Genomic DNA, 112,592 nt, shown 5'->3' on the forward strand with positions numbered 1-112,592 from the left:
TCCAACGGAATGTCTTTCTTGTCAGTCGGGGCACCCCTGTCACATTGAATTCCTACCCATTCCATGATTTTTCTCCCTGTTTTAGACTGGCCTAATCTTTCCAACTGAGACACTCGTACTGCCTCAGTGAGTTCAACTAGCGTGTTGTGTACCCCCATTTTGAGGATGAGGTCTGTCGAGGTCGAGTCTGGGAGCCATAGGGCTCTCTTAACGCTCTTCCTAATGATCGCATCTATTTTATCCTTTTCTTCTCGTCTAAACACAAGATACGGTGTGGCATATGCTATACGGCTGGTAATGAAGGCTTGCATGAGTCTGAGGAGGCTGTTCTCTTTGAGGCCCCTGCTTTTCAGTGAAATTCTCCTAAAGATCCCCGTTACCTGCGCCGCGTATCCTTCTAGCTTTTTGATTGTCGTGAGGTTGCATCCATTTCTCTGGATATACATGCCCAGAATTATTATTTCCTCCACCTTGGGAACCTCATTTCCGTTTACGAAAATAGTGATGGGTCTGCTGCTTCCAGCGTGTCTCCTTTGATGTTTTGGCTCAATGATTAACAGCTCCGATTTCTGTGGCGAGCACGCCAAGCCTCTGCTGACCGCGTACTCTTCCACCATATTCGCCGCTATCTGTAGTTTAAGCTCGATGGCTGCGTCACTCCCACTGTTAACCCAGATGTTGATATCATCCGCGTACATGCTAAATTTAATCGATTTAATCTTATTGAGTTCCGCTGGGAGACCCCTCATCGCTTTGTTGAATAGGAAGGGCGAGAGCACAGACCCTTGCGGGGTTCCCTTGCTCCCAAGTGTGATGGGAGGGGATTTTACATCCAGAAATTTTATATTCGCCTCCCTCTGTGACAGAAAGTCTTTGACGTATGCATATACCCTGTGTCCCACACCTACCTCTTCGAGGCCTACGAAGATAGCCTTATGGCTAACGTTGTCAAATGCCTTGGTGAGGTCGAGACCTAGGATCGCCCTGGTGTCAGTTGAGTCGTATCGGTTTAGGGTATCATGCTTAAGTCTGAGCATGACATCTTGTGTACTGAGCCCTGGCCTGAATCCAACCATTTCATGCGGCCGGAGATCATTCTCCTCCATGTACCTGGTCAGCCTCGTTTGAACAACATGCTCCATCAATTTCCCTACACACGAGGTGAGGGAGATTGGTCGCATGTTGTTCAAGCCGGGTACTTTGCCTGGCTTGGGAATAAAGACTACGTCCGCCTGTTTCCATGTTTTTCGGAGTTCTCCTTTCTCCCACACCTGGTTCATAAATTTGGTTAATGCAATGATAGACTCATCGTCTAGATTCCTAAGAGCTGTGTTTGTTATCCCGTCCGGGCCGGGGGCTGATCTCTTTCTGAGGTTATTAATCTCTGCTCTAACCTCTGTCGTGGTGATGGGAGCATCGAGATCTGGATTGGGAGGTCCCTCGTAGTCCCTAAACACCTCGCTCTCTGCTTTTCCAAGATATGTTTCTTGGAGCTCGCTAATGAGCTCGTCATCTGTGCCAACAAAGCCGTGCCTCGCTCTCACCTGGTTTGTACTAGCTTGCATTTTTGATTTACTAGGGTCGATTAGATGTCTGAGAAGGCTCCATGTTTTGGAGAGACTCATATTGGTTTCCATCTCATCGCACTTGCTGTACCAATTTTGCTCGTTGAGCTTAATCGCATATGTTTCTATGTTTTTGTTGAGTCTGGCTAGTTCGCGCCGGATATTCCTCTTCCATCTTTGTGCCTTGAGTCTTTTCTCCAGATTACTCTTTCTGCTCCACATGTTCAGCAGTTTGCTGTCTAGTGCTGAGGGTGCGTCGTCATCCTCTATGGTTGTAGTCGCTTCCTCTATATGCGTTTTAAGGAGGTGTGTCCACTCGTCGATATTGTAGATATCGTCCGGCAGTGAGGCCTCCTTTCTTATCTCTCTGAATTTATCCCACTCCGTTAATTTCGGTTGTTTGATGAGGCGTCTTTTGACGCCTTTTCCTAGCGTGAGCGAAATAATAAAGTGGTCGCTGCCTAGATTTTGTCCTGTGCTTTTCCATGTTACTGTTCCCGCCATGTGGCTTATCGTGAGGTCATGTCCGTTAAAAGCAGAAGGGACGTCATTTTGTTTTCGGAGGCGCGAAATTTGTTTTGTTGTTGTTCCTTTGGGGCTGTATATTCATATGCCCCGCCATTCGACTTGATGGGCGTTTCGAGCTTTCAGCGTGGAAAGCGATGCAGGAAAAGGCCAGCCGTACGGTTGTCCAAATCGCATCCCTGCACAGAACATACTTTCTTTGGAGGCCAACGAAAGCTTTAGGTGTAGAGTGCTGATCCTATTGTCGGATGCCAAGCCCGTCGGCCAGCGCAGTCGCACGACAACAACTACACAATTATCTGGCGGTCGTAACTCACTACTTTTGACTGAACAGATTAAGAAGCAATGAAGCTACCCGCGTAACCAAATTCAGACAAACGTCGACAAGCAAGAAAGCACAAATTGTGAGGGGGGCGTATTTCAACAGGTGATACGATTGCGCCTTTCTGCGCATTTCAAGACGTGCATTGCACTGCGAGTGATAGTGGTGTCAACGCCCCCTGTAGCGATGGGCGCTGAGAAGAAATGCATTTATTAATAATAATAAAATTAAACGTATTTTCTTAACTCATCACGAATATACAAAATTGACTAGAAATTTTATTTTCGTTGAATGAATCTAACTGCGTCTCGTTTGAATTAAAAAACGCGTTTTTCTTTTCCCATGCTTGTTCCCTCCAAACATAGTCGCACTTCAATCGCTGCTCCCATAACCCGCCATGCTGATGTCGGTGACAATCTGTACTGAACCGCTTTTCGCCCGAAGCTTCGCGACCTATTTGAATCGACCTTGCAAGCGCGTCGGCTTTTATACATCAGTCGTCGAATGTTCCAGACTAATAGCTGGGACCCACGTGTCTTGCATAAAATTCTATACTATAGGCGTCGCGCGTACATGCAATCAGATTACGCAAGGTTCGGTGATAGACAGCAGATGGAACCATCGATAACATTCCAGAAACTTCCGATACATGAAGGCGCGTCCTGCGCTGTGCGATAAAAGTTGTTAGGCGCTGAAACGTGGTAACTCGATGAACATAAACAAGTACCAGTGTCAATAGGATCAAGCATCACGAGCTTATGGCGAAGTGGAACTGCTTGTTCCGTACAAAATGTCAGAGCTGAAACGGGACAAATATTCTTGGCCCGGTTCAAAATCTTTGCAGCAGCCTCCGTTCCTGGCCAGGCCAAACTTCACGTGGAGGAGCGCTGCCAATGCCTCGTTCGACAATACATTTAGAAGGTCGGTTTTAATGAGCGAGACCTGGCTGAACACTCGTTCGGCGGCGGCATTTGGTACGGGTAGTAGTGATAGAAAAGACAGGAGGAGGGTTTGGAGTTGTGTAGGGAACGCATGGCTGTGGTGGCTGTGGGGCAACGGAAGAGGATATGTTCCACGTTGGCGTTGGAGCAGGGGCAATTTGGGCAGGAAGAGTCCGAGCGAATTGCCACGTATGCGCGCCACGCGGCAAGCAGAAAATTCGGCAAATTTTGGTTAGGTTCAGCTCGGTGTTCGCTCTCCGTTCTGGCGCCGGGAGCTAGAAGCATCTCATGCTTAAAACGTAGCACGCAGAAAGCTCACATGTGGAGACAGCAGCAGTTTATGTTCGCTGGTGCGGGCGCGGGTAGCGTTAGTTCACGGATGGAGACATGCTTCCTTAGGCCCGCTTTCATAATTATAATTATCAAAAGGCCGCTATCCTTGACCTTTTGACAAGCATATGTGTTCTTTACATAGAACATGCAAATTACTTTTTTTTTTACACAGGAAATAGATGTAGCCCAAAAAATAGCCACATAGCCAAAAGGAAAATTCTGACGCGAACTCGGACAAAAAGTAGCCCAATTTGGCTATTAATAGCCCAATCTGGCGACCCTGTTTGTCCGCTTTCTGAATGTCGAGCAGCTGTAGCCTATGCATCTGTGTCAATTCAACACCGAACAGTAACTTTAGTCGCCGATGCCCGATGAAGCAGCGCCGAGTAGGCCTAATAGTCTAGGCAGTGTGGCCGTGACATACATTCACTGTTAATTGGCCGCTTTGGGAACAGCCTCCAAACCGCTGCGGAATGCGTGCCGCTAATATGTTAGTTCAGTTGGCACCGATGAGCCGATTTTGCGTGTGCAGGTTAGATTAACGACCTTTAAAGCTGCATAACGTCTGTCGTCGTGGCCCTAACACAGCCTGCGTTCCTATCATCATCTATAGTTTGGTCCTATTTACGCACACGCTTTCGGAATTGACGAAATGTGCACTTTTCTCACTGTTGCCTTTACTGGCATCTCGTTACCATTGCGATCGGTCATGTAGACCGTTAAGAGAATTCTATTAATTTGATTTTTCAGTTAGTTTAATCCCGACCGAAGGTTCCAGCCAGCATCAGTGCTTTTTCGTTGGCCTAGACAAGTTATTTCGATCTCAAAATTGGCCTTCGCTGAATAATTCCAACTTGAGTGGTAAACTGGTAAACATGCACGCGCCTGACCTCGAAGGTAGTGCCAATAGCAACCACCTTTAGCGGCAGCTTACGAAACGGTGAATGGCTTGAACACACATCATCATTCACCAGAAATGCCTATTGTCAGCCTTCCCTAGTAGGACTTTAAAGCAAAAACGATAGAGCGCATCAAATGGTTACGGTGTTTCCTCGATTCGGATCTCTCTCTCTCCCTCTCTGTGCGTTTGAAGATTGGTCTGAATATTGCCTGCACGTGATGCAATCGGATACAATGCAAAACGGCAGGCGATGGCAGCGGTTATCATTCTCACGTATGACGACGACAATGATGACGTGCTACTTTGTCTTTGATTGCAAAATCTCATTCTAAAGATGTTTGTGTTTGTTGCAAAGTCGTTTCACAAGCGTAGAATATCAACACAATGGTCTGTATGAAACACGTGTTGTGGTTTGTAGCAATTAAGATTGAGTAACACCTAATGATGGACGTTAAGTATAAATTTCTATTCTCTGAAGGTAGAGTTTGCAGATTTCGTCTTTTCATATTGCCAAAACAGGAGGCATGCTACGCTTTTCTCGCTAAAAAAAAATGGGTGCACATTAGATTTCTACTTTGAACATGGAAAGTGGGTGCAAGTTAGAATTGTCCAATCACTGATGAATAAATCAACAGTTCTTGGGCTTTAGTTTTTTCTGCATCCTGTTAAATTAAGCTTGCTGCATCACTTCATTTGTTCAGTTCCGTAAAGGTTGAATGAACAGAAGTTATCTGCGTGTGTAAAGATGTTGCACGATTTTACTGGTAAACTTCTTTCGGTGAGCAGGAGGAGGAGAAACATTTATTTTCTTTAAAAAAAGGAAAGGACAAGCAGTTGTATTTCTGCTTGTGCGGGAGGCGCCCTTATTGCACGGCTCCGGCGGCTCCTGCTGCCTCCCGGGCCCGCCACACCAGTTGCTGCTGGTTACGAGGGTCCGAACTAAGCACGGCCTCCCACTGCTCGTGTGTGGAGTTGGGTATTTGTGGGGCTGCCTTCACGTTGGGGCACGCCCATGTGGTGTGATATAGGGAGGCGTAACTGTCACAAAGGGGACATTTGTATGACTGTAGAGTTGGGAGTGTTGCATGTACTCTGCTTAAATAGAGGTGTGTATTGGTTTGTAATTGTCGACACGTTACGGCATCTCCACGTGAGAGGTCTTGCGTGGAGGTGGGTATATCGTTGTCTGTTCAATCTGTGGTGTTGCAGTATGGCGTTGTATTGCAATATGTACGGGCTCCATAGATGCGGTCGGATCCCTCTCTTGTAAACTTTTCTAGCCGAAAGTACACGGCACATAGAACCTACTCAGCATCATGTGTAGGTGCACCGCTTTTATTTCCTCTTAACTGAATGAAAATTATTGCATGTTGTGATTTCGCGAGCGCATTTCTCATGTGCACCTGTCGCGTGTTTTGCAATAGCGCAGGAGTAAGGACCGTCCGCGCTTGAGAGAGAGAGTCCGGTCACAAGAGCGATCGTCACGCCAAGGGAAGTCTATAGGCGTGACCGGTTCTGAGTGTGACTACAGAGACAGGAGCCGCCAAAGGGACCGCTACCGAGACAAGGAGAGGGAGCACGGCAGTCGCCACTAAATGGCCCTCTTCACCACCACGTGGTAAGCGTTTGCCGTGTTTTTTATTCCTACTTGAAATTCAATTCAGTAGGCGACTATTTACTTGGGTCTAACTCGCTGAAGCTTGTCATGGGCATTAGAATGAAAACCAGAACGGCCCATAGGTTGTGACCTAATCCCTCCCACTTATCTTGAAACCTTGTTTCCAAATTCGGAGGCTGTGTGTCGCGATACTACGGGTGCTTCTGCACGCGCCAGATGCTTGACATGAGAAAATGAGGCTTGGAGCAATGGGAATTGCATGAAAGAAATTTTATTTTTTCATGTGAAAACAAATCACTATTTCTTTCTTAAGTGTACCATGATAACTTGGTCAGGTAAGTGTACAAGACATTGCAATTTCCGGTTATGGTCATAACAAATTCGTGCAAGTGAATTTGCATAAGTACATCTATTGTAAAAACCACTTTTTTAAAGCAAACCATAGTTTTCAGCAGAAAGAAGCATCGTCTGTTTGGTAAAATACCACGCACTGAGCTCACAGCATCAGAGGGAGGCTTTGCTTAATGTGACTCAGTCTTGAACGTTTTCTTGACTCGAGGCTTGAGACTAGAAGCAAAAAAAAAGGAAAATGAAAATAAAATACGGAACGTGGTTTCATCAGCTGCAGGAGGAAAAAGAGAGAAGAGGACAGTGAAATGCACAGATTTGGAAAGGAAACAGCTATCATGGAAAACACGACACCCACCTAGAATTTCAGGTTGCGACGGCAATGAAGCGGTCACCAACAGATTGCCGCACGACCGATGCGCTGACGATGTGTCCGTAATCGTCCACAATCCCAACATTCACTTGGATACGGTAAGTGCGGGAACTCCTCAGACTGATCTGCAAGACAAAGGAGGGCAGTTTCTGGTGTTGAGCTTTTAGTTTGGAGTGGGGAAGGGAAGGCGTTGGTCTAGGGAACAGACTGCATGCTCATATTTCGTTATTCTTATGACATACATATTTACAAACAAATTTACTCTCCATCCCAGCCTTGCGAAAGTAGAGGTCCAGCAAAGGTGTTGAAAACCAACACTGCTACTGCTAAGGGGGTTATGCGATGCTTTATTGCTTGAGAGTAATGGTAATTGTGACAGCACGCTGCCCCTATAATATAATAATATTTGGGGTTTTACGTGCCAAAACCACTTTCTGATTATGAGGCACGCCGTAGTGGAGGACTCCGGAAATTTTGACCACCTGGGGTTCTTTAACGTGCACCTAAATCAAAGCACACGGGTGTTTTCGCATTTCGCCCCCATCGAAATGCGGCCGCCGTGGCCGGGATTCGATCCCGCGACCTCGTGCTCAGCAGCCCAACACCATAGCCACTGAGCAACCACGGCGGGTACGCTGCCCCCTATAGCGGTGCTGCAACAACATTGAAGTCATTTGTTAGGCTGGTTCTTTTACATACGAAATGCTAGGAACGTCGCTCCTCACGTTGCATGTTGCCATCACTGTGGCAGCTTGCGCAGCAATAATCGTTACCGGGAAATGTATGCAGGGAGCACCACGTGCATCGCATTGTTGTCAGGACCGCCTCATCAATTATGTGGTTTCGATGATTGCTTTGCGCTTGTTCTTTATTGAAATATATACTGTTCTCTATACGTTGCATGAGCGATTACAGAGAATGTACGCACTGTTCACTTCGTTTTGCTAACTGATTGAAGCCTGTACCACACTGGGGTAGGGGCCACTGCTCTTGTCTTAGTACTGTCGCCAGGATGGGTCCAAAATTTTGACGATAGATGCGAACATGAAAAATGGTGACCAACTAGAGGCTAACAGCTTCGCTGTAAAATCAAAATCCAGCCTGCTTGAAGCACCAATATTTTAGTGTGCGACTGGGCAGCCTACTCAACCCGAGTGGAGTGCCCACTTACCTGTAAGTAAAGCAGTTTAAACTGCATTCAGTGAACCGATAGCGTTCGCCATGCACAATAGTGTGAACGGCACCAAACACTTCATGAATTAGTTCGGCACAAAACTGGCCTGGCACCTCCTGCACTCTCAACAGGCTCCGAAAGCATGGGGATTCAATTTTTTTTTTGTATACCACTCGCTAGTTGTTACCAGAGTTTAGTCAAACCCACAACTTCGTGCTATCAAGCCACACTGCACAAACCCTGTACAGAATGAATCAAACGCAAACATAGAGGCATTTCAGTGTTCCACTGGTGAAGCAAATGACAATGCAGGCCATCCTGAAACCAGCTAAGAGTGCATACACATTGAACCTGCCGGTGCCATGCTGTCGGTATAGTACTCATCGCTTTCTCTCTACTTAAGGACAAGGGTTCATTGAGCAGAATGCAATTGTGTATTTTTTCATTGAGTCATAATTGAGTAAAGCATGTTGTTTCGGATTTCATTGTTTCGGATTACATGGGAATCCGTTTCCACAGATTCCCATGTAAATTTAAGTACGGAAGTGCCACCGTTTATGAAATTTTCTACCTGCACTCGCGCTGTTTCGGTAAATACTCTGCGACGGTGCCTGACGCTGCGTCGCGATCATTGCAAACTAGGTAACGTATTCCGCAACTGTTCTTAGTCGTTCTGTGTGGGAATGAAGCAGGCCGTCAATGCACAAAGCATTCGCTTCATTTTTTTTTTTTTTTTTGAGGGAAGGGGGGGGGGGGGCGTGGCGAAAGGCGTGCACCGATCTAAGGTCGTGCGCAGGCGTTTCTGATTTTTTATTTGTTCTGTTTGGTCTTAAAGCATCTCTCCTATGACAATATTGCGCGAAACAAGGGCCCGGACTGCGTATACTTAAAGCGGTTGTTGATGACTGCGCGTGCGAGTTTCCCGACAGCACGCGAAAGCGCTCATAGCTCTGGAAACCGGGCGCGCTGGCACACTCACCGTCCCGCTCACATATTGTAAATCGACACTACTGAAATGTTTCCGTGTCATGTGGCCTTTTTGACAAGCATTCCGCAACTAAGCTGGTGCATGGAGCCATGTATCTCGTCTTGAATGCACACATAGCGGCTAGGGGGGTACTGCGCTTTCTTTACATCCGAACGTTGCCGATTAAGTGATTGGTGTCAATTCTCGTACATCGCGTATAAATTACAAAACGTAAGGAGAAATAGTAATCTTTGCGGCGCCGGTTACATCGCAGACTAACTTTGATAGTATGCGGCGGGCCTCTTACGGCGCGCTTGTCTGTACGCAGTCACTTGGCCTGGACAGCCGCGCTTGTCGTCTCTCGTATTCCCCGCCATATTAGGGAGTTTTAGTATTGGGGACGCAAGGCGTTGGGGCCCCAAGCGCTTGGGTGCGTTTGCGTTTGCGTACGCAAGCAGAAACGTGTTATAGGTTAGCGGCCCCAAACGCAAACCGCAATGAGGTCGCATGCGCTCGCAGCACCACCAACGTCTGATCGTTGCTGCGTTATCATGTTATAAAATATGAAATGAAGCATACGAAGTAAAGTACATTAAACTCTTTTTATTAGAAGCAGTTAATAGAGAGGTTTACAGCGTCCGGTAACGGGGTAAACGCAGGCTGGGACGTTGGGGCGGAGCCATGAACTAGAGCGTCTTGCATGGTGCTGCCACCTGGTGGCGCAAAGCTCAAACAGACAAAACAGCTAATATTGCAGTAACGAAGTATATTTTACTTTGCTGCTGGTATAAATTTTTGGCAGCAACACAATTAAGCCATTGCCGATAATTTACGCCAGCAGCGAAGTAGAATAGACTTGGTTACAGCAATATTAGCTGCTTTTGTCGATTTGAGCTTTGCGCCGCCAGGTGGATGCACCAAGCAGGAGGCTCCCGTTTATGGCTCCGCCCCAACACCCCAACTGCGTTTATCCGAATACCGACACGCTAAACCTCTCTAATACACATAAAAACGACGTCTGTCGACACTTGTCGAAAGATTTATTAGATTATCTACCCGCTAGCAACTCGTAAGTTCTCCTACACCGCAAGAGTCACGTGGGTAATGTGACCTCTTAGGGGCAGCGATGTTTTCGGCCGCTCCAACAACCCAAGGACGCAAGTAGACGTAGCGGTCTGCGCATGCGCAGTAACGTCGCCCCTAGTTCTTGCGTACGCAAGCCGCTTGCGTCCCCAACACTAAAACTCCCTATTAGAGAGTTTTAGTATTGGGGACGCAAGGCGTTGGGGCCCCAAGCGCCTGGGTGCGTTTGCGTTTGCGTACGCAAGCAGAAACGTGTTATAGGTTAGCGGCCCCAAACGCAAACCGCAATGAGGTCGCATGCGCTCGAAGCACCACCAACGTCTGATCGTTGCTGCGTTATCATGTTATAAAATATGATATGAAGCATATGAAGTAAAGTACATTAAACTCTTTTTATTAGAAGCAGTTAATAGAGAGGTTTACAGCGTCCGGGAATCGGGTAAACGTAGGCTGGGGAGTTGGGGCGGAGCCATGAACTAGAGCGGCCTGCATAGTGCTGCCACCTGGTGGCGCAAAGCTCAAACAGACAAAAACAGCTCATATTGCAGTAACCAAGTGTATTTTACTTTGCTGCGGGTATAAATTTTTGGCAGCAACACAGTTAAGCCAGTGCCGATAACTTACACCAGCAGCGAAGTAGAATGGACTTGGTTACAGCAATATTAGCTGATTTTGTCAGTTTTAGCTCTACGCCGCCAGGTGGATGCACCCTGCAAGACGCTCCCCTTTATAGCTCCGCCCTAACGCCCCAACTGCGTTTATCCGCATACCGGACATGCTAAACCTCTCTAATATATATAAAAACGACGTCTGTCGACACTTGGCGAAAGATTTATTACATTATCTACCCGCTAGCTGCTCGTAAGTTCTCCTACACCGCAAGAGTCACGTGGGTAACGTGACCTCTTAGGGGCAGCGATGTTTTCGGCCGCTCCAACAACCCAAGGACGCAAGTAGACGTAGCGGTCTGCGCATGCGCGGTAACGTCGCCCCTAGTTCTTGCGTACGCAAGCCGCTTGCGTCCCCAACACTAAAACTCCCAGCGTAAAACGGAGCCTCTCCTTCGACATCGCATCGCTGCGTGTCCTTGGAAAGGTCAAGGACCGCGCTTGGAGATACCAGAGGCTCGTAGGCCACCTGCATCTGCAGGTGCGCACGCTTTCGTCTCGCCTCATCACCTCTATCCCCGCCATATTGAAACGTTCTCTGCGCCACCTATAGGCGCTGGAAAGTGCGAATCACTCGGATGCATTGAATTTCATTAAAATCGGTCCATGAGTGATCTCAGAAAAACGTTTTTTTTTTTTTGCGTTGAACAGGCCGCGTCGGAGTTGGGCCCGAGCTAAATATAAGGCTGGGTGCCTCAATGCGCGCCTCCTGCCCCGCTCCGTGCAGGGTGGCCGCATTCTTTGAACGGATCGTTTCTGCGCCGCCCGGCTTTTTCCATCTCACTTTCAACGGCCACCACATGATGCTGACGTACGCTGCCTGAAGCCTACTCTCCCTTTCCCCCTCTATCCCCTCATCTTTCATCCCCCGCCCCCACCCCCAGTACGCTGCACCGTGCTCCCATATGGGCTGCAGAATTGAGCGTACTTTCCCTCTCCCAAATCACGAAGAAGATTACTAGGTGCTGCGCGCTGCGGTTCTCTAATACTTCGACAAATGGCTGGCGATTATTTTCACGTTCGAGACATCGAAAAAGAAGGCTTCTATGGACGGTGAAGATTAAACAGTACAATTACGCGTCCGTGGGCAGTGCGAGTAAGCCTTACAAAAATGCCTGTTAACATTATTTAGAACATCTACCAACTTTCTATTTACTTTATTGAGTCTATTTACATTTACATTCTGGTAACATTTGTTCATACACTGTCAAAATGCTTCTTTCTTACTTTTGTATAAAGAATACTTTTAATACACAGTCAAAAGACTTCCTTATTACTTTTGTATAAAGAATATTTTAAATAAGCCGTTAAAAGATTTTCTTCATACTTTTTCACACAGAATATTTTAAGTTCCCCGTCAACATGTCTTCTAGCTTTTGTCTATATAAAAACTTTAGCACTGCGTCAAAAGGCTCGTTACTTTTGTGTAAAGAATGCTTTACAATACATCATGAAAATATTTTTTTTTCTGAAGGACATGTATCCTCAGTATGTCCACAGCTCGTACTTTTTGCAGAGAAATATTAAGAATTGGAAGTAACTTGAGAGTTTCAGAATGTTTTGTAACACGCATTAATGCCGATATGTAACATACTCAGGAATCAAGCTCTTTGTTTTAAATCGTAGCCCCAATCCAAGTCGGTAGCGAATTGACAGAGTGCTACTAAAATGTTTAAAGAAATATGTTCGTAAACTGTTAGAACTAACCATTATAAAGGTTCTGCGGGACTACGTGAGCGTGCGGTGACGTCAGCACACTCCGAGAAATTTGTTTGCGCTACACCACCTGACCGGTGTGATAGCGGAGTACTGTGCAGGCCGCGCACCAGTCGCACAGCTTTATCCCGACCTTGGGGCTGGTTAACTAAAAGCCGATTTACGCTTGAGCCGTGACGCGTGCGGTCGTGCAGAAAACTGCGCACTTCGCCCACCGGTTTACAAATTTCGGTATACGCTGGGCTCGCACATGCAGTGTAAACCGAAATGTGCGTACCAGTCTGCGAAATGCGCAAATTCTCACCCCGCCACATGCGTGGTACGGGCAGGCGGGTGGTGCGGCGTGGAGCTCGAGCGTAAATCGGCCCTTGACCCGCACTGCTATTGCAAGGCCGCCAATTAGCTTTGCAACGAGGTAATCAGTTCAGTGCACTCCGCGATATAAATAGCACGCTCTAAGTTGGGACGTGTATGCACAGTATCGTCACGCTATTTGTTAAAAAGAAGAAAAAGAGCCGGAACTCATGGTAACACGGTGCTGGAACGTTGCCGCTCAAATATCCAGAAGGCTGCAATATACAGCTGCTGCTGAGCGAGCGCGAGTGTCGACCTGAGTAAGCGCACAGGTAGAACAGAAAGAAAAACCTGGACTCTGGGCAGGTAAGACGTTTCTGTGAAAAAAAAAAATGAAATTACCCTTACCGTATAAAAAAGAAATGTAGCTTTGTGCGCGTCCCTATTCGCACGCTTTCGTCCCTGCCTCCTACCGACGGCTTCTGCACGTTAAAGGTAACTAATACGACGTTGCACCTAAGTGAAGGCAAAGTAACTATGCTAACTGATCTGCTTTACGGCGATGATAGCTTGCTGTGTGTGAAAACAGATTGAAAATAAATAATTACGCACTCCTAATATTCAGTGATTTCGCTTCACAACACGGCGACAAAATTTTGAGCTCCAACAAGCGGTCACCATGACATCCGTAATTATGGCATTCCAGATACAAAGAGCCAGGATATCAAAGGCCATGATTCTGCCGTGCTTCGGGCGCCTGAAAACTGCTAACGTCATAGCCGCCACGCTTCGGACATGTATTTGACTATAAAAATATTGCTACAATAGGCTTCAGCATTATTTTGCGCTGGGCGCCTTGGAGCAAAATTTTGTCTTTGAAAGCGACAAGCGCTAAAGGATGTTCTTGCGCAAAATAGGATAACCACATAATTTATTTAATACGACATTATTTTTCTATGTTTATTACATTTGGAGAAAAAAAAAGCCGGTTTTCAGAACAATATTTGCCTCGAAATATAAAAATATACAGTCCCTAAATGCACAACAAAATTGAGCCGGCTGTCTTGTCAGGTGTTATTTTTTCAACCTCTGCCACGAGGTACATTCCTCGAAGTGCAGTTCCCAGAAAGGAGTGCGCACAAAAGAGCCGGCCGCATTTTTCACCGAGAGGCGACGAATGTCTAAGTGTGAGTCAATACCATCCCAAGGCGGGAGGGAGGGGGGAATATTTCGGCGTAAAAAGGGGCTTCAGTTCTGCGGCGGTCAAGGCGAAGAGGATGGATGGAAAGAATGACACCTGCCTATCTCGCGCATGCGCACAAATTTGACATGGTCCGAGCCGAGGCAAAGCAAGAGCCCGTCGCAATCGACTGTACCACGCCAGCTTCGCATAGGAACTGATGGCAATTCTTCGTGATTTGGGAGAAGGAACGTACTACGCTTAATTCTGTGCTGCAGAATTAAGCGTACTTTCCCAAATCACGAAGAATCGCCATCGGTTCCTTTGCGACGCTGGCATGGTACGGTCGGAAAGATGTAGGCGTTTCGTCGCGCATTGTAGCAGCAATCTAGCTATTTTTGCTGCTGTTTATGCTTATGCTGTGTTGTGGATAATTCATCGTTGCAAGCCGACCAGCAACGTGTTTGCGAAGCCCACAGTGCTTTCTTCGTTCCGTGATGTGAACGTTTCTGCAGCTTCTCTGCCAGCTGCGATGCAGTGTCGTGTGAGGTGATTTAATATTGGCACCCTCCGTGTTTTAAACTGCACGCGGCACAAATAGCGAACAGCGGTTCCTCAAGACAGCACTGCGTTGAAGTTTCATCTGTCTCCAAATTATATTAGAATATACGTTCTTTTCTATCATTCTTCATAAACATATTATTTTGATGTTCTTTTACTTCAGTTTCTTATGCCGCATTTTGGCAGGTTATTATTGCGCGAGCAGTAACGACGTGAAATGTTTTAAGAACGATTTTCTTGCATACTTTAGCTATGCCGCGTCATGCTGTTCGCTTGAAGTTCCTATAAACACGAAGCATAAAAATACTTCGTTTTCACAGCGTTCGCAATGACTTAATGTCTGGTAAATATTGTCTGATCATGAACTCATTGTTTGCTCTTTCCTACTCTGGCTGTACAGGATGAGGACGATGTACAGGACGGTTCACAATGACATACGGTTCAGCGAACCGGTTCACAATGACATAGGTTGCACTGGTTAGACAAGTGCGAATGTGAAAGAAAATCGTTCGCACTTGTCTAACCACTGCAACTTATGTCATTGTGAACCGGTAGTTTTTGACACTGATATTTTGTTTTCGAGTAAAAATAAACGAACTCGTCAAAATACAGAAGCGTTCCATGCAATAAGGCGTGCTTAAAGATGCATAAGTCAGCGATCGGTTGCTATCACCGACAAAGAATTCGTATTCTTGAATACTGCTTCTATAACAGCGAAAATGACCGTAATCAGAGTTTCTTCTCCTTGGGGCATTTGGTCATGTGTGCCGCATTTTTTTTTAAACAAGACGTAGTGACCAGCCAGAAATCAGGAAGCGAGAACGGGAGTATTCTGTAAGGGTCCAACAAATGGACATGTCGATTTCGTCCACTGCTAAAGTTCTGCTTAGCTGGGCTGGAGTGCGCGTCAGAAGGAAACAGGCGGCTGCAGCCAATTCAGCAGCAGACGAAATGGAAATGTCGACTAGGTGGCCACTTGTAGAATAGCCTCCTCCCCCAGGTAGCGACGAGTATAATTGTAAGACCCCGTTCCTCCCTGGGCTAACAAAAAATCGTACAGGACAGTACGACTTGTAGCACCCACGCCGTCATGTCTTGCTCACGGATTCCCCAAATGTCACCGGGCCAGCTTTGAGCGATAGCACACTCCACTAGACTGAATATTTACGGCACTAGAGCTTGGTAAAACCCAGAGCCTTCTGACCAGGGTGTTAGTGCAAAGCGTACGCTTCTTCAAACTCGCCAAGTATTGTGCACCTTACGAACGGCGACCCAACTAGCAATCGCGACTAAAATGTGGAAGCGGTGAACGAACTCTTACCGGAGGCGGGTTCGGGATGTTTTTCTCGTTGGAGAAGAGCTTGAGCTTGGAAAACGACAGCACCCGGCCGTACAACCAGAAACCGGGCCGCGGTGAATCCGGGTGGCAGTACTGACCAACTGCGCAAGTCCAAGGATACACTTTAGGGCTTAAATTCACTTCGCCACAAACAGACAAACACAAAAATGTAAAGAAAAACGCCTCTCTCGGGAGGCGGCGATAAGGCCGACGACGATAGCGTCTCGCTCACACTTACCGCATTGGCGCCCAGTGTAATCCGTGAAGGTGAGCCAGACCGTGTACTGCCACTTATCCACCAAGTTTGTAATCCGAAACTCAGGCGCTGGCTTCATGAACCTGCATGCGAGGGAGATAGTCGAGGCACGGTTATTTTTGACGAACACCATTATCACGCGATGAATACGCAAGCACGTCTCGAAACGAGCAGCTATAACACGATGATTGCACGATGCCATGCTGAGAAAGACATGAACAGACAGCAATATGCCTGGGTCGTGCATAGGCGATTGTTCCTAGAATCTGAATTACGCGTTGCCTGTTGCCATGAACATGGGTGACCCAATAAGCTTGTCCTCAACACTGCTGAATCGGTGTAAACTGCAGGGATACCTTCTCAAATTGAGACGGTGATTATCGTTCGTGTCATTACTGTCCACTGTCTTTTTTTCAGACCAACATGTACACCACGATGTGGAAGGTGAGGCTTCTCGGCAGGAACGCTAATGTATGTTCGGAAAGCTCATGCCAACAACAGAAGCCAGCATGCTAACCTGTGGAGTAGGATATTTCAACGCTTCTGAAAGCGAACCGTTTTGGGATCGGCCCCTTGCACAATGGCGCATAACCGCGTCGGCTGTAAAAAACACTCGCCTGCCCTGTGTGTGTATCAGCAGTTCTATCCTATGCAGCAGGAACTCGTGCTGGTTGACGAGGATGACATGGGGAAGCATGGCCGGCAGTCTCTCCACGATCGCCCGCTGTGGATCCACCTTCTTCTTGGGAGGGAACTGGGGCCAATCGCTCCAATCCTGAACTTGGTCCGGGTGGTCACTAGGAAAGTCCGCCGGACGGACGAGGTTTGGCTGAATCCAGATCTGTGGCTCGCTCCTAACGAAGACGGCTGTGGTGCCTGAGGTGGACGGGTGCACGCTTTCGATGTCCTTCGACTGGGACGGGCCGGCCAGTGGCTCGCTCCCAACGACGACGGCTGCGGCGCTGGAAGTGGACGGCACGCTTTTGACGTCCTTTGACTGGGACGGGCCGGCCGACGCGACATCGCTGTTTCCGCTGTCACTGCCGGAAGAGCTGCTACTGCTGCTTTCGTCGCTGCTGCTATCGTCGCTGCTGCTCGTCGACAGCTTGTCACCGATTCCCATAAGCATGGCGTAGCCGTACAGACTAGGGTCGAGCCCAGCAGCAGCGGAGGTAGAAGCACGGCCCGAAGACGCCATCCTCGAGGCACAAGTGGAGTTGGCGGAGTGTATCGTAGGGAGCGCGACTTCAGTAGGTCTCCGATGGTCGAGTAGCTGCCGTTTGCTGTGCAGCGACTTGTATTATGGCGTGCTCGGGAAGTGGGCTACTGCAGAAGGCATGGGCATTGCTTTTTTTGCTATGTTGACGACTTTGAAAGTATTTGGCACGTGCCCACTCACGGGTTCGATTTCAATTGGTGCCCATTGGTGTATAGCTTAGTTGGCTTTTCAACATAGGCGTGTCCTCGTTCTACGATTTTCTCCTCTCCCTCGAACCGCAGGTGGCCGAAAAACTTGTCTGGAATTTCTCCTTTGTTGTGACATACTGGACGAACATGTACCCCCCCTCCCCCCTTTCTTTTTTGGAGGACGTATGACCGGCGGGAAAGGACACTTCAAGGTGGATGGCCTGCTGTATTGCAAACTGAGTCATGGTGATTCAGCGGGTGTATATTCTCGGAAAGAGCATGGATAGCAGAGAATAAAGGAGGCGAGATGGTATGGCACCTTAGCGTTTGACAGCTGCAAATCACCGCGATCTCTCGCAAAAGCAGCGCCTGCCTTTTTACGAATGTGTAAGGCCAGGGGGAAGCTAGATACTCGACTAGGTTAGCTAGACTGGAAGAGAGGAGGGTGAGGGGAGGGTGAGGGGAGGGAGAAAGTGGTTAGAACCGGCGCAGTGAATTAACGAGGCCTCACCACCCTTCGCTTGCTTCTCCCATACAATAGAGGGGGCGGGAAAAAATAAGTCGTAAAGAAAAGATAAAATAAAGAAAAAAAAGGGTGAACAATACAAGTGTAACCGAAGTCGTGGATAACAAGACGAGGTCAGAAGAACGAGTCTTCTGCGCTGGTGCTTGACATTTTCTTGGTCTTCGAACAAAATCATGTTTGCTTGAAGTACTCCCCATGCAGGATCTTCGAAGCCGTTGCTAAACTTTCAATCCAAGCATTCCAAAGTAGTAAAAAACGGAATTGCCATGTCGCGCCTTAAGTCTTTTCTCGACCAGATCCTGCATGCACAAAATGAGCGCCAGTTTTAATGAAATAGGTTATCCTAGTGTAGCAGTGGCCACTGCGGCTGAGTGCCTAAAGAAGTCGGTTTCGAGGGGGACGGACGTGATTACAGAAAGCAGTAATTAATAGAAAAAAAAAGAGTAGTGGTTATTCCGTATATTCATTCGGTGTCGCACAGGCTTAAAAATGTTGCAAGTAGATATGATGTTAATGTTACTTTCACTGCTCCCAATGAGCTAGGTAAGATATGCGCTGCCGTACTTAGGAAAAAGAAGCAGGTAAAAGGCAAAAAACGAACAGATATTTGTCCAGAAGCACAATAAGAACAACCGCTTTACTGACTGTCGTATGGGTGTGGTTTATAAAATTCCCCTTAGCTGTGGCCAGTTCTACGTAGGGCGAACAGCACGGTGTATCAATCAGAGGCTAATGGAACATAAAAGGTCGTTAACCGGTGGATCGCCTTCTAATCTTTCCTTACATTGCCAAGATTGTAACTGCACGCCAGAGTCAGATGAATGCGCGATATTGCACAGGCATAGGAATGAAAATACGCGTCTTATGGTAGAGGCCTGGCATATCTATAATGGCGGAAGTGCGTGCGTGATTAAGCCTTCGATTACTTTACACAAGGAAGAGATTAAGCGCCTTAACAGCTATCTCTCACGTAGACCGGCACGTGTACCCGACTGACACGTGGTGTTACCATTCCTGATCGAGCTTGCGCAGATGAGTTTTGTGTCTTCTTTCTCTTTCGCCTCTGTGCTCCATTCAGTTGATAGTCGGCGTTCGTGTTGTCCACTTCTGTTCTCTTGTGTCCTGTCTGCACGCCTCACCTCTTTTTTGCATAATGAATCCTTACCAACTAGCTCAGCTTTCTGTCGTTCTAAGCCTGGAAGGAGATGTAAACTATCCTCTTTCGCGCCTCTCTTAAGGAAGTTATAAATATTATCGCGCATAAGATAGCGAATAGTTAAGCTGTTATATAATTGTTGACGAAGTTACACGAGAGGATTGTTCGTTATTGAGGTATGGTATAACTCTTGCTGAAGTAGACGATTGTGTTAAACTAGAGGCATCTGCATAGGCATGGAATGTATCCTAGATGCCGCATATACGGGGTCATCATGTCTAAGCTTTCCGGAATGTTTTAAATTATGCCTGTTGCAAATAGCGTAATTCCTGTCCTTCAGCTGGATTAGTCGAAGAGGCGGACATTACTGGAAGGAGACATCAAAACACACATGTTAGAATAATTAACACAAATTCACTAATAAACTTCATAAATATTTACGGCATGTAGTGCGATTTAGGAATCGTAGCCGGTGAATTTACAAGGCATATCCACTTGTATCTCCAGGATGACACCAGTTTGGATATATAATTTCCCAAAGTGTGGGAGAAAATACATGCGTGTTCTAGTTACTCTATTTTTCAACGCGTAAAAGTGCGTTTCGTTAAAAAGTCAGACAACAGTGAATTCTCACTGCGAGCTTGATGGCGCATATCTCAAAACTGGTGTCATTATGGAAATTTATTCCAAATGGATACGCCTTGATGCAATCTGTGAAATGCAATTATATGCCGTTATGTTATTAATTAAGAAGCTAACTTATGATTTTTTAATTAGCAGTTTATGTGTTTAGCTTTCAGCAGCGACTATGCCCGCCTCTCTGATTAATCCAGCTCAAGGACTGCAACTATGTCAACTGCAACAGGCGATTAAAAGAAATCAAAAATCCGGAAAACCTAAATATCATCATCCCGCATATTTGGTATAGTGCTAGTTGTTGCGTAGCTTTAATGAAACCTGTCTCGTTTTGTAGTTATACCATCTATTGCCAACTCTATTTTTGGGAAGGTAAGCCCCGATTTGCGAAGCTCATTTTCCTGAAAGATGTAGCGATAGTCTTGGATTTCTTTATGGATACAACTCTCGCCCCTTTTCATTATGTTTAAATCCAATGGGTGATTTTCCATGTTCAGATTAAGGGAAAAAAAAGAGAGACATTTTTCTGAAGCTCTCCGAATTGGGCGGTGTTTCGCGAGCCTCTATAAAAAGGCAGCTACAAGTCGCGCGCGGAACTCCTAGGCGTATGCGAAGACATCTCACTCGAGTCTTTGGAGCCGCTCTTACCAAGTTCGGGAGAGGCCGCAATTTCATCATGGTGACCTCGAATCGAGACAGAAGAAATTTCAGACCAGCTCGACCATCGACTGTGCAAGTGATTAGTCAACATCATTTGTACTACATCGCGGCATCAACTCTGTCAATAATTGAACTCCTTTTTTTTTTCTTGAAGTGACATGAGCCGGTAATGTGCAGGGATTCCTTTTACTCAATTCTGCGACTTTCGTATCATCTACACAACCGAAGACTGGCCGATCGCGGTGATCATTAATGCGGGCGGATGGAAATAAGGAATATTATTGGAATAGAAACATCCCATTATCGCGGCCCTGGACGCACTTCCTAATAGAAACTGCGATAACGGTAGAGATATCGCGACTTAGCGCACGCAATGTCAAGATGTCGAGAACGCTGCCTGTCCTCGTGTCGGTGTACGACATCTTTTTTGTCCGACAATGGATGACGAGCACATGGATGCACAACCAACGTGTGCACGTGAGCCCTCGCCGGCCGTCTGTGGCGGATGCTGACCACCTGCTGTGGCTGCGTTCAAGGCCTTAAAGACTACGAGAGAAAAAGTGCTTAGAGGTGTGCGGATATACGGACAGACCAACCCACAGACTCTGCGAACGGTTGATTCGGGCAATGGTCTCGTCAAGCGGTTGATTCCGTATTTTACCCATTATTCATTCCGCGAAGTTTTCCATCAAATAAATTGAATTGAAATTATTTATCCGTCATGGGTCCCACAGGGAACTTACGCTGCTTCTTGTCGATAAACGACGGCATGCTTTTATTGACCGTTACATTTCGTATGGCAAACAGTGCGATTAAAAACGACAAGGTGAGGCGCCAGTAACGTTCCGTTTCCAATGCAACGCTTGCCATAGGCACAAATTTATTCCCGAGCAATGTGGTGGAGATTTACTGGTTCCGAGTGACCTTGTTTTCAGCAAATAAAGATCTCCTCATCTCGTTCTTCGCCATTAACTTCCACACAGACTGGCACGTTAACACTTTCTCGGCATCGCACGTTCATCCATACACACCATTCGATAGCATATCAGTATAACGCGGTATAATACGTACAACGGGAAGCCATTTTGAAAGGAAACACACAGCGAAAGAAACTATATCGCCCCCCAGCCATGGTGTCCATGAACATGCCGGCCGGCAAAGGATGATGTACGAATTTTTCGCCCACTCCTTCAAAAGTTACATCTAAATAAAATTCTGGGCTTTTCTCAGGCGCATCTTATTGGGGGGAGAATAAAGGGGGCGACTACGGATTAATTTTCACCATCTCTGGTTCCTCTACGTCAACCCAATGCACGGTACCTGGGAGTTCTTCCATATCGCCCTCATCAAAATGCAGCCGCAGCAGCCATGATTCGATCCCTCGACCTCGTGCTGCAAAGCCACGACGGGTAAAATGTAATCTATTGCGGTGAATGTGTAACTGCGCAGGTTTCTCTTTCTCTCTATCGTGTTAGTTCAGACGCTTTTCGCAGCACTGATCGACAGAGGCAGGCTCGATGAATGCACACGATTTGCTGTAATTCAATAAGTGTTTAGCAACCACGAAAAAAAAAAAAACGTTGGTGTGCGTAAAACGAACCTCTGTGTACACGGAATCCTTGCATTTACGAAAATGTTCAATGATTTCAACGTCTTTTGAAGTGCAGCAGGCATTGGTGTTGGACATTCGGGACGCCGCATCTACGATGTGATTGTGTGATCAGTCAGTCTTGGCTTCCACGGGCACTTGCGCGTCTAGGCCCACTTGTCACGCGGCCATTCGTCATAGACCGGCTCCCCATAGGAAAACTTGTCAGGAAGGTGAACTTGTCGTAGGGGATATCATACGATAACTTCTCGTGGCGCCGGACTTTTCGACACGCGGACAAGCCGAGTTCGGAGCTGGTTTGCGATGCGACCAGCAATCTGTTTTGCTTGCCCCACATCCCCTTAGCAAGAAAAGTGATATTGAAGGCCCCGTTGAAGCGCCCCTCACGAGGTCTGGCCATTTTGAGCTGACAAGCTCACTGCATACAATGCGCGCTAACGACCGTGTCTGATCCCTTCGCGCCGCGCACAGAGCTTAAATTTCAAGCGAAACGCTGTTTGCCCTTAGCCTCGCGGGGGCCGCGCGGCTACATGCATGTCATTGCTGTGACGTCACTCACGTTCACACGTGACTTCGACATTTAATTGAGGCAACATCAGTTATTTGTTTAAACTGTTGCTTCAATAGACAGATTCATTTTTGGAGAAATATCAAAACATCGAACCGAAGGTCTGCGTGTTTCGGTTTTACTTCGTGCTGTAGCGAGAGAGATGTATACTTCGATTTCGGGAGCTTGCTTTCTTGTCATTTTCTACCATGTTCCAGCGCCGCCCTCTTTCATCCTCTCGCGTCTGCCTCAGTGTTCGTGGCTGTGGCACTGACTTATACCGCATAAAATAAACCTGGAAGCTGCTGCTGTACTACTGTACCCGCCTATTTGTATGAGCGATTAAACTCGACTTACTTGTACCGCTAATAAGGTGTTGCCGAGCGCGCAAAAATCGTCCGCTGAGCGAAACGAAGTAAACGAAACAGCTCGCGTGCGAGACAGTCGCTGGAAGTGGGCCACTCAACAAAAAACGCGAGAGAAAGGGAAACAAAAAAGGAAGGTGGGGCCCGTGACTTATTCGTCACGCGATTCTCATGGTGCGGTGTGGTAGATTGGAGGGAAGAAATTTCGCTTGCGGAGGCTAGAGGGGGGTCAAGTGGACAGAGTGTCTATGTTGGCTGAAAACGCTCGCATGCTGAGATTATGGGTTGGCGGCACTTAATATAATTCTGTCTCTGCTATGAATGAACTAACGTGAAAAATTATTGTAGTAGAACACTCCTTAGAGGGCACGTGACAATTGCCAGTATATAACCGAAATTTATTTGTGGGCTACTGAAGGGCGCTTAAAAGAGCCGTCAAACTTGCGAAAAATGATTTTTTTTAAACAAGTGGCTCATTTTCTTCAGATGGGGTGAGACATTGCCAGGTGGCATGAAATAATTGCAAACAGGGCACCCATGAACTTGTATGCTTCTGGATGAAGTCGATGAAGTTGAGAGTATGATGGAAGCCCGTCTGGTCGGGATGATGCATACTTAAAAGGCGGTGTCCAGACCTTTTTCTTTTAAGTATGCATCATCCCGACCAGACGGGCTTCCGTCATACTCTCAACTTCATCCATTTGCGACAGGCGTACGGCCAGCAAGTGAACACTGAGTGAACAAGGCTCCCGTGGGGGAGCCGAAACGTAAATAACTCTTTCAAACCATTTTTGGTCGGTGTCCAGACCTCTTCCTTTTATGCTTCTTAAAGCAACGGTTTCTTTACCTCTTCCTTCCATGTTCCCACTGCTGCTGCTGCTGCCGTGGGCTGGTGGCACGCACCGCACCGGGGGATGATTCAGAGCGTGTATATAGGCGACAGCCGTGAGAAGAGGGGAAAGGCGACGGGAGAAACTCGTTTTCACCCCACCTCGTCGAATGTGCAAAATGCCCTCTGGAGCTCCCTGGCCGTGGCCATCTTAGCAACTTGACAGCTGTAATTATCCGTGACTTCCCTGAGAAGCATTCAAGAAACTGTAGCGCTTCCCTTTCTACTAACGTGCGAGGCCAGAGGGGACGCATAACTAAGACTACTAAAACTAAATCCATATTATTTGAAGCCAAGAACAAAAACGCTACGCTGCCTGCTGACATCACACTTAATTCGGAGAAAATTGAACTAGTGAGCTCAGTGAGCATAGAGGTCATTCTCGACTACGATATGTCATGGAATAGCCACATATTATCACTTGTCACTAAACTTTCATATATAGTTGGACTGGTTCTCCCTTAGGTACCTTCCACACCATGTGAAAATGCTTATATATATCTCGCTTTTCATCAGTCATCTGAATTATTGCTGCCTTGTCTGGGGTACCACATCTGTCACAAAAATAGGTAGATTATTCAGCATTCAGAAAAAAATTCTCCGTGTGATATATGATGTACCATGGGACTCCCCAAGTGAAGCTCTTTTCCAAGAACTGAAAATACACAAAGCGCATAATTTATACACTTACAGACTAGTCCGTGCATACGTTACGGAGTGTAAATCGAGTAGTTGTTATATCTGTGCGATAGCTAACCTTAAACAGAACATACGCCAGTATCGAACATGATCTCCAGAATATTGGTGAGTAATGCACCCGCGCACTAATTATGAAAAGCAAATGATTGCTTATACGCTGCCTGTCCTGCTTAACACACTGATCGCAGATGATATCGATGTTTCACAGTCTTCGTTAACTAGTCTGTATAATTACTATTGCTGCTAGAGCTGGTTTTATGCTTAATAATTTATACTTGTAGATCACAATATTACTTTTGCAACATCATATGTTGTTAGTATGCATGTCTGATCTGAGTGTCGTTATTTTTTTCTTTTCTCTCCATACTGCTGATTTCTTAACATGTAAGCTAAGTAACTTGCTTTGGGTTATCAATTCTTATTTGTTTCTTTGCGTTATTTTATTCGTCTTATTCTGGGTTATTGTTATCATTCCCACATGCACTCTTGTTCCACCTGCTGCTGCCATAAAATGGGTTTTAGGACTTAGTCAAGCTGCTGACGCAGCTTTTTTTCCTCAAGACCTGTCCATATTCAAATGTATGTTGCATATGGGAAATAAAGCACTTACTTACTAACTGTAAAGAGGAGAAGGAGAAGTTCACATATAAGAGAGGGGGGAGGAGACGTGAGAACGCAAGCAGCAACTATAGACCTTTTCAACGGGTGAGGAGGATAGGGCGCGCGGCGAGCCTTTCCTCCTCTCTGGCTTGTGCGATCAGGCGCGGAGCTTCCTGAAAGTATTGCTCTCGCGGGCTACGGAACGATTTCGGTATGTTTTACACCATACCTTGTGAAATTTACGCCATGTCCGCTCAAATAAGGTCGTCAGGGAAGCCTTTCAGTGCATCGGTAACAACAGTAGACAGAAATATGTCTCGGGAGTGAAAAAGTGTGACGCGCATAATCAGCTGCGGTGTATGCGCATTATCAGTCGCGGTGTGGGTATATGTTGTGAAATATTTTGCTTATATCGGTTCGATTCAACAACGAATACCGGTGTCTCTGTATTATCTGCATTAAATGGTAAATATGCTCACTGTCCGATCGCTTGGCGTAGGGAGTAAAACATAAAACATAAGAGCGCGTGCTCGCCTCACGGCCAACCTCAGGCAACCACGAAACATCTAAGCTGCTGGCGCTATCAAATATTTGTGATACACCGGCACCGTTCTCACGCATCTCAAGTCTAACAGGCTTGAAATTACTATATCTCTACGCTATCCTTCCTGCATGAGGCCGATGGCACTGCTCAACACAGCGATCACGGCGGTTGGTGAACCAGCGTGATACATATATAAGCGGTGCGCTTCCGCATTGCCTTTTTGGCCTATATAGAGTCATAATATATGAGAGGGATCGCATAAAAAGAATGCGGTGGCTATTTTTGAGGACAACATTTCCGTAATACGTGTGAGTGCGCCGTAGAGAACGGAACGAACACAAATGAAAAAAAAAGTTCGGTTATCATCCTCTTTCTCGAAAAAGCTAGAGAAAACGAGCTAACACCGCAATACGACTTCGCATAGTCACGCCACACAACGTTTCTTACTATAACCGCTGATATATATAACGATATATAACCGCTGACGCCGTATGTTTGGACCATGCGCTATATAGAACAAAGATATCTGCAATCCAGCACCTACCACGGATTAGGACCCTCGCGCAGTTCGTGAACGGTCGCTTTGCTGGACAAGCTTAATTCAGACTGCAAGGTACGTATCTATACACAGTGCACATACCTGCATTCGGTATACCTTATCACCAACTGTTAAGTCACCTTCTTACCTCATCAGCGAATCACTCCTGCAACCAAGTGTGCTGGTCTGGGTTTTACTTGCATTTTCACCTATGCAGTTGGTAAAAGCCTTCGGTTGTTTATTGTAACTTCATATTTCAAACATTCGGTTGCATAAGAGGCTTTGGCAACACTGGCAACCCAGTTTCATGAAGGCTGGGCAGGCTTCACGAAAGGCCACTAGTACCTCCTCGTTGCAGACTGTGCTCAACATTCTTCTTGGTTCGACTGACTAAGAACCCATATATCTTTCCTCCGAAGTGGCTGGTACTGGCGATGCTTTGATGCAGAAAGAGGTTATTGTCGCACATGTCAACCTTAGGCCTGAAATCAATCTGGCACAGGTGGAAATAGCCTTGTCTTTCCCAGATGGTGGTTCAGCCCCACGGGCCCCTTTTCCTTCTTTCCACAAATGTTGTGGGCTCCTCGATACGGGGGAAGCCTTTGTGCCGAAATAACAGCGACGGCGCTTCGGGCATGTGCTCTCGCGCGGCCTCCGCCGCACCTGAGACGTCGCTACGTGCACATGTCGCGCCCTCTTCCCTCGCTCGGCTGCATCGGGCATCAAAAATTGATTAGTTAAGGACGAATTGATCTTGTATGCGGAGTGTTCACGCGACCATTTTTGGCCTCTTTGAAACAGTAAAGGCAAGGCGCAGAAGACCGGGACTCAGGAAGCAGTACGCAAACGACAGGACCGTCGCCACTCACAACTAAGTTTATTTTCGCAACAAGCCTGCCTTATGTTGGTTATTCACGCCGAGTCGCGCACAAAACTTTATAAGTAAAAAACAGCAATTTATCGACCACTCAGGAATCATACCTGGCACGTAATATCGAATGAGCAAACAAGAACCACACGTGGATCAGCGCGGGAGGCAACTGATCTAGTGTAGTCTTTTTCCAAGCCAACGGGAACAAAACCAGACATAAAAAGTACCGTCTACGCTTCACTACCAAACTATCCACAACATAACACACTTCAAACGCATAAGGCCCAGTCAGTGATAAAACCCGCACGACTATGGGAATAATGACCAACGAATAACACGGAAAAAACATGAAAAAGGCGTCTAAGTACAGCGTCTGCGTCAAAACTAAAATCTCTAATAGTCACTGACCTAAAAAATTGATAAAACATGTGACCGCGCGAAAAATGAACCACGTGAGAAACAACGAAATGGACAAAAGTGTTGAACGATAAAGGTCTAAAGAACAGCATCTGCGTCAAAAAAAAGTGCAACAAAAGCTCAAGAGCCACTAGAAGATCGTCAACAAAATAAAAAAATAGTTAAATAAAAGGAAGACAGACGGTAAAACCAAATGAAATCACTCTAACATGAAGCCTAAATGAAACCTTCTAAAGAAGTCGTCTCCTTGTCACTAAGCATAATGGACGGCCTGCTGACGCATGCGTTTCCCTCTTTTTTATGAAATAGGCTTCCAGAATTTCCCGCTCGAACCTGTCTTTTCCAAACTTCCCAGCGCACATATTTGTGCCTACAATCAGCCTCGGAAATCAATTGTGTATTTCTGAATGTTCCATCCACTAATGTGACCTTATTTCAGCATTATCCTCGATTTCCAAGCTGCGGTTTAGGAGATATCAAACATACGCGACAATCGTAACAGCGTGGGTACCATTCTGCTACGATAGGAGCTGTGCTGTTATACTTGGACAAGCGTTCAAACTGTTCGCTGCAGTTTACATTGCGTGACTACTTGGTTCGATGGATGAAGTTTCCACCCATGAATAAAATAGTTTGGGCTATTAATAGCAGCATATAAATGCCATAAAATGAATTAATATATTTATTAGGAGGGCTGAAACTTGGGCCTGCAAGGGGAATGGGAAAATATAGAATGTACTTTACCTCTTCCAAAGAATAATATCAAATACAATGGTATGTGAGTGAGGGTTTGAAAGAAAAGCGCAAGCTTACACATATCGGAGGGGGGTGTGGTATCAAGTAAACACCTGCGAGAGATCGTTAAAGAAAAAAAAATACATAGGAAGAATTTTGGCAAGAACAAAACTTAGTTCGTGTTTTCCCGTGATCTTAAAATGCAAATAAATTAATAAAATACCATAATAAAAAAGATTGAAAGTGTCGTCATATTATTCGCCAAACAAAATGAAGCACATGGAGTTAAATCATGCGAAATTTCATGTCACTTTTGGTGAGTATAATCATTCGTTCGGTGCAAGGTGTTTACCTGCCAGCTTGCGCAATATCTTTGTTCTAATATAGTGTACTGCCCGTAGTGGCGTAGCCAGGAGGTGGCTACGGCACCGCAGCAATTACCGAAGTAATTAACAAAGAGAATTGCGCTAGTTGTTGTTTTTATACTTTTCTTTCGATTCTATTTGAATTGGGTACTATGGCGCGGGAAAGGCGAGAGCACAAAAAGACGGGAAACTGATACCAGGAGCCGCCACTTTGGCGTCTCTAGCCCACTTGTTCGAACCCCCTTGAACTTGTGGCTTGGCGCATCACGTGCATTTTCGCTCGCGTTTGTGGCGCGAAAATAGAAGTACGAGGCCACGCACCGCTGCAAGAGAGCCAGTTCGCGAACCACGACGAAGACGCAGCCAGAAAACCAGCCACGATAATCTCGCAAATTTTCTCTGGTGCATTATCACTTCCTACTAAAAAAAAAAATGACCAAGCCGAGCGCATTTGTAGCCTGGTTTCCCGCCGCTCATGCTTCCTTCGATTTGATAAGCGGTGGGGGGAGCATGTTCTTCCAGAATATCGGGCCAACAAAAAAATTCTTTGGCACAAGTTTTTCGGCCTCCTGCAGCTCGAGGGGGAGAAGAAAATAGTAGAAGACAAGAACGAGAACGCGTCCACGTTGGAGCGAAAACGCCACACGTCGGCGTTCTGGAGTAGCACGCCTTCCCAGCACGCCATAAAGCGAGTCACTGCACAGCAAACGGCAGCTATACTCAACGGTCGCAGATCAACTGCAGTCGCGCTCGCCACGACGCACTTCGCACACGCCGCTTGTGCCTCGAGGATGGCGGCGTCGGGCCGTGCTACTGGCTCCGCTGGCGCTGGCCTCAACGCCGGTCTCTCCAGGGACGACGACGACCGGATGAGCGCTTACAACGGCTACACCACGCTGCGGAGGGACGATTGCGAGCTGTCGACGAGCAGCAGCAGCGGCGGAGACGACGACTGCACCAGCAGCGGCGACAGCAGCAGCAGCAGCGGTTCCAGCAGCGACAGCGGAAACAGCCACGTGGCGCAGGCAGGCGCGTCCCAGTCGGAGGACGTCGACATCGAAGATGTGCCGACCGCCTCCAGCGTCGCAGCCGTCGCCGCCTTCATGGCGAGCGAGCCACAGTTGGGAATCTGGATCCAGGCGATGGTCGAACGACCGGCGGACTTTCCCAGTGACCACCCGGACGAAGTTCACGACTGGAGCGGTTGGCCCAAGTTTGCTCCCAAGAAGAACGCGGACCAACAGCGTGCGATCGTGCCCAGCCTGCCGGCCAAGGTTCCCCACGTCGCGCTCGTCAACCAGCACGAGTTCCTGCTGCCCAAGATGGAACTGCTGATCCACACACAGGGCAGGCGAGTGTTTTTTCATCTTTTTTATTTTTTCCCGGAGCCTGCTGCGCGATCTGGACAGTTGTTGGCGCGGATTTCCTGGATCGTATGCGCGCACCATTTACGTTCGATAGCACTGACATACAAGAGAGCAGCGCTTGAATGGAAAGCACGCTGTGCGCGATCTTAATTTTTGGTTCACGCGCGGACGCTACTTTCCTTTGCTGAGATTGCGTAGTTGAAGCATCGTCGCGCTTCCCGAGATCTTTATTTTTGCGATTCCGACTGCGCGGGCACTCGACGCGTGTTCGCGCCGTGGTGCGGCGCCGATCTCGTAACGGTTCTCTTTCAGAAACCGTTGCAATATCACACTTCAGGACAGCGCTTTGTCTTCCGTTGTTGACGTGAGCGTTCCGAGAACGCATTAGTGTACCTGCCGACAAGTTGCATGTATTCAAATGCTGCAGAGTGGTGCATATGCTGGGCTAAATGAAGGGAGCAGTATACTCGTCTAGCCAGCTATTTACCATGCGGACGATAATCATTTTCGTTTTGCGAATGTATCTCTGCTTTGAACCGTTTCAGCAGTCTTTATAGCTTTTTGAGTGCTCCGTGTTCTGTACATGGACCACATATATCCACCGTGACCACCACGTGTTTTAGCTGCTCGTTTTGAAACGTGCGTGCCTAATTATGTCCAACGCGTGACCACTGTGTTTATCAAAAATGATCGTGCCGCGTCGTTCTATTTCGCATGCAGGCTCATGCAGCCAGCGCCTTCGTTCCGCTGTACCAACTTGGTGGACGACCTGCAGTACACGGCTTGGCTCAGCTTCACGAATTCCGTTGGGGGCGAATGCGGTCAGTGTGAACGAGGCCCTACCGGTGTCGGCCTTATCACCGCCTCCGGAAAGAGGCGTCTTTCTTTACTTTTGTCTTTCTGTGTGCTGAAATGAATTTAATCCCTAAAGTGTATCCTTGGACTGGTGCAGTTGGTCAGTACTCCCACCCGGACTCACCGCATCCCGGTTCTTCGTGGAACGGCCGGGTGCTGTCCTTTTCTCGGCTAAAGCTCTTCTCCTACGACGGCTTCACCTCAAAACTTCCTCCGGTAAGAGTTCGTTCGCCGGTTTCCCAGTTTAGACACGCCAGGTTGCCGTTCGCAAGTTGCACTAAACTTCGCATGTTTCAACGGGCGCACACTTTGCACTAATACCCAGGACAGGACTGTCGTCAATTGCAGTGTGCGCGCATCCGAATTTTGATCTAGCGATATTTGGGGAAGCCATCAACAAAACATGACGGCGCGGGTGGTACAAATTATGTGCTGTCGTATCTCGTGTCTTGGTGCGTGCCTGCGATGGCTTCCCAGGCCGATTTCTTGTCAGCCCAGCGAGCAACGTGGTTTTAAAGATATACTCGTAGCCACCTGCTTTCTTCCTTGTCATTGTGGTTTCTTGTTAAAACAAAAGTAGCATAAATGACTGTATACCGCGAGGAGACCGAAACACAAATTAGGTCATTTTGGCTGTCGTGACGCATGAACCAACGGTCGCCGAGATGTGTCAATTGGGTTGAACTGTGTATGGAACTGTGTATGCCTGACCAAAATTGAACCACTCTAAGGTAACATTGTGACACCAGATGCCTTACCTTAAAGTCTGCCTTCATGGGATATCTAGTGCAGGAGGTGCCATGCCAGTTCTGTATTCAACTGATTCGCGCAGTGCCTTGCGCCATTCATGCTGCTGTGCACTACGATTGTTATCAATTCCCTTCAGTGCAGTTTAGCCTTGTGATAATGAAGTTGAATACCTTCCTTATGAACCGACAGTTCTTTCAAGGCAAGTGGGCTGCAGTCGCACTCTACAGCATGGTGCTTTACGCGGGCTTGATTTCGATTTTCGTAAACATGTACAGTATCGTATCAATAAAGAAATGATTAAGCATGCATTCTATTCACTAGCCGACGATTTAAGACATTCCCCTCTCCAAAGCTCAGCACCGGAAACTCTTCCTTTATATGTTTTGCAGATCACTCTGAAGTGTAACAACAGTTACCGCATCCAAGTGAACGTTGGAATCGTGGACAACAGCGGACACATCTTGAGCAGGTCGGTCGTCCGCCGCTTTGTCGGTGCCCACTTCATTGCCGTCACCCAGTTCAGCAAAAAAGTTAGGTGGGTGTTGTACGTATTTTGCGTGCCGGTTATTTACTTTCCTTTCCAAATCGGTACACTTAACATTTCACTGTCATCTTCTTTCTCTCTCTCTCTTTTCCTTCTACAGCTGAGGAAACCACGACCAGAGCTTCATCTTCATGTTTTTTTTTCTTTGTCCAGTCTCACCCAACCCAAGCAACAAGGGATTCAAGACTAAGGCATGCTAATTTAATATTATATACACTGCTTTCACGACTTTCATTGTTTCTGTTATAAAAGTAATAAAGACACATTTGCCGGTACGAAGAGGTCATTTTTTTCTTTGCTTAATGACATTTTACAGTGCAAACAATGCACTGATGGTGGTTCTACTGAGGAATACGAAAATAGACTTGCCGCACACATGATGATGCCAGGCCAGTTGCCGCACTGAAAAGAAAAGATACATTTGAAGCACTCTTCGCAGATAAATACGAGCATCCTATTTCCCTTTCACATTTCATGGAAAGCCCATTATGCATAGAATGTAACCTGAAGGTGCTGTTCCCACGAGAACTAAATTGGAATTCCCAGCATGCACATCATGATGGCCATCCAACAGTCGTACAGTGACCGCGTCCTCTGGAAATACAAAGTGAGCATGCGATGGAATGGACCACAGTTTCATATATTTACTTGAGGGAACTGTGGCGCTAGTGTTTAAGGGAGTTCAGCCAGCATGGGAATGATGGGGAAATGCATGCATTTGCCTAAACTTCGTCTTTGTGACTTTGCAAATTGATCATTTTGAGAAGGCACTGCATCGTATATATGACTACATAAACATTAACATTGCTGGACGGCAAGATGCAAACGCAGGACCTCTAACACATAAGCCCAATGATAGCATTACTCCATGGACGCATGGACGAGCGGAACCACTGCAGTTAATAGGATGATGTGTGCTTGCGGAGTTTTATTACCTCCTACATTAAAAAAAGTATAAAGTGCTTTGAAATTTAGGAGAATTTAGGCCCAGGTAAAACGAAAGAAACGAAGCCATAAGAATGTCTGAAGCCGCAAGCACAAAGACCGGGCAAATGGATGTACTTCCCATCATAACCATGGTGGAAATGAAGGATCGCAGTACCAGAGTTCCCTCTATAGTGATATGAAACTCTGTGGCTTGGACGAGAACTAACTCTAACTCGAGAAATGGCTGGGGATTGTCTGCATTTCCGAGAGATCGAAAAGGAAGGCTTCTATGCATGAACGGTGAAAATTATATGGTACAAGTGCTAGCCAATGAACGAATCGTGTTTGTGTAATGTGAGTACCGAATGTCCTGCTTTCTTTTAGAAAAAAAAAAGTTGTTAGTAATGGCGAATTCAAGGAAATACTGCATGTACAGAAAAAGTTTACAATTTGTGAGGTCGCGTGTTGACAGTTTGACATTGTGAAAAATGATCGGATTGCAACCTTGCAGAATGACATCCAAGTTTCAGCGATGCTGTTAGCGCGGGTACACACTCGCAAACGCGTTTTTCCATTCGTTTCACCAGCTGAGCCGCCGGAAGTCTCTGACTCAGCCATCGAGGAAGAGCTATTTTCGGCTTTGAAGTCAATGAAGCATAATCGCAGTCCAGGATGTGAAGTTTTGGACACTGTTAGGGAAGCCGTTCATATCAGTGGTGAACAGGCTACTCAGTGAAGGGACTCTGTCAGCGTCCAAAAGAGGAGAGCGAATCGCTCCTTTGTAAGGATGAGTCGAGAAGCACCTATTTAAGCGCATGTCGCCTAATCGCACTTCTCAATTGCGATTACAAACTCATAGTGAAGTGTCTGTGTATGCAACTCACTCCAGTAATCAACACTGTTTTGGGTCCATACCGGGCATGTTGGGTCCAGGGACGTTCCACTCAGCTTCATGGTTTAGCAGTCAGGGACCTTCTCCAGGGGGCAAACGCCAGGAAACTTGCAGGTATTCTTTGCTCCTTCGATCAGGAAAAGGCTTTCGATATAATTAGCCATAGGTACCTGTACCGGGTTTTGGAAGAGGCGGGCTTTAGCGTGGGTTTTCGGCAGATGGTCCAAGCTTTGTATTCTCGACTGACTTCTGCTGTTCTCATACAGGATCGCGCTTCGGAGGCATGCATTGTGGGACGTGGTGCATGGCAGGGGGATCCTCTCTCGCATGCCTTCTACGTGCTCGCTTTTGAACCGCTTCTGCAGAGTTTTGGCAAGTTCCTACTGCTACCAGGATCCCCTCCGGTTGCACTCTTTGCATATGCGGATTGTCGTCCCGGACGAGGCATCGGCGTGCACTGTCTTGGATGTCATGGACAGTTACTGCGCGGCGAGTGGTGCAAGGTTGAATAGGTCGAAAAGTTCAGCCGTGTATTTGATCTCGATTGCGTCCAGTCCGCAGCCCGTTCATGGCCTTCCCGTGAAAATGCGGTTGCACATTCTAGGTTTCCAGTCCGATCCAAACGGTCTGTCTCTTGAAAACTGGCAGCAAGCTAAGGAGAAGCTTGAAACCAGGATTCAAAAATTCAACGCGTTGTCATGTCCATTGACAGCTCGAGCGATGATTCTTCGTTCACTTCTGTTTTCCTTCCTTACGTACGTGGCGTGTGTATCTCCTGTTCCAACCCGAACCAAGCTGATCTTGGAGGGCCCTCTTTCGTTTCCTCTGGAAAGGGACAACTTCTTGTGTAGCTCGGCAGGTACTTAAGTTGTCCAAGGATAAGGGAGGACTCGGAATTCCCGACCAGGGCATCGAGGATGCTGCAGGTGGACCTGCAGGTCGCTCTTAACTCTGATATGCTCCTCACTCAAAGTTTTATTTCCCTTTTTCTTAGTACCCGACTCCGTTTGTTTTCGCAAAGCACATTTTTCCCACTGTGTGCCTCACTCAGATTCCCCGTCCACCATTTATGCGGCGGCTGCCAACTCTCTGTATGCCTCCGCAAGGTTCACCCCGGCAACAATGTAGTTTCAACTCCAATCCAAGAACTAGTTTATATCCTCGCCCAGGTCTCCCCTCGCATTGCCAAAGGTGCGATCTGTCCATCTACAGGCCAAGCTGGAAGCTCATTACCGCCAGTCTCCTCGAAGCCAGGCGAGCTACGTTCATGCACCGCCTGGAGCGAGGGTGCCTGCCTTTGAGTTACAGCCCCTTCACAGGCATCCCGGCTCGTGGAGTGTGCACTCTTTGTGGCGGTCGTGAGGATCCAGTTCATATCTTTACGCAGTGTTTGCTTCCCGCAGCTCTTCTCCAACGGATTGCTAGTCTTTTTTTTTTGTATGCGAAGCATATTACTAGAGCTCTACCCAGCTCCTCAGGTGCGGCGGTGTCGCCTTCAATACCACGTGACACAGTGACGTCACGACAGAGGAGAAACGGGGCTCCAACTCGCGGCGTCGCTCGCGGCGTCGCGGCGGTATATAAGCAGCTGCGCTTGTCTCTGCTAGACACTCACGAGGTGAGATGCCTCCTGGAGACAGAGCTGCTCGTTGGAATGAGAAGCGAAGGTTGCGGCGTGCTACAGAGACTGTTTCTAGGTGGCTTTGCTACGGCGCAGCGACTACGCGCCCCGCATCGGACGCGGTGAGCGTCGAGCAACGCAGCGTTCGGCGCGACAACGAAATGTGCGCCTGAGCAAGCGCCGCACGCCTGAGCCGACGCCAACGACACCGGCTTTTCTGCGACACGAGCTCCTTAACGCTGTCGCGTTAAAATAAAGGCTAGTATGCTTCGCATCCTCTTAACTTTAGCTAAGCCACAGCCATTTTTTGTCTTCCAGGTGTTCCATATCAGACTGATCAATTTTTGAACCATTTGCCTAAGCAGGCGATCAACCAGTTCGTGCTTCTTCTTGTCGAGTGCTCATACCAAGTTTGGTTGGCGTGCTGTGGTGCCGGTTGTCGGAGGGCGGGCGCCAGGCCTTCACGAAGTGCTTGCGAAAGCACAGAAGGAGGTCTGGTTACATCTCATCCGAGAGCGGCATTACTTGGGCGACAAGAAGTTTCTCTAAGTGTAGGCTCGTCCTGTCGTGATTTTTGGTGAGTCAGGTGGAAAGCTCTCCATTAAGTTATGATGCATGCTCATAAGGTCACTCGACTTGGCCGTGTGTGCCAATCGATCCACGGGGTTTTGTTTGGCTCAGTGGAACCCAGAGCCGGAACCGGTCGTGGCATGCCCCCGCGTGGTCACGCTGCTCCGCGGATCGCTTTGGTGGTCTCCGTCGTTGTATGCCTTGACCTCTTTTGTGTTAAGGCAATCCTAAGGTCTGTCAGGCTCGTGTCTTGTAAGGCCGACATGGCTGTTTGTGTGCTGAGTGCAATAGCTCAGTCGCGCTGCGCCACAGCAGCCCCCTTGTCCGAGAAGGAGCGTTGGCCCGAACCAAAGCCTCCCCGCCGAGTCAACCCGGGTGCGTTTTTACAATTGCTAGTAGGTAAAGCGGGTTGGCGTTTCTCGAGGCGCTCGACGTTCGCTGTGTCTTAAGGTACGTCGGACAGACTTTCTCGCGGGTGCGGCGCTGGTGCTCGTCCACGTTAGGTTAGATTAGCGTATGTTTAGGTTAGGTTTACGTTAGCTTACGTTACGTTAGGTTAGCGTAAAAGGCGTTAGGGTGGTGCGGCGTATGCTCAGAGCAGTTCCACCGTGTGGATAATTATTGTATTTGCGTCTAGGCCACGTTATGTTCTGTTAGCTTAGGTTAACGTTAGCTTAGCTTAACGATACGTTAGGCTAAATTAGTGCCACGCCCCGCTGTACCTACTAGCTATTGTAAATACGCTACCTGGGTACGCCGGGGTTAATGTACCAAATGATGCTGGGTTGATGAGTACATGTAAGCTATGGGACGCGGCACCTCTGGGTGCCAAGTCCTCTTCCTATCTGACAACGGCACGATCGGCTGGCGCGGCGCATGCTTTGTAACGAGGCGCGCGACGACGAAAAATACTGTGGCGGCACTGCGATCGAAGCGAATTGAGCGGTATCAAGGTGGCGCCGTTAGAAACTACTGGCGATACTTTTCGGAAGGGTCATTCGTACTACTTAGCGCGCTGGCGCATGCGTTCAGGCTGCTGAAACGGTGTCCATAATTGCATGTGGCATGTATTTATGCCTTAGACATAGATGCCTTTCTTTCTTTGCTTTATTTCATTTTATTTTTTAATGCCGCTCGTATGATAGCGCGTGCATTGCGGCCCTAGTGTCATCTTTCATTCTACTATGTTGTTGTACGGTTCTCTCTGGAGAACACATTCTTCTTGATATTCAAGCAGCATATATCTGTCATGTGTATTTTAGCGCATATAGTTTTCCATCAGTAGGTCTTGCGAAACGCAGACGGAAAACATATGTAAACTTCATGCTTGCCGCTTCAAACAAATAAACCATATCTGCCCCATCCGACGCCCTGTACTCAGATTTACGGGAAGTATTCTTATAGAAAAAGAACTGAAATGCAACATTCCATTCATTTTTTCGCCTTCTTCACGTAACATAAGGCGGAGTAATCGGTACGGGTTCTTTTATTACGGTCGGACCTCGGGTGCCGCAAACAGTCGTAGGTAACCATTATATATGCTAATCTTTGACGCGTAAGCCGTGTGAAATTCATTGTAAGGTTCGTTACAGCGCAACACAAGATACAGACAAAAGGAAGGTATAAAGCGATGGCACGGCGCTGAATCTCAACTGATATTTTTATTGAAGATGTCTAGCCTATATATAGGTGCCAATTCATAACCATGTCAGACGAAAAAAAACTCAACTTGCCATCTTGATGCCGTGCGAAATTTTTTTGTCCACTCCATGCTTAACAACAACAAAGAAAAAAAAAAGGCGGCGCAACAGGAGCCTCTGCGCAACTGCCACGACTCCCCAACCGCACAATCATTCGGAATAAGAGTCCTCACTTGCATCAAAAGTGCTGTTATGCGTTACATTCAAACGGAAACGGCTAGCCAATAATTTTTAATAGTGGAATATGAAGTCGAATACGATCTGAACGGCAAACACCATTCGATTAGACTACATGTTTCTACTTCATTTCGCCTGCTGGTACGTTGAAGGAGAACGCCAGACATTTCACGGAGGTTACAATGGTAAAGACTTCCCGGTCCCCCCGATTCAGTTTGAGTACACGCGCAACACATTTTCCTTAGCATTGTTGTTCATATTACCGTCCAGTAATTGCCTTGATTGCTTTTCTCGGAGAGTATCTGCAACATGGAGCTACGAAAAATTTTATTGATATCGTGTCATTTTACGCGCCTTCTTAGTGGTATACCATCCATCAGGGACAATGATGAAAGAAAAAATATTATAGTGGTTTATTGACGGCGTCGCGCGAACAGATGCAGATGACCAATGCACTTCTGGGTAAATCTAAGGGTACATAGACATATATGTCAAAGACGTACATGTAAGAGAAAAATTATAAAACATTCTAAATGCACTGATTGAAAAAGTGAAAACACCGACCGGAATATAGGCGTCTCTCTTTTAAAAGCTGCACCAGCCCCGAGTGAACCAGTCGATAAGGTCAGCTACGCAAAGTACAAAAGTTCATTAGCGCTGGTAGAACGGCGGCTTTTGAGGCAAAAATTACGTGTTACTCTAAGGAAACTGCTAAAAATAGCAGTTCACCTGGCTAAAACTACAATTGGTACCGGCCGACAAGAGTCGGGTGCGCACGAAAGCAAATAAAACAATAAACAAATTTACTGCACCGACCTTCTGCGACAAAAACTGAGTGTCCGCCAGCATACGCGCAAAGAACGCGCGCTCGCTGGCAGACAACGCACTAGACAACGACAGCAAAATTGAAGATGTCATGTTGTATAACCCACGCGTAAAATATGTATACGTAGCAAAAAGGTGTCAATATAAATTTGCAGTCGAAATGAAGCACCATTATGAGATCGCACGCGTACAATCGGTCACGGCGCCCGCAGCGAAATTACGGTGAATATGCTGCGGAGCGTTTCTCCACCCCTCCACTCCAATACAGTTCGCTCGCAGCGCCCTTGCAAAATTTTTCAACACGCAGCGCCTCAACGGGTGAACGTCGTTCCTCCCACTCGACCATTGTCTAGTACATTGCCACGCGCCATACGTACTCTTGAGGGGCAGGCAGCTTTCGATCAGCAACGCCGCGAGCAGAACCGAGAACGAGCTCGTCTATGCCGTGCCGATGCTGCAGCCCGGGCACAAGAACAGTCTCGTGCAGCCGAGCGCAAGCAACTGCGTACCGAGGATCCGGCAGCCTACCAAGCCGTCGTTTAACGAACCATCGGGATTAACCCAGTGATAAACACCGGGGCCGCACGTTTCAGCTTCGCTGGTTAACCATCTGTACGCTTGGGCGGTCTTGTTTTTTACCCCCGCACGGCCGAATGAATGAATGAATGAATGAATGAATGAATGAATGAATGAATGAATGAATGAATGAATGAATGAATGAATGAATGAATGAATGAATGAATGGACGGACGGACGGACGGACGGACGGACGGACGGACGGACGGACGGACGGACGGATGGATGGATGGATGGATGGATGGATGGATGGATGGATGGATGGACGGATGGACGGATGGACGGACGGATGGGTAGGTGGGTGGGTGGGTGGACGGACGGACGGACGGACGGGTGGATGGGTGGATGGGTGGATTTGATGGATGGATGGATAGATGGATGGATGGATGGACGGACGGACGGACGGACGGACGGACGGACGGACGGACGGACGGACGGACGGACGGACGGACGGACGGACGGACGGACGGACGGACGGACGGACGGACGGACGGACGGATGGACGGACGGATGGACGGGCGGACGGACGGATATTATGAGCGTCCCCTTTGTAACGGGGCAGTGGGTTGCGCCACCAAACTCTTGCTATAATACTGCCTAATGTCCTACCTAGGTTAAAGAAGAAGAAAAAAAAACACGATGAATTGCCAGAACCAAATTATCTGACCCCCTATTGTGAACTTTGCTTTTGTACATCTCCGTTTCTTGTATTTTCCCTACTTTTCTTTTACCAATCTTCCAATCACCTCTTACTAATCTCTATTGCGGACATGTCTACTTTTCTCCTGCTCTGAACCCAAGGGCTTCAAGGAGGCCAGTAGGGACTCAATTGACCGCTTGGCAGATATCTTCACGTTCTAATAAAGCATGCTCTATCGTTTCCCTAGCTTTACCGCAGCAAGCAGATGCTTATTCTTCCTTCTTATATCTCGCTTCCTGATTTCGCTTCGAAAAGTAATGAGCTTCCCTCTGAGTTATCATAAATTGTTTCTTTCCTAATTTCGTTTCTTCCTCTTAAGTAGTTACTCATGGCAGGTTTCTTTTCCATTGCCACCACCCATGAGGTTATCTCAGCCTCTCTGACTTTCCGCTTGACGTTCTTTGTTGCTGTGTTGCTCACCCTACAGGCCACATGCTTGCTGGTAAGATCGTAGTTCTTTTCCTCCTCTGTGAATCATTGTTATTCCTGTACAAATACATGTCATAATGGTTTGGTCTATGGACTCGTCGATGCTAAATACTGGCAAGTTCACTGGAACGGAAAGGGAGCGGTAAGACGCACATTAAAGAAAGGCATGACATATGGTCGTGCTTGTGTTATGAATTAATGCACTGGATTACGAAAAAGAAGCAGAGGAAAATCGCGCGCTGAGAAGACCGATAAACATACAGTGCGACGCAAATTGAGAAATAATATTAAAATGTCCAAGAATTTAGAAGACAAGAAAAGATTGAATCGTCGCCACGGCCCACCATAGTCGCCGTAGGCGTCGAAGTTTCTATAACGAAATTATTTTTTAACAGTTCAGATAGCGTCCACGCAACAATGGTTGCTAGTGTGCTGCCAAATGCTCATATGCTGCGGCCTAAAGCTCACGGCACGGTGCGAAAACGCGCTCACAGCGAAAGCGAAACATTGTGCGCAGACATGCATGCAGACGCGCAGTCGGCCGCTGCAAACGCGCGCGATCGATGCATTGAGGCTTCATTCCGTTATGCCCCATTTGGTTATACAGACAGCCCACTATAAGAACACATTTCGCATAGTTTGCTATCAGCGATTGCCTACCTTTCATACAAGAAGCCGGTCCAGGAGACTCCATCGCGACGACCGTGCGCAGTAACACGTTCACTGTACGTATTCGGTAAAGAGATAACGGGCGTATAGACGATTTTGTGCTTCAATAGACGGATTAAAGTTTAGAGAAATATTAAAAGATACAAACGTAATGTCTGCATGTTTTTTTTGTTTTACTTTGTACCGTAGAAAGAGCTGTGCTTCCTCTCATCTGCTTGTTCCCAAGTCGTGCAGTAACCCGCTAAGAGGACAAAGCCTTGTCATTTTCTGCCATGTTCCAGCGCCGCCCTCCTTCATCCTCTCTCGTCTGCCCCAGTGCTCATGACTGTGGCACTGACTTATACCGCATAGAATAAGCCTGGAAGTTGCTGCTCTGCTACTGTACCAGCCTGTTCGTATGCGAGATTAAACCCGATATTACTTCCTTCTGGCGCCCTCTCCATCCTCACCATGTGCATCTGTCACGGCTTGTCGACCCGTTCGCCGTCGGGGCAAGTCGTCGACGGGGTATACACGCCGGTTGGTCGTTCTGTACTCAAGCGAACACAGTGAAAGAGTCAGAGTCGGGAGATATAGAGAAAAAAATATATTTCTAGACTGACAACGACACACAATTTAAACGAAACACAAAAAAGAAACACAACACTAACACACATTCACTTAATTATAGATCAGTGATGAAGACGAAAGAAATATAATGAACAGTTAACAGTGGATATCGAAATTAACACTACACAAAACACACTAAACGGCGGCCAACTAAACAGAGTTCGAAAGAAAACAAATGATGACACACGCATGGCCGCGCAGCAGCAGCAAGTCCATCAATCGTAGAGTAGACGGCTGCAGAGCTTTCCCGAAGAACGCTAGTATGCCGATCTCGTTGAAGCGGATGCGATTGGCACGACAAATGCATTGAGGGGCAGAAGTATGTACAGCTTGGCTGTAAAGAAAGCTCGTTGAACCGAACAGCATACAAATGAGCAGCGGGGCAGGCACGAAAGCATTTTTCACACGCAAGAAATGTTAACTGGGACAAGGTGCAAAAATCTTGCCATCGAATCGCAAAACGTTGGAAACCTTAAAAGCTCGTGGTATAGAGAACACAGCTTTCTACACGTTAACCCTTTTGCTCCACATGTATACCACGTCACACACATAATTAAGGGAACTTGGATTTAGTTTGTCCTATTAGCACTGTGTGAAAGAAAAGAGCGAATGTTCTTTTTTAAAGCATTAAAAGACACGGCGTAAAATAGGAGTATTGAAACCAATTTTGATGGTAGTTTAAAAAAAAGATGCGCAAGTATATTACGTGCTTGTGTGGAACGGGTCTATCAATACGGCTTCTTTGGACACGGCTGAAATATTCAGCTTAGCCTTTGGTGAGCCCAGCATCATAAATACATTTGCGGGTTATCTTAAGACCAACAAGAAAACAGCAATGCTTCTCATCCGAGCCTTAAGAGCATTTTCTGGCGCATCAAATGACACACTGCCGTAGCGCTATGATGAGAGAGAAGTACAGAAATTGGGCCGTCAGCTATATCGCAGCTGTTTCTGCAAACCTCACTGTCACACTCCCTTTGCCCATGACCTGGCGCAACGTGGCGCTGTAAGGCTTGTACATTGTTGATCCAATCGGCAGTCTGCAAAAGCGATGCGAATGATACTGCGACTGTAGGAAATTTTCGTCGGACAGTTCGGAATTTCTTTCGACACTGAAAGAAAAAAAAAAATTCACCGGCGATTACGATATACTCCCCAACGCGAAATTTGAGCGCAGCTGTATAGGTGTTTTTATTTCGCGATATATTGACTGGCGCAGACAATGTTTCGTGCGGCACGTTGCAAGCGCACCGAAGTGTGGCGCGACTGCATCGCTAATCGGGAGATCGCGAGATGCAGCGCGTAGGTGATGCGTGGACGCGATTCACAGCAGCCGCCGCAGACAGACCTCCGCTCATGCAGCGCTTTGTTTCCATATATGGTAGCGGTGGACGCGCTCGCCACGTGCCATCGGTGAAGAGATAAGGGCGGTAAAGGGCGCGGTATACTCTGGGGTCATCCCGTAACGGTAGTCGCCGCAGGGCGCGTCTTGCGCGCGGCACTACGCTTTTCTTCTCACGCTTTCGCCATGCCCTCCCCCGCCGCTTTCTACCTCATGGTTCCGCTGCGCCCTCCTCCCCCGCTTTCCGCCTCGTGCTCTCTTCGCTATCGCAGTCTTTTATCCGCGCTCCGCCTTCGGTCTTTCATCCTTCGCCGTGCTCGCTCGCTCGGGTATACTAGGACGCCGAGGCACGATGTCGACGCTCGCCGCAGGAACGGGCGCCTAAGAGCTTAGCCCTGAAGAATAAGCGCAAACCTTACTTTTTAGGCCTTCTTTTTTAGATTTGTCATCCACTTTCAAGCAAAAGCAAGAAATTGGTGAACACACCTTCAGCACCAGACGCGAGAGTAAACAGTTCACATGAAACCACGGCCGTCTCGGCTCGCACCTTTGAATCCGCCACAGATATCTTCATGCAGAGCGGGTTGGGGCCTTGCACACCGACAGCCATGGGCAGACGAAAAGAGAAGCGCGGTCATCTGCCCCCATTCAGACAGACGCAAACGCATGAGCGCTCAAGCATATTTACCGCGCGCTGGCCTCCCCAATCCTTTGCTCGCGCGGGAAGACGATGCGCTCGATCCTATGCCTCTCGTTGCACCCTCGCATGCTTCCCTTCGCAGCCACGGCATACAGCGCGCGATCGAATCTTATCGCGCTTGAACTTTGTACGGAAAATGACGGTGAGAGGGTATTGCTGCTCCGCTTCGGGGGGCCACACTCTTATCTCCCGGTTAGAGGTGCGTAAACGGCAACATGTCATTCCATCTGGTCCCAAGGAGGCAGTTAAGTTTCGTTATGCTGAGCTTTACCTGTACTTCTACCTTCTTCCCTGTCCAAGTGGACACCCTGAAAATCCTTCACATCATGGCAAGCTGGTGCAAAAATTACGCCTGCGCTTGAAAGGCTGGGTGCCATCTAAGCCACAGAGTTTCCTAGAAGTACTGCAGGGAACTTTGGCGCTGGGATCGTTCAGCCACCACGGGAATGATGGGTAGTACGTGAATCGGTCTGAACGTCGTGCTTGTGTATTCGGACGTTCTTGTAGCGTCGTTTATTACGCTTCACCCGGGCCTAAATTCTCCTAAATTTCGAAGCAATTTATGCTTTTCTTTAACGCAGAGGGTAATGAGACGCCGCAAGTACGCATAATCGCAACCTGAGCCGTGCTCCCGCATGAGTTGCAGAAAATAGCGCTAGCCTTTTCTCCTTCCCCTCAAGAACCACTTCTCTGCCAATTGCAGTGGTTCCGCTTGTCCGTGCGTCCATGGCGTAATCATATCAATATTCGGCTTCTGTGCTACAGGTCCTGTGCTTGAATCCTGCCGTCAGACAATTTTTGTGTTTAATTATTTATAATGCAGTGCCTTCGTAAAACGATCACCTTGCAAAGTCACAAAGACGAAGTTTAAGCAAATGCGTCATCCATCATGCCCATGCTGGCTGGACTGCCCTGCTTGCCGGTCCCTTAGACAGGGCCACAGTTCTCTCTAGTAATTGTCTACGGTTCAAGCCATCACATCTTCACTAAAGTAGCCCAGAGGGCGCTATCGCTCTGTACCTGTTGAATGGCCTCAATAACGTGCATGTTGGGAATTCTAACTTTGTTCTAGTGGGAACTACATCTCCAGGTTGCATTCTGTGCGCAATGCATTTTCTGTGAGGTATGCAGGAGAACTATAGGGTGTTCATATTTATGTGCTGGGAGCGCTTCCATTTTTCTTTCGTTCTCTTTAGGGCGGGAACTGGCCTGCGGCATGACCATGTATGCAGCAGGTCTATTTTTCTATTCCTCAGTATCCACCACAATTACATTGTTTGTCTTTGTTGTACTGTAGAATGTCATTGAACAAGTAAAAAGGAGAAAAGACCTTTATGTACCGACAAATATGTCTTTATTAATGTTATCACAGAAACAATGGAAGTCGTGAAAATGGTGCGAAGTATTGACATTATATTATCGTGCCTTAGTCTTCAACCCCTTGTTGCTTGGACGCGAGAGACTAGAAGCAAAAAAAATGAAAATAAAGCTGATTGTGGTTTCATCAGCTGTAGAAGGAAAAGAGAGAATGAAAGAAGGAGAGTGAAATGTTAAGTGCACCGATTTGGAAAAGGAAGATAACAGCCCGCGTGGAAAGCACAATACCCACCTAGGTTTTTTGCTGTACTGGGTGACGGCGACAAAGTAAGCACCGACAAACTGTCGGACGACCGACGCGCTCAGGATGTGTCCGCTGTCTTCCACGATTCCAACGTTCACTTGGATGCGGTAGCTATTGTTACACGTTAGAGTGATCTGCAAGACATAGAAAAAAGGGCAGTTTCTGTATTGAGCGTTTAGTTTGGAGTGAGGCAGGTGTTAAATCGCGGTTTAGTCAGTAGAATGCACGCCTTTTTTTTTTATTCGTATGATATTGCACGTATGTACAAAAATCCAAATCCAGCCCGCGTGACGCACCAATTCTGCAGTGTGCGACTGGGCAGTCCACTTACCCTGAATGAACTGTCCACTTATAATGAAGGTATTCAGCTCCATTACCACAAGGCTAAACTGCATTGATGGAAGTTACAACAATCGCAGTGCACAGCAGCATGACTGGCACAAAGCACTTCGTTATTTAGTTCAATACAAAACTGGCCTGGCACCTCCTGCACTAGCTATCCTATAAAGGCAAATCTTAAAATAAGGTGTTGGGTGTCACAATGTTGGCTGAGAGTGGTGGAATTTTGGTCACCCATCCACAGTTCAACCTAATTAACAATACTCGGCATCCGTTGATCGACGAGTTATAACAGCGAAAATTACCAAAATAAGTGTTTGTCTCCTTGGGGTACACATGGTCATCTGTGCTATCTTTTGGTGTGACGAGAAACCACAATGACCAGAAAGAAAACAGGTATAGCGACGAGTATCGTGGTACGACTGCGTGTTGCGAGCTGGGCTCGGAAGAATGTGACTTGTGAAAGCCATCGCACGCACGCACCAAGACAGGAGACAGGACAGCACGGCAAGCACTTCTAGCACCCGCGCTGTCATAAATTCCCGATATGCTTCCCCAAGTGACGCTGGGCCAGCTTTGAACAAGCGCACACTGCGAACTCGACAGTCCTGTCCTGCGTCTTAGTGCAACGTGCGCGCTCGTTCAAAGCTGGGAAGTACAAAGGTCCAGGGTTTTAAATATGCCTGGTAGCGAAGCTTCCATATAGGAGCCGATACGTTCACAACATGGCGGTTCACCGGCGGTTCACGGGGCTTAGCGCCGTCTGCATGTCGAGGGAACACTTCCGGCGGAAGAAAAAATAATGTGACGCCATATCCTTTAAAGAAACAGAAATGACGTCACATTGTTTTCGAAGGCGCGAAATTTGTTTTGTTGGCCTGCCTTTAAAACTATATATTCAAGTGCCCCGCCATTCGACTTGATGGGCATTTCATGCTTTCAGCGCGGAAAGCGACGCAAGGCCAGCCGTACGATTGTCGAAATCGCACCCCTGCACGGAACATACTTTCTTTGGAGGCCGACGAAAGCTTCGAGGAGTAGAGTGCTGGTCCCATCGTCGGACGCAAAGCCCGTAGGCCAGCGCATTCGCACGAAAACTGCTAAACAATTATCTGGCGGTCGTAACTCACTACTTTTGATTGAACAGGTTAAGAATCGATGAAGCTACCTGCGTCACCAAATTCAGACAAAAGTCGACAAGCAAAAGAAAAGCACTACGTGTGAGGGTGGCGTATTTCAACAGGTGAACTTTACGAGCCCGCCTTTCTCGCACATTTCAAGAGCTGCAATGTATTGCGAGTGATAGGGGCGTCAACGCCCCCTGTAACGATGGGCGCTGAAAAGAAATGTATTTATTATAACGATAAAATTTAATTGACTTGTATTTTCTTAACTCGTCACGAATATATAAAATTGACCACAAATTTTATTTCCTTTGAATGAATCTGTGTCTCGCTTGAATAAAAAAAACGCTTTTTTCTTTCCCAATGTTTGTTCCCTCCAAACATAGTCGCGCTTCAATCGTTGCTCCCATAACCACCCTTGCTGATGTCGGTGACAACTTGTACTGAGCCACTTCTCGCCTGGATCTGGGCGACCTATTTGGGTCGACCTTGCAAGGTCCATCTAAATAGGTCGCGAAGCTTGCAAAAGGTCGTGAAGCACGCCAAGACTTATCGCCAGAGATATCAGTTAGTGGTGCACGATTGATGCGTGACTAGGCGAGGGGGAGGGGGGCAACGAACGCTGAAACTAGAAAACCTACGCGTAAAAAAAAATGTTCGAAAAAGTTCGAACAGTATACTGTCGTGCGAGTAAATATTTCGTGTCAAATATTTTGGGTAAACTGAAACAACAAATTGCATTTCCTTTTTCTATTTCACAATTTAGTTGTTCGTTATCGGTGACCCCTGACAATCAGTGATACTGTCGCAAGCCTTGGCATACTGTGCAAAGCAGCTAGTATGTCCTGCGGAATGGCGTTGCTCACTTGAACTCGGCGGCTTTGCCCGAGCTCTTTTTTGTTTTTATCATTATTTCCTTGCGTGTTTGTTTAAAATGTGACGTGCGCTTCACGTCAAATTTTGCGTGACCTAGCGCACGGCATTCATTCGCGAAGAGTGTGAGTGCAGGTTTTTGTTAACGTGCAAGTTCACGCTGCGTAAGCTGCCGCGTGGCAGCATTTTCGCACCGCGGGATGGATCGGTCCTGGACCGATTTTTCGCGGCATCCCGCAGTGACAAGACAGCCGCGAACGCCGAAGACCAATGAGAGCTGCCCCTTCAGTGATGTGCGGAGGGAGATGACTGGTTTTATGCGGACCCGCCCGACCGCGTGATTCGTACTAGTACGTGGTATCAGCAGGCACGCTCGTTTCGTACTATCGTCTGCTCGCGTCAGCTCTCGCTCGTGCTTATTGCAATTGTAATGGTTTGCGATAGTTTTTTTTTCTTTTTAGAATGATGAGTCTAAACCGAGACGTCCCGACGGAAAGGTTTTCGGAGACAGTGCGCCATATCCGATTCTGTGCGAGAAGACGCACCATAATTACATTTGCGCGGAGGCAACACCCAGTAGCTCATTCTCCTGGTCTTATGAACGCGGCGACGCCGCAACAGAAGGGACCACATCATCACGATTATGATTGGTGGCAACGACATCGTCATCATCATCATAAGTCATAACTCACGTGACGAACGTAAAAACAGCGCCGATCTGTCAGCAGACGAAGAAAAAAGCACGCAACATCGCGCACCTACACGCAGAGTAAAAGAGGAGGCGAGAGTTCATGATGTCACGTGAGTGCCGCAGCGGCTCGTCGCCAGTTGATGTGGCCGATCCACTGAATAAGGTGATACCTGTCTCAAGGGCGCGTGATGACGTACAGGAAATATCACGTGACCTAAGGAAGGCCAGAAGGGAACCAAAGCATGTCCAGCCGTGTATAAAACATTATTAATGATTACCAAAGTAAATTAAGGTGTACCAAGGAGGATTAGGGTGCATTAAGGAAGATTAAGGTGGATGAAGGAGGATTCATGCGAATTACATTAGGCTTAAGCCTTCGCGTCTCTTAGGCAGTAGCTAAGGACACGGGAATTTTACACTGGTAGCCTGCGAAGTATAGTGCAAGTTACGAACGGCAACTTAAATCACAAGCGCGGTTAAAATGGGGTAGCGGCGAACTAACTCTCACCGGGGGTGGTTTCGAGGTGAAGCCGTCGCTGGAGAAGAGCTTCAGCCGAGAAAACGACAGCACACGGCCGTTCCACGAGGAACCGGGATGCGGTGAATCCGGGTGGGAATACTGACCAACTGCACAAGTCCAAGGACGTGCCTCGTACTTCACCACAAACAAACGCAAAGAAAGACGCCTCTCTCGGGAGGCGGTGAAAAGGCCGACGACGGTAGCGTCTCGGTCGCACTGACCGCATTCGCTCCCAGTGGAATCCGTGAAGGTGAGCCAGGCCGTGTACTGCAAGTCGTCCACCAAGTTTGTAATCCGAAACGAAGGCGCTGGCTGCATGAACCTGCATGTGAGGGAGATGGTCGAGGCACGTTCATTTTTGACAAACACCGTTGTCACGCGATGGGTATAGGCAAGCACGTGTCGAAACGAGCAGCTAAAACACCATGATTGCACGATGCCATGCTGAGAAAGTCATGAACCGACAGCAATATACGTGGCTCGTGCATAGGTGCTTGTTCCTCGTATCTCAATGACGCGCTGCCTGTAGCCACGAACATGGGCGACTCAATCACCTTGCTTCAACACTGCTCAATCGGTTTCAACTGCAGGGATACTTTAGCAAAATGACACGATGATTATCATCCGCGTGATAAATGCCTAGCGTCCCGTGATTACTGTCCACTGCTTTTTTTTTCGGACCAGCATGTACACCACGGTGTGGTAAGTGAAGGTTCTCGGCAGGAACGCTATAATGTGTGCTCGGAACGCTCATGCCAACAACGGAAGGCAGGACGCTGCCCTGTGGAGTGCGATGTTGCAACGCTTCTGAAAGCGAACCGTTTTGAATTCGTCCCCTTGCACGACGAGGTGAATCCATATCGTCTTTCCGCATAACTGGTATCGCAATAATGAATATTTTAAATGCGCCACGACGATACAACTACGGCAAACTCCGTAGAAGAAAGCGGCGTCCGCCCGAGCACTACAATAACGCACTCAGCGTGCGTTCCTTTCATCCGCTGCTCTGTGGTAGTACGAGTCAATACGCGCATACGACCCAGAATAGGCCGCGCCAACACCCATGCCGATCGAGCAGCCGACGGGGGAGCTCCGAAAAAAAAAGAAGACACTCGCCTGCCCTGTGTGTGTATCAGCAGTTCCATCCTAGGCAGCAGGAACTCGTGCTGGTTGACGAGCGCGACATGGGGAACCTTGGCCGGCAGACTCGGAGCGATCGCAGGCTGCTGATCCGAGTCCTTCTTGGCAGGAAACTTGGGCCAACCGCTCCAGTCGTGAACTTCGTCCGGGTGGTCGCTGGGAAGGTCCGCCGGGCGGACGACGTTCGGCTGAATCCAGATGCCCATCTGCGGCTCGCCCGCAGCGAAGGCGGCCCCGGCTGCGACGATGGAGACGGTCGGCGCCTCTTCGATGTCGATGTCCTCCGACTGGGACGCGCCGGCCTGCGCGACGTCGCTGCTTCCGCTGTCGCTGCTGGAACCGCTGCTGCTGCTGCTGTCGCCGCTGCTGGTGCCGTCGTCGTCCCCGCTGCTGCTGTCGTCGCTGCTGCTGCTCGCCGACGGCTCGCAGTCGCCGCCCCTCAGCGTGGCGTAGCCGTTGCAAGCGCTCATCCGGCCGTCGTCGTCCCTGGGGAGACCGGCGTTGAGGCCAGCGCCAGCGGAGCCAGCAGCACGGCCCGACGACGCCATCTTCGAGGCACAAGCGGCGTTTGCGAAGTGCGTCGCAGCGAACGCGATTGCAGCTGGCCTGCGACTGTTCAGTAGCTGCCGTGCGCTGTGCAGTGACTCGTTGTATAGCGTGCTCGAAAAGTGTGCCACTCGAGAAGGCCGACGCATGGCGTTTTTGATGATGATGATAATGATGATGATCACCCGAAAGTATTTAGCACATACCCGCGCACGGGGATTGGTGTTCTCTGCCGTACGAGCGTGCCCTGGTTCTTGTACACAATTTTCTCCTCTCCCTCGAACCGCAGGAAGCCTAAAAACTTGTGTCGGAGCTTTCTTTTGTTGTCGCGATATTCTGGAGGAACATGCTCCCCTCCCCCCTCCCTTAATCAAATTAGAGAATGACTGGCACGAATCCAGGCTACAATAGCAATGGGCTTGGTCAACTTTTTTTTTTTGTGTGGAGGGGGGGGGGGAGGGTAAGTGATAATGCGCCAGAGGGTATTTTGCGATGTTTGAATGACTGGTTTTCTGGATATATCTGTCTTCGTCTTCGCTCGCAAACTGGCTCTTTTGGGGCGGCGCGTGGCCTCGCGCTTTTCTTTTCGCGGGCACAAATGCACGCGATGCGACGAGCCACGAGTTCACGGGAGTTGGACCAAGCGTGTTCGACCAAGCCACAGCGGCCGTGGTTCGACATACCAAATCGGCGGCCACATTCTTAAAAAAAAGTTTGCATCCTTCGCGGCTCATTTTGGACCACAATAATCGTCATCTGTCTTGCGCACCTTTGCCTTTATGACGGTACGTTTAGTTTGCGGCATGCGCAGGCTCCGTCACGATCTTAAGATTTGTGCTGGTTCCTGGAAAGAACCTGCAGGATCACGTCAACAATGGCATAGCATAGTGCAATGCGAGGAGGGGGGAGCAAACAAGTCTTCTCTCGTGCCGTCAGTGGTGTATCCAGAAAACATTCGTGGGGCCGCAACATTCGTATGGGGACGGATTGCCAGCGAAGCTGTTTAGGCTGCATACATTATGAAATCATACTTTCCTTTAACGGCACCACACTGCGTCGTCGCCACATACTGTCTCCCCTCTCCCTCGAACGCTCGGCTGCGCGCGCTTATTCCTGTCCACGATACGGATGCAAGGAAATAATCTGAGGCGAACGAATGATTATACACACCAAGTGACACGACATTTCACATGATTTAATCGATTTGCTGCATTTTATTGGGCGAATAAAAGGACGACACCTTCTATGTTTTTATTAGGTTATTTTACATATTCAGTTACTTTTTAATGTCACGGGAAAACACGCAATAGGTTTTGTTCTTGTCAAAATTCCTCCTATTTCTTTACCGATCTCTCGCGTGTGTTTATTTGATGCCACACCCCCAGTCCTATGTGTATAAGCTTCCTGTTATTTTTCTTTCAGTTATCTGTAATCCTCACTCGCACACCACTTTCCCCGTTATATTCTTCAGGAGATGTAAAGTACGCCCTATATTACCCTTTCTCATAACAGGCCAAAGTGCCAGCTATTCTAATAAATTGATTCATTTTTTGGCGTTTGTCCTGGATGTCGCCATGAAAGTACGGGATAGTTCGTGACCGCGCGTCTTGCTCTTTTTCCAATCGCGCTTTTTGTTTTGTCTCCGGTAATGCATAAACTGGTCTACCTAGCTGATAGCTAGGATAACCTGTAAGATTCGTGTGCTATTTCCCGCTACCCACATGCTCGTCACTGGACGCGCAGGAAGGCTGACTCATTCCGTTGTCAGCATGCCGAGATACGCCACGTCATCGGTGGGTCGCGTCGCGTTTGTTCGCTCTCTGAATCGGGAATTTTTTTTTGTCTATATCAGGCGTATCATATAGGCCTGATAGTTCTTGATAGGTGAACTGGTCGGCCTAACAAGAACAGATTCGAATCGTTCCAATTTCTTTTCGAGCTGTACCGATAGCCTGCCGGCGACTTCCGATTTGTATATATATATATATATATATATATATATATATATATATATATATATATATATATATATATATATATGTTCAGCAGATTGGCCATTCAATGGCGCCCGATATGAGAGATATCAGCATATGATATCAGTATGAGGCACTCTTCGTTACTGGACGCGTAACTTGTCGTACATGTCGTGACGGACGTGCTCCCGAGACACGCATATATATACGACGCTTAACCTACTCAGCCCCTTATGTATACCTGGCCTTTATTATTCCTTTATTTCCAAAATTAACTCAGAATCGATTACGTGAAGCAGTCATTCACCGTATGAGCTCAGATGCATGTGAAACTGTACAAAAGTAGCCTATAAGCTCATTGTTGCTGTCAGCCTGTGTGAAAACTGACATCAATTTGATTCACGACAATTGTTTTGTAACGGACGGTGTAAAGTATATATGTAGCGCGTTTTGAATAGTGCCAGTTTAGATGAAAATCCACACACTCGGCGACCCAACTTGGTGAGAGGCTCATAGAAGAGCGGCAGACACCAACTGGCACATACTCAGGGACACAAGTTGGCATCAAAAAGGTTCATCGAAGGTCAGAGCAGACCGATTAGAACATACGTATACAGTGCTCCAAATGGGCGTCAAATAGGTTCACTGAATAGCGGTGCCTACCAAATCCCGCATCTATGCAGTGACCCATGTCGACGTCCACCCTGCTTGGACGTCCAGCCAGGTCGCTTCCCTCTGCCAAAAGCCACTTGCCCTGCCCGAGCTCCAGGCGGCCCTGAGGCGAGGGAAACGCCGCAGCGCACCAGGAGCAGACGGTGTAACGCCACAAATGCTCCGCAACCTGGCCGCCAGCGAGCAACAACGCCTGCTCGAGTGCTTCAATGAGATCTGGCAGCCAGGGCAGGTAACAGAGGTATGGCGCACAGCCATTGTGGCACCCATCTTCAAGGCCAGAAAACCGGCTAGGGAACTGTCGTCCTATCGACCGGTTTCCTTCACCTCCGCTCCCTCCGCTGCCGCAAGGTGATGGATGCCATGGCCCTGGCACGACTGGACTGGGTGGCCCGTGCTCGCGGCTTCCTGGTAGACAAACAGACGGGCTTCCGGGGGCGGCGGTGCACTGCGGACTCCATCGCTGACATGGTGTCCACCGTGGAGGATGCCAAAGCCGGCGGGGACCTCGTGATGCTCTTGGTAATCGATGTACAGGATGCCTTGGACAGCCTCCCTCACACAGTTGTCCAGCAGGGCCTGGACCTTCTCGGCATATGTGGCAACCTGCAGGAGTTCCTCTCGTCGTTCCTGCACAATCACACCCTCAGGGTGCGTGTGGGTTGATCGAAGAGCACCCCCGTCCAGTCGCTGCAGGCGTTCCACAGGGGTCAGTGAGGAGCCCCTTTCTTTTCAACCTGGCCTTGGCATGGTTGCCTGCTGCCCTGCCAATCGACCCTCACTTCCCCGTGCAGTCCTCAATCTGCGCGGATGACATCGTCCTATCGGTACGGGGACCACCGCAACACATCCGCAAGACACGTGCGGCCCTACAGAGAGCCCTGGACACTTCGGCTGCCCATTTGTGCAGCATCGGCCTTACCATCTCGGCCAGGAAGACCGAGGCCTTCTCGGCCTCGGTCTTCGGCCAGGAAGACCGAGGCATCCCTGAGCAGCAGCCCACCGCTAAGCTGCCCGGCTGCGCTTGGAGGGCGTCCAGATTCCATGGAGCAAGGCACTCACGTACCTGGGGCTGCGCATTGACCATCGGCTGACCTGGCTGCCGGCTACCAACGCCCTGTGCACCCAGACGCTCCGGTTCCTCAAGGCGATCTCACAGCTCCTTGCCCGTGTACAGGGCTGTACCACCAGGTGGGCCCTGCAGCTCTTTGAAGCTGTAGCCACTTCACGGCTACTGTATGCCCTCCCTCTTGTGGCGCTGCCCCCACCCTGCCTGCGGAAATTGGGGCTTCAGCACCGGTCAACAATGCGGGTCTGTCTTGGCGTTCCCCGAACCTCACAAGTGGCCGCCATTCTTGCTGAGGCAGGTACCTGGGCCCTGTCACTACTCTTCCTGCAACAGGGGTTACGACACGTTGATCGCCTACACCATGCCGCAGATGATCATCCACTCCTGACCCATCTACGCTCCCGGCCAGCATCACACATGGGACGGCTGTGTGGCCTCTATAAGGAAGTCATAGGGCACACGCCTGCAAACGCCGTACACCCTCGCCCACCACATCGACCACCAATCCCTATCTCGACGGGGCTGCCAGGTGACTTAAAGTACCGTTCCGCAACATGTGCCCTACAGCAGACGGCATCCTCTCTCCTCCAAGAGAGACTTGGGGACCACCTTCACATCTTCGTCGATGGATCCGTGATACCGGAGACGGGTTCATCCACAGCAGCCTGCGTTGCACCGGCCCTACAAAAGAGCATGCTGTGCCGACTCCCGGGACATGCAAGCTCTACCGCAGCAGAGCTAGCAGGACTCCACCTTGCTGTGGACCTACTGGCAGAGGCGCTACCAGCGACCCCGGCAGCCATCTTCTGCGAGTCCAAGGCGACGCTGCTCTGCCTGCAGAACCCTGACAGAGATAGCCTTGGGATTGCGCTGCTCTCTTCAAGACTGACGACCCTTCAGGACGCAGGATGCTCACTATCCCTGCATTGGCTACCGGCACACGTGGGGATCCCGGCCAATGAAGAGGCGGACACTCTTGCAAAAAGTGCCCAACACTCAAGCGTCCCCTTCAGCCCTGCTGTAACGGCCGCAGACTTCTTGAGACTGAGGCTGCGTCGGCACATCATCGCCTGCCACCCGGACAAACGGGCATCTCTGGGCCGGCCTCTACGGCCTCTTCCACAGCACGGCCTCCTACGAAGGGATGCCTCGTTGCTGCTCCGACTGCAAGTTGGCTGCTACTGGACGACAGCCCGCCGGCACCGCCTTGGGAAAGTCACCTCGCCAGCCTGTGCCTCCTGCGGTGAGCCAGAGACCCTGGAGCACCTCCTGTTGGCCTGCCCTGCGCACCAGCAGAACCGCGGCCGACTTCTGCAGGAGTTCCACCGCCTGGGGCTCCCATGTTCATGACAGGAAGATATCCTCTTCCCCTGTCGTAATCAGCTACCAGCCTTCCTAAGTGTCGTCGAGTACCTCGACTCGTCGGGGCTCTCGGCGAGACTATAGGAAATTTCTACAAAGACCACCACCTCGAGCTTCCTGATCCGCCACTACTTCGCTTCTGCTGGGCCACCTCCTATACGGTCTACCTCCAGCCTACTCCTCCGGTCGAACCCACTGGGCCCTCCCGGCCGGGCTTCTCTGATGCTACTAGGACGATCCTCTACCTTTCTCCCTCCTACCCTCTCTCTCTTTAATCCAATCTCCCCCACCCTGCTTGCGCTGAGCCGCACTGGGTTCGCGGCACTGAAATATTTCTATCTCGGCTATTAATGAGCCGATTTGAAACAAATTTTGCTACAGAACGCTCTCTAGAGGACATATAACAACTTCCAGCGTATAATCAAAATTCGCTATGGGGCTTGGTGAGGGGCCCTTAAATTGAAGCCCATGCTTGACTTGGTCACGATGACACCTGACTTGAACGCGCCCAAGGAAAGGCAACGAGCATGTTGGTCCTGTTCATGGTAGGCATTATGTTGACTAAGTCAAGCATGGGCTTCAAGTTGGGGCGCATCTTCAAATACATGATTTGTTTACCTCATACTTGTACCCTCATACTTTTGTTAACGCGTCATTTCTGTACCCAGTTCCCCTACACCCTCAGAAGCACGCGCATAGTGTTGCACGTACATATACCACTACGGCTGCATCCTCAATTAATACAGCCTATATCCGATCTGTCACAAAATGTCTGACATGTTTGGGCACCTTGAGTTCATACACGAGTGAAATTTATTCAAAAATGCGCATTTGCGCGTTTCGCGCAAATTGAGCAATCGAAGATCAGGTATGCGAAGAAAATAACTTTTGATGGTATATAAAACGTACGATCGCCCGGTATTAGAATTTGTTTGGGTTTTATTCTCTAGGGGTACCACCATAAAAGCTTCGGCCACTAGTTTTGTTAAAGCGAGAGGCGCCACGTCTGTGTGCGTGCGGTGTGTGTGTGTGTGTGTGTGTGTGTGTGTGTGCGTGTGCGTGTGCGTGTGCGTGTGTGTGTGTGTGTGTGTGTGTGTGTGTGTGTGTGTGTGTGTGTGTGTGTGTGTGTGTGTGTGTGTGTGTGTGTGTGTGTGTGTGTGTGTGTGTGTGTGTGTGTGTGTGTGTGTGTGTGTGTGTGTGTGTGTGTGTGTGTGTTATTGTATCGAGGTCCGGGAGTCGCGGGACACCCCGCCAGCATATGTCTGATTCCAATGATGTCAATACAATCGCTGCAGTCCATCTTTATCCTCCAGCTGGATATATTTTATTAATGGTGTACGGTGTGGGATATGCACCCGTCATTGTATGTTATTAAATGATCTCTAGATTCCCTGGCTTGATGGTGAACGCCTCAGTTGTGAGTGCCACGGTTAGTAAGTCCTCGTGCCAAGTCATGAGCAACCTCATTGAGGTTTACCCGAATCTCGTCCACTTTTCCCATTGCGCAGGAATCCATCGGATTTCAGTTCTCATAATTCCAATGTTTTCAAAAAGTTTAGCTGCAACTCCAGCTACGTAGCCTTTATCAAAACACTTTACAGCGGATTTCGAATCACTGTAAATGCAGGCCTACATATTACTCCTGATGGCTAGAGCAATTGCCGCTTGTTCCGCCACCATGGGGTGCTTAGTAAAAATAGTGAGAGCGTCTTGCACCTTCCCTTGATAATTTGATACAATGGCCGTATATGCATCTTTACCTTTCCACCAGGCAGCATCAACTATAGCTGCCAGTTGGTTCTGCTGCTCTATTTCCTGCAAGAGTGCTTTAGCTCTTGCCTTTCTCCTTTCGATATTATATTCTGGATGCATGTTTCTTGGGAGAGGGTTGGTTCTGATCTTGTTTCTAACTTCAGCCTTTAATTCTACTTCAGCCTCTATTGGGCTCCTTGAAGTATTCAGTTCTGCACCTATTGCTTGTAATATTGACACGTGTACTTATCTGTATCGGGCAACCACGTTTCACCACCTAACAAATGTAATCACGCAGCGTGGGACGCGCCTGCATGTATCCGAAGTTTCTGGAAAGTTATCGATGCTTCTATCCGCTGTTTGTTGTCGCCGAACCTTATGTTATCTGATTTCATCGCGTAACGCGAATGGTGTAGAACTTTGTGGAAGGCACACGGGAGGGGGCGGACACTCCGTATACATCCCATTGGCCGTTTTTGAGCAGACGCTCTTTCGACGCTAGCGCCAAGGTCCCCTTCAGTTACGGCCCTAATGAAGGGGCGACGCATTACGCAAAATGGCGGCGCACATGATTGTTTACGTTGCCATGGCAACAGCAACAGCAGCCGCGCGGCGCCTCCTCTCCCAAACGTTTTTCTTTCCTTTTTGTTTTTATTATGCCGACCCGCTCCACTCTCTTTCTCTCTTTCCCCCATGTCGCGCGCGCTGCTCACTTTTTTTTTGTTTTTACCCGTAAGCGGCGCGTTTTTTCTTTTTTATAGCGCGCTTGTTACCGCGCGCCACGCGCCAGCTCGCAAGCAATGCGCGCGCTACGCGGCGCATTGGCATTGCTGGCGAGCTGGCGCGTGGTGCGCCGTGGGCTATGCATTGGCACGCACGCAGTCTTGCCCATACTTATATTATACCAGCATGTGGCGGGACATAAAAAAAATTCTACTTCCAACACAACAGATGTTCAGCCTCGCTTTATTGACTTCGTTTCCGAAAAGAGATTTTTTTACAACGTGGTGTGATACACGCTCCAAAAATGAGCAAAAGTGAGAGGTGCATGACATATACAAGAGTACTAAAGACAAAAGTTCACAGATGGTGAAATAACAAAAGAAAGCGTGCAGTGAAAGCGCTAGAAAACGCGAAGGCCATTCCATGTACACACATATAAAAACAACATTTTTATATAACGTCCTCAAGACCTAAATGTAGACGAGCTCCTGATATGTGCACTAAGATATTGCACAAAATTGGACGACGTGTATGACGTAGTCATGACAACTATAAAAAGGGAAAACTCACTAGTAATGGCAAAAACAAGGACACGCAAAACACCTGAAAGATAGAATAAAATGCTAACATTGTTTGATTGAGAGCCACACCAAAAGAAAGCTCACTTATAGATCTGCACGAAAATATATGAAATGCTTGACATGTTCATTACTACTGAACAAATTGAAAAAAACATGGCAGAAAAAAATAACATCGTACTAAAAACTGAAACAAACATTATCACATTATTTCGCACTTGGTCACAACTTGAGTAAAGGTGGCAAGGGAACAGGAGATAGTCGGCTTTTGCAGCAGCACATAGAAAACATTCGCAGAAAGGCGTATTCCTCAATCAAAGACCAGGTAAAACAAGCCAACACGACCCTTCTTTCTACCCGAATGCAATGCTTAGCAGTAAAATTACGTCACTTAAGGCACTAAGTCGTACCTACTGGGCTGTCCCTTGTATAATAAACATGAACTGCAAAAATCTGCATGTAGGACACTTGCAATGCTCATGCTTTCCAGAGGAAAAAAAAAGCGTATCATGCCTACACATGAAGGTTGTTCGCGCGGTTTTCCCATCGGGGGTTACTGAGATAGTACACAAACACTAACAGTAATTTTTCAGCTGTTAGTTGGTTTGTAGAACGTGATACACAGAAAAAGCACTGAGGGCGGTATGGAAAGCTGGGCAAGTTACTGAAGTTGCAGAATGAGACTTGGCACAGAAAAACACACGTCACAGACCAGGTGACAATGAGGAGGAACATCTATTTGTCAGCTTTCTCTACCGGGAAGAGGCAAGTGTAGCACAATCAAGGCGCAACGACGTCCGGAGCCTCATGGAGTACACAAATGGACAGGGCTGTGTTCGTGTACATGCGCCTTCTGATGTCCTTGGGTCTGAGCCCTCACCTGTTGTCTTTGGGCACCCGGAACAACCTTGCAGGGCTTGTTTTTGAGGTATTTGTGCACCACTGCACGATGCACGAGCGGTACGAGTCGTGAAACGGGTGAAACATCGCGGAGCACAAGCACACAGCTACCGAGGAACACAGAACTGACTAAACTAGCCACGTCGGTAAACGCACAGCAGCGCACGTATCTCGATGACAGTAGATAACAAAAATAAAGCGTTACGTAGCGGACTAAGCAGCAGCCGGGCCGGCGGGGATGGCACGGCGGCGCGGCGCGTAGACAGTCGAAGGTGAGGGAGTTGAGAGTGTATTACGAGAGAGGGCGTAGGGAGAGGAGCCTAGCGGGGGGAAGGGCTTGGCCACCTGGATCGGCGCGCGTGCGCGCGATAATCTACGAGGCCATGCAAGGGAAACAGATTTTTGCGTCGCCCTGTACACAGATGGCGCCAATTTCCTGCGCCACCGGAACCGAGGAGTGTCCCCCCCCCTACACGGGTCCGAACGATTAGTCTGGAACATTCGACGACTGCTCTATAAAAGCCGACGCGCTTGACCCGCTGATCAGATTTTCGACGATCGCCGAGTGTGTTCGCCGCTATCGTTGTGCTTTAGGTGTAGCCTGTTTTGTGGGCACAGGTTCGCCCAATAAAAGCCAGTTTTGTCTTTCACAGTACTGCTGCTGTGTCATTTAACGTCACTACCACGTGACAATATGTTCCTGCCAACTCGTGACTTTGTCAATCTTTCGTGTCGCGCTAGCTGTTGGGCCTCCGCGATTTCTTCCATTGCGTTGTGCACCCCTAGACTCATGAGTTTGTCGGTTGCAGCGTTACTGGGTATCCCTGGGGCTACTTTAACGAGCTTCCTGAGCATCACGTTAAGTTTGTTAAGTTCTGCTTGCTTCCATTTGAATAATCCAGCCACATAAGTGAAGTGACAGAGAGAAAAGGCGTGTATTAGCCTCAATGCGCTGTCTTCTGCTAAGCCTCTGTGTCTATTGGTAATTCTCCTCAATAACCTAATGGTTTCATCTGTTTTATTCGAGATATTTTGCATTGTTCAATAGTTAGTACTGTTTCCGTCTATGTGATACCCAAGAACCTTGATTTTTTCAACTAGCCTGATTGCGGATCCTTCATAAGTGTATCAGCACACTCTTCGCTCATCTTCCGGAATGTAACTTCTTGGTTTACGACCTTTTCTGCGATGTATAATGACTAAGAGTTCTGATTTGGCTGCCGAGCATTTCAACCCCATGTCTTTCAATGTGTTCTCAACATCTAAACTTTCCTTTAATCTGGTATCTGTCTGTTCTACATTGCCCTTGGCACTCCATATGGTTATGTCGTCGGCATATATGACATAATGTATACCCTCAATTTTATCAAGATTTCTTGCAACCTCGGACATTGCTAAATGGAATAGCATGGGTGAGAGCACAGACCCTTGTGGAGTACCCATATTTCCCAAATTCTTAGGTTCTGATTTAAGCTCACCCAGCATGGGTTGTGCAGTTCTATTTCTAAGAAAGTCCTTAATCATGTTAAAAAGTCTCTTACCTGAACCCATCTCCGAGAGAACGTCAAGTATTGCCTTATGCATTATACGATCAAAAGATTTTTCCACATCCAATCCCAAAAGAGCTTTCGTATGCGCTGGGCTGGCCTGTATAATATTTAATAATTATAAACATTAATCTTCCGGACATCATAATTACCTGGATTACAGACTATCTGGATAATCGCCAACAGTATGTTTCAGTTGATGATCACAACTCGGGATACCTACCAGTCACTTCAGTTGTTCCCCAGGGCAGTTCGGCATCTAAGTTTCATTTCGGAGTTCACCGTAGACCTAAGGTAGATTGAAGGCCCCGTGAACGCTGCTGCCAACGCCCTTTCCCGCGTAAGTGTCCTAATATTTGATGCTGTTGAATTCGACGCAATTTTAGAGGCACAGCGTCGTGGCAGTGAACATCGCGACTTGTGCGCAAGCTCTAATTCTTTCTCGTTGTCTGATGCGCCTCATCCTTATCCTCTGCTACAATTGTGTGTGATGTGTCTTCTGGCCGCACGTGCCCTTTTGTGCCGCCCGAACATTGTCGTCAAATCTTCACTAAGCCGCACGAAGCAAGCCACCCTGGCATCCGCGCCACTGAACGCCTCATCACGTCTCGTTTTGTGTGGTGCGGCGTCAACAAAGACGTCCGCCGCTGGGCTCGTGAGTGTTTGCAGTGCCAACGTGCGAAGACGACGCGACACACCAAATCTCCCCTTCAAACCTTCCGCTGGCCAGACTGTCGCTTTGACCACGTGCTCATTGACATTGTCGGTCCACTCCCATCATCGCGCGGAAAGCACCACATACTCACTTGTGTGGATCGCTATGCACGCCGGCCCGAGGCATTCCCGCTTCACGATATCACGGCATCCACCCTAGCCTCATATTTCTTTGCCGGATGGATCTCTCGCTTCGGCTGCCCCAGTATTGTTACTACGCACCATGGCCGTCAGTTTGAGTCCGAAATATTCAGAACACTAACACGTATTCTCAGTGTATGGCACGTCCACACAACGGCATACGGTGCCACCCCTCCGCAAATAGAATGGTCGAACGACTGCACCGACAGCTGAAGGCTGCTCTCGTGGCTCGCAACGCCCGAACTTCATAGGTTGACGAACTTCCCCTCGTGATGCTCGGAATTCGCTCGGCGATTAAAGAAGACCTCGGGTGCACTGCAGCTGAAATTGTGCTTGGCACCGCCCTTCGCTCTGGCTCCTGCCCCCGACCTGTCACCACCTGACGTACATCAAGCAGCTTCGGCATTTGCGACTGAGACCAACGTCCACACAACAACCGTCCAACTATGATGTCTTCGTAAGCAGAGACCTTGCTTCATCGAACCACGTCTTTGTGCGACACGAAGACATCCAGCCAACTCTTATGGCACCATACGAAGGCCCTTTCAAGGTGCTTGGGAGTGCCGACAAGACCTTCAGTGCGACAGTAAACGGCCGCATGGACATTGTTGCGTACATGCTGAACTCATTTATTTCGGTTCCGTTTCTTCAAAGCTAAACGGTAGAACCGGCGCGAAACGCACCTAATAAGACGTCCAACACAGAACAGTAACTTTAGTCGCCGATGCGCAATGAAGCAGCGGCGAGTAGGCCTAATGGTCTATGCAGTGTGGCGGTGACGAAAAGTCACTGTTGGCCGATTTGGTAACAGGCTGCAAATCATTGCGGAATGTGTGCCACTTATATGTTAGTTCAGTTGGGACCGATGAGCCGAGTTTGCGTGTGCAGGTCAGATTGACGACGTTTGAAGCTGCGTAAAGCCTGTCGTGAACCTAACACGACAGGCATTCCTATCATCATCTACGTGGTCCGAGTTACGCACATACTTTCAGAATTTACGAAATATGCACTTCTTTTCTTGCTGTTGCCTTTACCAGCATCTCGTAACCTTTGCGATTGGTCATGTAGACCGTTAGCAGAAAACCATTAATAGAATTCTGTTTATTTGATTTTTCAGTTAGTTTGATCCCGACCGAAGGTTCCAGCCAGCATCCGTGCATGTCTGTTGGCCTAGACTTGTTATTTTGATCCTAAAATTGGCCTTCACTAAATATTTCAAACTGGAGTGGTCAACATGCACGTGCCTGATCTCGATGGTGGTGCCAATAGCAATACACTTTAGCAGCAGCTTATAGAAGCGATGAATGCCTTGAACATGCATCATCCACCAGAAATGCCTATTGTCAGCCTACCCTAGTAGGATTTTAAAGCAAAAACGATAGAGCGCTATAAATGGTTATGGAGTTTACTCAATCCGGGTCCTTTTTTTTTCTTGGAAAATTGGTCTGAAAATTGCCTGCACGTGGTGGAATCGGATACAATACAAAACCACATGCGACGACAGCGGCTATCATACTCACGTGTGATGACGACGTTGGTGAGGTGCCACTTTGTCTTTGATTGCAAAAGCTCAGTCTAAAGATGTTTATGATTGTTGCGAAGTCATTTCGTAAGCGTAGAATATCAAACGTAATGGATTGTATAAAAGACGTTGTGGTTTGTATCGATAAAGATTGAGTAACTATTAATGATGGACGTTAAGTGTAAATTTCTATTCTCTAAAGGTAAAATTTGCCTATTTCGTCTTTTTAGATTGTCAAAATAGAAGGCAGGCTACGCTTTTTTTGCTAAAAAAAATTACGTGGACATTAGATTTCTACTTTGAACACAGAAAGTGGGTGCGAGTTAGAATTGGCCAGCACTGATCAATAAATCAGCAGGCAATTGCCTTTTCTTTTTTTCTGCATTTATTAAATTAAGCTTGCTGGATAACCTGATTTCTTCACTATCGTAAAGGTCGCATCAACAGAAGTTAACTGTATATGTTGGCATGTTGCACGGTTTTACTGGTAAACTTCTGTCGGTAAGCTTTTGCAGCCGAGAGTGCATGGCACATACCACCTAATCAGCATCATGTGTAGGTGCATCACTTTTAAGTGGCTCTCTTCACCACCGCATGGTAAGCATTTTCCGTGTTTCTTTTCATACTTCAAATTCAGTTCAGTATGCAACTATTTACTTGGGTCTAACTCGCTAAAGCATGACATGGGCATTAGAATAAAAATCAAAACGGCCCATAGGTTGTGACCGAATCCCTCCCCAATATCTTGAAATATTTCCAACTTCGGAAGCTGTGCCTCGCCATATTGCAGGTGCTCCTGCAAGCGCCAGATGTTTGTCATGACAAAATGAGGCTTGGGGCAATGGGAATTGGATGCAATAAAGTTCATTTTTTCATTTGAAAAAAAAATCGGCACTTTCTTCTTAAATGTACCATGCATCATAACCTGGTAAGGGGACTGTCCCAACCCAAGGTAACCTTTCTAAGCAAATGAGGGGGGGGGGGGGGCAGGGGAGTTATACCTAGGGTGTCTACCTACTAGGAAAAGCGGGAAAACCGGGAATTCTCAGGGATTTTGAATAAAGCTCAGGGAACTTGTGCTTCTATCAGGGAAAATTAGCTGTATTTTTATTGAAAGGGAGCGAAAGTCGCACTAATGCTGGCTGCCGTAACAGAGGGGGATCGTAACGAATCGTCTTTCGACGCCGTGTCATCGGCTGGAGGAGTTTACAGTCGGTGGCCGACTTTCCGGACGCCCGACGGCTCCGCGGCACTATCACGTACCCCATAGAAACAATGTCTAAGAACGTCTCTAATTTCGGACACAAGAGCCTTTCGCAGTCCGATTTTCCGGACTTTCTGCCATGATCGTCGGTCCGAAACGGCATTAATCAAAGCCACGATTGCCGCCGTTTTGATTACCTCGCCACCGTGGCAAACGCTAGGCCTAGCTGCTTCAACGTTCGTTATAAAGCTTCTTGCCGCTCGGCGCCGTGTTTTTCATTGAAAAAATTCGCCACTGTAAGCAGTGGCACTGCCTCTGTCTTTGTGGTCCTCGCGATTGGCTTCGAAGCTCGGAAAGTACGACAAGCTGCATAATGCCGGTTCCCAAAAGTCAGCTTTGCTTCGCTACAAGATTGTTACGCGGTGAAGCATAACAAGTGTGGGAAGGGGCAATTGTCACGAGACACAGTATCTATTCCGTAAAGGGACCCTGAAACGATGTTGACAATTTTCTACAAATGTACTTAGTCGTTAGAGTAGGTACTTCTGATCATTAATTGACGCATCAAAGTGCTCTGCGTAAAGCGTGTATATTACCATAAGGTTTTAAAAATGCACATTACTGCCGATCGCAGCACACTGCTCGGCGGAATTTTAAGCCGCCCCTACTCAAATGACGCAAATCACCCATATTACGTCAGTGGGACGAGCTATCTGATTGGCTGACTAGGGCGCGTCATCGATAATTTTACCAATTTTATGGTAAATAAATAATGTTCGTAATAGTTCAAATGTTAGTTAATTTGTTTTTATAAAAAGAAAGTAGCATGAACGGAATGCACAAGAAAAATGTTTCAGTACATTTAAGCCCTTCCGGCACACAGCAAGTGTCGTCTGCTTCTGTTACAACGTGTCCCGTCTTTGACGAGAGCTCTCGCCGTCAGTGTCGGTCTGTCTTTTCGCGAGCGCTATGATTCAACTTTGTTGTCTTGTGGACTGCAAACGTAGTGACTGACAATATGTCAAGCTGCGACATCGTGTCCCACTGTAAGCCAGTACATGAGCGAACTGGCAGCAGCGCATCGGACTACCGCTATCCGATCCGCACCAGGACTTGCGCGATTGCAGCCGGCACTCCACACCGTAAGATTACTAACGCAATAGGGTTTCGCGAGTCCTGTATTAGGGTAAACGCAAGCGCAAGGGGACAGGGCCTGGCCATGTCCCCTTGCGTGTCCTTTCATGGTATCAACAGAAGCGCTAATGTGAATGGTCTGCAGGGTGCAGCCACCTGGTTGCATAAAGCTCAACCACACACAGTAGCAGTAATAAAATGTATTCTTTGCTGCCGGTGTAAGTTTTTCGCAGGAGTGTAATTGTTAACACGTTGTGTTTGGTAATGTTTAAAATGTTTTACACTTGGTGAGAGCAATAATTGCTCTTTATTTGGCTGGTTTAGCTCTGCGCTAAAGGGTGGCTGGATCATGGAGACTGGTCAGGCAGCTCACGTACGCCTACGCTAAAGCTCCTTCATCAGCTTGAGTTTATGTCTCCACTGTTCCGTCGAAACGCCCAGCTAGCCTGTGGTTATCGGAATACCAGACACGTTCGACGCTGCGACATGCTTACTAGCATGCTTACTAGAGAGCAACAGCATCGGGCGACATAGTGTCAGCCTGTCTTGACGTAAAACAAAATTCTGTGTGACTCAGGGAATCTTGCAAAGGCACTCAGGGAAAAGCTGGAAAACACACGGGACTTGGAAATGTCAACTAGATAGAGACCCTGGTACCTTTAGTAATAGAAATGTGAATAACGCCCGCCATTCGCCATAAAGACGCGTTTACACCCGCAAAAGATAAATGAAATAAAATGTGTCTTGCAGGTACGCCTGTGAGATACACCTCTCCTTTACTTGGCGAACAAGGCACCACGTCAAATGGATTCACGGAGCAAAGAAGCGTTAAAGAAAGATTACTATAGTAGAATACACCTTAAAAAAGAACAGCAGTTGGCAACCAAGGCACACGGACCACGCAGGGTTTCGTTATTCTGCCAGCCAATCACAGAAGCAAACAAAATCGTCGTCATGTGGCCTTTTCGATATGGCGTCATACTTGATCCCTCCGGAGAGTCTGCTTTTTTTTAAGACCCTTTTCATCGGCGGAAGCAAGGAATTGTGCAAAAGACAAGGACAAAATATATGAAGTCTGGGCATTTCACTCTTCAAAAGTCTCGGTACTGTTCTTTTGACTGCTGAACCTGTTTTACTCATGAAACTTCCCTTCCAATTGAAGTGAAACTTGACAGTAAATAGTTGCAGTGAAGCAAGTATTTTATTTCAGTTCAGTGAAGAATAAGCCTTTCGCCATTGCACTATAATAGACGAGGGAAAACATAAAATTACGCGCTAATAATTATTTTTGTAGTTACCGCCTTATTTGGGTAACAGGAAACCTTTTGAAGTATGAATTATTTGCAGCCTCGCGGGGGAACCATGCCTGGCGGTTATGAGGGCGTGGGCGGGACTTCCGTGCAGACTTAAGTTGCATCCGACTATAGTCGCGTTTTTTTAATCGGCTCTGGGAGAATTATACAGAAACATTTACTTGCGGAACAATCACAATTCTTTTGGATCCCTTGTTTAATGATCTACCGAGTTAAGCACCCAAACCGACTCGTATTGTTATTTGGGAAGTTGTATAACGATGCGTTGCCACCAGTCCCGTACAGCACAGGACGCGGCAGTTTTAAACGCACTTCACCCACCGCGGAAGGTTAGAAAAAACACCCACATAAGCACATCACAGAAGTGGCTATGTCAGGTGGCTCAACTGATGCCTCTAGTAGCGCGATTCAATACGCACTGAATTATAATCATTTCCGGCGCTGTTTTCTTTACTTCCTTTCTAAATAAATAGATGTTGATCAATAAATATATTAATAAACTATTGTTAAATTTGTTACCTTTCGCTTTTCCTTTATGTTTGGCTGTTGCCTTGTCTCTCTGCCTTACTATATCACTTCATTTCTACCCGCCGTGGTTGCTCAGTGGCTATGGTGTTAGGCTGCTGAGCACGAGGACGCGGGATCGAATCCCGGCCACGGCGGCCGCATTTCGATGGGGGCGAAATGCGAAAACACCCGTGTATTTAGATTTAGGTGCACGTTAAAGAACCCCAGGTGGTCTAAATTTCCGGAGTCCCCCACTACGACGTGCCTCATAATCAGAAAGTGGTTTTGGCACGTAAAACCGCATAATTTTTTTTAATCACTTCATTTCTCAACTCTTTGCGACTCCTGTTTCCAGTTTCCTTTGCACGAAAAGTGCTATACAATTAAGGCAAACCAGAGTAGATAACGGCTGACAGTCATATTGCTTATAGGTTGAAGGGTTTGTATTTTGCATGGTAATTGGAATTCGGAGGCATTGATGGACGCTGCCTCGCATTATTTTATTTTCCACTTAATCTTACCCTATTGGAGGTTGGAATGCGCAACAGTTTCACGATACACACAGAAGAGACACACACCACAGAGCGCTCTGTGGTGTGTGTCTCTTCTGTGTGTATCGTGAAACTGTTGCGCATTCCAACCTCCAATATGCTATACCAACACGCCCAGTCGTCTACCTTGGCAAGTTTAATCTTACCCATATCGCGGGCATACGGTTCAGAGGATCTGCCAGCGTCGCGGCAAACAGTCGTTCGAGGAAATAATGAAGCGAAAGGCAAAGTTAAGCGCAACTGGTGTTTTCTCCCGCCAGAAATTGTTTCACGAGCATACAGACCAACTGACCACGAACCGAATCCCTTTCCTGGTCCCTGGATCAGTTAAAAGAAAGAAGGTTGAACTTTGGCAACAGCGGTTGGCAACAGAAGGTTGGCAACAGCGATACGCGTGGCCGTTCAATAGATGGTGACAACTGAACGCTTCATGAGTTAATCGCGCGGGCACCGATTCGATGACAAAGGTGGGATTCAGGCACGGGTACGTGCCTGCATTCTGCGCATAATGGACTTTATCTGAGGCATGCAAGGGTACTAGAGTGTCCTTATTTATCTGCGGAGAGCGCTTCCACATTGTTTTCTTTCTTTTCAGGGCGACAACTGACCTGCGGCATCACCATGTGTGCAGCAGGTCTATTTTTCTATTCCTCAGCATCCACACCACCATTGCATTGTTTGTCTTGGATTTACTGTAAAATGTCATTAAACAAGGAAAAAAAAAAGAAAGAGGCCCTGTTTGTACTCACAAATAAATGTTTCTTTATTACTGTTATTACAAAAACAACCTTGATAACTTCACTTAGCGTGCCCTATAGTCTTGTACCCCTGTTGACTGGACGCCTGAGAATAAAAGGAACAAAAATAATAATTAGGATGACAATAATATTCTGAGCGTGGTTTCAACAGGTGCAGAAATAAACAAAGAGAGAGAGAGAGAGGAAAGGGCAGTAAAATACAGAGGTTTGCAAAAGAAACAGCTAGCATGCAAAGCACAACACCCACCTAGTAATGCTACTGGTGACGGCAATGAAGCGGTCACCAACAAATTGCCGGACGACCGATGCGCTGATGATGTGTCCGTAATCGTCCACAATCCCAACATTCACTTGGATCCGGTAAGTGTGGTAACACCTCAGAGTGATCTGCAAGACAAAGGAGGGCAGTTTCTGGTGTTGAGCTTTTAGATTGGAGTGGGGAAGGGAACGCCTTGGTCTAGGGAACAGACTGCATGCTTATTTTTCTTTAATCATATGAAACATATTTACATACAAATTGACTCGCCGTCCCAGCCTTGCAAAAGTGTATGTCCAGTGAAGCTGTTGAAAACCACCACTGCAACTACTGAGGGGGTTACGCGACACTTTATTGCTTTAGAATAATGGTAAGTGTGTCAGCACGCTGCCCCTTATAGCGGTGCTGCAACAACATTGAAATCATTTGTTGGTCGGGTTCTTTTAAATGGAAAAGGCAGGAACGTCGCTCCCCACGTCGCATGCGGCCATCTCTGTGGCAGCTTGCACAGCAAAATTCTTTATCGGGAAATGTATGCAGGTAGCGCTGCGTGCTTTGCATTGTTGTACAATACAATGTAAGCCCAGTTTACCGGTAAAAATAACTGAATAGACCTGAGCAGGACACCGTCGCACCCCGTGACTTGATTTTAAGCTGGTGCAGAAACTTCAGTTGAAATTTAAAGGAGCACCGCACTCTACAGCAACGGGACTGCTCCTCTAGGCCGATCTAACACTCTAGACAAAAATCTAAGCGGCTCGACATTCTAGAATTTCACAATGCGCTAAATATTTCTGTCGGACTGCCTTTTAAATGATGCAGTCAACAGGCGTTCAAGTCCTGCATGTATCAGTCGTTAATGTATATATCGACGCTGCAAAACACAAGAAGAATGTGTATGTGGCAAGCCGAAGTATGTCGCGGAACCGTCGGCCAGCCCCGTAACTATACGCGCTCTGTTCCGCTAAGCTGACCGTTGCCAACGAAAACAAGGAATCGATGGCTGCCAACAACGAATGACGTACCAGTTTGTAATAATTATGACAGCGCTATTAGCGTTCCAATTCAGTAACGAAAGTTTCCCATCCAGGAAGACTAAAAGGAATGCCGGTTTCTTTCCCGGCTTCCACTATCTGAATGCTGCTTGAAAGTCCCGCGGAAGTCTACGGTCGCCTCCGTAGTGACTTCACGGAAATACGTGAATTCGCAATCAACAGCTATCTGGCTTCCCATGTCTTTACAGCTTCTTATTCCGATGTGATACGAATTTTATCACTGATGTGAAAAATTCATACTTGGTGCATTTCTATTAGAAAAGACAGTGAAAGAAGTATGACTATAGTCAAGTGCTTTCGGCAACATATCAAAGGTTTATCACGAATTGCACGCAAATTAAAGTGCAGGAGGGACAGTGTATTCCTTGGAACTTTTGAATAAACGATGAGAATTATGCCCACAGAATATTCGATGACCACTAAACTTGTGCAACTCCAGGCAACTGCTATGCATTACACAGCATGCTCCAAAGACACAACACACATGCGACACATGGTTGTTTGAGAAATATTAGGGGGCACCACGCTTATCTACGATCCTCAGTTGAGGAGATATGTAAATGATCTGACACTCAGAGTTCTAGGATTAGCGAATATTTCTTGTAAAGCGTTACGATATCTGCACGAATCATCGTGCCCGAGGTTTAAAGTCGGCCGCCCGTCTTTAAAAGCAAATAAGTTTAAAGCGGTAACATATTCTCACAAAACTTTACTTTCACCGTATTAGATTGGTTTATATAGGAGAAAATATGTTTGATGTTTCCCTTTTTGAACGTCGCGCCGGAGCCCCTGCACTCGGTGACGTCACGAATTTCAAAATATTTTTCCACGTTTCGGCCGCTGCGGTTAAATTAATGATGTTGAAACTCCTGAAGTTCATTTTTTGGCTGTTCTACAATATAATGCTCTTGCTTTACCGATAAAATCTAGGCCAAGCAGATGAAGTCAAAATTCATTTTAAAATTCAAATCTGGTTAGGAAAGTACAATGCGTTGTTGACACCGGTTTTGCTGTTTGGCGTCTTTTCGGGTCCCCTCGCATGACACGGTTTTTCTTTTAAATTACGGAAACGCAATTTTCCAATGCAGCTCAGATTTTTTTATCGTTAGTGTGCCTTTAAAATCTCTCTGAAGTAATTTTTGTGCAACCGCAATCAGTCGGTAGGGCAGGTCGTCATTGCGATCGCCAAGAGGCAAATTCAAGTGCGCGGCGTAACGCGCCTAATATTAGGTTTTAATCATCTGCATCGCAGAATATCGCAGTGCCATCGCTCCGCCCCTTTACATCCGTCTCTGCCCACTCTACGTGGAAGGAGTGAGCGATGTCACTCATTCGAGAGATCGAGATCTGACTGGCTTTCCACACGCGGTCATCGAGAGCGCTTGGAGCAATGCCGACTGTATTAGGGTATTTTCAATTGCACACGTATACACACTAATTCGTGCGCTTTCTATAAGAAATGCACAAATGCAATATACGTAGAGGTTTCTTTAAAACAGTAGCGTGCTTCTACCTGAAAAGGACGAGGATCGATAGTCAGCTACAGCTTGCGAAGAAAGCAGTTGCGACACTGAACTCTAGCGGGAAAGCGTTCTGTACCACAGGCGGGACTCTATTCGCTTCCACGAAAATCGTATCGGAGACCCTTCTTTCTACAGTGGTAAGCTTTTTACGAATCTCAAGATGAATGATACGTTGAAAGGAGTTGAAAACTGACCGGAATGTGTTGTGAGATGTTGGAAATGAAATTACGATGATTTCTAGAGATGAAAGTCAGCACACCGTTCGCGATTTAAGAAGGAATTACAATTTTAAATTGGGAAAAAAATGTCTAAAACCAGCGAGTGGCATATATGCTGGGGACGCTTCGGCGGCGGTTACTCCATGCACGAACGTCAGTATGTACAGATAGACCGTTTCGCGTCAACGCGCTGTGGAAAATGGCGCCCGCCGTAGCAGACACCGCTGTGGTCGCGTCTGGCGACGAGGACGTCGAGATACCAGTGGTCGCGCCCGTCCTGTTCGCGAACGATGACCATAAGCGCACCGCGTAAACAATGAAGTCGAGGAGGAATTTCAAGAAAGTCTTTCCGATTAGTATTCACTGAAAGGCATGGTCGCCCGCATACCATTGCCTTGGTCAAATTTCCAGGCGAGGTGTCTAGAGACCCCTTCAAGCCTTCCGAAAAAAAAAAAGTTCATCAAAGCGCGCTCCTCCGTCCTACGGATAAACAATACACCTTGGTAGGTGCAGCCTATTGCAGAACCTCGTCAAATGTAATTGCGGCCAGATATTGAGGTATGCCTTCCTTCCACGCAAGGAATTTCTATCCTCAAAGCCTACACATGCGTATTTCTCTTTCCGGCAGGTCGCGCGGGCCTTTTTGGGAAAGGCATGCGTGGGTCCCACAAAACGGTATGCGGATAATGCGACATCACTACCGTTTCCGACTACCTTTGAAGAAAAAGCCAGGTTGGAGAACAGAATATGCGAAAGAGCCACAGTTTACTGAAATCGACAAAAGTAAGTATTTGGTCCTTGAAAGAAGATAATTATATATATGTCACGCCATGGTCCTTGCTAGTTCTCTTTCAGGGATCCATGCGTTAGGTGCAAGGAGGCGTTGCAAGTAACAAGGTAACTATCAGACAAGCTTCGACAAATAAACCTAGGTTCCGTGCACGATTCAACTTCGCTAGGTAAAACCCAGGGCCTTCTGACCAAGGTGTTAGTGCAAAGCGCACGCTTCTTCAAACTCGCTAAGGATTGTGCACCTTACGAACGGCGACCTAACTAGCAATCGCGACTAAAATGGGGAAGCGGCGAACGAACTCTTACCGGAGGCGGGTTCGGGATCTTTTTCTTCTCGGAGAAGAGCTTGAGCTTGGAAAAAGACAGCACGCGGCCGTTCAACCAGGAACCGGGCAGCGGTGAATCCGGGTGGCAGTACTGACCAACTGCGAAAGTACAAGGATACACATTAGGGCTTATATTCACTTCGCCACAAATTGACAAACACAAAAACGTAAGGAAAAGCGCCTCTGTCGGGAGGCGGCAATAAGGCTGACGACGGTAGCGTCCGCATGGCTCACACTCACCGCATTGGCGCCCAGTGGAATCCGTGAAGGTTAGCCACGCCTTGTACTGCCACTCATCCACCAAGTTTGTAATCCGGAATTCAGGCGCTGGCCTCATGAACCTGCATGCGAGGTACGAGGCACGGTCATTCTTGACGAACCGTTGCCACGCGATGCGTATGCAAGCACGTGTCGAAACGAGCAGCGCAAACATGATGATTGCACGATGCCACAGTGAGGAACACATGAACAGACAGCAATATACGAGGTTCGCCGCATAGGTGCTTGTTCCTAGTATCTGAATTACGCGCTGCATGTAGGCACGAACATGCGCGACTCAAACAGCTTGCTCTCAGCACTGCTGAATCGGTTTAAACTGTAGGGATGCCTTCGCAAAATGAGTGATTATTGTTCCCGTCATTACTGTCCACTGTTTCTTTTTTCAGAACAGCATGCACACAACGATGTGGCATGTGAGGCTTCTCGGCAGGATCGCTCATGCATGGTCGGAACGCTCATGCCAACAACGGAAGCCAGCACGCTGCCCTGTGGAGTGTGATATTGCAACGCTTCTGAAAGCGAACCGTTTTGAGATCGCCCCCGTGCACTATACTGCGCGAAAACACGTCGGCTGTAAAAAACACTCGCCTGCCCAGTGTGTGTATCCGCAGTTCCGTCCTACGCAGCAGGAAGTCGTGCTGGTTGACGAGGGTGACACGGGGAAGCATGGCCGGCAGTCTGTCCAGGATAGCCCGCTGTGGATCCGCCTTCTTCTTCGGAGGGAACTGGGGCCAAGCGCTCCAGTCGTGAACTTGGTCCGGGTGGTGACTAGGAAAGTCCGCCGGACGGACGAGGTTCGGCTGAATCCAGATCTGTGGCTCGCTCCTAACGAAGACGGCTGGGGCTCCAGAGGTGGACGGCACGCTTTCAATGTCCGTCGATTGGGACGCTCCGGCCGGTGGCTCGCTCCTAACGAAGACGGCTGGGGCTCTAGAGGTGGAGGGCACGCTTTCGATGTCCTTTGACTGGGACGCTCCGGTCGGTGGCTCGCTCCTAACGAAGACGGCTGGGGCTCTAGAGGTGGAGGGCACGCTTTCGATGTCCTTTGACTGGGACGCTCCGGTCGGTGGCTCGCTCCTAACGAAGACGGCTGGGGCTCCAGAGGTGGACGGCACGCTTTCGTTGTCCTTCGACTGGGACGCTCCGGCCGGTGGCTCCCGCCCAATGAAGTCGGCTAGGGCTCCAGAGATGGACGGCACGCTTTCGATGTCCTTTGACTGGGACGCTCCGGCTTGTCGCTTGCTATTAACAAAGTAGGCTAGGGCTCCAGAGATGTACGGCACGCTTTCGATGTCCTTCCACTGGGACGCTCCGGCCGGTGGCTTGCTCCTAACGAAGTCGGCTAGGGCTCCAGAGGTGGACGGCACGCTTTCGATGTCTTTCGACTGGGACGCTCCGGCCGGTGGCTCGCGCCCAATGAAGTCGGCTAGGGCTCCAGAGATGGACGGCACGCTTTCGATGTCCTTCGACTGGGACGCTCCGGCTGTTCGCTTGCTATTAAAAAAGTAGGCTAGGGCTCCAGAGATGTACGGCACGCTTTCGATGTCCTTCCACTGGGACGCTCCGGCCGGTGGCTTGCTCCTAACGAAGTCGGCTAGGGCTCCAGAGGTGGACGGCACGCTTTCGATGTCTTTCGACTGGGACGCTCCGGCCGGTGGCTCGCGCCCAATGAAGTCGGCTAGGGCTCCAGAGGTGGACGGCACGCTTTCGATGTCATTCGACTGGGACGCTCCGGCCGGTGGCTTGCTCCTAACGAAGTCGGCTAGGGCTCCAGAGGTGGACGGCACGCTTTCGATGTCATTCGACTGGGACGCTCCGGCCGGTGGCTTGCTCCTAACGAAGTCGGCTAGGGCTCCAGAGATGGACGGCACGCTTTCGATGTCCTTGGACTGGGAGGCGCCGGTCGGCTCGACGTCGCTGCTAGAAGAGCTGCTGCTACAACTGCTGCTGCTATTGCCGCTGCAGCTGTCGTCACTGCTGCTACTGCTGCTATCGTCGTTGATGCTGGTGCTCGTCGACAGCTTGGAACGGTCTCCACTAAGCATCACGTCGCCGTAGAGCCTAGGGTCAAATCCACCAGCAGCGGAGGTAGAAGCAAGGCCCGACGACGCCATCCTCGAGGCACAAGCGGAGTCGGTGGAGTGTATCCCAGGGAGCGCGACTTGATCTGTGGCGGTCGAGTAGCTGCCGTTTGCTGTGCAGCGAGCGACTTGCTTTATGGCGTGCTCGAGAAGTGTGCTACTCCAAGGCCGGCGCGTATCCTTTTTGACTATGATGACCACCTTGAAAGTATTGAGCACAGGCCCACTCACTGCAATTGATTTGGATTGGTGCATAGCTCAACCGACTTGGGTTGGTCGGCCACGCCTGTTTGCTCTGCAAACTTGGCCACGTATTCGTTCTGCGAATTTCTCCTCTCCGTCGAACCGCAGGAGAGCGCAAAACTTGTGTCAAAGTTTTCCTTTGTTCTGATAAACTGGAGGAACATGACCCCCCCCCCCCCTTCCCCCCTCTTCTCAGTTTGGAGAAGGCATGACCTGCGCGAAAGGGTGATGGGCTGCTTTTTTCTATACTGAGCCGTGGGGATTCAGGGAGTGTATATACCCGGAAATAGCATGGATGGCAGAGAATAAAGGAGACACAAGAAACGCTTCTGAACTTTGCACCGTGTCCAATGTGCAAAATACCACCTCGAGCTCCCCGGGCGAGATGGTATGCCACATTAGCGTTTGACGGCTATAATTCCCCGTGAACCTCCGCAAAAGGAGCGCCTAACTTTTTGCAAATGTGGAAGCAAAGTGGCAAGCTAGATAGACTGATCATGGTTATATTGCGCTCAGTTTTACACAAACGATATTAAGGAAGGACAGGACGTGGACGGACGTAAACGGACGATAGACTGGAAAAGAGGCAGGGGAGGAGTACGAGGCCTCGCCACCCTTCGCTTGCTTCTCTCATACAATACAGTAAGGGGGGGGGGGGGATGAATAAAATAAATCGTAAAGAAAATATCAAAATAAACAAAAAAAGCATGAACAATAAAAGCATACCCCCAGTCGTGGATAACAAGACGAGGTCACGTGAACGAGTCTTCTGTACTGGTGCTAGCCACCCGCATCTTCATCGTTGTGGTTAGTTCAGCAAAAACTGTTTTTAACAAAATGACCATGAGAATTAAAGTGGTTACTTCAGCCACTTTCATAGAGATGCTGTCTCGAGCATTTCACTGCGGTGTTAAAAAAAATAATGCGGATCCTCCTAACTGTGGGAATCGATTTAGGCGAGGTTTTCTATGCTGTTTGATTTGATTGAAGATAATTAGCGGTGATGTTGACGGTGCATGTTAAATTTCTTCAACGTATAGTTAAAAAAAAATGTGGTGACTTCATGTTGAGCGTTACCTTACGTGCGCTACTACTAACTGTTTGCGTATTACCAAGAAAACACAGAGGGAGGGGTTTGCTTCAAGGTTGTTGAGCGCCAGACTTTATAACATCAGAGAGGGCTGAGCATATTTATTGCGCCAGATTGCACATCGCATCGTGGCATAAATATTAAGTCATAATTTAGATATGGGCCTGTACGTGCAAAAACTACAATCGGTGTCGGAGGCACGCCGTAGTGACGGAGTTCGGATTACTTTTGACACCTTAGTGTTCTTAAACGTGTTCCTTAACCTAAGTGCACGAGCGTTAATTTTTTTTTTCATTTATTTTGCACACGTTGAAAGGCGACATTCACGGTGGGGCCCGCGACCTCAACCAATGCCATAGCCACCAAGCTGAATGAATTTTCTGGTTTACGAGACAAAAGCACGATTTCATTATGAGGCACGCTTTACTGGGGTACGCCGGATTAATTTTGACTACCTGCAGGGGATCGTTGACGTGGCCCCCATTTGACATGTGCATTTTTGCGTTTCGCCCCCATCGAAACGCGGCCGCTGCGGTCCGAAATGCTGCCGACGCTGGCACATAAGTGTTTATTGGAAGCGTCACCGCTTTCGTAGCGTAGCCTATATCGTCCCTACGGTGCGCTTTTTACTGGCGCTATGCTTCTTCACACTCTACCTGTGTTGTCCGCTCCACATATTTGCCTGGTGCTTATTTTTCACAAATAGCGGTAACGTAGCCTACCGTAGTTTGAACTGAAAATTATCCAGTTTGCCCACAACCGATGTCGAGTAGCAGCGTTCCCTTTCCTTATCACGTCACCTTTTGCCGTTCACCTCTCCACCCCTATCGTAAGGGAACAGCGAGCAAAGAACGGGCAAGGCTTTGATTGACTCGTTTAGCGACAGGCTCGTTTCTATCCATTCTCCGTCCTCCTCTCCAGCATTCTATCTCGCGTCGCTCTGGAATTTCACGATAGGAGAAAGCTTAGCGCCGCCATTCATATCAATGCTTTTGCGGGAGCATCGCGGACAATTACAGCTGCCAAGCGCCTATTGTGGCGACGCTGAGGGCACATCTGCACATTCGACGAAGTGCAAAGGCACACAAGAATTTCTCGCGTCGCCTTACCACCCTGCCGAGTTCCTGTCATGTATACACACGCCCTTAACCCCTCACCCCTCCCCCCCCCCCTTGTTTTCACGCGGTGTGCCAGACAGAAGCAGCATCAGTAGAGGGAAAGTAGAAGGACGAGGCAAAGAAAGCTTGTCTTCAAAGAAATACTGGAGGCGCCTCCATCATTTGGAGATGTGTGGCGAGGTGAATGCGATTAGCAATCTAGGTTAAGATGGGCGTGTGACTTGTGATATAGTCGGTCATATGACACGGCGATTATCCCGAAGAGCTGTACATAATCAATGGCAGGTACCCAGAGATCCGAGTTTGCGTGTAGAGAAAACTTGAAACTTGAAAATAATTTCGTCCCTGTGCGTGGTTCTGGGTTAAAAGAAAGTCATTGACTTCGGAGGATCAAGGTGTTTTGCTCGTCATCAGAGGTCCTTACTAACACTGACTTACTATCGTTGCCGCTGAGTCAAATAATAACCGATTATTTTGATATTGTCTCCTCAATATCTCTACGTATGCTTAGAGGTCTCTGACCATGCGTCGTTTTTTTTTCGATCTTTTTCTATTGACATGATATAAGGAGATATTAGCGCACAAATGCAGTGACGGCTACTGCTTGGGCTTTGGATATGATATATACAGTATACAGTAGCAACACACAGCATATGACAATATCTACATAGATAAGCAATGTTGCATTGTCACATGGAAGTCAAAATAAAAAGACGAGGTTACAAAGACGCATTTAAAGCAATAATGCGAACAGCGGTGTAACACAACAAATAAACCCTCAACCAATCCTTCTAACTACGATAGTATCAAATGTACACCCTGACAATAAAAATAAATAATTCTCTCAAAACATTTCTACCGTGCTTTAATAACGGCCAATTATGCCGCTGTCTTCGAGAAATGTGTTTAATGCTATTAAAGCGCACATCTGCATAGCTCATCTTGGTCATGGTCGTAATAAAATTTCTTCAAATTGAGAGGGACATGCTGTGAAGCTTACAATGACGATTTAAGTCAGCGTCTTGGTGTGTCGTGGTGCGGGCATTCTCGAAGAATGTGATACGTGTATTCGTCAACAAAGGCACAATCACAGTGAGGAATTTCAGATCGGACAATTCCGTGTAATGAGTGTTTTGTGTAGGTGGTGCACAGCCGTTATACCATTAATAAGGTTTCCTATGTTTCTATCTAACGCAATCAAATGTTGAATTCAATAAGTGGTTCAATATGAATCATGTCGGAACTCTCTCAATATTGGTCGAACCACGTCGCTTTGCATATCTTGAATAACGCTGCGTTTAAGATCTGCGCGTGGTTTGCCTTTGTGTGCTTCTTGAGTGCCTCATAAATTATATTAGCATTATATGTTTTCATTTTGAAGCTTCATAGAGACGTGAGCGCCGTCCTAGGAGGCGTTGGAAACTATCCTCTTTCGCGCCTCTCCTAAAGAAGTCATAAATATTATCGCGCATAAGATAGCGAATAGTTAAGCTGTTATATAATTGTTGACGAAGTTACACGAGAGGATTGTTCGTAATTGAGGTATGGTATAACTCTTGCTGAAGTAGACGATTGTGTTAAACTAGAGGCATCTGTATAGGCATGGAATGTATTCTGGATGCCGCATATACGGGGTCATCATATCTAAGCTTTCCGGAATGTTTTAACATAATGCCTGTTGCAGATAACGTAATTCCTGTCCTTGAGCTGGATTATTCCAAGAGGCGGACATTACTGGAAGGACACATCAAAACACACATGTTATAATAATTAACACAACTTCACTAATAAACTTCATAAATATGTACGGCACGTAGTGCGAGTTAGGAATTGTAGCCGGTGAATTTGCAAGGCATATGCACTTGAAATTAATCTCCGGGATGACACCATTCACGATATATAATTTCCCAAAAAGTGGGACGAAATACATGCGCGTTCGTGTTGTTGTTGTTCAACGCGTGAAAGTGCGTTTCGTTAAAACGTCAGACAACGGTGAATTGTCACCGCGAGCTTGATGGCGAATATCTCAACACTGGTGTCATTACGGAAATTTATTCCAAATGGATACGCCTTGCTACAATCCACAAATTGCAATTATATGCCATTATGTTATTAACTAAGACCCTAACTTGTGATTTTTTTAATTAGCTGGATATGTGTTTCGCTTTCTGAACCGACTATGTCTGCATCTCTGAATAATCCAGCTCAAGGACTACACTGATGTGAATTGCGACAGGCCATTCAAAAAAATCCGGAAAACCTAAATATGATCATCCCGTATATTTGGTATCGTGTTACTTGTTGAGTAGCTTTAGTGAACGTGTCTCGTTTTGAAAGTGTACCATCTATTGCCAACACTACTTATGGGAGCGTAAGCATCAATAAAGGGTATTGTACGTCCGATTTGCAAAACTCGTTTTTCGGAAGGATACAGAGATAGTTTTGTATTTCTTTATGGATACGATTTTTTTTTATGTTTAAACCCAATGGGTAACTTTTCATGCTCGGATTCCGGAAAAAAAATAGAGAGAGCTGTTTCTGAAGTTCTCCGAACTGGAAGCGGTGGTTCGCGAGCCTCTGTAATAGAAAGGCAGCTACAAGACGCGCGCGGAACTCCAAGGCGTACGCGAAGACCTCTCACTCAAATTCTTTGGAGCCGCTCTCCCAAGTTCGGGAAAGTCCGCGCTTTCATCGTGGTGACCTCGAATCGAGACAAGAAATTTGAGACCAGCGCGACTCTCGACTGTGCAAGTGATGAGTGAACATCATTTGTACTACATCGCGGCATCGACTCTTTTAAACACTGAACTCCGTTTTAACGTCTTGAAGTGACATGAGCCGGTAATGTGCAGGGATTCCTTTTACTCAATTCTGTGACTTTCTTGTCATCTACACCACCGAAGACTGGCCGATCGCGGTGATAAGGCAGGCGGATCGAAATAAGCAATATAATTGGAATACAAGCATTCCTGTGATTGGAATTATCATATAATTGGAATATAATCAAATTGCTAAAGAAACTGCGATAACGGCCGAGATATGGCGACTGAGCGCATGCACTGTCAAGATGTCCGGAACGCTCCCTGTCCTGGTGGCGGTATGTATGGTATGTAGAACTTTATTTAGGTCCTCAAGGGATCAGTCTGGGACTGATGCGGGCCGCTCCCACGTCGGTACAGAGAGGCCGAGCCCCTCTGCCATCACACGGGCCCTCTGGACAGCCCTGAGTTGGTCCGCCAGCACTTAACTGTGCAGCAGTGTGTGTGTGTGTGGGGGGGGGGGGGGGGGGGGAGGGGAGGCGAGCTAGTCGCCATGCACCTCTTAGACTAATGTTACTGTCGTCAACGACATAGGCACAAATTTGTTCCCGAGCAATGTGGTGGAGATTCACTGGTTCCGAGTGTCCTCGTCTTCAGGAAATAAAAGTTTCCTCATCTCGTTCTTCGCCTTTAACTTGGCGAAGAATTAACAGTGATATTGTAATAAGTCAGTCTTCGGCTCGCACTGGCACTTGCGGGCCTAGGCCCACTTGTCACGCGACCATTCGTCATAGGTCAGCTCCCCACAGGAAAACTTCTCAGGAAGGTGAACTTGTCGTAGGGGATGACAGACGATAACTTCTCGTCCCACCGGACTTTTCCTCACACGGACAACTGGAGTTCGGAGCTGGTTTGCGGTGTGACAAGCAATTTGTTTTGTTTGCCGCACATCATGTTTATAGCAAGAAAAGTGACACTGAAGGCCTCGTTGAAGGGCCCCTCACCAGGTCTGGCCATTTTTAGCTGACAAGCTGAGTGCATACAATGCGCACTAATTACCGTGTCTGATCCCTTCGCGCCGCTTAAAGATCTAGCTTAAATTTCAAGCGGAACGCCGTTTGCGCTTTTTCTCGCGGGCGCCCAGCGCCTACATACATGGCAGTGCTGTGACGTCACTCGCAGTCACACGTGTCTTCGAGATTTAATTAAGCCAACATCAGTTATTTGTTTAATCTGTTGATTCAATAGACGAATTAAAGTGCACATAAGTAATAAAACATGCAAACCGAAGGTGTGCGTGTTTTTGTTTTACTTTGTTCCGCAGCAAGAGAGATGTACTTCCGTTTCGTCAGCTTGTTTCCTTGTCATTTTCCACCGTGTTCCAGCGCCGTCCTCTTTCATCCTCTCGCATTTGCCTCAGTGCTCGTGACTGTGGCGCCAACTTATACCGCATAAAATAAATCTGGAGAGAGAGAGAGAGAGAAAGGCAAACGAAAGACAGGAAGGTTAACCAGAGATTATCTCCGGTTGGCTACCCTGTACTGGGGGAGGGGAAAGGGGAAGCGATAGGTGAGAGGGAGAAGGATTAAAAAAAAAAGAAAGTACACACACGCACGTACACACAAACTGTTTCTGTGGGCACTGTCACGCAGCCCGCAAAGGCGTTCCTACTGTGATGCAGTGCACCGTACCATCCAGATTCACACAGTGAAGTCACAATCTGTCAGAAAGTCCAGTGTTTTTTAAATACCGCAGCAGCGCCTTCACAGCCGATCGCGCTGATGTTCGCGTAGGCCAGTGTCCAAGGATCTTGTTTTCTGACAGTGGGCGCTTGTCCAGTTTGTCTAGGGTGGCTGAGAGGACTGCTCTTTGCGGGTTGAAACGAGAGCACTCACAAAGAAGGTGCGCGATTGTTTCATTGCACCCGCAGAAGTCACAAAGTGGGTTGTCGGACATTCCGATAAGAAAGGAGTACGCATTTGAAAATGCTACTCCAAGCCATAGACGAACTAGAAGGGTACAGTCGCGTCGTGGAAGCTCGGGCGGAATACGGAGTTGTAAAGTAGGGTCCAGGGTATGAAGTCGTGCACTTCTGAAATCGGATGAATTCCACTGAGCTAATGTCAGGTCGTTTGCCAGTACGGCAAGTTTTTTCGCTGCGTCGGCTCTCGAAAGAGGAATGGCAACGCACCTGACGCCATCGTGGGCAGATCGGGCAGCTGCGTCTGCTCGATCATTGCCGTGTATGCCACAGTGACTAGGCAACCACTGATCTGGAAGCTGCTGCTCTACTACTGTACCCGCGTGTTTGTATGAGCGATTAAATCCGACTTACTTATACCGCTAATACGGTGTCGCAGAGCGCGCAAAAGTATTTCGCTGAGTGAAACGAGACAAAGAAAATAGCTCGCGCGCGAGACCGTCACTGATGCAAAAAAAGGAAGGCGGGGCCCATGACGTATTCGTCACGCGCTCCTCAGGCTGCGGTGCGGTAGATTTCAGGGAAGGAATTTCGCTTGCGACGTCAGAGGGGTCACGTGGATAGTGTCTACGTTGGCTGTGACGCTCGAATGCGGAGATTATGTGTTCGTGGCACCTAAAATAATTCTGTTTCTGCAATGAATGAACCAACGTGGAAAATTATTGCAGTAGAACACTCCTTAGAGGGCATGTAACAGCTTCTAGTATATAACAAAAATTTCTTCGTGGACTGCTGAACGACGTTTCAAAGAACTTGTAGCTTTTTAAACCGATGCTTTCTTTGCCTTCGTTCGTAGCAAGTGACTGTGTAAACGGCTTTCTCGTTTCGAACGAGTCGAAGCCTAACGAAAAAAGCGTTCGAGATGTCAGCGCCACCTATCGCTACAGGCACGAAATAGCCGCGATGACGGCATATGGCCTCTGAGATCCGAAGATATAACCGGCCAACTAAAATTGTAGAAAACGTGCACTGCTTAGGCCGTACGCATCGAGCGGCCTACGCAGCTAAAACGTCTTCGGTCATCGCTGTAAGTTAGTACGGAACGGTAATACCGTACTGTATACCGTACTTACCGTACCCTAATACGGCACTGCTAAAACTATAGCGCACACTAAGCAGCGCACGTTTTCCTCAATTTTAGCTGGCCGGCGATATCTTCGGATCTGAGAGGCCATATGCCGTCGTTGCGGCTATTTTGCGTTTGTAGCGATAGCTGGCGCTGACATCTCGAACGTTTCTTTCGTTAGGCTTCGACTCGTTCGAAACGAGAAGCGATCTCGAAAACACCACGAGGTTATCCATAATACTCTGTAGACGAAGCGGCCTGAGTCTAAGCGAAAGCCGTTTACAAGTCATTTGCTACGAACGAAGTGCATTTTACAAATTTGGCGTTGTATTTTACAAAAGCAACGCCAAATTCAAATCGAGGCGGGCAGCGGGGACCGCCGCCATGTTTCCCGCAAACTCCGAAAACCACGCCGAAATGCTAACGCTAACTCGTTTGCGTTGCGTACGCGCGCTACCCGCTATTTAGTTTACCGTTCAGCGCATGCGCAGTAACGACCCGCTATTTTTTTAGCGTACGCAAGGTATAGCGTACGCTAGTCAGCGCCACTTATCGCTACAGGTGGGAAATAGCCGTAACGACGGTATCTGGCCTCTGAGATCCGAAGATATCGCCGGCCAACTAACATGCGCTGCGTAGCGTACGCTACACTTAGCGTATAGCGTACGCTATAAGTTGCGTACGCTAAACTAAAACTGTCTACTGTCTAATGACATTCTAATAGACTTTAAGCGAAGAAAATGGCACTGGGCAGGTCATATAATGCGATGATTAGATACGCATTGGACCATTACGGTGACAGAATGGGTACCAAGAGAAGGGAAGCGCACTAGAGGACGGCAGAAGACTAGGTGGTGCGACAAAATTGGGAAATTTGCGGATGCTTCTTGGAATCGGTTGGCGCACGACAGGGGTAATTGTAGATTGCAGGGTGAGGCCTTCGTCCTGCAGTAGACATAAATAGCATGATGATGATGATGATGCCGCCTCAAACCGGCGCTCTCGCAGGCGGATCTGCTGGCAGCCGTGGTCACAACCATGGCAACGCTGGGCCTAGCTGCTTCGACGTTCGCTATTAGGCTTCTTGCCGTTCTTGTGCCATGTTTTTCATTGAAAGAATTCGCCATTGTTAGCGACGGCACCCACTCCTCCTTCGTGGACCTCGCGATTTGTTTCGAAGCTCGGAAAGCACAAAGCATTGCACAATGACGGTTTTTGAAAGTCAGCTTTGCCTCGACACATAATTGTTACGTAGTGGAGCATACGCAAAAGTATTGCGGTGAACTATGACAAGTGTCGTGAGGGGCAATAGCCATGGGACACAGTATGCATTGCTTAATTATACATGAGTTCACCCGCCATCTCCGTACACAGTACGGGCACCGATATACCTAATTAGCGTACTGGCAGGCCTTCTGAGCTTTTCCAGTTATGCCTGCAGCGATTTGAGCCCTTAAAGGGCTCCTCACCAGCTCTCGCCATTTTGAGCCAACAAGCGCCGTGCATACTATGCACGCTAACGATCGTGTCTGCTAAGTATTATATCGCTACACGCTGCGGAAAGAGTTCAAATTTCAAACCCAATGCCGTCTGCCCTTCTCCTCGGGGGCGCCATGCTTCCAGTCGGAGAGCGGACGTAATTGTACAAGTACGCCTACGTACATCGCACTGCTGTGACGTCGCTCGTAGTGACACGTGACTTCAAGAATTATTTAAGACAACATCCGTTATTTGTGTAATCTGTTGGTTGAATAGACGAAATAAAGTAAAGAGAAATATTAAAACACACTAACAGAAAGTCGGTGCGTTCTTGTTTTACTTTACACCGCTGTAAGAGAGGGTGTACATCCGTTTCGTCTGCATCTTCCCACGTCGTGCAGTCGCACGCGGACAATGGAAGTATGTCATTTTCTACAACGTTCGAGCTTGCGATCATGCTCCGCTTGTGTCTTCCTCAGTATTCGTGTATCACTGGCTTATACTGCTAGTCAGGCGTTCTCGTGCTCAGCACGCGATTTTGCGTGCTGCGCGAAACAGACGCGACGGCGCATGCGCGACGCCGTCAATAGAAGTGCACCGCGCAGCAAGAAAGAGAGGAGACAAAAATGTAAAGGCGGGCCGGTGACATTTGCATCACGTGATCCTTGAGCTCCGGTATGGGAGAATGCAGGGAAAGAATTTCGCTTGCAGAGGCTAGACGGGGCAAGTGGAAAGAGTGTCTCTCTTGGCAGTGGCCCTCGCCTCCTGAAATCATCGCTTCGCGGAACTGAAATATTTCTATCTCCGCTATTCATGAACTAGTTTGCAAACTTTTTTGCAGCAGTACGCTCGAGACGCACGCAAAACGAGCAATAGAAGCAAACGACCTATTCGAAACGTGGGAGGCCAAGGTAACCCTCGGGGACCTGGAAGACCAACGACAACTCGTCGCCAGGGCCAAGAGGGCAGTCGAAGCCAGAGGGTTCCTGGACTAAGGAGCCTTCCCACCTTAGGGTGATACCCGTCCTCGCTCGGGACACTGTTTCGTACAATAAACGTTTCTTTCTCTCTCTCTACGCTCCCTAGAGGGAACATAACCGAAATGCAGGTGTCCCTCGTCCAAACGAAAATAAATTATTTAAAGCTGTGAAACACAACACTCAGATGTTTTGCTTGGGCTCAGGCTATGTCAGGACAGATGAGGTTTACTTACCAACTGATGAGAGAAAATCTCACTGATGACAAAGTTCAGGCCGCATACCAATGAGCTTGCTATGAGATTATAGAAATTGCTCATATTCGAAAATAGCTTATTCTGTGTGCATCTCCTTTATATTCGTATTTGAGGATGTACGAGTCAAATTGCAATGGTTTTTACCATTTTTTAAAGCTACTTTTTGCGCTGGGCACTTTACTAACGCCACCCTTCCGTTTCATTTTTTTAATAAAATAAACACTACTCTTTACTATTGAAAGTGTATTACGTCGGGTTTTTTTTTTTTACATGCTTACTAGAGAGTGGCAGTATCAGGCGACATGGTGTCAACCCGTCTTGATATAAAACGAAGTTCTGTGTCACTCAGAGAATTTTCGCAAAGGCACTCAGGGAAAGTGTGAAAAACAGAGAATTTGGAAATGCCAACTTGGTAGACACCGTGGGTCTAGTATACAAAGGTCCAGAAAAAACAATTTTAGCAGTAATTTTTTTTCAATAGAATCAAGTGCTTCTTCTCCACTTAAACTAGTGAAATTTTGACATTCTTTCACAATGAATACAAACGAGGTTCTCATTTAATGGTGGACCTGTGTTTTGTCGCAATTTTATTTATTGCACAGAAAGTTTTGCTTTCCAGTATTTCTCCAGAATACGGAAGGGTAGTCCCAACATTACAACAGGTTGGTTATGATCAGGAGAGTGTAGGTCAATGATAAAACAGCCACGCATCACGTGACTCGCCCCGCGCATAGCCCGCAGAGCCAGCGCTGACGGTCAAGAACATGCGCCGTCCACACTCTTTCAATGGCAGGTTTAGGGTTATTCGACACCTGCCAAAGGTTTTGAATTTGGAGGGTCACTGGTTGCTCACCCTCTCTTCTGTTCATAAATGCATGCAACCGGCTTTTGACGCCAGTTCTTGCTAGTCTTGTGACGAGTTGCTCAAGGCTACGAAAAGAGACTGCGCGTCACAAACGGCATCAGGAACGAGAGGCCGCGCTACGGTGTGACGCAAGCAAAGTGGTGTGCGTGAACAGCTTTCTTGCCATACCATGCACTCGCCTTTCTTTGTGAGGCAGCTTGTGGGCAGGGTTGCCAGATCGCTCCAACCACAGGCAGCCAAAGTTGCCTCCGCCGTAGCCCACATATAACCAAAAGCGAAACTTTTGGGTAGCCCAAAAATAGCCAGAAAGCTTTGTATTTTTTGTGCAGTCATATCTTAAGCATATTGAATTATTTTCTGCAATAATACCTACATATTAGATTTCGCACGCATGACCATGCATGACCTCCGCGCGCATCGTCACGGAGGCATTACTTCACGGACAAGAGATGCTGCACAAGCGCAAGAAGTGCAGAAACGCAGGCGCGCAGGCAAATTCGTGATAAGGCAAATGCAGCCTTCTTTGCAAATGCACTGTTTTATTTTTTCCAGAGCACAAAAAAATCACGAAAAGAACAACGCACAAATAGCACCGCGCAATAAACGCGCTTAGCAATGGCATGCATTCAGGCTTTCAGTATTATTACTTACAGCTCATGATAATTTCGCTTAACACCACACAATGCACTAAAGTAAAAACTACGAAGAATTGCAAGACAAAGTCTAACGCAATAGATGGCGGTTGGTACAAAATCTAGTACGATATATATACGTAAAGAAAGTATGCTGATGTCACGTGGTAGTGACGTATAAAGAACACAGTAGGAATACTGTGGAAGACGAAATTAACTTTTATTGGGCGAACCTGTTCCCATAAAAACAGGCTACACTTAAAGAACAGCGGCAGTGGCGAAGACTGTCGGCGAACGTCAAAATCTGATCAGCGGGGCAAGCGCCAAGGTAAATGTACCTGGTAGCGAAGCTTCCATAGGAGCCCATACTTTCAAAACATGGCGGTCCATCGCCGGTTCATGGGGCTTAGCGCCATCTGTATGTGGTGGAACACTTCCGGCGGAAGAAAAAATAACGTGCCGCCATCATGTCCGTTAAATGAATGAATAAATGAAAACTTTATTGTTCCACCGAGCTGGGGTGCCCGCCTCTTAACCTACACGTAGGTAGGGGAGGAGGACGAAGCAGTCCCCGCGCGTTGAAGACGGTGACTCTTCACGGCCTCAATGGCCAGGCGGATTGCTCGACGCTGGTCGTCTTCAGCCTCGCTCTGGAGCAAGGCCTCCCAGGCTTCTCTACTGACAATGTTTTCCTTGGCCCCTGGGGAGCCAGCACACTCCCATGTTATATGGTCTAGCGTACCTTTTTGCTTACAAATTTTGCAGAGGGCGTCGTTGTACACTCTAAGAAGAATCGCGGGGAAAACGGGAGTAACTGGGCAGTTAGTCCTAAAAAGGGCGCTTTCGTCCCTCAAGGGAGTAACTGCATGGATGTGCGTGCCGTGTGCAAATTTTGGAGAGTAAGTGTTTAGTCCCTGGTCGGAAAGAGAGCAACGGGAGGACGAACGGCAACAGTTACTCCCCATGCGCTCCGCTGTTTTCGTCCGTGTCGCGCAGTGATGCGACAAAAACTGTATTGTCTATAAGTCGTGAATAGTTCGAAGTTCGTGCACTGTCCATTGAACCACATGCAAAGCAGCACTTTGCCTCTTCGTGAGAAAATTGCGTGAAATTTAAAGTTGGAATGTGAAGAGCCATGCCCTTCCTGCGTACCCCATAAGTGAGCGATAGAAATTAAACGCGCAAGTCATTGATAGACTGCCAGATATCGCTGGTCAATAGTACCTAAGTTCCTTCCGTTCCAAGGAGATTACGAACTTAACTGAAGCGATGTGTAGCTCAAACGGGACACACTAAGCGACAGAGCAATTGTCCGTCTCTGTCGTCTTAGGTGCCCCGTTCGAGCTCGCTACACGTTTACATCGTGTAGTGCCTCAGTTTAAAGCACCCTAAGAATACTCGGGCATATTTCTTTTCGCACTCACTGATGGTTGCAAGTACACTCAACGTTACACTCTCCCCGCACAACATACACAAAATGCCGAGTCGCTTTTACATTGCCGCACCTGCGTTTCGATGCTTAACCTGTCTCAATTTCCTAGTCCCGTCAAGCAATCTGCCGTGGTGCCGTGGTGCCGTCAGCCCGGGACAACTTCAACGAAAGCATCGCATATTTACGAGATGTGTACAAACAGAAGGAAGAAAAGCGAGATTGGTGTGTTTATTTGGACAAACTCCTGACCGTAAAGCGTTTTTTACCCACTTATGCTAGCCAGACACAAGCTAGCATTTTTAATGTGATGTTATGATGGTGTTTTTCACTGTATTGTGCCAAGTTGGCAATAAAGAAAAAAAAAATCTGCCGTGGTGCAGTCGTTAGAGTAGCTAGCATGGGAGCGCGAGGACATGAGTTCGAATCCTGCTTTGGGGCCCGTGTTTTTTCTTTTTTTTTCAGCTCAGTAATCTTTTTTATTAGTGTATAAATGCCTAATTTCATTAATTCCACCTTTGCGGAGCATCGGAAATAATGACCGTTACTCCTTTGAGGAGCATCGGAAAAGAGCAACTGTTAGTCCTCGGCGGAGTAACGGCATGGGGAGTAACAGTTCATCCCCTCGCACTTACCCCCTAAAGGGAGGAATGGTTGTGGCAGATCAGTTGCTCCCCTAAAGGAGTAACCTCAATACCCCATTTCCTCCTTTTCTTCTCAGAGTGTAGTCCCTCGTCTGTGTTAAGTAGATCCAATGTGGTGATGTGTAATTGTTTCCCTGGAGGCGTCGCCAAATGCGAGCGTCCTCCAGAGAGAGAGACCGATGCGGAGGCGGAAAGATTCTTCTTTCGGTTTTGTAGTGATCGACAATTTCCCTGTACGTGATCATGCCATCTTTTATCCCTGGAACTGGCTGCTCTAGAGTTGACCGGTGGTAGAGTGCTCGGGCGAGCTCATGAGCGGCTTCGTTGCCTGGGACTTCTTCATGGGCTGGTACCCAAATAAAAGTTATGTCCCTCCTGGGAGGGTTTTTGAGTAGAATGTGGAGGGCTTCTTCCGAGATTCTCCCTTTGTTAAAATTTCGGATAGCTAATTTGTTATCGCATAATATTACTCCCGCTTTTGTTCCCGCACAAGCGAGCGCTACTGCAACCTCCTCAGCTGTACAGGCGTCCCTCGTGCACGTGGAGCACGCTATCTTAACGCACCCGTCGCCGTCAACCACCGTCGATACCGCAGCGCCGTCTCTGCCCCAAGCGGCGTCCACGTACGCTACGTTATGCGCCGGTGTGTCTTTAAGTTTATTTACGAGAGCCTTAGCCCTGTGAGCTCTCCTCTCTTTGTTGTAGATAGGATGCATATTTTTAGGTAGGGGCGCGATTCGGAAGCGCTTACGCACGTCCAACGGAATGTCTTTCTTGTCAGTCGGGGCACCCCTGTCACATTGAATTCCTACCCATTCCATGATTTTTCTCCCTGTTTTAGACTGGCCTAATCTTTCCAACTGAGACACTCGTACTGCCTCAGTGAGTTCAACTAGCGTGTTGTGTACCCCCATTTTGAGGATGAGGTCTGTCGAGGTCGAGTCTGGGAGCCATAGGGCTCTCTTAACGCTCTTCCTAATGATCGCATCTATTTTATCCTTTTCTTCTCGTCTAAACACAAGATACGGTGTGGCATATGCTATACGGCTGGTAATGAAGGCTTGCATGAGTCTGAGGAGGCTGTTCTCTTTGAGGCCCCTGCTTTTCAGTGAAATTCTCCTAAAGATCCCCGTTACCTGCGCCGCGTATCCTTCTAGCTTTTTGATTGTCGTGAGGTTGCATCCATTTCTCTGGATATACATGCCCAGAATTCTTATTTCCTCCACCTTGGGAACCTCATTTCCGTTTACGAAAATAGTGATGGGTCTGCTGCTTCCAGCGTGTCTCCTTTATTGATGTTTTGGCTCAATGATTAACAGCTCCGATTTCTGTGGCGAGCACGCCAAGCCTCTGCTGACCGCGTACTCTTCCACCATATTCGCCGCTATCTGTAGTTTAAGCTCGATGGCTGCGTCACTCCCACTGTTAACCCAGATGTTGATATCATCCGCGTACATGCTAAATTTAATCGATTTAATCTTATTGAGTTCCGCTGGGAGACCCCTCATCGCTTTGTTGAATAGGAAGGGCGAGAGCACAGACCCTTGCGGGGTTCCCTTGCTCCCAAGTGTGATGGGAGGGGATTTTACATCCAGAAATTTTATATTCGCCTCCCTCTGTGACAGAAAGTCTTTGACGTATGCATATACCCTGTGTCCCACACCTACCTCTTCGAGGCCTACGAAGATAGCCTTATGGCTAACGTTGTCAAATGCCTTGGTGAGGTCGAGACCTAGGATCGCCCTGGTGTCAGTTGAGTCGTATCGGTTTAGGGTATCATGCTTAAGTCTGAGCATGACATCTTGTGTACTGAGCCCTGGCCTGAATCCAACCATTTCATGCGGCCGGAGATCATTCTCCTCCATGTACCTGGTCAGCCTCGTTTGAACAACATGCTCCATCAATTTCCCTACACACGAGGTGAGGGAGATTGGTCGCATGTTGTTCAAGCCGGGTACTTTGCCTGGCTTGGGAATAAAGACTACGTCCGCCTGTTTCCATGTTTTTCGGAGTTCTCCTTTCTCCCACACCTGGTTCATAAATTTGGTTAATGCAATGATAGACTCATCGTCTAGATTCCTAAGAGCTGTGTTTGTTATCTCGTCCGGGCCGGGGGCTGATCTCTTTCTGAGGTTATTAATCTCTGCTCTAACCTCTGTCGTGGTGATGGGAGCATCGAGATCTGGATTGGGAGGTCCCTCGTAGTCCCTAAACACCTCGCTCTCTGCTTTTCCAAGATATGTTTCTTGGAGCTCGCTAATGAGCTCGTCATCTGTGCCAACAAAGCCATGCCTCGCTCTCACCTGGTTTGTACTAGCTTGCATTTTTGATTTACTAGGGTCGATTAGATGTCTGAGAAGGCTCCATGTTTTGGAGAGACTCATATTGGTTTCCATCTCATCGCACTTGCTGTACCAATTTTGCTCGTTGAGCTTAATCGCATATGTTTCTATGTTTTTGTTGAGTCTGGCTAGTTCGCGCCGGATATTCCTGTTCCATCTTTGTGCCTTGAGTCTTTTCTCCAGATTACTCTTTCTGCTCCACATGTTCAGCAATTTGCTGTCTAGTGCTGAGGGTGCGTCGTCATCCTCTATGGTTGTAGTCGCTTCCTCTATATGCGTTTTAAGGAGGTGTGTCCACTCGTCGATATTGTAGATATCGTCCGGCAGTGAGGCCTCCTTTCTTATCTCTCTGAATTTATCCCACTCCGTTAATTTCGGTTGTTTGATGAGGCGTGTTTTGACGCCTTTTCCTAGCGTGAGCGAAATAATAAAGTGGTCGCTGCCTAGATTTTGTCCTGTGCTTTTCCATGTTACTGTTCCCGCCATGTGGCTTATCGTGAGGTCATGTCCGTTAAAAGCAGAAGGGACGTCATTTTGTTTTCGGAGGCGCGAAATTTGTTTTGTTGTTGTTCCTTTGGGGCTGTATATTCATATGCCCCGCCATTCGACTTGATGGGCGTTTCGAGCTTTCAGCGTGGAAAGCGATGCAGGAAAAGGCCAGCCGTACGGTTGTCCAAATCGCATCCCTGCACAGAACATACTTTCTTTGGAGGCCAACGAAAGCTTTAGGTGTAGAGTGCTGATCCTATTGTCGGATGCCAAGCCCGTCGGCCAGCGCAGTCGCACGACAACAACTACACAATTATCTGGCGGTCGTAACTCACTACTTTTGACTGAACAGATTAAGAAGCAATGAAGCTACCCGCGTAACCAAATTCAGACAAACGTCGACAAGCAAGAAAGCACAAATTGTGAGGGGGGCGTATTTCAACAGGTGATACGATTGCGCCTTTCTGCGCATTTCAAGACGTGCATTGCACTGCGAGTGATAGTGGTGTCAACGCCCCCTGTAGCGATGGGCGCTGAGAAGAAATGCATTTATTAATAATAATAAAATTAAACGTATTTTCTTAACTCATCACGAATATACAAAATTGACTAGAAATTTTATTTTCGTTGAATGAATCTAACTGCGTCTCGTTTGAATTAAAAAACGCGTTTTTCTTTTCCCATGCTTGTTCCCTCCAAACATAGTCGCACTTCAATCGCTGCTCCCATAACCCGCCATGCTGATGTCGGTGACAATCTGTACTGAACCGCTTTTCGCCCGAAGCTTCGCGACCTATTTGAATCGACCTTGCAAGGGCGTCGGCTTTTATACATCAGTCGTCGAATGTTCCAGACTAATAGCTGGGACCCACGTGTCTTGCATAAAATTCTATACTATAGGCGTCGCGCGTACATGCAATCAGATTACGCAAGGTTCGGTGATAGACAGCAGATGGAACCATCGATAACATTCCAGAAACTTCCGATACATGAAGGCGCGTCCTGCGCTGTGCGATAAAAGTTGTTAGGCGCTGAAACGTGGTAACTCGATGAACATAAACAAGTACCAGTGTCAATAGGATCAAGCATCACGAGCTTATGGCGAAGTGGAACTGCTTGTTCCGTACAAAATGTCAGAGCTGAAACGGGACAAAAATTCTTGGCCCGGTTCAAAATCTTTGCAGCAGCCTCCGTTCCTGGCCAGGCCAAACTTCACGTGGAGGAGCGCTGCCAATGCCTCGTTCGACAATACATTTAGAAGGTCGGTTTTAATGAGCGAGACCTGGCTGAACACTCGTTCGGCGGCGACATTTGGTACGGGTAGTAGTGATAGAAAAGACAGGAGGAGGGTTTGGAGTTGTGTAGGGAACGCATGGCTGTGGTGGCTGTGGGGCAACGGAAGAGGATATGTTCCACGTTGGCGTTGGAGCAGGGGCAATTTGGGCAGGAAGAGTCCGAGCGAATTGCCACGTATGCGCGCCACGCGGCAAGCAGAAAATTCGGCAAATTTTGGTTAGGTTCAGCTCGGTGTTCGCTCTCCGTTCTGGCGCCGGGAGCTAGAAGCATCTCATGCTTAAAACGTAGCACGCCGAAAGCTCACATGTGGAGACAGCAGCAGTTTATGTTCGCTGGTGCGCGCGCGGGTAGCGTTAGTTCACGGATGGAGACGTGATTACTGAAGCCAGCTTTCATAATTATAATTATCAAAAGGCCGCTATCCTTGACCTTTTGACAAGCATATGTGTTCTTTACATAGAACATGCAAATTACTTTTTTTTTACACAGGAAATAGATGTAGCCCAAAAAATAGCCACATAGCCAAAAGGAAAATTCTGACGCGAACTCGGACAAAAAGTAGCCCAATTTGGCTATTAATAGCCCAATCTGGCGACCCTGTTTGTCCGCTTTCTGAATGTCGAGCAGCTGTTGCCTATGCATCTGTGTCAATTCAACACCGAACAGTAACTTTAGTCGCCGATGCCCGATGAAGCAGCGCCGAGTAGGCCTAATAGTCTAGGCAGTGTGGCCGTGACATACATTCACTGTTAATTGGCCGCTTTGGGAACAGCCTCCAAACCGCTGCGGAATGCGTGCCGCTAATATGTTAGTTCAGTTGGCACCGATGAGCCGCTTTTGCGTGTGCAGGTTAGATTAACGACCTTTAAAGCTGCATAACGTCTGTCGTCGTGGCCCTAACACAGCCTGCGTTCCTATCATCATCTATAGTTTGGTCCTATTTACGCACACGCTTTCGGAATTGACGAAATGTGCACTTTTCTCACTGTTGCCTTTACTGGCATCTCGTTACCATTGCGATCGGTCATGTAGACCGTTAAGAGAATTCTATTAATTTGATTTTTCAGTTAGTTTAATCCCGACCGAAGGTTCCAGCCAGCATCAGTGCTTTTTCGTTGGCCTAGACAAGTTATTTCGATCTCAAAATTGGCCTTCGCTGAATAATTCCAACTTGAGTGGTAAACTGGTAAACATGCACGCGCCTGACCTCGAAGGTAGTGCCAATAGCAACCACCTTTAGCGGCAGCTTACGAAACGGTGAATGGCTTGAACACACATCATCATTCACCAGAAATGCCTATTGTCAGCCTTCCCTAGTAGGACTTTAAAGCAAAAACGATAGAGCGCATCAAATGGTTACGGTGTTTCCTCGATTCGGATCTCTCTCTCTCCCTCTCTGTGCGTTTGAAGATTGGTCTGAATATTGCCTGCACGTGATGCAATCGGATACAATGCAAAACGGCAGGCGATGGCAGCGGTTATCATTCTCACGTATGACGACGACAATGATGACGTGCTACTTTGTCTTTGATTGCAAAATCTCATTCTAAAGATGTTTGTGTTTGTTGCAAAGTCGTTTCACAAGCGTAGAATATCAACACAATGGTCTGTATGAAACACGTGTTGTGGTTTGTAGCAATTAAGATTGAGTAACACCTAATGATGGACGTTAAGTATAAATTTCTATTCTCTGAAGGTAGAGTTTGCAGATTTCGTCTTTTCATATTGCCAAAACAGGAGGCATGCTACGCTTTTCTCGCTAAAAAAAATGGGTGCACATTAGATTTCTACTTTGAACATGGAAAGTGGGTGCAAGTTAGAATTGTCCAATCACTGATGAATAAATCAACAGTTCTTGGGCTTTAGTTTTTTCTGCATCCTGTTAAATTAAGCTTGCTGCATCACTTCATTTGTTCAGTTCCGTAAAGGTCGAATGAACAGAAGTTATCTGCGTGTGTAAAGATGTTGCACGATTTTACTGGTAAACTTCTTTCGGTGAGCAGGAGGAGGAGAAACATTTATTTTCTTTAAAAAAAGGAAAGGACAAGCAGTTGTATTTCTGCTTGTGCGGGAGGCGCCCTTATTGCACGGCTCCGGCGGCTCCTGCTGTCTCCCGGGCCCGCCACACCAGTTGCTGCTGGTTACGAGGGTCCGAACTAAGCACGGCCTCCCACTGCTCGTGTGTGGAGTTGGGTATTTGTGGGGCTGCCTTCACGTTGGGGCACGCCCATGTGGTGTGATATAGGGAGGCGTAAGTGTCACAAAGGGGACATTTGTATGACTGTAGAGTTGGGAGTGTTGCATGTACTCTGCTTAAATAGAGGTGTGTATTGGTTTGTAATTGTCGACACGTTACGGCATCTCCACGTGAGAGGTCTTGCGTGGAGGTGGGTATATCGTCTGTTCAATCTGTGGTGTTGCAGTATGGCGTTGTATTGCAATATGTACGGGCTCCATAGATGCGGTCGGATCCCTCTCTTGTAAACTTTTCTAGCCGAGAGTACACGGCACATAGAACCTACTCAGCATCATGTGTAGGTGCACCGCTTTTATTTCCTCTTAACTGAATGAAAATTATTGCACGTTGTGATTTCGCGAGCGCATTTCTCATGTGCACCTGTAGCGTGTTTTGCAATTGCGCAGGAGTAAGGACCGTCCGCGCTTGAGAGAGAGAGACCGGTCACAAGAGCGATCGTCACGCCAAGAGAAGTCTATAGGCGTGACCGGTCGTGAGCGGGACTACAGAGACAGGAGCCGCCAAAGGGACCGCTACCGAGACAAGGAGAGGGAGCACGGCAGTCGCCACTAAATGTCCCTCGTCACCACCACGTGGTGAGCGTTTGCCGTGTTTCTTTTCCTACTTGAAATTCAATTCAGTAGGCGACTATTTACTTGGGTCTAACTCGCTGAAGCTTGTCATGGGCATTAGAATGAAAACCAGAACGGCCCATAGGTTGTGACCTAATCCCTCCCACTTACCTTGAAACCTTGTTTCCGAATTCGGAGGCTGTGTGTCGTGATACTACGGGTGCTTCTGCACGCGCCAGATGCTTGACATGAGAAAATGAGGCTTGGAGCAATGGGAAGTGCATGCAAGAAATTTTATTTTTTCATGTGAAAACAAATCACTATTTCTTTCTTAAGTGTACCATGATAACCTGGTCAGGTAAGTGTACAAGACATTGCAATTTCCGGTTATGGTCATAACAAATTCGTGCAAGTGAAATTTGCATAAGTACATCTATTGTAAAAACCACTTTTTTAAAGCAAACCATAGTTTTCAGCAGAAAGAAGCATCGTCTGTTTGGTAAAATACCATGCACTGAGCTCACAGCATCAGAGGGAGGCTTTGCTTAATGTGACTCAGTCTTGAACGTTTTCTTGACTCGAGGCTTGAGACTAGAAGCAAAAAAAAAGGAAAATGAAAATAAAATACGGAACGTGGTTTCATCAGCTGCAGGAGGAAAAAGAGAGAAGAGGACAGTGGAATGCACAGATTTGGAAAGTAAACAGCTATCATGCAAAACACGACACCCACCTAGAATTTCAGGTTGCGACGGCAATGAAGCGGTCACCAACAGATTGCCGCACGACCGATGCGCTGACGATGTGTCCGTAATCGTCCACAATCCCAACATTCACTTGGATACGGTAAGTGCGGGAACTCCTCAGACTGATCTGCAAGACAAAGGAGGGCAGTTTCTGGTGTTGAGCTTTTAGTTTGGAGTGGGGAAGGGAAGGCGTTGGTCTAGGGAACAGACTGCATTCTCATTTTTCGTTATTCTTATGACATACATATTTACAAACAAATTTACTCTCCATCCCAGCCTTGCGAAAGTAGAGGTCCAGCAAAGGTGTTGAAAACCAACACTGCTACTGCTAAGGGGGTTATGCGATGCTTTATTGCTTGAGAGTAATGGTAATTGTGACAGCACGCTGCCCCTATAATATAATAATATTTGGGGTTTTACGTGCCAAAACCACTTTCTGATTATGAGGCACGCCGTAGTGGAGGACTCCGGAAATTTTGACCACCTGGGGTTCTTTAACGTGCACCTAAATCAAAGCACACGGGTGTTTTCGCATTTCGCCCCCATCGAAATGCGGCCGCCGTGGCCGGGATTCGATCCCGCGACCTCGTGCTCAGCAGCCCAACACCATAGCCACTGAGCAACCACGGCGGGTACGCTGCCCCCTATAGCGGTGCTGCAACAACATTGAAGTCATTTGTTAGGCTGGTTCTTTTACATACGAAATGCTAGGAACGTCGCTCCTCACGTTGCATGTTGCCATCACTGTGGCAGCTTGCGCAGCAATAATCGTTACCGGGAAATGTATGCAGGGAGCACCACGTGCATCGCATTGTTGTCAGGACCGCCTCATCAATTATGTGGTTTCGATGATTGCTTTGCGCTTGTTCTTTATTGAAATATATACTGTTCTCTATACGTTGCATGAGCGATTACAGAGAATGTACGCACTGTTCACTTCGTTTTGCTAACTGATTGAAGCTTGTACCACACTGGGGTAGGGGCCACTGCTCTTGTCTTAGTACTGTCGCCAGGATGGGTCCAAAATTTTGACGATAGATGCGAACATGAAAAATGGTGACCAACTAGAGGCTAACAGCTTCGCTGTAAAATCAAAATCCAGCCTGCTTGAAGCACCAATATTTTAGTGTGCGACTGGGCAGCCTACTCAACCCGAGTGGAGTGCCCACTTACCTGTAAGTAAAGCAGTTTAAACTGCATTCAGTGAACCGATAGCGTTCGCCATGCACAATAGTGTGAACGGCACCAAACACTTCATGAATTAGTTCGGCACAAAACTGGCCTGGCACCTCCTGCACTCTCAACAGGCTCCGAAAGCATGGGGATTCAATTTTTTTTTTTGTATACCACTCGCTAGTTGTTACCAGAGTTTAGTCAAACCCACAACTTCGTGCTATCAAGCCACACTGCACAAACCCTGTACAGAATGAATCAAACGCAAACATAGAGGCATTTCAGTGTTCCACTGGTGAAGCAAATGACAATGCAGGCCATCCTGAAACAAGCTAAGGTTGCATACACATTGAACCTGCCGGTGCCATGCTGTCGGTAGTACTCATCGCTTTCTCTCTCTACTTAAGGACAAGGGTTCATTGAGCAGAATGCAATTGTGTATTTTTTCATTGAGTCATAATTGAGTAAAGCATGTTGTTTCGGATTTCATTGTTTCGGATTACATGGGAATCCGTTTCCACAGATTCCCATGTAAATTTAAGTACGGAAGTGCCACCGTTTATGAAATTTTCTACCTGCACTCGCGCTGTTTCGGTAAATACTCTGCGACGGTGCCTGACGCTGCGTCGCGATCATTGCAAACTAGGTAACGTATTCCGCAACTGTTCTTAGTCGTTCTGTGTGGGAATGAAGCAGGCCGTCAATGCACAAAGCATTCGCTTCATTTTTTTTTTTTTTGAGGGAAGGGGGGGGGGGCGTGGCGAAAGGCGTGCACCGATCTAAGGTCGTGCGCAGGCGTTTCTGATTTTTTATTTGTTCTGTTTGGTCTTAAAGCATCTCTCCTATGACAATATTGCGCGAAACAAGGGCCCGGACTGCGTATACTTAAAGCGGTTGTTGATGACTGCGCGTGCGAGTTTCCCGACAGCACGCGAAAGCGCTCATAGCTCTGGAAACCGGGCGCGCTGGCACACTCACCGTCCCGCTCACATATTGTAAATCGACACTACTGAAATGTTTCCGTGTCATGTGGCCTTTTTGACAAGCATTCCGCAACTAAGCTGGTGCATGGAGCCATGTATCTCGTCTTGAATGCACACATAGCGGCTAGGGGGGTACTGCGCTTTCTTTACATCCGAACGTTGCCGATTAAGTGATTGGTGTCAATTCTCGTACATCGCGTATAAATTACAAAACGTAAGGAGAAATAGTAATCTTTGCGGCGCCGGTTACATCGCAGACTAACTTTGATAGTATGCGGCGGGCCTCTTACGGCGCGCTTGTCTGTACGCAGTCACTTGGCCTGGACAGCCGCGCTTGTCGTCTCTCGTATTCCCCGCCATATTATATGGCCAGCGTTAAACGGAGCCTCTCCTTCGACATCGCATCGCTGCGTGTCCTTGGAAAGGTCAAGGACCGCGCTTGGAGATACCAGAGGCTCGTAGGCCACCTGCATCTGCAGGTGCGCACGCTTTCGTCTCGCCTCATCACCTCTATCCCCGCCATATTGAAACGTTCTCTGCGCCACCTATAGGCGCTGGAAAGTGCGAATCACTCGGATGCATTGAATTTCATTAAAATCGGTCCATGAGTGATCTCAGAAAAACGTTTTTTTTTTTTTTTTGCGTTGAACAGGCCGCGTCGGAGTTGGGCCCGAGCTAAATATAAGGCTGGGTGCCTCAATGCGCGCCTCCTGCCCCGCTCCGTGCAGGGTGGCCGCATTCTTTGAACGGATCGTTTCTGCGCCGCCCGGCTTTTTCCATCTCACTTTCAACGGCCACCACATGATGCTGACGTACGCTGCCTGAAGCCTACTCTCCCTTTCCCCCCTCTATCCCCTCATCTTTCATCCCCCGCCCCCACCCCCAGTACGCTGCACCGTGCTCCCATATGGGCTGCAGAATTGAGCGTACTTTCCCTCTCCCAAATCACGAAGAAGATTACTAGGTGCTGCGCGCTGCGGTTCTCTAATACTTCGACAAATGGCTGGCGATTATTTTCACGTTCGAGACATCGAAAAAGAAGGCTTCTATGGACGGTGAAGATTAAACAGTACAATTACGCGTCCGTGGGCAGTGCGAGTAAGCCTTACAAAAATGCCTGTTAACATTATTTAGAACATCTACCAACTTTCTATTTACTTTATTGAGTCTATTTACATTTACATTCTGGTAACATTTGTTCATACACTGTCAAAATGCTTCTTTCTTACTTTTGTATAAAGAATACTTTTAATACACAGTCAAAAGACTTCCTTATTACTTTTGTATAAAGAATATTTTAAATAAGCCGTTAAAAGATTTTCTTCATACTTTTTCACACAGAATATTTTAAGTTCCCCGTCAACATGTCTTCTAGCTTTTGTCTATATAAAAACTTTAGCACTGCGTCAAAAGGCTCGTTACTTTTGTGTAAAGAATGCTTTACAATACATCATGAAAATATTTTTTTTTCTGAAGGACATGTATCCTCAGTATGTCCACAGCTCGTACTTTTTGCAGAGAAATATTAAGAATTGGAAGTAACTTGAGAGTTTCAGAATGTTTTGTAACACGCATTAATGCCGATATGTGACATACTCAGGAATCAAGCTCTTTGTTTTAAATCGTAGCCCCAATCCAAGTCGGTAGCGAATTGACAGAGTGCTACTAAAATGTTTAAAGAAATATGTTCGTAAACTGTTAGAACTAACCATTATAAAGGTTCTGCGGGACTACGTGAGCGTGCGGTGACGTCAGCACACTCCGAGAAATTTGTTTGCGCTACACCACCTGACCGGTGTGATAGCGGAGTACTGTGCAGGCCGCGCACCAGTCGCACAGCTTTATCCCGACCTTGGGGCTGGTTAACTAAAAGCCGATTTACGCTTGAGCCGTGACGCGTGCGGTCGTGCAGAAAACTGCGCACTTCGCCCACCGGTTTACAAATTTCGGTATACGCTGGGCTCGCACATGCAGTGTAAACCGAAATGTGCGTACCAGTCTGCGAAATGCGCAAATTCTCACCCCGCCACATGCGTGGTACGGGCAGGCGGGTGGTGCGGCGTGGAGCTCGAGCGTAAATCGGCCCTTGACCCGCACTGCTATTGCAAGGCCGCCAATTAGCTTTGCAACGAGGTAATCAGTTCAGTGCACTCCGCGATATAAATAGCACGCTCTAAGTTGGGACGTGTATGCACAGTATCGTCACGCTATTTGTTAAAAAGAAGAAAAAGAGCCGGAACTCATGGTAACACGGTGCTGGAACGTTGCCGCTCAAATATCCAGACGGCTGCAATATACAGCGGCTGCTGAGCGAGCGCGAGTGTCGACCTGAGTAAGCGCACAGGTAGAACAGAAAGAAAAACCTGGACTCTGGGCAGGTAAGACGTTTCTGTGAAAAAAAAAATGAAATTACCCTTACCGTATAAAAAAGAAATGTAGCTTTGTGCGCGTCCCTATTCGCACGCTTTCGTCCCTGCCTCCTACCGACGGCTTCTGCACGTTAAAGGTAACTAATACGACGTTGCACCTAAGTGAAGGCAAAGTAACTATGCTAACTGATCTGCTTTACGGCGATGATAGCTTGCTGTGTGTGAAAACAGATTGAAAATAAATAATTACGCACTCCTAATATTCGGTGATTTCGCTTCACAACACGGCGACAAAATTTTGAGCTCCAACAAGCGGTCACCATGACATCCGTAATTATGGCATTCCAGATACCAAGAGCCAGGATATCAAAGGCCATGATTCTGCCGTGCTTCGGGCGCCTGAAAACTGCTAACGTCATAGCCGCCACGCTTCGGACATGTATTTGACTATAAAAATATTGCTACAATAGGCTTCAGCATTATTTTGCGCTGGGCGCCTTGGAGCAAAATTTTGTCTTTGAAAGCGACAAGCGCTAAAGGATGTTCTTGCGCAAAATAGGATAACCACATAATTTATTTAATACGACATTATTTTTCTATGTTTATTACATTTGGAGAAAAAAAAAGCCGGTTTTCAGAACAATATTTGCCTCGAAATATAAAAATATACAGTCCCTAAATGCACAACAAAATTGAGCCGGCTGTCTTGTCAGGTGTTATTTTTTCAACCTCTGCCACGAGGTATGTACATTCCTCGAAGTGCAGTTCCCAGAAAGGAGTGCGCACAAAAGAGCCGGCCGCATTTTTCACCGAGAGGCGACGAATGTCTAAGTGTGAGTCATACCATCCCAAGGCGGGAGGGAGGGGGGAATATTTCGGCGTAAAAAGGGGCTTCAGTTCTGCGGCGGTCAAGGCGAAGAGGATGGATGGAAAGAATGACACCTGCCTATCTCGCGCATGCGCACAAATTTGACATGGTCCGAGTCGAGGCAAAGCAAGAGCCCGTCGCAATCGACCGTACCACGCCAGCTTCGCATAGGAACTGATGGCAATTCTTCGTGATTTGGGAGAAGAAACGTGCGCTTAATTCTGTGCTGCAGAATTAAGCGTACTTTCCCAAATCACGAAGAATCGCCATCGGTTCCTTTGCGACGCTGGCATGGTACGGTCGGAACGATGTAGGTGTTTCGTCGCACATTGTAGCAGCAATCTAGCTATTTTTGCTGCTGTTTATGCTTATGCTGTGTTGTGGATAATTCATCGTTGCAAGCCGACCAGCAACGTGTTTGCGAAGCCCACAGTGCTTTCTTCGTTCCGTGATGTGAACGTTTCTGCAGCTTCTCTGCCAGCTGCGATGCAGTGTCGTGTGAGGTGATTTAATATTGGCACCGTCCGTGTTTTAAACTGCACACGGCACAAATAGCGAACAACTGTTCCTCAAGACAGCACTGCGTTGAAGTTTCATCTGTCTCCAAATTATATTAGAATATACGTTCTTTTCTATCATTCTTCATAAACATATTATTTTGATGTTCTTTTACTTCAGTTTCTTACGCCGCATTTTGGCAGGTTATTATTGCGCGAGCAGTAACGACGTGAAATGTTTTAAGAACGATTTTCTTGCATACTTTAGCTATGCCGCGTCATGCTGTTCGCTTGAAGTTCCTATAAACACGAAGCATAAAAATACTTCGTTTTCACAGCGTTCGCAATTACTTAATGTCTGGTAAATATTGTCTGATCATGAACTCATTGTTTGCTCTTTCCTACTCTGGCTGTACAGGTTGAGGACGATGTACAGGACGGTTCACAATGACATACGGTTCAGCGAACCGGTTCACAATGACATAGGTTGCACTGGTTAGACAAGTGCGAATGTGAAAGAAAATCGTTCGCACTTGTCTAACCAGTGCAACTTATGTCATTGTGAACCGGTAGTTTTTGACACTGATATTTTGTTTTCGAGTAAAAATAAACGAACTCGTCAAAATACAGAAGCGTTCCATGCAATAAGGCGTGCTTAAAGATGCATAAGTCAGCGATCGGTTGCTATCACCGACAAAGAATTCGTATTCTTGAATACTGCTTCTATAACAGCGAAAATGACCGTAATCAGAGTTTCTTCTCCTTGGGGCATTTGGTCATGTGTGCCGCATTTTTTTTTTTAAACAAGACGTAGTGACCAGCCAGAAATCAGGAAGCGAGAACGGGAGTATTCTGTAAGGGTCCAACAAATGCACATGTCGATTTCGTCCACTGCTAAAGTTCTGCTTAGCTGGGCTGGAGTGCGCGTCAGAAGGAAACAGGCGGCTGCAGCCAATTCAGCAGCAGACGAAATGGAAATGTCGACTAGGTGGCCACTTGTAGAATAGCCTCCTCCCCCAGGTAGCGACGAGTATAATTGTAAGACCCCGTTCCTCCCTGGGCTAACAAAAAATCGTACAGGACAGTACGACTTGTAGCACCCACGCCGTCATGTCTTGCTCACGGATTCCACAAATGTCACCGGGCCAGCTTTGAGCGATAGCACACTCCACTAGACTGAACATTTACGGCACTAGAGCTTGGTAAAACCCAGAGCCTTCTGACCAGGGTGTTAGTGCAAAGCGTACGCTTCTTCAAACTCGCCAAGTATTGTGCACCTTACGAACGGCGACCCAACTAGCAATCGCGACTAAAATGTGGAAGCGGTGAACGAACTCTTACCGGAGGCGGGTTCGGGATGTTTTTCTCGTTGGAGAAGAGCTTGAGCTTGGAAAACGACAGCACCCGGCCGTACAACCAGAAACCGGGCCGCGGTGAATCCGGGTGGCAGTACTGACCAACTGCGCAAGTCCAAGGATACACTTTAGGGCTTAAATTCACTTCGACACAAACAGACAAACACAAAAATGTAAAGAAAAACGCCTCTCTCGGGAGGCGGCGATAAGGCCGACGACGATAGCGTCTCGCTCACACTTACCGCATTGGCGCCCAGTGTAATCCGTGAAGGTGAGCCAGACCGTGTACTGCCACTTATCCACCAAGTTTGTAATCCGAAACTCAGGCGCTGGCTTCATGAACCTGCATGCGAGGGAGATAGTCGAGGCACGGTTATTTTTGACGAACACCATTATCACGCGATGAATACGCAAGCACGTCTCGAAACGAGCAGCTATAACACGATGATTGCACGATGCCATGCTGAGAAAGACATGAACAGACAGCAATATGCCTGGGTCGTGCATAGGCGATTGTTCCTAGAATCTGAATTACGCGTTGCCTGTTGCCATGAACATGGGTTACCCAATAAGCTTGTCCTCAACACTGCTGAATCGGTGTAAACTGCAGGGATACCTTCTCAAATTGAGACGGTGATTATCGTTCGTGTCATTACTGTCCACTGTCTTTTTTTCAGACCAACATGTACACCACGATGTGGAAGGTGAGGCTTCTCGGCAGGAACGCTAATGTATGTTCGGAAAGCTCATGCCAACAACAGAAGCCAGCATGCTAACCTGTGGAGTAGGGTATTTCAACGCTTCTGAAAGCGAACCGTTTTGGGATCGGCCCCTTGCACAATGGCGCGTAACCGCGTCGGCTGTAAAAAACACTCGCCTGCCCTGTGTGTGTATCAGCAGTTCTATCCTATGCAGCAGGAACTCGTGCTGGTTGACGAGGATGACATGGGGAAGCATGGCCGGCAGTCTCTCCACGATCGCCCGCTGTGGATCCACCTTCTTCTTGGGAGGGAACTGGGGCCAATCGCTCCAGTCGTGAACTTGGTCCGGGTGGTCACTAGGAAAGTCCGCCGGACGGACGAGGTTTGGCTGAATCCAGATCTGTGGCTCGCTCCTAACGACGACGGCTGCGGTGCCGGAGGTAGACGGCACGCTTTCGATGTCCCTTGACTGGGACGCTCCGCCCGGTCGCTCGCTCCTAACGAAGACGGCTGTGGTGCCTGAGGTGGACGGGTGCACGCTTTCGATGTCCTTCGACTGGGACGGGCCGGCCAGTGGCTCGCTCCCAACGACGACGGCTGCGGCGCTGGAAGTGGACGGCACGCTTTTGACGTCCTTTGACTGGGACGGGCCGGCCGACGCGACGTCGCTGTTTCCGCTGTCACTGCTGGAAGCGCTGCTACTGCTGCTTTCATCGCTGCTGCTATCGTCGCTGCTGCTCGTCGACAGCTTGCCACCGATTCCCATAAGCATGGCGTAGCCGTACAGACTAGGGTCGAGCCCAGCAGCAGCGGAGGTAGAAGCACGGCCCGAAGACGCCATCCTCGAGGCACAAGTGGAGTTGGCGGAGTGTATCGTAGGGAGCGCGACTTCAGTAGGTCTCCGATGGTCGAGCAGCTGCCGTTTGCTGTGCAGCGACTTGTTTTATGGCGTGCTCGGGAAGTGGGCTACTGCAGAAGGCATGGGCTTTGCTTTTTTTTGCTATGTTGACGGCTTTGAAAGTATTTGGCACGTGCCCACTCACGGGTTCGATTTCAATTGGTGCCCATTGGTGTATAGCTTAGTTGGCTTTTCAACATAGGCGTGTCCTCGTTCTACGATTTTCTCCTCTCCCTCGAACCGCAGGTGGCCGAAAAACTTGTCTCGAATTTTTCCTTTGTTCTGACATACTGGACGAACATGTACCCCCCCTCCCCCCTTTCTTTTTTGAAGGACGTATGACCGGCGGGAAAGGACACTTCAAGGTCGATGGCCTGCTGTATTGCAAACTGAGTCATAGTGGTTCAGCGGGTGCATATTCTCGGAAAGTGCATGGATGGCAAAGAATAAAGGAGACGAGAGAAACGCTTCTGACACTTTACACCGTGTCCAATGTGCCAATTTACCATCTCGAGCTCCCCGGGCGAGATGGTATGGCACCTTAGCGTTTGACAGCTGCAAATCACCGTGATCTCTCGCAAAAGCAGCGCCTGCCTTTTTACGAATGTGTAAGGCCAGAGGGAAGCTAGATACTCGACTAGGTTAGCTAGACTGGAAGAGAGGAGGGTGAGGGGAGGGAGAAAGTGGTTAGAACCGGCGCAGTGAATTAACGAGGCCTCACCACCCTTCGCTTGCTTCTCCCATACAATAGAGGGGGCGGGAAAAAAATAAGTCGTAAAGAAAAGATAAAATAAAGAAAAAAAGGGTGAACAATACAAGTGTAACCGAAGTCGTGGATAACAAGACGAGGTCAGAAGAACGAGTCTTCTGCGCTGGTGCTTGACATTTTCTTGGTCTTCGAACAAAATCATGTTTGCTTGAAGTACTCCCCATGCACGATCTTCGAAGCCGTTGCTAAACTTTCAATCCAAGCATTCCAAAGTAGTAAAAAACGGAATTGCCATGTCGCGCCTTAAGTCTTTTCTCGACCAGATCCTGCATGCACAAAATGAGCGCCAGTTTTAATGAAGCAGGTTATCCTAGTGTATCAGTGGCCACTGCGGCTGAGCGCTTAAAGAAGTCGGTTTCGAGGGGGACGTATACGCGATTACAGAAAGCAGTAATTAATAGCAAAAAAAAGTAGTGGCTATTCCGTATATTCATTCAGCGTCGCACAGGCTTAAAAATGTTGCAAGTAGATATGATGTTAATGTTACTTTCACTGCTCCCAATAAGCTAGATAAAATATGCGCTGCCGTACTGAGGAAAAAGAAGCAGGTAAAAGGCAAAAAACGAACAGATATTTGTCCAGAAGCAAAATAAGAACAACAGTTTTACTGACTGTCGTATGGGTGTGGTTTATAATATTCCCCTTAGCTGTGGCCAGTTCTACGTAGGGCAAACGGGACGGTGTATCAATCAGAGGCTAATGGAACATAAAAGGTCGTTAACCAGTGGATCGCGTTCTAATCTTTCGCTACATTGCCGAGATTGTAACTGCATGTCAGAGATAGATGAATGCGCGATATTGCACAGGCATAAGAATGAAAATACGCGTCTTATGGTAGAGGCCTGGCATATATCTATAATGGCGGAAGTGCATGCGTGAGTAAGCCTTCGATTACTTTACACAAGGAAGAGATTAAGTGCCTTAACAGTTATCTCTCACGTAGACCGGCACGTGTACCCGACTGACACGTGGTGTTACCATTCCTGATCGAGCTTGCGCAGATTAGTATTGTGTCTTCTTTCTCTTTCGCCTCTGTGCTCCATTCAGTTGATAGTCGGCGTTCGTGTTGTCCACTTCTCCTCTCTTGTGTCCTGTCTGCACGCCTCACCTCTTTTTTGCATGATGAATCCTTACCAACTAGCTCAGCTTTCTGTCGTTCTAATCCTGGAAGGAGATGTAAACTATCCTCTTTCGCGCCTCTGTTAAGGAAGTTATAAATAATATCGCGCATAAGATAGCGAATAGTTAAGCCGTTATATAATTGTTGACGAAGTTGCACGAGAGGATTGTTCGTTATTGAAGTACGGTATAACTCTTGCTGAAGTAGACGATTGTGTTAAACTAGAGGTATCTGTATAGGCATGGTATGTATCCTAGATGCCGCATATACGGGGTTATCATGTCTAAGCGTTCCGGAATGTTTTAACATAATGCCTGTTGCAGATAACGTAATTCCTGTCCTTCAGCTGGATTAGTCGAAGAGGCGGACATTACTGGAAGGAGACATAAAAACACACATGTTAGAATAATTAACACAAGTTCACTAATAAACTTCATAAATATTTACGGCATGTAGTGCGATTTAGGAATCGTAGCCGGCGAATTTACAAGGCATATCCACTTGTATCTCCAGGATGACACCAGTTTCGATATATAATTCCCCAAAGTGTGGGACACAATACATGCGCGTTCTAGTTACTCTATTTTTCAACGCGTAGACGTGCGTTTCGTTAAAAAGTCAGACAACAGTGAATTCTCACTGCGAGCTTGATGGCGCATATCTCAAAACTGGTGTCATTATGGAAATTTATTCCAAATGGATACGCCTTGATGCAATCTGTGAAATGCAAATATATACCGTTCTGTTATTAATTAAGAAGCTAACTTATGATTTCTTAAAATTAGCAGATTATGTGTTTCGCTTTCAGCAGCGACTATGCCCGCCTCTCTGATTAATCCAGCTCAAGGACTGCAACTATGTCAACTGCAACAGGCGATTAAAAGAAATCAAAAATCCGGAAAACCTAAATATTATCATCCCGAAATATTTGGTATAGTGCTAGTTGTTTCGTAGCTTTAATGAAACCTGTCTCGTTTTGTAGTTATACCATCTACTGCCAACTCTATTTTTTGGGAAGGTAAGCCCCGATTTGCGAAACTCATTTTTCTGAAGGATGTAGAGATAGCCTTGGATTTTTTTATGGATACGACTTTTGCCCCTTTTCATTATGTTTAAATCCAATGGGTGATTTTCCATGTTCAAATTAAGGGAAAAAAAGAGAGAGACATTTTTCTGAAGTTCTCCGAACTGGGCGGTGTTTGGCGAGCCTCTATAAAGAGGCAGCTACAAGTCGCGCGCGCAACTCCTAGCGTATGCGAAGACCTCTCACTCACACTTTTTGGAGCCGCTCTTCCCATGTTCGGGAAAGGCCGCAATTTCATCATGGTGACCTCGAATCGAGACAGAAGAAATTTCAGACAAGCACGACTCTCGACTGTGAAAGTGGTTAGTCAACATCATTTGTACTACATCGCGGCATCAACTCTGTCAACAAGTGAACTCCTTTTTTTTTTGTCATCTGCACCACCGAAGACTGGCCGATCGTGGTGATAATGCGGGCGGATCGAAATAAGCAATATAAATGAAATAGAATCATTGCTATAATAGGAATCATCATATAATATGCTCCATTATCCGGCCGACCTCTCTACATTTCCCAATCATTAAAATACTTCTTCTTCTGGGATAGAGTCAAATTGCTTAAAGAAACTGCGATAGCGGCCGAGATGTGCCGACTATAGCGAACGCACTGTCAAGATGTCCGGAACGCTCCCTGTCCTGGTGTCGGTGTACGAAATCTTTTTATGTCTGACAATGGATGAAGAGCACATGGATGCACAACCAACGCATGCAAGTGAGCCATAGCCGGCCGTGTGTGGCGGATGCTGACCAGCTGCTGTGGCTGCGTTCAGGGGCCTAAAAGACTACGAGAGAAAAAGTGCTTAGAGGTGTACGGATATACGGACAGACCAACCCACAGACTCTACGAAAGGTTGATTGGGGCAGTGGTCTCGTCAAGCGGTTGATTCCGTTTTTTACCCATTATTCATTCCGCGAAGTTTTCCATCAAATAAATTGAATCGAAATTATTTATCCATCATTGGTCCCACAGGGAGCTTACGCTGCTTCTTGTCGATGAACGACGGCACGCTTTTATTGACCGTTACATTTCGTATGGCAAACAGTGCGATTAAAAACGACAAGGTGAGGCGCCAGTAACGTTCCGTTTCCGATGCAACGCTTGCCATAGGCACAAATTTATTCCCGAGCAATGTGGTGGAGATTTACTGGTTCCGAGTGTCCTTGTTTTCAGGAAATAAAGATCTCCTCATCTCGTTCTTCGCCATTAACTTATACACAGACTGGCACGTTAATAGTTTGATGCCGCCTGGGTGAACGGTAAAGAAGCCTATACGGCCATTGTCTCAAATTATCAAGGGAAGGTGCAAGACGCTCTCACAATTTTTACCAAGGACCCCACGGTGGCGGAACAAGCGGCAATTGCTCTAGCCATTAGGAGTAATAAGTGGGCCTTCATTTACAGTGATTCGAAAACCGCTGTAAAGTGTTTTGATAAAGGCTACGTAGCTGGAGTTGCAGCTAAACTTTTTTAAAACATTGTGATTATGACAACTGAAATCCGATGGTTTCCTGCGCATATGGGGAAAGTGGACGAGACTCGGGTAAACCTCAGTGAGGTTGCTCATGACTTGGCACGAGGACTTGCTAACCGTGACAGTCACAACCGAGCCGTTCACCATCAAGCGAAGGAATCCAGAGATCATTTATTAACATACAATGATGTTACCAAACATTACTATTTAGGACGCAGACAATTCCCATTGCCACATTCAAAACTGAACAGGGCTCAGGCAGTCTCACTGCGCTTATTGCAAACGGGTACATATCCCACACCGTACACCATTAATAAAATATATCCAGAGAGGGAGATTAAGATGGAATGCAATGATTGTAATGGCATCATTGGAATCAGACATATGCTGGCGGGGTGTCCCGCGACTCTCCCCAACCTCGTTGAAGAATGGACACAGTGGGAGAAAAGGATTCAAAGCCCATTGTTTCAGGACCAACTAAGGGCAGTCCAGAGGGCCCATGATGTCGCTGAAAGGCTTGGTCTGACAGTGCCAACGTGGGAGCGGCCCGCCTTGGCTTGAGAAGTCGAGCCTCCGGACCTCAGTACAATAAAAGTTTTCACACACACACACGTTAAAACTTGCTCGGCATCGCACGTTCATTCATACACACCGTTCGATAGCGTATCTGGATAACGCGGTATAGGGACGACGGGAAGCCGCTTTGAAAAAAAAAAACACACAGCGAAATAAACAATATCGCACGCCAGCCATGGTGTCCATGAACTGCCGGTCGGCAAAGGATGATGTACGAGTTTTTCGTCCACTCCTTCAAAAGTAATATCTAAATCAAATTCTGGGCTTTTCTCAGGCACATCTTATTGGAGACAGGGTGGAGGGGGCGACTCCGGATTATTTTGACCATTTCTGATTCTTCTACGTCGACCCAATTCGCGGTACCTGGGAGTTTTCCCATTTCGCCCGCATCACAATGTGGCCGCCCCAGCCACGATTCTATCCCTCGACTTCGTGCTGCAAAGCCACCACGACGGCTAAAAAGTAATTTACTGCTCGCAATGTTTAAGTGCCCAGTTTTCTCATTCTCTCCATCATGTTAGTTCAGATGCTTTGCGCAGCACAGATCGACAGAGGCAGGCTCGACCAATGCGCGGGATTTGCTATAAGTCAATAAGTATTTTGAAGCTACGAAAGAAAGCGGTTGGTGTGCGTAAAACGCACCTCTGTGTGCATGGAAGTTTCCCTGATATGACTGTCCTGGCTAAAGCGAAGCGGTGTCATACATGAAAAAGACTAACACGGGA

The 112,592-nt window shown here is 47.7% G+C and overlaps 6 protein-coding genes across 9 annotated transcripts; 2 read left to right on the top strand and 4 right to left on the bottom strand.

Moving 5' to 3' along the window:
• Nucleotides 1-6,667: 6,667 nt before the first annotated feature.
• LOC139057509 (uncharacterized) lies at nucleotides 6,668-17,538 on the bottom strand. The gene is made up of 4 exons (XM_070535878.1): nucleotides 16,147-17,538; nucleotides 15,891-16,009; nucleotides 6,912-7,051; nucleotides 6,668-6,772 (listed from the first exon to the last, which is right to left on the bottom strand). The coding sequence occupies exons 1-3, from the start codon at nucleotides 16,409-16,411 to the stop codon at nucleotides 6,920-6,922; spliced, it is 516 nt and encodes a 171-aa protein (XP_070391979.1). The 5' UTR covers nucleotides 16,412-17,538; the 3' UTR covers nucleotides 6,668-6,772; nucleotides 6,912-6,919.
• Nucleotides 17,539-29,207: 11,669 nt separating this feature from the next.
• On the top strand, nucleotides 29,208-32,519 carry LOC139057508 (uncharacterized). Of its 2 annotated transcripts, none has more exons than XM_070535875.1 (5): nucleotides 29,208-30,079; nucleotides 30,816-30,916; nucleotides 31,048-31,166; nucleotides 32,090-32,235; nucleotides 32,398-32,519. In XM_070535875.1, exons 1-5 carry the CDS (start codon nucleotides 29,520-29,522, stop codon nucleotides 32,432-32,434), a joined length of 963 nt encoding a protein of 320 aa, XP_070391976.1. In that variant the 5' UTR covers nucleotides 29,208-29,519; the 3' UTR covers nucleotides 32,435-32,519. The 2 variants fall into 2 exon arrangements, with proteins under 2 accessions (XP_070391976.1, XP_070391977.1); XM_070535876.1 differs by having other exon boundaries at nucleotides 29,211-30,079; nucleotides 32,345-32,519.
• Nucleotides 32,520-45,312: 12,793 nt separating this feature from the next.
• Nucleotides 45,313-51,177, bottom strand: LOC139057496 (optomotor-blind protein-like). 3 transcript variants are annotated; one of them, XM_070535857.1, is made up of 5 exons: nucleotides 50,266-51,163; nucleotides 49,371-49,471; nucleotides 49,138-49,256; nucleotides 45,591-45,736; nucleotides 45,313-45,443 (listed from the first exon to the last, which is right to left on the bottom strand). In XM_070535857.1, the coding sequence occupies exons 1-5, from the start codon at nucleotides 50,982-50,984 to the stop codon at nucleotides 45,398-45,400; spliced, it is 1,131 nt and encodes a 376-aa protein (XP_070391958.1). In that variant the 5' UTR covers nucleotides 50,985-51,163; the 3' UTR covers nucleotides 45,313-45,397. The 3 variants fall into 3 exon arrangements, with proteins under 3 accessions (XP_070391958.1, XP_070391956.1, XP_070391957.1); XM_070535855.1 differs by having other exon boundaries at nucleotides 49,138-49,471; nucleotides 50,266-51,177; XM_070535856.1 differs by having other exon boundaries at nucleotides 45,313-45,489; nucleotides 49,138-49,471; nucleotides 50,266-51,177.
• A 2,460-nt stretch (nucleotides 51,178-53,637) lies between these two features.
• Nucleotides 53,638-55,899, top strand: LOC139057732 (uncharacterized). The gene is made up of 4 exons (XM_070536480.1): nucleotides 53,638-53,712; nucleotides 53,832-54,131; nucleotides 54,275-54,534; nucleotides 54,672-55,899. Exons 1-4 carry the CDS (start codon nucleotides 53,638-53,640, stop codon nucleotides 55,897-55,899), a joined length of 1,863 nt encoding a protein of 620 aa, XP_070392581.1.
• A 13,072-nt stretch (nucleotides 55,900-68,971) lies between these two features.
• LOC135913356 (mucin-21-like) lies at nucleotides 68,972-75,818 on the bottom strand. Its single transcript, XM_070536481.1, has 5 exons — nucleotides 74,293-75,818; nucleotides 73,666-73,766; nucleotides 73,406-73,524; nucleotides 69,503-69,642; nucleotides 68,972-68,996 (listed from the first exon to the last, which is right to left on the bottom strand). The coding sequence occupies exons 1-5, from the start codon at nucleotides 75,816-75,818 to the stop codon at nucleotides 68,972-68,974; spliced, it is 1,911 nt and encodes a 636-aa protein (XP_070392582.1).
• Nucleotides 75,819-97,723: 21,905 nt separating this feature from the next.
• On the bottom strand, nucleotides 97,724-107,484 carry LOC139057500 (uncharacterized). The gene is made up of 5 exons (XM_070535861.1): nucleotides 106,126-107,484; nucleotides 105,491-105,591; nucleotides 105,235-105,353; nucleotides 97,991-98,130; nucleotides 97,724-97,851 (listed from the first exon to the last, which is right to left on the bottom strand). The coding sequence occupies exons 1-4, from the start codon at nucleotides 106,788-106,790 to the stop codon at nucleotides 97,999-98,001; spliced, it is 1,017 nt and encodes a 338-aa protein (XP_070391962.1). The 5' UTR covers nucleotides 106,791-107,484; the 3' UTR covers nucleotides 97,724-97,851; nucleotides 97,991-97,998.
• Between the last annotated feature and the right edge of the window lie 5,108 nt (nucleotides 107,485-112,592).

The sequence above is a fragment of the Dermacentor albipictus genome, chromosome 3, assembly GCF_038994185.2.
Source record: "Dermacentor albipictus isolate Rhodes 1998 colony chromosome 3, USDA_Dalb.pri_finalv2, whole genome shotgun sequence".
Classification (NCBI taxonomy): Eukaryota; Metazoa; Arthropoda; class Arachnida; order Ixodida; family Ixodidae; genus Dermacentor; species Dermacentor albipictus.

Coding starts and splice junctions, on each gene's coding strand:
- LOC139057732 (XM_070536480.1), top strand. CDS start 53,638: ATGCTCCGCAACCTGGCCGCCAGCGAGCAACAACGCCTGCTCGAGTGC. Junction 53,713..53,831: donor AGATCTGGCAGCCAGGGCAG/GTAACAGAGGTA, acceptor CGCTGCCGCAAG/GTGATGGATGCCATGGCCCT. Junction 54,132..54,274: donor TGCACAATCACACCCTCAGG/GTGCGTGTGGGT, acceptor TTCCCCGTGCAG/TCCTCAATCTGCGCGGATGA.
- LOC135913356 (XM_070536481.1), bottom strand. CDS start 75,818: ATGGCGTCGTCGGGCCTTGCTTCTACCTCCGCTGCTGGTGGATTTGAC. Junction 73,525..73,665: donor TTCCACTGGGCGCCAATGCG/GTGAGTGTGAGC, acceptor GTACTTTCGCAG/TTGGTCAGTACTGCCACCCG. Junction 69,643..73,405: donor AGATCCCGAACCCGCCTCCG/GTAAGAGTTCGT, acceptor TTTGTCTTGCAG/ATCACTCTGAGGTGTTACCA.
- LOC139057500 (XM_070535861.1), bottom strand. CDS start 106,790: ATGGCGTCTTCGGGCCGTGCTTCTACCTCCGCTGCTGCTGGGCTCGAC. Junction 105,592..106,125: donor CTGATACACACACAGGGCAG/GCGAGTGTTTTT, acceptor CCTCGCATGCAG/GTTCATGAAGCCAGCGCCTG. Junction 105,354..105,490: donor TTACACTGGGCGCCAATGCG/GTAAGTGTGAGC, acceptor GGACTTGCGCAG/TTGGTCAGTACTGCCACCCG.
- LOC139057496 (XM_070535855.1), bottom strand. CDS start 50,984: ATGCGTCGGCCTTCTCGAGTGGCACACTTTTCGAGCACGCTATACAAC. Junction 49,472..50,265: donor CTGATACACACACAGGGCAG/GCGAGTGTCTTC, acceptor CCTCACATGCAG/GTTCATGCAGCCAGCGCCTT. Junction 45,444..45,590: donor CAGTACAGCAAAAAACCTAG/GTGGGTATTGTG, acceptor TTTTGCTTCTAG/TCTCTCGCGTCCAAGCAACA.
- LOC139057509 (XM_070535878.1), bottom strand. CDS start 16,411: ATGCACGACCCAGGCATATTGCTGTCTGTTCATGTCTTTCTCAGCATG. Junction 16,010..16,146: donor TTACACTGGGCGCCAATGCG/GTAAGTGTGAGC, acceptor GGACTTGCGCAG/TTGGTCAGTACTGCCACCCG. Junction 7,052..15,890: donor ACATCCCGAACCCGCCTCCG/GTAAGAGTTCGT, acceptor TTTGTCTTGCAG/ATCAGTCTGAGGAGTTCCCG.
- LOC139057508 (XM_070535875.1), top strand. CDS start 29,520: ATGGCGGCGTCGGGCCGTGCTACTGGCTCCGCTGGCGCTGGCCTCAAC. Junction 30,080..30,815: donor CTGATCCACACACAGGGCAG/GCGAGTGTTTTT, acceptor TTTCGCATGCAG/GCTCATGCAGCCAGCGCCTT. Junction 32,236..32,397: donor CAGTTCAGCAAAAAAGTTAG/GTGGGTGTTGTA, acceptor TTCTTTGTCCAG/TCTCACCCAACCCAAGCAAC.